The 144,160-nt window shown below is 30.2% G+C and overlaps 3 protein-coding genes across 10 annotated transcripts; 1 reads left to right on the top strand and 2 right to left on the bottom strand.

Annotated features, from left to right (window-relative positions):
* Positions 1-51,181: 51,181 nt before the first annotated feature.
* Positions 51,182-101,679, top strand: LOC132945964 (protein Tob1-like). 4 transcript variants are annotated; one of them, XM_061015813.1, is made up of 5 exons: positions 51,182-51,685; positions 62,336-62,430; positions 88,541-88,952; positions 91,961-92,529; positions 97,448-101,679. In XM_061015813.1, exons 3-5 carry the CDS (start codon positions 88,554-88,556, stop codon positions 97,995-97,997), a joined length of 1,518 nt encoding a protein of 505 aa, XP_060871796.1. In that variant the 5' UTR covers positions 51,182-51,685; positions 62,336-62,430; positions 88,541-88,553; the 3' UTR covers positions 97,998-101,679. The 4 variants fall into 4 exon arrangements, with proteins under 4 accessions (XP_060871796.1, XP_060871799.1, XP_060871798.1 ...); XM_061015816.1 differs by having other exon boundaries at positions 51,209-51,685; positions 91,961-92,502; XM_061015815.1 differs by lacking the exons at positions 51,182-51,685; positions 62,336-62,430 and adding an exon at positions 72,919-76,273.
* Positions 101,680-103,987: 2,308 nt separating this feature from the next.
* Positions 103,988-123,484, bottom strand: LOC132945963 (uncharacterized). Of its 2 annotated transcripts, XM_061015812.1 has the most exons (4): positions 122,453-123,484; positions 122,126-122,354; positions 108,301-108,402; positions 103,988-106,635 (listed from the first exon to the last, which is right to left on the bottom strand). In XM_061015812.1, the coding sequence occupies exons 2-4, from the start codon at positions 122,276-122,278 to the stop codon at positions 104,347-104,349; spliced, it is 2,544 nt and encodes an 847-aa protein (XP_060871795.1). In that variant the 5' UTR covers positions 122,279-122,354; positions 122,453-123,484; the 3' UTR covers positions 103,988-104,346. The 2 variants fall into 2 exon arrangements, with proteins under 2 accessions (XP_060871795.1, XP_060871794.1); XM_061015811.1 differs by having other exon boundaries at positions 122,126-123,484.
* A 153-nt stretch (positions 123,485-123,637) lies between these two features.
* LOC132945962 (zinc finger protein 616-like) lies at positions 123,638-136,309 on the bottom strand. Of its 4 annotated transcripts, none has more exons than XM_061015809.1 (5): positions 136,104-136,309; positions 135,813-135,868; positions 135,358-135,753; positions 135,154-135,282; positions 123,638-128,226 (listed from the first exon to the last, which is right to left on the bottom strand). In XM_061015809.1, the coding sequence occupies exons 3-5, from the start codon at positions 135,520-135,522 to the stop codon at positions 125,203-125,205; spliced, it is 3,318 nt and encodes a 1,105-aa protein (XP_060871792.1). In that variant the 5' UTR covers positions 135,523-135,753; positions 135,813-135,868; positions 136,104-136,309; the 3' UTR covers positions 123,638-125,202. The 4 variants fall into 4 exon arrangements, with proteins under 4 accessions (XP_060871792.1, XP_060871790.1, XP_060871793.1 ...); XM_061015807.1 differs by having other exon boundaries at positions 135,831-135,868; XM_061015810.1 differs by lacking the exon at positions 135,813-135,868 and having other exon boundaries at positions 136,100-136,309.
* Between the last annotated feature and the right edge of the window lie 7,851 nt (positions 136,310-144,160).

The following is a 144,160-nucleotide window of genomic DNA, read 5'->3' as shown; positions in this document are numbered from 1 at the left end:
AAAAGTCCGCAAACAGTTCAAAATATTTTAAATTGTGTATAGTAAATTCTAATATAAAAACTCAGTGAACATTTCATGTATCTATTGTCATTTGTTTTAGAGATACACCAAAAACCAAAATCGATTTTGTCGAAAACTAATTTTGCCTAAAAATTCCCATTTTCCCTTAATTTTTATTTTGTTTTTTTGAAAACTACTGGAAACGTTAAATTTCGAACCAAAAGTACCAACTAGATTCACTTTCCCACCGGAAAAGATACTGAAGTTGAAAATCGAAATATTATTTCGACGACTTACCGTGTACAGACAAAAAATAAATAAAAACAATAAACACATTGTAAAATTAATACATTAATTGCTCCTATCAGAATCTTAAAAACTTTATTAATTAGTATATGTAATTATTTATTTTCATGTATGCTGTATGCATGCATTTATACATATACTCTAATTACATTAGTACATTACACAGATTACAGATCACAATGGTTGGTCTTAGGACTGAAAGGTGGTGGTGGGTCAATGTTTCAACCCCACTCCCCTCCCCAATCATGACCAAATTACGCCATTGATTGCTATAATGCTATTGCACATTCATTGATTATAAATATTTATAATCAATGGTACATCATAATATAAGATTATCTCTTGACTCTTTTAATAAACCTTATGTCCCTAATACCTAAGAATATAATTTGTATATTAATATATATTATAATATGTACTATGCACATTGTACAGTGTACACGCTTTTGATATGTCTGTTCCTTTTTTTTTTGGTACATGCAATAAGAGTACGTTTTTCAGTATCTGAATATTCTCATAATATTATGATTTATTATCTTCGATAGTTCAATATTAAGATAATGTTGATCTGACGGCGTTATAGATATAGGCAACCAAACGTACAACACTAGCAATTTGGCTTGGAGCAGGCGAAATGGTTTGTACAAATTATTTATAATATTATTCATCCAGACCATATCGGAGGTATTAATAAATATTTTTAATTATTTAAAATTAATTACAAGAAAAATCGATTTAATTTATTTATTTGACATCATTTATAATTTTCCTTTAATATTCCAATGATTCGGATAGCCGCGGGCCACAAAAAAAAAAAAATAGTAATAAGGCCGCATAGTTGACCGGCTTAGAGAGCAATGATGCAATATTTAAAATCAATTTTCAGTTTTAAATATACCTGACACTTGAGAACCAAACGTCCTGTAACCTACATTTACAAATTAATATATTTAGAAAAATAAACACCATTGTAAAACCATAAAAATAAAAATAACGATTTTAGTTATTTTGTTGTAATTTATAATATTAAATCAACATAATATAGGCTATAATAAAATATAATAGCAATATAAAATATCCAGACCGATGAACCGTCCCCACTCAGAATCGTTTTTCGTATACAATGATATGATATCATTGAATTCAAATTTAATACATTCCATTATACAGAGACCCACTTGTAATCTACTGTACAGTAGAGCGACACCCACTTACCCGCTTTTTTTTTTAAACTGTATTGGTCGCGTTAAAATAATATATTTTGGGGATAAATATGGGCTTCGGGACCGTGCTCCCCTTGCTCCCCCCTCTTAATCCGGGCTTGTCAGTTCCATCAAAAGTGTTTAATATTTTGACAATATTTTCTACCAATACCCGTCTCCACTGAATCTATAATTTCTGGTTTCCTCCAAAAGAATAAATATAATATTAAATAATTTTTTATATAATATTCAAAGCTGTTAAACCATAAGTTTATTAAAAAACTGTACAATGATTAAAACCAGTATAGATATATAATCCTATATGTTTTAGATTTTAAGTGGGGCGCCGGATGTATTAGTTTTACTATGTGTGTTTTAAATTATATTTTAATATTTTTTAGATTCTGAACAGCATGAATATATTGATTTTACAACGATGTGGTTTTTTTGTGACTGAAGACACTTTTTACAATAGAAAAATGCTTAGATTTTTAACTTTGTCCTCTTTACTGGTAGTTAAATGAAACAATACAAGTTGCTACATTGCAGGGTCAAAGTTAAAAAATCCAAGAATATTATTAATAATCGGAAAAACCCCAAAAAATGTTATGGGAAAATTGGTATTTTCACACAAAATCAATTTTATTATTTTGTGGAGATTCAAAAATAAATTACAGAAGAACCACGAAAATGCCAAAAAATGTTTGTACTATCATTTTCTTTAGATTGTATGAATTTAAAAATATTTTGTTTATTTTTGAGCTATTTATAACCTTTTACATCATCCATTTTTTTTCCTTTAAATAGTTCCTAATAAGTTTTAGGTTCTGAGTAGAGGGATGATGTATAAATTTACAATAAATATTATATGGTATTTTACATTTTAGATTCTGAGTGGAAAGATGAATGTATTGATTTTACAACGATGTGTTTTTTTTTCTTCAACAGTATCTTTTCTGATAGGAAAGTGAATTTAGTTGGTACTTTGAGGGGTCAAAAGTAAAAATTTCCCAGAAGTTTTTAAAAGCGCCGTGAAAAACAAAAGAAAAATTAAAGAAAAACGGGACATTTTTTCGCATAATCTGTTTTCAAGAAAATCGATTTTGGATTTTAGTGTAACTCTAGACAAAAAAGAACGTAAATACATGAAATTTTCACTGGTTGTTTATATTTGCATTTTCTACACACAATAAAATTTTAAAAATATTTTAATTTGTTTTGAACTGTTAAGGAACATTTTCAGTTTCCAATTTTATTGGAATAATATTAACATATAAATTACTTGATTCACAATAATATCATCAAATATACTTGGTAATATCATAGGCTGACTGACCGCTTTCGCTCAGAATCGTTTTTCTTATACAATGATATTATATCATTGAATTCAAATTTAACACCATCCATTACAGTGACCCACTTGTAACCTACTATACAGCAGAGCGACATCCACTTATCCACCTTTTACATTTTTGTTTTTTTTTCTTATAAATATGGATAAAATAATTTTTGCTTGGTCAAAATGCTTGAAAATTTAATACAATGTTCTTCATTTCTTCATAAGTTTTCTAAAATCTAAAAAATTAATAAGCACAATTTTTTTTTAGACATTCTAAAATTTAAATTTGGACCAAAGTAGATATGTATTTAAACGAAATATAACGATTCTAATTATTTGATTGTAATTTAAAAATTAAAATAATTAAAATCGTCATAATAATATGGTCGTCATTATAGTTTAATTCCCAATTTTGTATAACTTCGAATTTTTAAATGCTTTTACAACGAATAGTTGGGCCTGTATTTTTAAAATTTTTAAATCGGTATACAAGAACAACTTTTATGAAACCTTGTTTTACTGTTTCAAGCCTTAGGTAGGTAATAAAATTAAAATATTGTTCATTTTCAACTACAAAATAATTTATACATTTTCGTGATTTTGGCTAATTTTTGTGGTGCAAATATCGATGCCATTGCATGTAATTTACATCTTTACAATTTGATATTACTGATCCGAATTTATAGATACAACTTTTCTTTATTGGGTATTGCAATATCCAAGACTATTTGACCACAGACTATATATTTAATTTAGTCTGTGATTTGACTGTCCATTCCTGAGTCCTGATGACGGTTGGGAATCGGTTTATTAAATAAAAATTGTGTCATGGCAAATTTCACGAATTTGTGAATAGGATATAGGCAAGATTAATGGAATAACAGATGTAATATTTTTTATTTTGAGTAAACACTTATCGCTCGAATATTATTTACTACTTTACTATAAAATATAATTAATTAAATTTTTGTTTGACTCACTTCACTGGGTTCCCTTTTAACACTTAATATATTTTACACGTCGTATCTCTTTTTAAGGATTGGGGATGGATAAAATATAAATGCAATATTCCAGTATACATAATATATATGTACATAAAATATACCATGGCTTAACTTGGAATAATTCTATTTAAGATATCGATCGTTAATTTCTACTACCTGACAGTTTTTTTAATATACAGTTCACAAAGCTTCAACGACATTAAATTACATTTTCACTGTCCTCCTCATTGTCTGTCATGTTTTCGCCGACTTGTTATCGGAAAATATCCGATATTATTTACATATTGAACCTACTTACATTAAATATTTACCTATTTTATTCAATTCACTGTAATTATTAGGTACAGCATAGTGCGTTAAAAATGCATTATTCAAAATAATTAAAAGGACGGCGTGCTAAATGCTCAAACTGTTTAGTGGTGCATATGCCATATAGTACATAATATAGCAACACGTCGGCCATCTATATAACATACACAATACTCCAATATTCCAATCTCAAAGTCCAAATAATATCAATATAATATATATTATACAGTTATACTATACGTCGGGTTATCATAATAATGGGATCCGCTTAGAGACAGATTTACATAATATTGTCCCTCTAACCACACATTTTTTTCATCCCTGAGTAACATAAAACTAAAAAGGGTGGGAAAGTGGGTGTCGCTCTACTGTAATATAATAGTTACAAGTGGGTTACAGTAATGGATGGTATTAAATTTGAATTCAATGATATAATATCATTGTATAAGAAAAACGATTCTGAGCGAAAGCGGTCAGTCAGCCTATGATATTACCAAGTATATTTGATGATATTATTGTAAATAAAGTAATTTATATATAACCTATTTACGTGGAATCTTGTTTTAAATTTTCAATCCTTAGCTATAAAAGTTGAACATTTTATAAATTTTTAACTACAAAATAATTATTAAATTTTAAATTTGACAAATCAACTGTTATTGTAACAATATATCAGGAGCCTTGTATTACATTTTCACGCTATTTTACACAACGAATACAATTTTATTGATATTTATAGAAAAAAAAACTAAAAAAATTGAAAACTGACAGTGTTCGCAAACAGCTCAAAAAGAGTCAAAATATTTTCAAAATTGTATGGTGTATAGAAAATGCTAATATAAAGATTCAGAGAAATTTTCAAGTATCTAATGTTATTAGTTTTTGAATAACAACAAAATACCAAAATCGTTACATGAGAAATCGAGTGAATATCAAATATTGTAAAAATATGAATTTCAAACGCTCATAAAAATTTAATTTGACTTTCTTGTAGACATTTTTTTTTGATAAAGGTAGACAAACTTATGGATAATCTTGTATTAAATTTTCAAATCTTAGATTTAAAAAAAAAAAATTTTATGAATTCTCAACTCAAAATAATTTGCCATTTTTCGTGATTTTTCAGTATTTTGTCAAGATTTGAACTTTAAATGCTTATAATAAAAACTGTGACTAAGGATTTTTAATTTTTTTCATCTGCCTTTGAGACAACAACCTAGGAGTCTTCTATTAAATTTTCAAGCTTTTTTAACCAACAAATAAAATTTTATTGATATTTATAGAAAAAATATCTAAAAAAAATGGAAACTGAAAATGTCCGTATAAACAGCTCAAAATAAGTCAAAATATTTGGAAAATGTATGGTGTATAGAAAATGCTAATATAAACATTCAGTCAAAATTTCATGTGCACCAAAAACCAAAATTCCCGAGATTTTGCGTAAAAATTCCAGTTTTCCCTTAATATTTCTTTTGTTTTTCACGGCGCTTTTGAAAACTACTGGTAAATTTTAAATGTTGACCTCCCCAATGCACTTACAATATTCACTTTCCCATCGAACAAGATACTAAAGTTGAAGCAGTCAAAGCAGTTTTACTGCCCCAAACCGTGATGACAGACACACAAAAAAAAAAATAAAAAAAAACACACATCATTGTAAAATCAATACATTCATCGCTCCGTTCAGAATCTAAAACTAGTAAGACTTTTTTAGGTAAGCAAAATACATATTTTGAATAAACAAATTATGTGTACTGGTGTCTGATAACCGTTTAGTGTTTTGTTGGTAGGTAGGTATATTAATATTGCGAGAAATATTACATGAATACGAATAAACAATACTTGATAACTGATAACCAATACATTGATTTATCATTCTTAAATATTTTTTGCCAGATATTAATAAAAAAAAACGCAGTATCCACCTCAGTTGCGATAACATGATATGTTGTCATGCCCTGTGCACAGGAAAAAAAACGGTAACTACCAGATAACCTAACAAACTATATGATTTATTATAAATAAATCATTTATATAAGTATCCACTCAATATTTTATTTATTATTATTTTATATTATTTTTTTTATTAGGACAAACAAGAATATATACAATCTGTAGGTAACATGGGGGGAGGTGCAAGTATACAGGACTGGACGGATTGATCGGAGGGGGTGGGGTGTCCCTACCTTACTTCATATTCTAGACTGCTTTTTTCCTTTTTTGAATGTTGAGGAGGTCTCTGGGCTAATTTCGCTTGGTGGGTTATCTGGGAGTGTAAGGGAAGAGAGGTTTAACATTTTTTTTGTACATTAAGTACATAGGTATTATAGGTATATTTTAACGTGTATACAATAATCGCTCGAATCGATATAATAGTATAATACATTCTGCTATATTATACCTACCTACAGCTAGAAATCGGATATGAAATCTTTAATAATAAGAGTCTGAAACAAAAACAATTTGTCCTACAGAGTCTAGCCCCTCTTTGTCACCCCTTTAGATGGAAAACTATAGATTTCCGTGCACATATATTATAACACTATATAATATATTATTATATCTTTACATCAGACATTTTTTTTCAAAACGTTTTTACTGCACTTCCTGACTACCGCCACCGCCGTGAGCGTCCACACATATTTTACGGTACTTATATATCGCTATCATCATCATCATCATAATCGAATGATATTATATGGGTCTGTTTGATTGTAGTATAAAAAAAATAAAAACCTACACGATCGACGACAACGACAATTGTCGTATATTATATTATTATAACAACCCGTGACGTTTTCCGGCTTCCGATGCCGCTGCAGATATACGTATCAGTTGTAGTTTACATAATATATATAGCGAACTAACGACGGCCTCATACCACCCTCCTATGGCACCGCCAGTCATCATGTACAGGCGCTAGTGAGGCGCTCGCACGAACAATATAAATAATATATTATTATTATACACTCGCCGAAATATACGAAAACCTTTTATTTGAATTTATTTTCGTGCATCGGCGACGAACACACATTTCGGTCGGAACCATGTACATAATATTATCTATTATAAACCTATACCTACCTACCTACCAAATTATATACATATATATATACATTATACACACTGCACACTCACACACACGCATATATATATATATATATATATATTATATACCTCCGTCGTCGCGCGGGATTTACCCTCTACGCACCATCCTCATATATATATATATATATATATACGATTTTACCACCGTCACCGTTCGGTCGGCCCGCGCACGTAACTCTGCCTCTCCGCCTGCAGAGCACCGCGAACTGAACAACAAAGAAATCTCGCGGCGGCGGCTGCTGCTCATGCTGCATCAGCGGCCCGTTTTTACTGGGTCACCGCCGTGCGTATATGTGTGTACGCGTACACCTTTTCGTATTGATTAGTTATAATATCAGCTCGCAAACGGACCAGAAAAAGGCGATATTTTCGAATACCTATAATATCAAGTACATTAAATAATATTATCGCGACAGTGTTAGAACACATAATATATCCACCTAAATAATATTATGTATTTTGTGTTATGTGTTTACGATTAGGTCACGGAATTCAACGTGACGTAGGCGTCGTATATTATTATTGTAATATGAGTTATGATATGCATGTGTGGCAGTGGCTGTCGATTTACAGACTTTACTGAAATATTACTATATTAGATACATTTTAAAACGAGAATCTGCAGCACGTTGGCATTTTTGTTTTTGAATCGTGAATCGTGAAGGATGTCGCGGGAGTCTATTGTATTTCCTATTTCGTTTCAAAAGCGTTTCGCGTACCTACATGATATTAAATAATAATACTATGTATAAGATACCTCTATAAACGCTACACCGAGATGCGTGTTCGCTGCATATACATAAATACATTATACTTATAGCATATATATATATATATACTATATATATATATATAGTATACCTATATAGCATCTATATTGTATATAATATCATACCTATATAAGTATAAGTATAAGTATAAGTACGAATATTATTATCGATTATGCCATAAAAGTCTTGCACGACAGGACTTTTCGGATCGCACTGTAGGTATTATGCGTATACTTACTGGGTGTAACAGGAATATAGCTGACAAACGTAATCAAGTAAGTAGTAACCATAGTATGTAATAATTATTGTTCTAATCGGTTTTTTTTAATATATAATTAAAAATTAACTTATACAATAATTAATATCCAAATATTTTTTTTTTTTTTAAATTGGTTAGAATAAAAGTTATTGTATGTAGTTAGTTATAACTTATAAGTAAGCTAATTAGGGACTTCTAACATTTCCATACATTTGTTAATTATTGTTAAAAGTAGCCGAGTGCGAAATAAATTAATTTCTCTGCAGAGAATGCGCCATGATATTAGATCTAAAATTTGAATGTGCATATTTTGCATTTTTTTACAATTTTTTGTAAAAAAAAGTATTTGGAAAAGAATAACCTTCAGTGTAACTTGGCAGTTATTAAATCGAATTTTGGATTTTTACCCAAATCCATAACATTTTTGGAAAAGAAAGGAATAAAATTATCCGATTCATTAAAAACTGTCGAAGATGTGAAAAATAAAATTATTGGCTTAAAATGTACAAAAGGCAAAGTAGTTGTACAGAAGTTAAATGACGTTTTAGACAAAAATCATGGTTGCAAAGCTTTATTAAAAATTTCAATAATGTTGAGGGGCGAAGTTGAAGATTTGGAAGGATTGCCTGAGGACTTGACAAGTAATGACTTGGTTTATTTTATGTATATGCTCCAATGTCGTCAGTAGATGTCGAAAGAAGTTTTTCCGTGTATAAAAATTTGCTGTCAAGTAATCATCGTAGATTCACATTTGAAAAGGAAATATCTCTTTGTGCAGTGTAATTTTCAAGGTAAAGAAATTAATAAAAAATAAGAATTCAAACATTGTTTGTTTTTACTTTAGGATCGGTAGACACAGAAGAACACTAAAATGTAAACCAATTTCCTTTTAAAAATTCAATTTATAAAATCATTTTAAATTCAAGTGATAATATTCTAATATAGTAATATATAATGTAAATTCTAATAAAGCAAATATTTAATTTTACCACATATTTGTTATACTTAATTTTTTTGGGCATATACGGTTTTGTTTAGGTGCATATTTTAGAGCATATTTGGCCATTTTTTGGTGCATATTTTGGTATTTTTTAGAGCTCGAAGTCCCTAAGTCTACTTATAAGTAATTACATTATATTATTATTATGTTAATTGTTTCTGTTACTGCACCCTGTATATGGCTGTATGGCTGTATATTATGTATAATAGTGTACGCATTACGGCAATAATAATAATAAAAATAAAAATAAAAATAATAATATTATTGTTGGGGCAAGAAATATCGACTTTGCCGCTAAACAACCGCGTACACTATTATATATATACATATAACATATACAATCAACTCCATCTACTCCGTCACCCTTGCCGGGTAGAGCCCCGCAACAACCTTTTGGTAGGGTTTTTGTCTGTTTCATCGTAAAGTTTGCAACCGTCTTTGCTGTGTACACACACACACACACACACAATACTCGGTCAAGGTCGCCGTATCGCCGCGCTGCTATATATACGTCTTCACCCCTATATAGACCATTTCACGCACACTCCCTAGCGGCGAACTCTCGACCACCGCCCAGCAATTCTCCCGCCGGGGCCAGGCTGCCAATACTCTAGTAAACACTATTCACCTTGATGAGGATTATGATGTTGATAATAATATTCTATCTATAATATAGGTATGGTACTTATTATAATAATAATGTTTTGATTGTAGTGCGCAAAACTATTTATTATTATTTTTTTATTGATCTTAAGCTTCGGCAACTATGGTCATTAGCTGTAATATTATTTATTATTATTGTACACAGTAATATTATATTATATAAAGATAGTTTGTATAATATTTTGATTAAAATGTTATGACGAATAATACGCATGATGTCATATCGTTAGTAAAGGGAGAGGAGAGGTACTGTGCACAGAGTACTGTTTGTAATCAATTGACCCCAGCTAGGGACTACATTAATTTTTTTAGATTCTGAGCGAAGCGATGAATGTATTGATTTTACAATGATGTGTGTTTTTTTTTTTTATTTTTTTTTTTATTTTTGTGTCTGGCATCACCTTTTAGGATAGTAAAAGTGCTTGGATTTTCTTCAACAGTAACTTTTCTGATAGGAAAGTGAATCTAGTTGGTACTTTGAGGGGTCAAAAGTAAAAATGTCTCAGTAGTTTTCAAAAGCGACGTGAAAAACAAAAGAAAAATTAAGGAAAAACGGGAATTTTCACGCAAAATCTGTTTTCGAAAAAATAACTCTAAAACAAAAGACCGTAGGACATGAAATTTTGACTGAATGTTTATATTAGGATTTTCTATACACCATAAAATTTTGAAAATATTTTGACTCTTTTTGAGCTGGTTACGGACATTGTCAATTTTCAATTTTTTTAGTTTTTTTTTCTATAAATATCAATAAAATTTTATCTGTTGAATAAAAAAGCTTGAAAATTTAATAGAAGGCTCCTAAGTTATTGTTTCAAAGGCAGATGAAAAAAATTAAAAATCCTTAGTCACAGTTTTTATTTATAAGCATTTAAAGTTCAAATTTTGACAAAATTCGGAAAAATCACGAAAATTAGCAAATTGTTTTGAGTTGAGAATTCATAAAAATTTTTCTTTTTAATTCTAAGATTTGAAAATGTAATATAAGATTACTCATAAGTTTGTCTACCTTTATCAAAAAAAAAATGTCTACAAGAAACTTAAATTTTATTTTATGAGTGTCTGAAATTTATATTTTTACAACATTTGATATTCACTCGATTTCTCATGTAACAATTTTCTTATTTTATTGTAATTAAAAAACGAATGACTGTAGATACTTGAAAATTTCACTGAATGTTTATATTAGCATTTTCTATACAACATAAAATGTTGAAATTATTTTGACTTATTTTGAACTGTTTACGGACATTGTCAGTTTTCAATTTTTTTAGTTTTTTTTTCTATAAATATCAATAAAATTTTATTTGTTGGGTAAAAAAGCGTGAAAATTTAATATAAGGCTCCTCATATATCATTCTAATAGCAGTTGAAAAATATTAAAAATACATAGGCACAATTTTTTTTTATAAGCATTTAAAGTTCAAATTTTGACAACATTTATCAAATTTATAATTTATTAATTATTTTGTAGTTAAAATGTATAAAAGGATTGAAAATTTAAAACAAGGCTTCACGTAAATAGGTTATATATAAATTACTTTATTCACAATAATATCAAATATACTTGGTAATATCATAGGCTGACTGACCGTTTTCGCTCAGAATCGTTTTTCTTATACAATGATATTATATCATTGAATTCAAATTTAACACCATCCATTACAGTGACCCACTTGTAACCTACTGTAGAGCAGAGCGACATCCACTTATCCACCTTTTTTTGTATAGAGCCCGGCATTATGGCCATTAGCTATTGTAGGGGTTACGATTGGTATGGTTGGAACGGTTGGTATGGTTGGTCTGGTACACATGTATGTGTGGCAAGGTTTTTGCTACTATGGACTAGGATGGTCACCCATCCGATTACTAGTGGCAGCAGCCGTTACTTACTCTCAATCACGTTGCGTGATTGATTTCAGCCATTGCGCCGCGCCGAGCCACAATACAATAATTATAAAATTCGTACGCGTACATTGTATAAATGTATAATATGTACTCAACTTTATAATATAATCGTAAGTAACTTTGCAACTTTGAATTGTACCATTTTAAATGTTGACCTATTGGTTAAGACGGTTTTGGTTAATTTACAATTTTTGTAGTTATTTTAATAACTTGTTATGATATTTTATACTATTATTATAAATTTATAAATAACTCACGGGTGTATGTGTATAGGTAATAGGTACATATTTGCCGAGACCGTATAATTATTTTATGGTCACGTAATAATTTTAATAATATATGCAACAGGTAGTGCATACTATGGATGTACCTATATAGTATATAAATAATATAATAATATATTGTAAAATATTTATATAATAAAGATAGTGCATTTTATTTATGAATAATAAGTAATAACTAATAGGCTTCTAAAACCTTTACTGTGGTAATTGGGTGGCCTGTGGAGAGAGCTTTTATTTTCATTTTATGCTAAGTGCAAAGTGCAGATGAAAATAAATGAAAATCCTATAAATTGTATGATAATGACAGTCATTAGTATTGTATATATTTTGTATCAGTTGGTTGCATCGCACTCGTCGATGCCGTTTAGCAGATGCGATATAGCCAAGTACCTATAATAATATGTACGACGCCACTGTTTCTTAGAAATTGTTTTATGGTTTAATCAATACAGTATTATAATATACTAATTACCTTACGTGTATAATATATTATATGCAAACTTAATGAAAAGTTAAAAATGTTTTTTTGTTACGGAACTGAATTGGTAATACTATTATAGGTAACTGTCATATTATACGTCAGTGGGCATCGACTTCAATATCAATGACCATTTAGATCTTATAAAGTTGTATCGATCTACTATTATCAGGGGCGCACTCACGGGGGAGGGGGTCAAACTCCCATAGGCACTTGATTAATATATATACTTACATAGTTACATATAATTATAAGAATTGTACTTATTTCTCAATTTTAGATCAGGCAATTTGCTATATTTTTGTAAGCCCCTTCCCCCACATTTAAAATACCTGAGAACGCCTCTGGTTAATATATTATATCACGCGAGTGTTATACCTATAGCCTATACTAAATAACAATTACTAATTAATAATTACAACTATTTTTATAACGAAATATAATTATTCATTTAACAAACAATTGCAATGACACTTATATAACTAATCAAACATGATATAGCTATTACTTCTCAAGCGCACTCTATTTGAATAAGGAAGTTTGAGTACCTACTAAAGTACCTATAAACGGTGTATATATTATAATATTTCAGCTAATAGCCACAGTTGCCGGGCTTAAATATCAATTAAAAATAAATAAATTATAATATGTATATTTATATAGTTCGTATTTAATATGTCATGTTTATTATCATCAGTTGAATGACGATAGGTATACAAACTACAAATTGTAAATATACCGGCTAATGATACTAAAAAAAATATGGCTTTTTAATTTACTTAGGTACCTACCATTATAAGTTATTAATTATTATTAATAGTAGTTCTGTAGCACTGCCGCCTGCGTTCATTAACGATATATCAAATATTGAACAAAATTCCAATAGTTACAAACTAATCGTGTATAGGTAATTTAGTTGAGTGGAATGAAGCGAGTTCACATTTTGGTGCTTATTATATCAAAATGTCGAAAAAAATACTATTGAAATCAAACATACACGAATATAAACTTATAGAAAATACTATTATATTAATATAATCACTAATTTCTACATCACTATATTATATTTTCAGAGTGGCAGAAAAGCTCACATAGTTTCTATATAATATTATGTACCTATCCTTATTCCTTACATATAACGAAAATCAGCAGCAATCAAATTTACTTAAACTATCCCCAGCCGGCCAGCCCCCGTATATAACCACTACTGGCAATTATATAAAGTGATAACACCGTGGTGTACTTATAGGTACAATTATTTTATTGTCCGAAGTCCTGTGCACTGCAAACTCTTGCAGTAGAACGATATTCGTTGGTTTTTAGTATTATATACACTCAACTTTTACTCTTTATTGATTCTACATTTCTACCGAATTATGCATAATATAGTTTCTTTTTGTTCTGTTCAGGCTTCAAAAGTTCAAATATTTCTCTCGTATAATAATATTTCTTGTCCGTTCCATACACCTTTGGGCTTGAGCCACTTTATTATAAACACGTGCACCTATTGCTAGTATTTATATGATGATCACTTATACATGGACTACGGGAGTACATTTGACCGAGTTAAGAGAACTACTAACGCATACAATAAATAGGTATATATATTTAAATAGGTCCTCTGTCTATATACATTTTCTGCATAGTCACAGTTTTTGAGTCCGACGCACGATAACTTCTATAAATATATCGTTTGCGATCGGTAGATTATAAAAACTATTGACATTCAACCGTCACTTGATGAAGATTGAATTCTTTAATTACGTGACTACATCAGGTTTGATACTTTAAAAAAAACTATATTTGTGTTATGTAACATCATTATAAATAATCACTAAGACACTACTATACACTTTTTATTTAAATTTTAAATCTTAAGTATCAATCTTTAATTTAAATTTAAAATTTACTATTTTTTTTATGTAAAATATATAAAAATAACTTGAGGTGGAGTTTACCAGAGTAAACTATTAAACCATTGATTTACAGCTGACATAATATTAATAAAATTAACGTTATAGATAGGTATAATACACTTTTTTGAGCAATGTATCATAATATGTCAAAAATAGTATATTTTATAACACAAGTGTACCTAACACTCTTTATTAATTACCAAATTATTGAAATCGCCTATAATGATAATGATAAATAATAAGAATTCAATGAATGTATATATAATATGTAGATATATAATATTATTTTCTTAAAATTAAGCACTGTGATTTAAAAAATTAACTGTATCTAGGATATTAATTTTAACTTTTAACTTTTTAGTGTCGAAAATATTAACATTATTAACACTATAAAACAGAAAAATTTGATTATAGTTCCTATTATACACGTTAAGTATAGTCATTAGTCGTATAGACGTACCTACCTAATAATATGTTCACACTTCCACAGTGTTCACCAGGTTCACGGCGTTTACGCTCTAGTATAAAATTGTTGTTAGCTTTAATATTAGAGCAAACTGGCCTATTATTAAACTTAAAGGTAATTTGGCGTTTTATGATATTCAAATTTTTAAGAGGATGTCAGCGCATTGTTTGTTTTTCTCTCTGGCCTACGAACAACATAGACAAAACGAATTTCGCAAAATCATTTTTTAATGCATTTTATTAATCTTAGAGTAAAATCACCCATTACAAAAACTATAGAGAATATTTTTTTTGAGGGTATGATATATCTATTTGCCTAAATAATATTGTCTCAAAAACGATTGAAAGAACATTTAAATTTACAATTTTTTTTTCTTTTTGAAAGTCAAATAGTAATAAAATATAAAACCGATATAATGTCATACCCTAAAACGTATTATCATCCATATAATTTTTGTGATACGTAATTTTACTCTAAGATAACTCATAAATCATAAAAACTTTTTACATTGAGAGATGTTAGAGAGAAACCAAATATTGCGCCGACATTATCTTAAGTGAGTTATGTTCATATTGAAATGTACGCTCTAATATATTAGTAATAATAACACAGATTTGGTTTTGCTGAACGCAAAATTTGACATGTCATACGTTTGTAAAACTTATATCTCATATTATTTAGGAATAGTGTCCTTTTTATTAGGCAAACAGTTATTTACTACCTATTCATAATCCAAGCAAATTTATTTAAAAAATGTTATAGATTTCTGTTCAGGCTAACTTTCAAGGCATTTGCGTTAACTATTACCTACATTTACTGTTTTTCTCATATAGGTAATACTAGACGTTTAAGCACAAATACACTAGAAATTAGAATACCTTGTGATGTTCATCAGATATTAGAAACAGTTTATTTTTCTCTGTACTATGATAATTTTCAATAACTCAATAAAAAGATATTTCCACTATGATTTATTTACTGTAGCAGTGTAGCCAATATGCACGATAATAAAAACGTATACATACCTAATATTAATTTTAACGTTTTTATAATCAATTAAATCAATACAAATTATTTATTGTTAACTAGTATAATATGATAGCAGTAGGTGTGTCAGAATATAAATATAAAATCGCATGAAATACGTACCAATATATATATATGAATAATTAACAACATAAAAACGTAATTATTTGTTCATGCATAATTATTGGATTGATATGTTCAAAAATTAAATCCAATATACGATATTGACTAAATAAACAAAAAATATTATAATTTTCTTAAATTGTCCTGACCCCTGCAGATGTATATTATGACGACTTTCTATTATAGCCAAGTAATCAACTGAACTTTTGCCAATTTAATTGCTATGTGAAGAATTACACATAGGATGGCCAGAAAACTAATCCGAGAGTCATCATACAATAACCTTTAGAGTAGTGTATAGATAGATAGGTAGAATACCAAATTTGTTATTAATAGTAACATATTATTAAGGAAACAAAAGTTTAAATTTGTTTTTATTAACCCATTGTACAGCTGAGCTACCTAGTAGTTTTCGTACAAGAACTATTATAAAAAAAAATGTGTTTTTATTATATTACAAGTAATTGAAAACAACGGGAATGCAATATATATTTATAATTAATATAAACGATTTAATTACGTAGGTAGTAAATATGTAGTATAATTGTACACGATTTTGTTGTTACAATTTGTTAATAATTTGAAAATCTATAGTAGCTAAACATAAATTAAGTATCTATCAACAAATACTGAAAAAACGGTTTAAAAAGAAAATGTACCTATATGTTTAAAACAATATATGTTTTTCAGTTATTAATTAGTATAATAAATGCATGTTGGAGATACCTTGAACTTTACTATTTATTTGCTATATTGATAAAATGCTTTATAGATTATTTTAGGTAGTGTAAGTGTTCATAACTACTTATATGACTGTCTTACTGTCTATACAGTAATTCGATATCACGTGACTTCATGACCGGTCGATACACTGTATACTCCATCTATACTATTGTATAGGTATATAGGTATCAATAATTTATTTTGTTAAAAACAATTTGTATCGTTTTAAAGTATAATATATATAGAATACAATGATCTAACATAAAAAATGAATTCAAACTACATGTTTATATAAGGTATTAGTGTATTACACTATTACGTAGTTACAACAATTGTGTGTAGGTAAGTGCAATACACAATTTAGTAAGAGTATTAAAAAATATAAATGTGTACCTAATATTTTTTTAATCGATAAAATATGTATTAAATTACATTATACAAACAATAATTTTAATTTGATTATTATTTATTATACAGCAGAACGAAAATTGACACATTTTAGACGCTGAACTATATTGGTATTTGGTACCTATATAACATGGCTAACATCACGAGTTTGCTAATATTGGACGTGGACCGTGATAGCCAATAGGTATGCCGTATAATGTGTCAATTTATAGTGTACGAATAATTATTAGCTGTTATATAGCTAAGCATAAATATTCTATTTATATTTTTACTTTAATACTTATTTTTTAATTTAAATACTCAATTCATCATAATGAATTATTGATGTTGGTAGTACAATATAAGCTATATAGTATAAGTGCTAACAAGTGACAAGTAACATTTAATTCGTTAAAAGTACCTATATATAATATGAAAAATTTTAAACAAGTGTATACAAGATAACTACAGTAAATTGTATTTATAAAATACGAAAATTATAAGGTTAGGTTAATGTTGGATTGTCTACAAATTATCAATTTTTGTGTAAGAATTTAAAAATCATAAACGAAACCATTTCATCATATTTCATAGACAGTAAAAATATAGTCTTGTTTTATGCTAAATAGGAGATGAAACCACTGTCTATGAATAAACATTATCGTTTTATGGACGAATGAAGTACGTATATAAATGTTTCATATATTAAGTAGTCAAGTACCTAATAGATTTAATAGGGTTATAATAATATTATAATATATGCAAACATCAGTATTGAATTATATTTAAAACCAAACATGGTTAATTTTTTGCCGTAGGATGCGTATATATCGACACAATAATATAACTTATGTAGTAAAACAACTGAGATTTGTTTTATAACTAGACACAAGGTAAATAATTAAAATAAACAACTAGTTCACGTTAAAATTTGACCATGGAATTCGTTTAATGTAATTTTTTTAGAAGTTGGCAAATTTACGGAGTACCTAAGTTATTTTAAACATAACATTTATATTAATTAACATTTTTATACAGTTATGAACGTATGTATATATTATATATATTTATAATATAAATTATGCTAGGTTATTTTATTTTATATTTTTCAATTTTAACTTACACTATTACACTATAACTTATTCTATTCTTATGAATATTACCTCATATTATTATATTATACTCCCGAAAATAATTAATAAGCTATATATAGTATATATCGTTGTAATAATTTATAAGATTCTGGACTATAATGCCGTAAAACATTTATTTTGTGTCTGTCATCACAATTTTAGTACTTTTCAAAATAACCGCGAGGGTGGAATATTGTAAAAATGGAATTTTTAATTAACGCCAGTTTTTAATAAAATTGAATCTTTTTTTTTTTGGAATTCAAAAAGGAAGTCTAGGGTTATTGTTTCTCGGTCAAATTAGCTCACGCAATTTTTTTTCTTATTATTGTTTGTCGTTTATTTTAAACTAAATTAGATATTTAAACGAAAGTGGACGATTTTCTACAACCAATTTTAGTTGTTTTACTGTAATTAAAAAAAATGTTAATCGCAGAGAAAAATTGTTCTGTATATTATTATTTTGAATAAACACAGTGTAATAATTAGTGTAATAATAAGAGTAATTATTTTTGAAATATGTAGGTATACCTATACTTTAAGCTATACATAACAAAACCCTACACACCATTGCATAGGTACGTTGGTATTGACATATAAGTTGTATGTGATATTTTAGGCAAAAATATAGTTAAGAAAGTTATTTAATTCGGTAACATTAATTAATTTTTATTGAATTAATAAAATACCAATTTAGTATAACAAACTATCCTCAGAAATATTTTCTGGTCCACCACACTTTCATTCATTCATAATCGACAAAATCGTTTTTCGTATACAATTAATTATAATAGTTGAATTCAAATTTAAAACACTTATTATACAGATGTGACCTATTCAATGACGAAGTGCACACGAAACAGTCGAAACCTATCATATATACTTAGCAGAAGCGAGTTCTCTGTTTTGTTTTTAATTGTACACGGTATGATATAATATAATAACTACTTTGAACTTCTATAGTTTTAAAATTACGATTTATGGCTAGGATGCACACTAGCGATGTCCTTGGCCCGGTATATAGGCAGTGAAAAACTACCCCTGATTACGGAAATAAAAAAAAAGCTAAACAAGTCAAGGTTTATGTTATCATTAATCGTCATTATCGATTTCTACGCTTATTCCATTTTAAAACGCCTTTACAATTGATATTTTAGATACCATACGGTGTTTCATCTAAGACGCCTAATACCCACTACAGTATTTAATTTTTTATTATAATTATGTATGCATAATATTATAACTATAAAATATAGGTAATCTGTTGGGTATATGCGTAGGTACTTTGTAAAATATGATTTATTAAATAGTATAAAAATAATTATCAGAAAAATGTGTCACCTTTCGATTAGCTGAAAAAAATTGTATACAACTTAAAGTATAATATGTGTTTTGGTTGTTCGATTTTCACAAATACCCAATTGGAGATCTGAGACTAAATTCTATGTCCAAAACTATGACACATATTATTATGCTTTTTTTTTTTGCAAATCACAATAATTGTAAATCACATAAATTATTTTTATATTATTGGTGAGAGCTAATTAGAAGTTACCTTCGTGACATCTTCATAATATTTTAAAACAAATTAAAGTCCATACAAAACTCTTACTGAACCACTCAGTATTTCAGTGGGATACTGGGATACTGCACGTGTATTATTTCGTACCATCCCCGCACGACACTTGCGCATTTCTATAGACCTATACAGCGACCGTGACCTACTAACCGACGCACAACCCCCGGGAATATTTTATATGGGCCTCGGCATAGGCTCGTGACCCAAATGTGATGATGTAGTCTGGGTCGTGCACGAGCTGCGTATATTTTGTGCAAAAACGGGTCGCGCGGCAAATATGACAATTGTAGTGTAGTTACATATTGTACAAAATAAGAACGAAACGAGCTCCACCCAAAATCGTTGTTAGAATTTATTCACAAAAATAGTTTCATCGATTGTACTGATTTATTGCTGTTGATTTAAACGTAAGAGTATAATATTATAATATACATTTACATAATAGTCATAAGTCATAACTCATAGTGTAGGTAATAATATTATCTGGCGACTCGATACGATGAGTGGAGCAAGTATAATATTATTATGATGCAAAATGAGTATTCCCAACAAGCAACGCCTTTACACCTATTCTATTAATTTATCTTTCGTATTTTCAAGTTTCAACGAGTGTATATTTGTTTAACTTTTGATTTAGTAGGCACTTATTTTGCTATTTATAAGCATAAAAATGTAAAATGTTTAGTTTGAAATAATGAGGTACCTATATCACCAAAATATAGGTAGGTACTTTTTCATCACCATACCTGCACATCGTACAATCGTATATATAATCTATCATCGTAATAAATTACGTATATTATACCACATTATTGTACAGATTGTTTTGTTTTAAAATAAAAAAAATTTTGAAAGGAAATTTTCAAAAAATTAATCTGAGCTCTGGTGATATTTCTCCAATCAAGATATATTATGGTTGCCGGTGGTTCCTTGCACATAGAGAATATATAATATATTTTAAAAAATGTCTTCTTAAACGTACCAACTATATAGACGTCTAAACTTAATTACCAATATTAGTTTATACCATATTGTAAGTACCTACTTAGTATTTATTATGGTCACAGTTTTCTCCTTCTACCTGCTGGGAATATAATAATTAATATAATGATAGGTAGCCAGGCATATACATTATACCTATTTAAGAAAAATATGATTATTGTAAAACCATACATTAATTATATACACATAATAGTATAATACCTACGTAGGTATATTGTTTTAATTAAAATAATTAATAACAATCATTAATTGTGTACCTACTATAAACATTGAATGGTAACTATTTCTGTACATTATATTGTCTAAATAACAATAAACAAATTTAAAAGATTAGTATATCAAATTGAGATAGTAAATCAATTAAAAGTTATTTAATATAATATTAGTTATCACTATTACCATTAAGTTATGCTTAATTATGCATTAGTCACTTATTTGTAAATCTGCAGTTGTACATATCATCAACTGCAGTAGGTACGTGTATAATGTATATATTATGTTTTAATAGTTTTATAGTAGGTAGGTTAAACAAAATAAAAGTAATAAAACGTACACATTTAACTAGAATATAATAGAAACTATATGTTTACTTAAACATTGAAACCGCATATACATGTACATTGTACATAGATATCGCACAATAATAGTTGCTCTAATAAAATACATGTTCCATTTCCAACCGATCTGTATCTATTATACAATCTTATGCTGTATAGTGACGTACCATAAAGTTCATACTTTATTTAATCATTTAAAATATAAAATGCTGCATGTGTGTGCAGTGTCGGCCTAGCCATGGCCATCTAAAAACTGATAATAGTGAATAGGTTAGGTACTACATCTAATATTAGGCATTTATAGTTTTTTATTGTAAAACCATATTTTAAGGAATTTATCTTTAGTATACACATTTTAATAATTCAGCGACTACTTATTAGAATTTTGATTTAGATACATCTACATTTACAAGAACATCATCTGCTAAATAATTTGCTGTGAAAAAGGAAATTCTCATTTGAAAAATAGAAGTTTGTATAGCCACAGGACACTCTTTAATAGTAGTACAAAAAATATCAGGAATTTGAATATATAGTCTTTAGGTATACTTAAAAATTCTAAAAATCAGAATTTAAATAAATGTATTTTTAAAGGAAAAAATTTGGTGAGCACTTTTTCACCAAAATGTCAAGTAAATGTTGTATTTTATTATGGGCAATGGGGCCCCTTAAAATACTGAACCATGGGCCTTTGGTGTGCCAGGCTGACACTGTGTGTGCGTTGTGTTTATCGGTAGGTACTACTGCATGTTATATAATATCTAGGTACCTACCCACTACTTTAGTTTTGGTTTATAGTAACTAATACTACCTATAACGTAAGCGATATATCGGTATACACCGTATACCTTATACCTAGTAGATTGTGACACGGCATCAAGATCCCAATGCTAGTATATTATATTGGCAGTTAGGTGTAACCGGTGTAGGTACCTAGTACTAGTACTTACTACCTAGTACCTACAGTCGTTTTATAGAAAATTCGGAAAACATACGTTTAGGGCCCTCCAAAAACTGTATAGGAATACTGTAACAATACTGCAGACTGCAGAGTACTGTTATATTGTATATGTTAAGGCAGGTAACTATTTATTTTGTAATATACATATATTACGATGTTTAGGCGTAGGTATGAATAATGTATTATATGGTTGATTTTTTTTTCTATAACTTAGAGCGCAAGTAAACAATGTGTGTGTGTTGTATATCTAGGAACATCGTGATTTAAAATGTGTGTATTCAAAACAAATTGAATATTATCTAATCTACAGACAACTAAAAGCTCTTCACATAGATTATATTGGCGCCTACTGTACAACATAATATATCTATACTGACGTAATACTATTTTGAAACAAAAATAATGGTCATAACTCATAACTATAGAGACCGGATTTTTATGTTTTTCATATCTTTACTGAGAGTATGCAGCTCCGATTGGATAAGCTTTTTAGACGATTCATTTACCTATGAGCTGATATAACAAAATTTTTTAGCGCATAAAAAAGAATATTTTGTGTAAAAAACATGTTTTAGGAATATATTGCCATATTGGGTTCAAATTTGAATATTTTATAAAAATCTAATAGATAATAAAATTTTTTTATTTTTATTATTTAAAACTTGTTATTATTATTATTTTTTGTGTTCATAAGGCTGAATTATTTAAGTTTGAGTTTGAATACATAATATTATTCTGTTAATAAACTATATGCAATTATTTTTTATTTTAGTATTATTGTTATTGAATTCATAAGTTTGTGTTACAACAGTTAAATATATAGGTATACCAGTATAGCAGTATATCACCATATTATAGATTAAATATAACTGTTATTTTTATAAACTGTTACTTTTATTTGGTTTTTTAGTGTTTAATACATTTTTATGAAAAAGAATATTTTTGCATATAAAAGATTATTTTGATGAAATCATAAAGCATAGAAGCATCTTATTTTCAAGATTTTAAGCGCATATAAATCCGGTCTCTAGTCATAACAAATGTGTACAATTTTACCAACTATAATTAATGTGTATCTCATCTCAACACTCAAGCATTTCATTTTCATAAAGATTGGCTTTACTTTTAGTTTAGATGTAACTTGTAATACATTATAATAATATGTAGCTTGCCCCGTTCGTTATTCTTACACGAAATCGTTAACGAAAACATACAAGGTTGTTAGTTGTTACAAGTACTTTAGTTTTCTATACAAATTAAATAATTGCTCAGAACTACCTAATGGTTGATATTAATTCTGTATTGACTTTAATGAGAAAGTCAAATTCAAACAAAACATGCAATTAAAGAATGATTACGAATATTTTTAATTAAATTTAATACAAACTATAATCAAGTTGGATATAGGTAGGTACCTACTACATATTATTCACGTTTCCAATAGGTGTGTCGTATGTGTAATGCGTGTAAATATATATATAAAATCCTAGCTGAATTACCCCGAAAAAAATTGTGATGTCCGTGATATTCGCTTGTGGTTGTGATTATGCGAGCAGTATATTATCAGGTGATTAGGCTACTTGCGGTAGTTCGCGGATACTGCGTGGTGCGTACGTAAGTGTATAATTATTCAACTTAAAAGTATCAAAATTATATCAAGTTTGTCGTTTTTACTTGATATTCAACCTACGGTGGATACAATCCGGTAGTTTTTCATCGTTCGGAAAAAATTATCAATTAATACAAGATCCTAACCTAACATTACCAATATATATAACCAAACATTCGTATGTACAGATAAAGAAGTAATCAGAAAAAAAAACAATGTAAAAAGTAAAAAGTACTAAAAACAATGCAAAGAATTAGTCCAACGAAACCGTGGTCCGAACTCGATCATTCTGTACTTATAGAAGTGCCACTGATGCGATAACAGGCTTAAGGCAATAATATTAATTGTTATTTATTATTAAATCCAATAGCAACCATTTTTAAACAAAAATTTCCATCGTCAATCCCGGGTTGGACCTATCGGGTCCAATTGTGAATCTAAATCATCACTGCAGGAACTACTCAAAAACACACAAACAATTTCATAAAAATCAGCCCAGCCGTTTAGGTTTGCATAAAGGACACACACACTAACAAACAAACATTTATTTTTATACATATAGATTATTAGTTATTACAATATTATTTTATGATATATTGTATTATGTTATTGTATTTAAATTTTAGATTCTGAGTGGAACGATGAATGTATTGATTTTACATTATGATGTGTATTATTTGTATACAATTTTTTTATTTTTTTTTCTAATAATATCAATAAAATTTTATTTGTTGGGTAAAAAAGCGTGAAAATTTAATGCAAGGCTCCTGATATATTGTTACAATAGCAGTTAAAAAATATTAAAAATACATAGGCACAATTTTTTTTTATAAGCATTTAAAGTTCAAATGTCGACAAAATTTATCAAATTTAAAATGTAATAATTATTTTTTAGTTAAAAATGTATAAAATGTTCAACTTTTATAGCTAAGGATTGAAAATTTAAAACAAGGTTCCACGTAAATAGGTTATATATAAATTACTTTATTTGCAATAATATCATCAAATATACTTGGTAATATCATAGGCTGACTAACCGTATTCGCTCAGAATCGTTTTTCTTATATTGTATCATTGAATTCAAATTTAACACCATCCATTACAGTGACACACTTGTAACTTACTGTACAGCAGATCGACATCCACTTACCCACCTTTTCAAATATTCTTCTGCTTTCTGCAATATATTAATAAAGATAAAACCCATTTAGGTAATTGAAATACTTACCTGGCTCTACCTATTATCTATTTAATCGATTTACCTGCAGAATCGACAAATAAAAAGAAAACAACTGTTGAGTCCATACAAAATGCATATTATTATGGTATTATTACCTTTTTGACTACTGCATTAAATTCCCTTTATTGGAAATAATTTTTTCGGTAGAGATTTCTAACCTATATGCAGAAAAGAAAGCGTACATATACACGCGACAACAGGATGTCAGCGTTTATTGGTGGCTGTTATTGTCGCGTATTATACGAATCATACAATTATTATTATTATTTTCCTAACTTATCGATTGGCAAGAATTTAAATATATTTTAGCCTTTAGGCATAGTATAATATAACACGTAGATACTGCGAATTCCTAAACATAATATATTATACATCTTTGTTTTGACTGATATTATTAAAATTGGAAAAATAAAAGGAATGGAGCATTTGGACATACATTATATAGGATTTTCTAACTTTTTCACATTCGTATACAGACAAGTGAGTCTATAAAATTTAAACTTGGGAGGGGGTCCCACCTCAATAAATCTGTTTAGTACCCATATTATTTAGCTAAGGAATAGCTTTAAATAGATAGGTGGAATAGCATAAACATCAATTGATATGGGTAATAGAATATTTTTATATCTTTTTATTTATTAGTATTGTCAAGGAGACATCTTTATCTCTTTAGCTTTTTAACATTTATGCTCCTGACCAGCCCATTCTTCAACAAATCATTATTGTATAGTTGGCAATACCGATTGCAAAGTCATTATGTCTATTATAGTGAAGATCCTTTAACTGGTCCATCAAACTTACAAATATATCTTATCTCATTCGTTTGAGTGGTATATGATAAATATTACGAGTTAAAATAAACTAAAATATACTGATACATCATACATATATAACATTCGCACTTGATCATAGGTGACACAACAAGGCGAATCGTAATAATTCTTACGCCTGATATACAGCTAAGTACTTGAGAATTAGCCTGGGCAAATAACTGATCTGAAGTAATTCAACCAAAAAACTGATCTTTAATACTTGAATGCGTATGATAAGACCATTTTAAATTAGATAACATGGTATCAGTCTAAAATCAAACTTTTTTAATTTATAAAACTTCTTATACATCTATCTGGATGTACGGACTGCAATTCTGAGGAAATCCGGAAAAATTAAACTTAAACACTTTCCAATAAATATTGAATTCCGACGAAAATTTAACGAACCACTTATCTCCAACCTATAAAACTCCGTAATGATTTTGGTATAAAAACTACTGAACAAGATCACGAATCTTCTATGAGCTACTTCAAAATCATCCTAATCTCCTAATAACAGATCTTTCCATCTTAACACTGCCAGGAAATCCTGGATGAAGACCAAAAAATAAATGGTATTGTTGTTTTATCAACAAATAATATTCACTTTATAGCAGAAATTAACTTAAAAATGTATGATAATAATTGACACGTTAACGGCCAAAAAAAACGAGGGAAAAAATAAAATCTAGCTAATATTATTGTTGTTATTTTGCTAATGAGTAATTGATTGCACCTTTAACAACTTCTTCATATCTCCATTCTCCACCGACCACCATGATATTATTAACGTACCTATACATTTATTGTGAATTTCATTATACCTATATAGGTTGTATATTTCTAATAAAAATTTTTAAAAAAAAATATTTTTATTTTTTTATTATTTTGAAAGTATAAAAAAATGTTTTCGTTTTAATAAAATATAATATACGTACGAACTAAGAAAGACAGTATTATCGGTATATTATTATTAGATATATAATCTAAATATTATTATCATCTTAAAAATTAATTTGTATAAAAGAACGTACGAGTATGGCTAATATAAATAATAAAGATTAGATAATGTAAAGACATAGACAAATATTGAAAACAGTATGAAAATGTATAGTATAAAATATATATCTAATACTTGAATACTTCTGAACCTCTTCGTCCCAGATTCGTACCATCTACAACATAACGTTTTATATATATATATATATATGCGTTTTACACTAAACACGCACACAATATGTTAGTTCATATTTATTTTTAGTAACATTAGGAAAATCTAAACCAAGTTTTAATAATTTAATGATAATATTATATATTATAATGGTTTAAAATTAATAGTTTTATTTTAATAGCTTACACGCGTTTTGCTATTATTTATTGCCATCGCAATAAAGTCGGAGCTAATGAAAACAATGCAATTTAATATTCCTTACCCTCATAAATCAAATAGGATACTACAATTGTTTTGGTTATATATATATATATAATACATACCTATAATGAATATTATGCGTTCCTAAGACTAAATAGTGAAAATACCTATACCACACGTCCAACCCGAATATACCTGTGTAGGCAATTGTTTTTTGGAAACCTCCCTCAATGTCAAAAAAGGAACTTCCCCCGTTGTCATAATAATATCTCATATATGCGTAAGTCGCCTTCGGACACGTCACACGCGTTTTTCTTCTTTGATTACTGCTGTAATGTATTTACATGTGCATATAGCGCGATTTAAAATTACGTTTTGAAAGGTACTTGACCCGTACCTATATGCGCATATAGCATAATATGTAATATCGCGCCACGTCTGACGAGTAGCCAGGTGAATTCAATACTATCCGGTTCCCCTAGCTCAACACATATATTATGAGGTCTCATTTGAATTGGTAATCGAAAGAAAAAAAAAATGTAAACGCACCAATAACAAATATTATACAATATAATGATACACGTTGCAGAACAATGGGTGCCCCCGCGTGTATATAGTGTTTTCCAGGCCGTAATGCGATTGTGTTAACTGTTTTTTTGGTCTTTAAAGAAACCTGAATCGCTTATAATGGTTTTCTATGAGAACGTTTGTTTAACCTTCGTAACCTTTGGACACTTCCGATTCAAGTACGCAGGTTTACCATCGATAATTAAATTAAAATAGATTAAAAATTTTCAATAGTCTACCAAAAAATTCATATAGGTACGCACGCACGTTATTTTTGTATCAGGGAAGACTGCCTGCTGTAGGTATAATTCGCATTCGTCACTTTTTCAGGGATATTTGATGAATTTAATCAGATACCTAATTCTTTTCTATATCACATTTTACAAAAAGGAAATTTGTTTATTTAGGCACCGTTATTTGTTGTAATGTTTATGTATTATTTTGTGGGAATAATGTATTATAATTGAGAATCTAAACTAAAAATAATATTTTATAGATTCATCTGTCTGGTTATCTACTACAAAGTCTTAAAGATAAACATTATGTACATTGACGATAAAATGAATAAAGTAAAATGAAAATTAAATTCCACTTATCAGATACAATATAGCCTATAGATATGTCAATATTATAATATAGTAATATATTATTGTAAATGCTAAATGGTCTTATCTTAATAGTCTTTATCAAATCGACAAAACCATTAATCCAACGGTCAAACGTACAGGGCCTTAAAAAAAAAGAAAAGAAAAAGAAATAAACTGTACCTACCCAATAGTTAATAAATAATAATACGGTTTTTTTTTCGTTTTATGTTTTGTTCTAGGAAGATCTTAATAATTATTGATTTCTCGATTTCGTGCACATATTATATCAGTTTACAAAAAAATGTATAGTTTCTGTACTGAAGTCTCTTATTGTTTATGAATATTATGAATAAGATATTATTTTAAAATAAAAATATTTACCTAGCGTGTATTACGTAGGCACTGTGTTCGAAAATTCCATTAATACGATGTCTAACTGTTTGAGTAGTATTTGCATACCTACTGTTGTTAAAGAAAGGTAATGACATTATAATTATTTTTTTTTAGTCTGCACGAATCGTTTACGGTAGTACTCACGCTTATATTATAATACATCATACAATTTTATTCGCAATAAACGGTTTCGACTGTTCGACTTGTTGAACCTTTCGCCATCGACAGTGCGACGATATACGCTTATGACGTATACTGATCATATTATATTTTTCTAAATTCTCACAACTTATACGAGTCGATTGGATTGATATCTATACTCAATGCTATTGGCTATTGTGCATAGTGCATACAAGTAAACGTTTTGTTTTTTTGGTTGGTATGCAGTTCAAATAACTACATTTAGGTACAGTGTATACCTGCAGTGTACACACTTTTTAGATATCTATGCATTAGCCTAGGACAGAATAATTGCAAAACATGTTATAATAGGCAATATATCAAAAAGAGTTACCTACGAATAAATAAATAAATAGGTATCATCTTATGGAATAATATTATTAACCATTTGTATATGTCGATATATGTTATATATATCTAGATACACGTTTCGTTAGGAATACTTAAATTTCTATTTAATAATTAAGGTTATATTTTATTTCATAATCATTGAATATTATAAAATAATACAAGTTCTGAGTTCATATAATCAAAATTAATTGTAACGTGTTTGATTGTTATGAAAATGGGTAGTTTTAAATAGAAGGTTTTAGTGTTGGTTATTTATTTTAACCCCCCTCCCTACCCCCAGAGCAAATTTGAATGTACGCCACTGTCCCACTCAGTTATTCCTTGGTTTAAAAACAAATTACCACAGCCGGAAATTTCTAACACTAACGAAACCGCAAATCAACTCCAACTCAACAGAATTTCCTCAGCTCCCTCAAAAAACTTTTAACTTAACAACCAACCCCATCCAAGGATAGTTCCTGCAACTTTAGTTAAGTCAACCTAACAAACCAACTTGCTACATTCGTTAATGATTTAAAATCCTTTGGTCTCACTGCTCACCATGGGTATAGAAAAACTAATCCTAAAAAATATATGCACAAAATAAACATCCTTCAACATATTCGAATGGGATGCAACGGAATCGCTTGTAACGTAAATAAACTCCAAATAGCGCTAAAATAAAACAATGTCGCAATCAGAGACGGCGCCTAAACCGTACATGGCTTAGAGACTTACTCAGCATTTAACAAACGAAAAAACAATCACAACTTCATAATTCATGTTCAGGCTGCATTGGCCCTCTTTTTCACGCATTTCGTGTCAAATTTAGTACTATGTCAATTGCACTCATTGTACACAGACAGAGTATATATTGTAAATAAATTATTAAATAAAAATGAAAATATATATATAAATTTGTGGGAGGAAAAGACAAACTAAGAATAAGGAATGACATGATAGGATGTCTCGCATTAGAGACACCTATAGTAGCTCTATTAACCTAATAATCATAATTTTAGCTCATTGTAAAATTATTAGGTAATACTATTATCAAAGGAATCTCATAAGCTTTTATTGATATTTCGATTTTTAAGTGAGTTATAGACTATAGTTATGTAAAATATTAGAACTTTAAAATTCTCGTAACTCACTTTAAAATTATATTATTAACTTTAAATTTTATAATAGGTAAATTGACTTTAATATTAAAGCAAATTACATAAAATTGATTCCGCTGAATATATATACATAAAATGTATTAACCATTAATAATTAATTACATTACTAAATATCTTCTCTATTTCCCAATTCAAACAAATACCAAGTTAATCTATAAGGAACTAAAAGTAAATTATTTTAGGTATATTTTTCATTTTAATACTCTAGTTGATTTATCTAGTATATAATCAATATTGGTAAATTTAAATATTTACTTAGTTATACAGTTATGCCATATTTTTCTTTCCTATTGACCCTTATTCTAGTTAAAATATTGCTTACCATACTTTTTTTATTTTAATATATACCATTACTTATGCTATTATATGTAAATTGTAACTGATAAGAACCGCTCCCCCCAGCACAAGCTTGGCTTTTAGGGGATGCTGCAATTTAATTTATATTCATTGTACATAATATTATAATGTATATATGTTTTGGCAAAAATATATTATAATGTATATATGTCTTGGCAAAAATATATTATTATGTAGCAACTCATACTTTTTGTATCCATCAAGAAATCAACTAAAAGTTGTAAAAACTAATCATTCCAATGATGTTGCTAGTACATTAAGGTATGGCAAATATTACTGTTCTATTATGTGAATAAGCAAATGGGTTTGTATAAGCTAATTGTATATATTATTAAAAATAGATAATTTACTAAAGAAAAATAAATATTTTAACTTGTTAAGTTAAGGAACGAATTTAAAAAAAGAACACTTTTTACAATAGAAAAGACTTAGAATAATAAATACATTATGTATTTTATTATATTCTTTACTCTATGATTAAAACATATAGGTATAAGGGAAGGCGGGGCAGTGCCGTATGGTTAAGCTTCCGTGGTTTATAAATCATGTAATTTTTAACATAATGCAACTTTTTAAACTAATATACATAGAAAAACTTACGGTCTATAACTTTTATTTGAAACTTTTTACGTTTTGTTTTTTTTTTAATCGTGTTTAAATTGTATTTTACTATTTTTGAAAAAATACGAATTTACCCACTCCTGAGGTGTAATTATACGATTTTGCCCCAACATGACTATTAAAATAAATCGAGTTTTATAAAAAACTTTAAGTAGATAAATTAATGTATATCCAAACTAGAAATGCAAATTACACTTAATAAGGTATTGAATAATAATAAAAACATATCTGTACAATTTTTTTTAACACATTTTTTTATTTGTTAAATATTCGCAAATATTTTAATAATTGATTATAAACACATAAAATAATTTTTTTCCTATATGTGATCAAAACACGCACATTATCATATTCAATAAATATACAAACAAAACACTTCAAATCCGTGTGTCCAGTTTTCCTCCATGATATCAATTATTGATAAAATCCTGATTATACGGTTTTGCCCCACATACGGTAATACCAGACTTTATATCTATATCATGTTTTGTATTGTTTTAGTTTATATTTTAGTTAGAGTTTGATAGTTAAGTTGATTTGTAGTAAAAGCCATACGAAATAAATAAACCCTAATATGCGGATCAAAATCTACATTTTATAAGAAGATAGATAGTCCTTATAAAATAACCTCTATGGTGTACACAGAAAATACTATATAGGCACAAAAATCATTGATAAGTATCAAGTATTTGTTAGATTACCACAATTTACAAATGACGTTGTACGGAAAATAACGTTATTCACCGATTATAACTATTATTGAACTTATTGACATTAGTAATTATCGTTATAACTTTATAAGCCGGATAATCATGTTATTGACCAAATACACAGGAAATTATTGTTATAAACCAAATACTCACGTGAATCCCAAATAGTATATTAAATGAAAAATTATTTTACCTAAAAACATTTTCCTTCCCTTATTTTCTTTACTTATTGAAATACTTTAAAATCGAGTTTACTTGATTCACTATAGGTATACCTACTTAAAGTTGTCGATAACGACTCAACACTTTCCAATATTACCCATTTAATTAAACCAAACACAATACCAATAACATTAAAAATATTATTATTATTATTGATGTTTCGATTGGTTTATATTAGTTATAAATTATAGTTAATTTTATTATACTATAATAATTATTCTACCAAACAGTCTATTTTATTCGTTTGAAGGGATTATATAAACTTCGCCCAAACCATAGAACTACGTCGTGCAACTTGTAATTGTACATACTTATACCTTATTCATATATTTTTTTTTCTACAATACATTTAATAACATTTTAGAATAATATGATTTTTATACGTCGAGGAGAAAACTAAAGTCATGAATATTGTGTTTTTTGTAACCATACTTATAGATGATTCATTATCGAATTGTTCACTTATTTCAAACGTTATATAATTATCTTGAACTGTGCATATATATATGTGTGTGTCAGAGTGAAGTCAAAAACCGATTAGTGCTTAAAGAAACACATTTCTAATATTCCAACGACACTAAATGTTTAATTATGTATAATAAACATAGCATTACCATTATATTTACATACATATACATATAGTGTCATTCGGTATGTCGTCACTATAACACTACTATATGTATACTGGTTTTTGTTAAATGAAATATTCCTTGCTCAAGTCGTAAATAATCATTTTTAATTGATCATTAAAAACAGATAAGTATAATGTTTCAAACTAAAAAATAAATACACACGAATAGATGTTGCATTGTGACATTCAAATAGAAATGTTAAATAATTAATAAAGAAATAGGCATCAAATTAATTTGGAAATTGTATAGTCAGTTAACAATCATTATATAACATTATGTATTTTTTATTTTATTTTAAAATATAGAGGTAACTTGTGAGTTGTGGTAAGTACACGAATGTGTATGTATATATAATTGAACAAATATATATCAAGTAAATATTGTACATAAATATAAGCAAAATGTTGATTTTATATTTTTCAATGATTAATAATTTATAACTATTATTGATTATTATTTATTAGCTAGGATGGTTTAATTTTTGTTTGTAGTTTTATTTAATTTAATATTGAACAACCAAATTTATACACAATAAGATAGGTAGGTACCTAGAAAAAGTTTGTTAAACTGAACCATTATACAAATACGTGAATTATTTATAGTTAAATATAATATTTTAAGTATAAGTAAATAAGGGATAAAATATGATAACTTAATATTATATAATATACCTATACCTACTACCTAAGTATCCATGTTGCATTGTTTGTAACATTTTTATTAATTATAAAAATTAAATTTTTACTTTCTTAATTTTGCTTAAAGTTCAGATTATATAAAGATATAGTGAAACTGTATTTTAGTAATATATTATTGCATGCAGACATGCAGTATTTTACAATACTTTTATCTCTTCACTTTGATTCAAAGTTGTTACCTACATGTAAGTAAGAGTAACAAAGTTGTACAATATACATTATAATTGGTCATATATTTATTAAAACATAGTATTGTTATACCTATAGACAATCAATTATTGTTAATATTGTTCATAATAGTATTGTCCTTTTTATTTTAAAGAAATATTAGTAACATTACTACCTAGGTATATAGTAAATTGGTAGGTATGTAATGTATGTTACATTAACGTTCAGAAAAATAAAAATAATAATAATCGTATAATTATTATTATTCACACGTGCCGTAAAACCACGTGATAACAATTTACCTCGGCGACGATATAGTCACATAATTCAATTAAATAAAATGTAATCGCCAATAAATCTTATTACATTTTATACTTTTTTTGTTCTAATAATGACATTAAGAAAAAAAACTTTTGCAATAAAATTGATTTATTCATTGATTTTTTATCATCATAGTTATATATACTGTGCAACACATATTATAGGTATAGGTACATCATATTATATTATGACTTGAACTCTAGATAGGTACCCACTTTAGCAGTAGGTACAACAGGTAGTGGTGGTAACTGGTAGTGCATATATTATAGCGTGGTCAACCTAGCTAGATTAGGTACTAAGCAATAATAATGATGGTTTTGAGGAGGGAGTAAAAATTGCGAGTTGGATAACTGCTTTAATAATAATATATGATACACTCCACAAGTCCAGGTGATGGCTGATAACTGACATGACCTCTCCAAAGATAAACCGGCGCAGTGGATTATCGTGGTTTTGATTCACACTTGTTCAGATAAGAATGTATTGGAATTGAAAACATTACCAGAACTCAATGTTACAATATTGCGTTGTCTCTGTCCTGGAGACGCTATACTATCGTTGTTCGTAGTCAAACGATAAAAACACCCGATAACTATACGTTTTGGCATATTGCACATTCTATAAAATAACGCAATTATTATATTATCCAACTTTATGTAAGATAACACCTATGTATTTTTATAACAAAAATCGTGAGACGTACCACGTACGTAAGCATAATATTATATCGAAAATGGTAGGTATATAGTAGGTATACGAATGTGTAACAAATAAAAACAAAAAATTACCTAATCAACTATTTTTGCATTAGGTAAATTGCTACAAAAAATTGTTGCTACATCATAATAATAAATTATTTTTAACGATTTGTGAATAACCTGTCGTAGAAGCAAATTCGATGTGTTGTATTGTCTAGATGTATAATAATACAATTCGATTAAATCATTGAAACTGTTCAAAAATATTTTAGTGTTGTAAAATGCAATATTTATGAAATACAAGTATAAATTATAATTAACAATTATTAATTATTCATTTTGTATTGTTGTATGACGCATACCTATACATTTTATAGGATTAATTAAGTGTATAGACAAATAGATAATAAACATTTTAATATTCGATCAACGAATACAAATATGAATTGGGTTATTCTTGAAAACCAAATTAGTTTGATAATTATTCATAAAATAATTATTAGTGTTATTTGATGAGACATAGTCAGAAGGTTAAAAAACGGAATTTTTCTAAATTGTTTTTTTTATGATAATATATAGTAAGGTCTATAACCTTAAAAGCACCTAATTATAAATAGGTATTTAAAAATACTTACACATAGGTAACTGATAAAATACGATAATCTATATATAATGATACTATATGCCATAATATGGTATATAATGTTATATGTTAATATAATAAATAATAATATATAATATACTAGATGCCCGATCTTCCTCCGGAAAATTATTTTTTATTACAGCTCAACGATGATAAAGTAAGCAAACAAAAGAAAAAAAAAGAAACAGATATCGTTATCGGTGAATACATGAAAATAATTGGTAACTAAGTAACTGGTAATTGGTATAGTAATTGGTAACTTAATAATTATTATTGTTATGAGAGGAAGCACTTGGGTCAGAGACATTCAAAACCAGTTTTCTTCGTCTCCAAAATCAGGTAAGATTCCTATACATATATATATACAGATGTTTGATACATTTTGAATGCATTGTAGATTTTTATAGTAACTTACTTTACCTATAGTTACTATACTAATACTGACTTTTGGTTTTAGATAATCGTCAATAATAATTAGTCTAGTTATCTAAATACCTGTAAATAATATTTTAAAAATTGTCTTACTCAAATATATTGGATACATTTCTAATATAATATAATAATATAGGTATGGCTTAAGTTGAAAGTGTTTAGTCTACCACTAAAAATGTGCAAATGTGCACATCATGCCTAATAATATAATAATATAATGTCAACATTGGACAAATATAAATTATGATAAACTATTAAACTCTTTATATTAACTCTTTTAACGCGAACGATGAATACGTTTATTAGTCTTTAGGCTTTTAGCCTACTTTTTACTTATTTTACACGAAAAATATCATATAAGGCAGATTGGTGTTTGGGTTGCAAATTGAAATTCAGATAGTTTTTTCGTACCTAAAATTATAACTAATAATACATTTAAATAATATTTAACATATTATGTAGTTTGTAACTATTCGCGAGTTCATAACCACAAACTGTGATTTACAAGTCGTTTTTGTTTAGCGAGTTCTTTTTTTTTAACTAGTCTTATGCTGTCATGCTTTAAGGCTTATAATATGATACCTATATTTCCATGCGATCAATTACGCTTGTTTTAATATTTTTAACGTAATACCTATCCGATATTAAAGTTAAGAGTACATTGAGATACGTTTAATATTATTTTAAAAGAGTAGTATTGTTTTTAAATGTAAATATTTTTTCCAAGAAAATGTTAAATGAAACATTTTAATAACATAGTTATTATAGAGGATATAATTTCCTCTAATAGAAAAGAATTTACGGTTCATACGTTTTCAACTGAACAAATGAATAATTATAAATTTTTATTAGTAATTGCCAATTTATTGGTGACACTAAGTTGGGCAATTGAATATAATTTATTATAATTTTCCGTCTTGTATATATTCATAAAAATCATAAGTGACAGTTTAGTGGGTATTCGGTCGTATAACTAATTAGTAACAACTACGCTTATCGAATATCATCGGATAATCAGTTTAGATTTGTTAATTTCATTACTACTTGCTAGTGGTTACTAAAAATGATAATAGTAATAACAGTATTGGATTTATTTCTGTAAATAAATAATAATAATTATTATTATATTATGATAGATTTTTAATTCATACAATTATTAGTATTATCAAATATTATTAAGTTGATTTAATTGTAGTGTAACTTTAAGAATATTGATCAATTTAAATTTAAAGTTCGATGATATATTTTATACAAATTTAAAAATTAATGCACAACAAAAAAGATCTACTAATCGAAATATTTTGTATATTAGGACAGGTGCACAAAATGTATTTGATACATTTAAACTTCTATTAAAAATACAAAAATTAAATTTATTGTTGGAAATATTTTAGCCATTTGATGAGTAAAAGGGCGTTTTACAACCATAATACATATCAACACAGTACCTCTATAATAAACGTTCAGACAACGTATTGATACGTATTGATATAACGGTGTTCGCTGTAGTTCAACACACATTAAAATAATTCTATAAAAGGGCGATCGGATTGAGGAAAAGTATATACTGACCTTAAAATGTCTAATAAGCACTATAATTATTATTGTAGTACACTTTTTAAGCATAATTTTAAGTTTGTTTCCAAATGCTGTTTGTTGTATTTTAAGTCTTAATTTTAATTTGCCATAGGTATCTGTCAGTAAATTTTCATCTATATATTGGTCATAATGTATCATACAGATTAATAATTGATAACAGCCTTCATATAAGTAATGCTGTTATAGGTTATTAAATATTAATATCGACGGTACAGTTTTCGTTTAATACATATTTCGGATTTTCAACTATACATCTGTACTACATAATATATTTAGTATGTATATCCTCAATATCTTGCAAATCGAAATTGTTACGATTCTTGGTACCTCCCGAACTATCGACAGTTAGTAACATATTACAATTTTACTAAACTATAATCACTTTACTCTGTCCACCCCAATGGGCACATGGCTTCTGCATCTGCATCGGTTATAACTTATAAGGTTACCTACGAGGTAGCATACTTACCGGCTACGGTTCATATATAATATTATGCTTATGTTTCTACATAGGCATTCAACCGTAGGACGTTTGAGTGTTATGTGAGCGCGATTTCGATGGCCAATTTGAGGGGTGAATTTAAGTTCCCACATGAAAAAAATTACACTTGTACGTAAGTTCCCACACAAAAAAAAATTATACCAAACACCAGGGCTGGGCAAAGAAAAGTAACTTAACTTAATTTAAAGTTAAAATTTTCTTATTTTCAAAATAAAAAATTTCAGACACATAATAATGTTTATATAAATTGCTTATAATTTTAACTTTTAATTTGCTAATGCTCAGCCTTACCAAACACAAACTTCCTTCCCACTTTATTCAGACTTCGGACTGACAACTTAAACGTAGTTGGTGTGGTTAAAATGTGTTTTGTTTTTGTATTGTATAAAAAAAAGTCCAATTCAATTTTGAATTGAATCTAGTCCGTATAATATATAATAAAAATTAATAATATTATGTGTATAATATTTGTATATGTATAAAATAAAAATAATAATAGAAAAAATCAAATTTTATTAGGTTTATTGTGATAGCTCAAACACTTCACATAGTCATACTGTGTAATTTTTTTGTAAGTTATAATCTGAAATTTTATTATTTATATAGTTTTGTTTTTCTTCTGTTTTTTTACTTTTTTTTTGAGGTCTATTTAATTCTGATGTTCTTATCTTTATATATGTATTTGTTTGAGATATTTTTAAAACTTCTATTATTTTGAATATATAAGAATGATGATAAAAATTTGAATTGAATTCAGAATGGAAACTTTCGCAAGCGTTTGTAGTAAGGCTTGTATCAGAACTAGCACTAGCCCAAATACTAGGGGGAACGTACTGGTATCTTCGATGTAATGAGTTACTAAATAATCGCAAAGTTCATTTATTTTATTATTTTCTGGTTTTTCAGCCATGAAACTATCTACAAAACAATCATAATTGTAGATAGAATGTAATGCATTAAATTTTATCGCCACGTGGGAAAATACATATTGGTATATTTGTATTAACACAGTATGACTATATTGTAAAGTGTTATTAGATTAAACAAAATGTGCTTTTAACCACACCAATTTCGTTTAAGTTGTCATTCCTAAGTTTTAATATCTTAACTTACGTACAGGTGTAATTTTTTCCGTGTGGGAACTTACGTACGGGCGTATTTTTTTTCGTGTGGGAACTTACATATGGACTCGCTTACTTGCTATGTTTTGTGTGGGAACTTACCAAACCCCAATTTGAGTACGCAGGTGGTTGTTTTATAATCAGGTAGATAACAGCCAAATGAGAGCGATTATAAAATGTTCGAATTAATTTGTATTTAAAGCCATTAATTTCCAGTGGGTTTATCGTTCACCAAATTGTTATTTACAATCTGTATAGATACTATATCTGTGTACTATACGCGTTATTTTTTAAGTGCCTGCGTTTAGTTTAAACGTGTCAATTTTCGTTACAGCTTCTTTTAATTATAAGTACTTATTAAGTTCGTAATGGGTGTACAAAAGTAAGAACATAGTAGCAACAGGAAAAAGTGTTTAATTAATGACGGGTACAAGTATCGATTAATAAGAAGTAAGAACTCTTAAAAAAATAAAATAAATAATACCTTATATTAACAATAGTTTTATTAAAAAAAATGTTCGTTTATTAATATACCGCACAAAAATGAGCAAAGAAAAGATTTAAACACGAGTGACTCAATTATTTTTTCATTCACAAAACAATTTTCGTCTTACACGAATCGGTAAAAATTCAAATGGACAACATAAAAATTTTGTATTAAAAATCTATGTACAAATGACCTGTGGTAATTCTGCTGCGTTAGCTAAAATATAACTTTACATATTGTTAAATTTGTAGTCCACGCTAGTTCAACGGTATAAAAAAAAAATGTCGATAATAATATAATATTCTAAACGGAATTAACTGCAAGAAAATCAGTGTGTCATATTATATTACATTATTACGTTTTAGTGAATATTCAAATCCCTACGGTACACAACCGTCATCCAGCCGAAATAGTAAGTATATAGTAATATTTGATCCTATACTGCACGCAGGACTATACGTTTTGTAATATTTGGGTCAACGGGGGGCGGAACAGATACGAATTATATATATAAAACAATTATAGAGAATTTATAGCTATATAATTCGGGAGATAGTATAATATTATCCATATAATATAATATACAATATAATATTATATAGACATTGGACATATATTTTTGGTATGGCAGTGTATTTACACACATAATATTCTTATTATCATATCGTTTAGACTGTTAAGAGTGTAGAGTTTAGATTGTAGTGCAGGGTTCGATTTACCATCTGTTCTCTACTTCTCTGTATGATAGTAGTTCTGTGTATAATAAATGCTAAACGCCTATAATATCCAACTATAGTTTTATCATATTATGTAGGATGACGTTTTACGATAACATTTAGGTTTTGAGATTATGATATTATGTGAAACGTACCTGCGGTACCAGATGTATAGCAAACTAACAAACCTCGGATGGAACGTATTAACAATGTATTATAACTCAATCTATTTCCATACGTCGGTGGTCGGTTCATAAAATATATTATTGATCATAGTCTATATTATAATATAGCATATTAGCTAAGTGATTATTATACTCATATCTTCTTGCGATGCAGACATGCAGTTTAGATTATAACGAGGTATTGCATGTCAGTATACCACTGGTTGAAACAATTTTAATCGATAAATATAGGTTTACTGAACGAATAATACCTAAGCAAATTACTAATTAGATACGAGTGTTACACTTAAGAAAAAACAAGTAATAACACGTGTGTTTTTATGATCATTGGCCACTTACACAAAGACTTGAAGGTTTCACGCAAACACATAGGTAGGTGTATAGCACACGTTTGTACTAGTGGAGTTAAATACACCGTACTTAAATAATTTAGTGCCAATGGTGTGAGGTCGAAGCGAAGGCCAATAGGTCATCCACATGTTTTAATAAAATGTATTATTTTAATCATCCCCCGTTGAATAGTTATTACTTACACCGCGGGTAGTCGCTGGAACAATTTATTATCCTATTACCTAGACGACAATATCATATTAAGCTTAATAATAAATTAAAAAATTTATAAAAACATACCTATATAATATGTCGTGGCCAATTCGTTAAATCGATCTTTTCGTGAAAAGTTGTGCATATTGTCAAATGTAGTGGAATCGGCTTTTTCACACTCTGTGGAATACGAAAATATTTCACAAAACGGTCACTCCAATTTAACATTGGGTAATAATTGTTTTCACAATGAGGTTATTCGCTCTGTGGAATAAAATATTTACCGAACACAATTATTATTATCATTATTATTAGCTATTATTCATAACTATAATAAGTAGGGTTCAGGACTTGTTGTATTTGCAGGTTATTTGGGGTAGTTATACAGTGTTCAGAACTTATTCCAAGTAAGATGTAGCATATGTTTTGTGAAAATTTAAATTAAATCCAAAGTTTGATTTTGCATATTTTCGCACATTTTGTAATTTTTAGGAAAAATGCACGTTTGAAAATTTGTAATAATATTAAAGATATTTTTTTTCAAATTTAATACCTATTGCCAGTTAATATTATATCGTGTTTGAATATCGCTATAGAAAAAATATTTCCCAAAATAATTATCAGAAGTATCTTAAGTATCTTTATCGATTAATAATAAAATTGTTATTGAAAATATAAAAATTAATAATATCTAGATTCTATATTATAGGCTCCTAGTATATTATTTCAAAGGCAGATGAAAAAAATTAAAAATCCTTAGTTACAGTTTTTATTTATAAGCATTTAAAGTTCAAATCTTGACAAAATACGGTTAGGATTTGTAAATGTAATACAAGATTATCCATAAGTTTGTCTACCTTTATCAACAAAAAAAAGTGTCTACAAGAAAGTCAAATTAAATTCTTATGAGCGTTTGAAATTCATATTTTTACAACATTTGATATTCACTCGGTATCTCATGTAACGATTTTCTTATTTTGTTGTAATTAAAAAACGTATGACTGTAGATACTTGAAAATTTCACTAAAAGTTTTTATTAGCATTTTCTATACACGGTAAAATTTTGAAAATAATTTGACTTTTTTTGAATTGTTTACGGACATTGTCAGTTTTACGTTTTTTTAGTTTTTTTTTCTATAAATATCAATTTGTTGGGTAAAAAAGCGTTAAAATTGAATGCAAGGCTCCTGATATATTGTTACAATAGCAGTTGAAAAATATTAAAAATACATAGGCACAATTTTTTTTTATAAGTATTTAAAGTTCAAATTTTGACAAAATTTATCAAACTTAAAGTTTAATAATTATTTTGTAGTTAAAAATGTATAATATGTTCAACTTTTATAGCTAAGGATTGAAAATTTAAAATAAGGTTCCACGTAACTAGGTTATAATATATAAATTTCTTTATTTACAATAATATCATCAAATATACTTGGTAATATCATAGGCTGACTGACCGCTTTCGCTCAGAATCGTTTTTCTTATACAATGAAATTATACCAATGAAATTATACCAATGAATTCAAATTTAACACCATCCATTACAGTGACCCACTTGTACCCTACTGCACAGCAGAGCGACATCCACTTACCCACCTTTTTTTTTTGTTTCTGTCATCGCCTTTTAGGGCAGTATAAAAACGCTTACATTTTCTTCAACAGCATTTTTCTAGTAGGAAAGTGAATCTAGTAGATTAAAATTCCCAGTAGTTTTCAAAAGTGCAGGGAAAAACTTAGAACTTATTTAGAACTTAGAAAACTTCAAATTTCTCAAATACTTGATTAATTCTCTTGTAACAATTTTCTTATTTTGTTGTAATTCTAAAACTAACTGTCCATACATGGAATTTACACTATATTATGTTTATTTTATTAATTCCTATACTTGATAAAATTTTCAAAATATTATGTAAAAAATATTTTACGGTTTTAAATATGACATAAATAATTAATACCTAACAAGATTAATTTTGTGTAGCAAAAGTTTGATTTCACAAAGTAAATTACCACATTATTAAATATTTCTACTAATTATTAATTACACAAAAAAAAAACGTTGGATGTTAACATAGTGGTTATTCCGTTTCCTGTTTTATAATTATTATCGGTTAAAAATGAAGGAATACTGTTGGTCATGACGATTATTGACATTCCATAAGTCCTGCAGAAGTAAAATGATGATTAAATACTATTAAATACGTGAGTTAAACAATAACAATCTCATTATTTTAAATTCATTTAAATTATACCAGTATTATTTTGAATATAATAATATGTGCTTGCACGTTTCGTCCAAAGATAAAAAAAACAAAACACGCATAATACAAACATTAGACATACAATTTATTTGCGGGGGCGTGGTGCATAAAGGAATGTGTAAAAGGGAAAAGATCTGAGGAACCTTAAAATGTATCATGTACCTAAGAGTAGGTGAATTAATGTTATATGCAAGTAGCACTTTAGGAATAGCATCTTTTGGAATTTCATATAGGAAGGCACTTCATGCGCGTCTATTACTGGTAAGGATTTTAAGTTTTAACCCAAGATTTGTTAGATGCGTTTAATTTTGAGGGTAATGTGTGTAGCGTACTAGTTACCTATAATTAATTCAGTAATTTTTAAAAACTTATTAAAAGTCTATTAATTTTTAATTAGTTTATTGGTTATACAATGTATCCAAGATAACCACATGGCGATAACTGTATAATAAATATATAATTAATAATTTGTCAGATATTTTAGACTATTCTCATAGTTTTGATAAAAAATTTGTTTGCTCAGAGAGAAAAATGTAATTCGAAATTCGAAATTCAAAAAATTAAACTTTTTAAGCACCTTTTATAATATTACCAATACCTAATGTCCCAAAGGCGAGAAGATTACATAATTATTTATAAAAGTTGTATTATTGTTTTAAAAAAAACTAAAAGTTTGCGAAAATGTGAATATTATATCATTAAGTATCTACATAAGTGATGTATAATTTATCGCAAAATATGTATAGGTGCTGCTCATACCTCGCATACGAACATAAAAAGGTGGGCAATTGGGTATTACTCTGCTATATGGTAGGGTCGAGTGGGTCACTGTAATGGATGTGTAATCCTATGGCATAACATTGTATACGAAAATTAATTCTGAGCGGAGTCTGCCTTGGATATTTAATATTATATTAATATTACCTATTTATAATAGTAATTTATTTTTCTATTAGTATTACGGTTATATTATATTCAAATGTCTATAAACAAAAAAAAATTGTTTTTAATATTTTTTAATAGTGATAAGAAAAACTTACGAGGTGCAACCTTGTATTACATTTTCAAGCTTTTTTACCGAGCAAAAAATTATTTATCAACGTTTATAAAAAAAAATTTTAAAAAAATGTAGGTACAACCTCTTGAATATTATTTTATGTGCAGAAAATTATATTACTTATATTAATAAATTATAAAAATTTTAAAAACATTTCAAGGATCTACGGTTATTCATTTTTGAATTACAACAAAATAAGAAAATCAATTTTGTCAAAAACTGGTCTTGCGTAAAAATTCCAGTTTCTCCCAATTTTTTTTTTCCATTATTCCCAATTATTGAGTAAAGGACTGGGAATTTTTACTTCTGACCCTTCAATGTACTGGCTAAATTCTTGCCAGGAAAAATATTGAAATTAAAAATCAAATTTTTACTCTTCCAAAAAATGGTGACAGACACAAAAAAATAAGAAAAAAAAACATAATCCAATGTTAAATCAATACAGGCATCCATCAGTTCAGAATCTAAAAACTAAATAAATATGTTTTGAAATCATACAATTATTTATAATAAATTGCAAAGACATACCATTGTTATTTTAAGTCTGAACTATGTGTACCCTAAGACTGTGTATAGATTAACTGTATTTCTACTTATAGAATACATATTTTGACATAATATCAGCTTTCTGTACAATGTTATTGATATTTGATTTTACCTTATAATATTTAAAATAAAATTGAAAACCAACACAATTACGTTATAAATCCGAAGAAAACAATTTTTAGCAAAACACATTGTAAAGATTTTGATAAACCACTTTCATAAAAATATAATCATTAAATATTTTATAGTGATGCCATTGAAAAATATTAATCTTTAGATTTGACCTCGACCTAAAATTAATTTACCACATCACTTTTTTTATATCAACAATATATAATATTATAATGATCATTTAATGTGGACCCACCAGTTACCAAACCTTCATAAATTAATCTTTAACTAATTATAATTGGTCAGCATTCGATGGTCAGTAATTTATGTCACCTTAGTCACCACACATTTATTGAAAGGATTGCAAGAAAATTGTACTTACATTTAAAATTAAAATAAATGTTTTTTGTATTATTTGAAACAACATCTGATATTTTTTTCTATTATTATTTATAAGCTTTCAACAAGAAGTTACTCAAGCTCAACAATTACAGAAATAAAATCTGGTACCTACTTAACTATCAGTATAGGTATAGAACCAATTATTTGATTGAATTCTTAAACCATTATCAGCTATTATATTCAGTCATATTAACTTATAAAAATATGTATGGTATCTAAATTTAATATGATTGCGACTTCCTATTTAAAATTAAATGTATTTTTCCATAAATGTGATAAATTTTCAACTGTAATAATATAATATAAATTAAAATAGAATTATTTTATGAACAATTTAAAATAAACTAAATTATGCTATAATAATAAATCAATCTTGTTAATTTAAAAATTACTTTGTTATTTAATCGAAAAAGTGAAATATGAATTATTTTTATTATTTTAATATTTAAGATTGAGTATCGGAGTTAAAAAAATAACATCTTAAATATTAGCTCATTGTTTATTTATCAAAATTAAAAGTAAAATTATTATTTGTATTTATTCAAACAGTGATTGGCGTATTACATTTTAACATTATGAAGATGATTTGAATTATTATTATTGCATAATCTTCGTAAAGACAAATAATAGCAATGTAAATGATAATGAAAGTATTTTATGTTTTAATATTTAACTTTTGTTTCTATCTTTAGATATATTATTAATATGTCAATAAAGTTATTTTTGAAAAATCATTTTCAGTGAATTGTCTTATCCAGTTATTGCAATATAATTTAAAGTACAGCAAAGATAAAAAAAAAATTCATACAATTAATAATTATTAATCTATTGGATTCTAAAAAAAAAGCGAATGAGCTCATATATAAACTCGTGATGGTTTCGTGTTTCCACGTCATTTAACACGTGGAATATCAAGGAATTAATTGCCATTTAAATTCTTCTTAGTAAATCGCCAAATCATAATAATATATTGTATTATTGTATATTATGTATAAGTGTAAAACGTTAACGATACGATTTTAAGTATGTATCCTTTTAGCAATAATTCAGATTGATTTGTAATTATTTTGTTTCAAAATAATTAGCCATTGTATCGTTTCAAAGGCTTGACATTTTAGATTCTAAGTAGAGCGATGAATATATTGATTTTATGATAATGCGTGTGTTCTAAAAAATAAAAGTTGTGTCAGTTTTTACTCTTTGGGGTACTAAAAAATTTTGAACGTTAACGTTAACGTTAGTTTTTGCAAATTTAAGTTGGTTGGTACATTGAGTATTCAAAATAACCGGAAAAACAAAAACAAATAACGAAAACCATGAATTTTTACGTTAAACTATTTGGTATATTTGTCAAAATCTATTTTGCGTTTTTGGTGTAACTCAAAAACGAAAGACTTTATTTGATTAAATGTTCACCAAATTTCACCAATTTATGCAAGCATTTTCTATACTTTCTATTTTTGAGCTATTTTCAAATTTTTTTGGTTATATTTTTTCATGAATGTTAATAATACATTTTACAGTCAAAAAGTTTGAAAATTTAATCCAAGATTCCTCTTAGTTATTACTTATTAATTATTATTACTATATTTAAAAATATTATAGATACATGGCACGATTATTTTTTTAAGCATCTTAACAAAATTCATCAAAATCAAGAAATTTTACATATTATTTTATAGTTAAACATTTTTAAAGCTGAGGATTGAGAACTTAATGCAAGGTTTCTCATAAGTAGTTCATACTGTAACCAAAAAATCTAAAAATATATATATATTTTAGTTTAAAATTTGGACAAAACTATATTTAAACAAATAATAACGATTTTAATTATATTGTTGTAATTTAAAAATATTATTCGTTATGACTTTTAACGTATATTACTATATAATTATTACGGACAGTTACATTTTAAAATGTAAAGTTATTGACAAAAATTAATTCAACCTACCTACCGTAGTACCGTATATTACTAATAGTAAAATAGTAAAACTACTAAAACTTTAACAGCAATATAAATATATCATAAAAATATTATATACTTAGTAATAATGCATATATGACTTATTATTGAATTACAATTTAACACATATATTACAGTGACTTACTCAATATCTAGGTATCACCATGTAGACACCAATACAATTATACAGCAGAGTGCAGCTTACCTACTTTCTTCTAAGTCGATTATTTGTTATTCGGAGGCATGGGCATATTGAAGATATTAACAACCTTAGTATATATTTTATCAACCAAATCCAGGTAACAACCGATATCTTTTCTCTATTGAATTAAAGTTTTTTTGAACAAGACATGAAAATTATTAGTACTAATTTTACTTATTTACTGATAGTATATATAAATATTCATGACACATTGACACTTGAAAAATTACATAAACAATTGAATCTAAAAATATATTTTACTATATTTATTATATCTACGTATATTTTATTTAACCCTTTTTGATGCACTATATCTTTACGTTTATGTTCAGATAAGGTCCTAATATATTTTCGAATAAGACTAAAATATGTATTATTTGATCATTTGTTTAAAAGCTGAAGTTGATGTTTATTTTTTAATAAAAAGTATTACGTATCTACTTAATATTATAGATTAGTAGGTATTCATAATATTTTTATAGTGTTTATTGAATTAATTTAATTTTTTAATTTTCTCTTATGTGTAAATTGGATTATTATTTTTTTTTTTTTTGTATACAATTTTCATCAGACTATTTATTAATTACAAATCTGAAGTGATTATATTATCATAATTATTATTCACATTAAGCTTTTATATAAGTACCTTGCTACTGCATAATGCAGGGTTGAAAACGTTTTCAAATATATGTATTACCTAAATAACTAAAACTGCACTTTATATCTGCAACTTTAGACCGTTTAGTCTCCTTTTTTTGTTTTCGCCGAGGGTGTGATAGGTACTTGAACGACCTGAATGAAGTGAATTATGGCCGACAGCGGGGCTTTTTATTCAGAACTGATAAGAAATACATATTTTTCCGATATTTTTTCATGTCAAAATGTTGTACACTCAAGAAAATAATTTTCCAATCCGTCAAACGGGCCAGCACTCGTATTGGATTTGGTGGGAGGGTGTGATTTGCAACACCACCCGTCGCACATGCGCTCCCACTGTTAACGACCACTAGCGTAAACATTTTGATTTGACCCAGTGCGCTAAATACATTAGACTAGAGCCTATATACTTTTACAATATATATATTTGAGTTTTTATAAACGCACAATATATACCATCATAAAATTATGTATTTTTGTATTTGTTATTTATATGTTAATTAATATATTTATATTTTAATTCTATACAATTTATATTATAATAGATATCCATAGAAATGGAGGCTGACCGCCTCCGCTCAGAACCGTTTTTCGTATGCAATGATTTATAATTAAATTCAAATTTAAATTTAACACAGCGACGTACACAATGACGAGGTTCAATCAAAACCAATACCAAACAGCAGAACGACTTCCTTGGTTTTTTATAAACCATCATTAATATAAAAATAAAACGTTATTTTGTAAAAACAACGTAAAGGTAGGTATTCATATATTATTTATTGATACGATGTATATATACTTTAAGGTTTAAGCCACAATAAGAAATGGCATAATACATTATTATTTTCATGAAGAAATGATTCTTCCATTAATAATAATTGTAAAACAGTACCTACTTTAAGTAATATTTGTTTTTAAAGATATAATTATGAATATAAATTGTTAACAGCACCAACGTATAGTTGTAACATTTATGGAAAGGGAGGTAGATGTATACAATAAACGATGATAGTACATTATTAAATATTCAGTTATGTATATTATATATATTATAAATAGTTAAAACGACATTGGTTACCATATGAGGAGATAAATAATATAGGTACAATAGGTACATACTGGGTGATTCGCCATGCTCACCCTAATTTTTTCCTCAGCTTTTCCTTCATTTTCTCATTAATAATGATTAACGAGTTTATTTAAATTCTGATTTTCGGAATTTTTATATATACCTACTCATTAATATATATAGTATATATTGTATTATATTATATATACATTTATATAGACTCGATCGCCCTTGGATTCTCGTTTGAAAAACAAAAGTTCGTATAACCACATTACACTCCATATAAGAAGTACAATATTGTACAAAAATAAAATCAAGAATATGAAAAATATTTTTTATGTTTACTATTTAAAGATTCTGAAAATCAGATTTTGAATAGCTGGTGAGCATGTTTGGTGAATCACCCTGTATATATAGATATGAGTATAAAAATAGTATAGTACATAGAATATGAGTATAAATTATTCATCTTTATAGTTTAGTGTGTTATATACTATAGTATATTATATAAAGAATAATCTAGAAAAAATACAATAATAGAACGTTAATCCGAACAAATGAAATAAATATAGCATATTGTTGTGTCAATAAAAAGGTACACGCGACAGAAAAGGGGATAATATCATGTACAATTATAATACATGTAATATTATATTTGTATATTAAATTGTAACGGTCTCCGTGGATTTTAATTTTATTTTTTAAGACCATGCAAATTATTTACAATTTTTTGTTTGCATTTCGCCGCTGCCACATGTTTTTATATAATACCATTATAGCGTGTGTTTTGATGTAAAATTCGCATCGAACTGTGTGTACCAAATAACTCACGCACACAATCCTCCCCCCCCCCCCCGCCGGAGTCAACCACCACCGCGGCTGTTTTCGCCTCGCGAATCCTGTACAAAACGCGTTTGACGTCATCGGCTCGCCTGCTGTGGGGTTTTATTTATTTATTTTATTTCATCTTACCCCGCTGTTGTACTACCTACCCCCGGCGACCGACATCATCCCGTGGCCCTCGCCTCCTCCCGCTACCACCCCACCCACCTACGCCTCCGACTCAAAAACCCGCCGCCACCACCCCGTGGGAGGCTTTACGTAATAACAACTTTGTCGTGTCGCGGGATTTCGTTTTCACCGCCGCCGCCGCCGCCGCCGCTCGATGGAAAATATTTCGCGAGTCTGCAGTGTGCCGATCGCACGGTGTGCGTTTTGCGGCGGGTTTTTGTGTGTGTGTGTGTGTGTTGGGGGGGGAAGGGGTAGTTTTGCGGGGGCGGCTCGGTGTGGGGGGTGGAAGGGGTGGTCGCACGGGATACATGGCAGTCATGCCGCCGCGGTGAAGCGAGGACCGCCCCCGGGACACATCCGGGACGCGCGCGGCGTGCGAGCGTGTACAGCACGCCTACGCGAGGGCCGCCGTGACGTCAGAACCCCCTAGCAACGGTGCTGCCGCTCGTGACGTATGCGCGGCTGTGACGTCAATCATCATATTGGCCGGAGCCCCCGAGGCGCGACGCTCGCCGTGGCTGCCGTCCGGGCCGCCTTGCATTCGGTCTGTCACACGCGCTCCGTACACTCTGCCGTTCTGTTCCTTTAGTTGTTAATATAAAAACGTTGTTGTTTATTATTTTTTTTTTTTTTACACAGTACCTATATAACGCATTGTTATATATCCCACACACAAACTTCTTTCGGACGGTTTTCGATCATCGTAGTGTGTCGTGTGTTTTTTGCCAACGGAAAACCGCGCGGTTACAAAATATTACTAAATCGATTTGTTTTTTTTTTTTTTTATATATATATATACATATATTCAACAAACATTGCACAGTAATATTATATTGTACAGTATAATATTATCGTCCGTTTATTCCTACATATTGTTTTTTATGTACCGTCAATGTTTTTGGTCCTGTTGATTTTGAATTAAAATACAACGCTGGCAGCCCAACAGTTCCAACGGAGGAATCACTCAACCGCCTTTGGTAAGTCATCAGTCATTTAACCCCAGCAATAGAGTTGATTGCATTTTTCTTTTTTAATTTTACATTGTACGGTAACATTAAAATTATTATACGTTTACAAAATACTATACTGATCGGGACACGTGCACGAAACCGGTTGGGTGAACACCGCGGTAATCGCGGGATATCAAACCGATAGTAAACGAAATCTATCATCCTGTCCCAAAATACTATTTTTTCTGTAATTTATAATCGTTTTAATTTACACGAATGACGAATTTATTATGCCTGTACCGGTTGTACCCATAAAGTTATACGGAAATCATAATTCGATGTGATTGGAATTTCCAATACTCGGAAAAATATATGTGTACCTACTATTCTGTGGGTAAAATTAAATTTAAAAATCTCTCGTCCTGTTCTATTAAATTGTCGAATCTACAGTTAATTAACGATCACATTTTCTGTCTGTGATGTCAGTTAAAAGGAAATAAATAAAAATACGGTGATACTATTCGAACTAAGTATCTGTAACAGTGATTTAGGGGCTAGGGCACGCAATTATGTTGCGCTTATTGCAATTTTTCAAAATTATTGATTAGATCTATCAAATAAATAATCTTATGAGACAATTTTTATTGGCGCGGGTTTTTTCAGTATTGTACATTTGTAAATATATTACTGAAATGAAAAACCATGATTTTTTTTTAATAAAATCATGGGACTTCGATCGTAATCTAAGCACGTTTATCTATCGATTAGGCGTTGACATTTAACCTAATAGCAACATATTTTTCTAATCCTCACTTTTTTCATATTTGACTTTCACCTTCATCGTTAATTTAATTTTAATAAGAATAAGAATTGGTGATATGTTTTTTTTTTGTATTTTTCGTACAATAATGATACAATAGTTTTTGTTAAATGTCTTTTTAAAAAATATAAAAATAAAAGTAACCTACCTTCTAGATAATATTTATTTTTAATATTTTGGCGATATTACGGTATTTGCCTTGGAACCCGTTTACTTTCTTTGGGTGGAGGAATTTCGTTTGCGAATGGGGAGGGGAAAACACCGTGTATACAAAATTTCACCTTGGGTGAAGCATCGACCGTTAAAGGACGTGTCCCCGCGAACGCCATCAATTGTTGTTGTACATTTTTTTAAATGGTTAATTAAGAAAAAACGAAAACGATATAGGTCAATGGCCAATAGAGAAGATACCAACGGGTTAATACAATTGTGTGTGTAATCTAATGGGAAAGCGTTAATATAGCGGATTTTGTGACTTGCACGCTCTTTGAAATTTACCAATAGCAATTTACTTAATAACTTTCAACGTGTGCGTGTATGATAATTTATAAAACTACCCGAAGTGATTAAACTGCATAGAACTGCAGCAGCAATAAGGTTATTAAAATGCACTATTTTTTAATTCCAAACGTTTTAATTCTTGTAATAGATACCTATATTTTTATTTGAATTTTTTATTGATCCAACACCAATAAATTCAAAATTAATATAAACTGTTAAATACAATGATCCTAGGATCGTATTATTATGCGTAAAAAAGATAATTGCATAGTATTATTATGTCTTCTAAACTTAACATGTTAATATTATGTTATCTCTAAATAATTAAATAAACCTAGTGTTTGAACAATTAAAAATATCCGCATTTCATTTGTATTAAGAACTTACTTACAATGTTTTTTATTTTACTGACAAAATTGCAGTTTCAAAATATTGAGCAATTATTTTACAGTTGACAGAAATTAAAAGCAAATGTTCAAGGTGAGAAAAGAAAAATTAAAAAATAACTACCTACCAACACAATTTAGTAAATCATTTATTAATTTAATTTTTATTTTATAAGAAATGTGTTACAACATTATTATTAAATTATTTAAAATTTATAAACATGGGATTCCATTTGGAATGTATTAATCATTTTTTTTTTTTTTAATATAAATATTTAAGTTGCAAATTGCAAATTGCAATACAATTATAACTGCTAACTGCAATTAATTACTCATGTATTGATTTTTCGAATCGACCGCGACACCTCATATATTATATACATAATAACTATTAAAGGATATTATTATTTTAGGAATAATTGATACGCAAATAATACAGAATTTATAAGTTGGACTATATTATTTTCAATTTAAAACTTTAAAAATAAATAATAATTATGGTAAATTAAACTAAAATTTAACTTCGTGATTAGTAATCCAGTTTTATAATAAAAATTGTTTGTTATTATGCATATAAGTTAAGGCAAGTGGTAAAAATAAAACAAAAGACATTTTCTTTTTATCCAATTTTCTTTTGTATACATTTTTAAATTTTTAACTTTTTGAATGTTCATTGATAATTTTAATTTACCGATTTAATTACCAGCACGTGCTAATAAAACAATGAGAAAATGATGACCCATAAAATTGGTTGTCGATAAAACCATTAAAACCATTACGTTAACAACGATTAAAATGAAAGAGTTTGCCAATGTTAATGAAGATAATTCAACGCGATAACGATTCAAATAATTAGTTATAGGTAGGTATCACCGTGCCAGGTTACTGTTTGTTATTTTGTCTTGGTAAAAATCAAATACCTAAAAGTCTTAATCGTAAGCCAACACTTTTCATTTTCATATTACTAAGTATTTTTACATGTTATATAAAAATATAACCTAATTAACTGTTTAATATTTATGATAAAAAATGTTATTGCCGTATATAATGCAAAACATATTGTTGGCCAATAGGTATTACTGTATTAATGTATCATACACTTAAAATTCTCTAAAATATGCAAAAATATTAGAAATTATCGTTGCATTAAAATTCTGAAATTTATATTTAATTTAGTTTATCAAGTACCTATGTAAGTATAATTATCAATAACTTTGTTTGAATGTTAATAAGTAGTGTCTATACTGAGTAAAAAGTTATTTAAATACATCATAATATAATATGCTTTATTTTATTTTCATATTTATGATTTCTGTAAAATTAAAAAGTTGTTGAATATGTGTTCAACTTTCTTAAAACTTTTTTATTCGTTGTTGGTATAATAGTTATTCAGTCGGTATATTCATATTCATCAAGTATTAGAAGAGGGACCAACATTTAATATACCTCTAAAAAATTGCGAATTATAAAGATTATAATGACTAGCAGAATGGTTGGGATTTGGAAACATACTACATTACTTCCGACCTATTTGCCATCATGAACATCTTTTCGTATATTAAATTAATAAAAAAAAGTGACTTGGGCCATCCAGCATCAGAGTAGTAGGCATTTTGAATAATGTCGCAAGATTCCATGGCATAAATATTTTCAGGTTCAGTCAAGGTCGTAAACTCGATTCCACAACTTGTCCAAAAATAGATTTAGCCTGGTTTGTTTTTTTTTTCACCAATCTCAGTTTTATATTTAAAATACATGCTATACTGTAATAAATTAATAATATCATCTTCGTTTGTGTCTTACTGTATTTATTTGAATATATCAATACTAAAACCAGCCTGACGAGAATATAATATTATTGGTATAATATGATGATTATATAATATTATGAAAATTGAAAAGTATTGCAAAAACTTGTATTTTTTTGTGATTAATGTCGTGATCGGGAGAAGAAAAACTTGTTCAAGGTTAATAATATTAGCAAAAAAATGTAAACCGAAATCAAGGTCGAATGGAAACGTCACCAAGGCACATCCGAAACTCTTTATAAAAGACGCTATGATGATGAATGGCGGCAACGTTTTTTTAATAATTTTGTCACTATATAGTAGGTATATCGTATATAATACATAATATTATGTATAATTATTAAATTATGTAGATAGGTACCTACTTCCTTTCACGTGTACACTGCGGCGACTACAACATTATAATATAGGACGTAATGTGGCCTAGTCCTCCGTGGGAATTTCGTCGTTTCTGTTTTACACATTACGTAATCGCCTCGACAACTTATAAGTTACAATATAATATTATTTTATATGTATATAATATATTGTGTGTATATTGTATCGTCGTTATCAGCGCACCAGGCAGATAACACAATAGAACCATTGCCGGATATCCAATGCCATTACGCTGGAACTACACATTATATGCGTTTATCAACGCCGCAACGTACACACAATAATATGTAATAAGACGTATATATAGCTAGTATAATATGTATTATAATATACAATAGAGCGGCAAACCAGCACCACTTGGGTTTTCGATTGATATTATATTATTATTGTGTGTGTGTGTGTGTGTGTGTGTGTGTGTATACACTGTGCGCGCAGAAAATATTTCTGACCCAATTTACGATCCAACGGCAGTTCATTAATTATCATTACTAAACCAAGGCTATATTAATTCGTAATAAGTCGACCGGCCATTCTATACGTAGAGTCTCTACGAATTATCTGAAACTTTTCAATATTTAAAACCGATTGTTCATAATATTTTAAACATGAGAGTTACTGAACACGCGCGACAGTTGAAACACATTATCGTTGGTTAACAGCTTACCAAATTATACTGTACAACAGTGATAGGTATATTGTGCTATGATTTGCTCCAGTTCACAAGTTCCGTTCACTTCGTCAAAACGATAATAATAATATTATATTGTATCGGCAGTGTTCGGTGTGCTTACAAGTTACAATATAATATAGGTGTACGTACCTAAATGTGAACCGGTGTGTATTTTTTTTTTTTTTTTTTAATAAAGAGGCCTACTCGATTCGTATCCATTATTCGGTCGCTTCATTTTTAACCTCAAACATTAGCGCCTGTTTGAGCGTATTATAATACCATCGTAATAATGCATTATAATGTTTCTGATTTTCTGATTATCACCCGGCGTGCATGCAGTTGGTTACCAACATAACCCAACATGATCGATTACCCGCGGTATTGTGCCCGTCGTATAGCAAGTGATTCGCCACCAAACTAAAAGGCATCAGCTGTAATCTGTTTTTACAGCTGATACCTTATTTTTTTAAATATTTATTTAACCAAAATGTAAATTAAGCACAATTATTGAATTTACTATTTTAATTTTATCAGGTAGGCACCTTCTATTAATATAGAATATTCTATTACCTATATCATTGATTAAATATACATATATTTAATCAATGCCTATATCGAGCACATGCATAAGATGTATGGATCTATAGTTAGGTAGGTACACAATTATTGACGCACTTTGGTACCTAATGTATAATAAGTACACTCAATATTTACAATTTCTATTTTTACAATATAAATAATAAATATATTTTTATCCGAAAATGATAAATGAATATCTTATTTTTTAGATATAATTATATACAAGAAAAAAGGAGGGGGGAAAGGTAACCGCTCTGCTGTACAGTAAGTTGTAGTTGTCGAGTGTATTTCGATATTGAACATGTCGCTGTAATGTATGTGTTAAATTTGAATTCAATGAAAACAAAATAGAAAAGAAATATTCGATTTTCATGAGCCAAAACGAAATTCATGTGTGGGCCACATTATAGCAACCTATATAGAGATTGAGAAACGAAGCAAAGAACGCTCCCCGATTTTCAATGAGTATGTGTGCAAATTGCCAAATTTTGTGCCAATAGGTTCAGTAATTTTCAAGTCTATAAGCCCCACACATTAATTTTTATATATAATATATAGTTTATTTATTATAATAGTATACAATATAATATATTGTATATATTATCATACATTATTGTTATTAACTTTCGAGACATTGAGTCAATACCGAGTACCCGGTACCGACTCACCGCATAACGGCTAGAGCTCCCGAAATTCCCAATTATTAAAAAAAGTAGGTATTAGGATTTTTTTACTTTCGACTCCCAAAGTACCAACTAGATTCACTTTTCCACCAGAAAAAATATTGAAGTTGAAAATCCAAGCATTTCTATTGCTCCCAAAAGGTGATGACAGACACAAAAATAAACCACACACGCATCATTGTAAAATCAATACATTCATCGCTCCGCTCAGAACCAAATCTTGTAAATATTTAGTGTCTTCTAAAATATGAATTGGGTATTTAATTAACGATTAAAACACTATTCGATGTTGACATGAGTAAAACTTTCACCGTATTGACTAACAATGCGCCTTATTGTGTCTATGCGTAGCTGTCAAATATGTCTAAAATACTAATGTAATTATTATAAATTATTATATGTTTTATGACGGATGTACGGATAATGTTGTTGGCAATTAATTCGTATAACGGCCAAATTGATTCAGCCTAATCTCGCCTGTTATCGTAAAACATAAAAAGAGAAATATATAATTGTACGCCTTCTCCGTGCTGCTGGCTGGCTGGAAAAGACCTAGGACACCAAGAATACCATCGTATATTCGCGTAGTCGGCGGGGGTGCTACGACGAGAGGAGGGTTGTTCGGCGTAGTGATAAACGAGCGTCTGCGGAACGGCGTGTGCGTGACGCGCCTCCTCGGTCGTGATGTCCCGGTCGGTTAGGGGTGGTTGTAGAACAGTGGTATGTAGTGTATATATAGTGTGGTGGAAGAGGGATTTGACCCAGATACTTCCCTTGGTTCCCTAAACTTTATATACACGGAGGGGTTGGCCGTGTGCACGCGTGTGTGTGAGTTTACGGTTTGTTTGTGTGCGCTGTAAACTTGTGCCCTAAAATACAATCGATTCGGGTGTATCTACCGACTAACACCCCTGCAGCAGCCCCTTCACGCCAAACGTGTTAAAAATACATTCACTTTGTAGTAGGATACAAAAATATAATATATACGATCAAAGTCCAAAGACAAAGACTATAAACACAATATATACTTAATATTATATTATACTATAATATGTCTATATATATATATATATATATATATGAGTTTTCATTTTTTTTTGTCCGCGTGTCAGATGTGTACGTGTGTGTACAGATAGTGCTTACCTCGTACACCGTACGCTCACCTATAGTACCTACATAATATTATTACAGGCACTGTGTAATAATTCCGATGTCTCATCGTATTATATGGGTAGGTGTGTGTGTGTGTGTGTATAACATATACTTAACAATAATTATTAAGATAATTAATATTGTATAGAGAATAGTAAATTCTCTTTAAACGCGGTTCGTCTATTAATCGTTATTAAATAATATATCGTTGAGGCTAGACACTTGTGTCTGCACAGACATATTCAGACGTATGTAATTATTTTACACATACCAACTTGAAACTACCGAGTATTTGTTTCGATAAATTACTTAAAAAATATTATACTTTATCTCAAAACGATAACAATATACTGCACAATAAATTGTATTGATTATTCACTTCCACTGTGCAATTTAATACATTTTACTTTAGATGTCCTTATTGTTTGAAATTGAAAACCTGCAAAATAATATCATAATATCGCGTGTTCGAGTGTTGTTAAACCAATGATTTCTATTATTGTTATTGTTATGGTTTTTTTTCGAATATTCTGCAAAATATATATCTATAGTTGTCTGTACTACCTACTGTTCCAACTTCCAAGCAATTATTGTGTTCATCGTACAATGCATTTACATGAATAAATGTATAATGCTATGATATAAATATACCTATATAATGCAGTAAAAAATAAATATTTTTTATAAAAACTATATTATGCCGGACTTTTAAAATTTTTAGGTATGTGATCAATAAAAAAATTAGTTTCATAATTTTCACCTATCAAATTATTAAAGTTAATATTATTTTATAATTTAATAATAGTCATTTTCCCATGTTTGAACCGCGGCATGGAAAAGGACTTCCCCTCCTCCCCCCTGCCGATTTGTAACTAACAATTTGACTAAAAAGAAGACGATTAATAAATATAAATAATCGTTGTAGTCGCACTTAATGAGTGACAACAATAAGTTATGATACAACAACAATTTGTCATCTTACATCTCTATTTTCTACAATAGATTATTGTATCCTATCCACCGGTAGAAATTTTAAATCATGTTTTTTTTAATAACATACCTACGTTCCATTTTTGTTTCCATAGAAATTTACTTAGTATAGAAAATCGTACAATATAAATGAATATAAACTATTTATTTGATTATTTTATCATGATTTTTGCGATCAATAGAATATGACATAAATAAATGACATTATAACTATGCATTATTTATATCTGCGTGTAGTGCGTATTTGAAATTTGTACCTTTATAATATATTTATATGTAAACCTTAAAACCGTAACTACAAAAGTAGTATACCTACATAAAAGGTACATAATTTAATTTCAAATATTTTTGATAAGTTCGTTGTAATTACGTCAGTTAGCCTAGCCAGAGGTCACTGTAATAGACACGTGGGACAAGAATGCTTGCCTAAAAATAATAATATTACTGTCACTAGAGAAGTATAGAATATGGGTACGGTGCGAGTGCATACACTTATACATCGAACGATCGTTGCCAAAACACCCAAAACCGTTTTGCACTTCCGATTGTTGAGTACATATTCTATTTAGGATCATAACTCAAGAGTTGAATGTGAAATTTAAAATTTGTAGATATGCGCGTTTAAATTTATACCCGCTACGCGTAATATACAATAAAATATGTGAAATTGACTTTTTTTTGGTCATATTGGCCAGTCGTTATTTTAAAAATACATTTAAAAGAATAATTGTTGTTAACCCTCTACGATTTATGTACCTACGTAATAATATATTCCATGTATATAACAAATTGTAATTCATAATATATATAATATAAATAATATAATCATATAGGTATTGCTTTATACACATTACATATATTTTTTGACAAACGCCACAAAACTTTTCAAGTTGAACTATTCTCTATAATTGCTTTTAAATTTTTAACATTTTGCCTTGTGCTGTACTATGGAGTTATTGATTATTTGTTCAACACAAAATACTTTTTCTCGTCTAATATTTCTATTATTTAATTTTATATTTTCACACAAGAAAAAACATTTTTATTCAAATTAAATATTCATGTGTGCGTTTGAAACTTTGTCTTTCCGTACAAATACCGCATGTAAAATAATATCATACAAAACATAATATTGACTATTTTTTATTTTCTAAAATATTATTTTGTTGACTACTACTTGAATTAAATGGCAATTATTTATAAGGTTTCTACTTAGTAATTTCAAACAAAAATAGCATTCAAATAATATTAGTACAATAATTATAATAAAAATTCATAATAGTGAATATTAACATTGTAGATAATAGATATCATATCTATCATATGGTATGGTGTATTGGTATTGAATTTAATACATAAAATATCACAATGCTATCGTTTAAAGATGAACAATTAAAAACACTATAATTGTAGTGATTGCTCTCTCTCTTTCACAAAATACATTCTCTATTGGTCACAACCTTTGTTTCAGATTTAAAATTTATTTGTCTTTTAAATTTTATATTTTCAAGTAATACCACTGAGGACTGAGTATGTACCGGCTTGATTCGCCAAGCATGATCACACCATTTATTACTTCAACAATTCAGTTATTGAACTTTTTTTTTTTTAATTTTTAAATATACTGTGAGACCGCATTTCTAATTCTCGAGATTTTACATACTAGGTACATAAGGAGTATCGTCATGTAGATATACAAACCTCTGTTTTCCAAGTAAGAGCCCCCCTTATCTACTGTAAATTATATTTAACGGATATTTTGACGTATCAAAATCAAACCTCGACCGAGCTTAGTTACCTTTGTGTACTAAGGTCTAACTGTCGAAAGACGGTAGCCGGTAGGTATCCATGATAATGGGTTCAAAAGATATGGGGTGACTACTGTGATTTGAAAATGTTAGTGAATAATATTAATCTGTTAACATTTATAATTTGTAAAAATGTTCAAAGTACAGTAAATATCTCGATCCAATATAACATATTATTTTTTATATTTTTATAAAACCATTTTTAGGGACTATTATTCTTGTAGTATAAACAAGACTTTTAAAATATTATCTTAAAGTATATTTGAAAATTCCAAGAATCAGAATTTTAATAAATTGAAAAAATGGAGGTGAGCATTCTTGGTATTGTATCACTCTGTATACTTTATTGCTTATTATAATTTATTATAGTTTATACTCAATGGTAGTACTCGTCCTGTAGTCGAAGTGCATTCATTTCTTGGTATTATTCAGTATGCTATGTACGTTATTCTATTAAAAAAGAACGACTACCTACCCTAATACCCTACCGTCTTTAGTTCTTACCATCTATAGTGCACATTTAAATTTGAAATTTATAACTTAAAAATTTAAATTTTTTAAGTAAGTACTACAATATTGATCTTCCTTACTTTTATTTTTTTATTTATTTTAATGTAGTAATAATTTATAAAAGTTAAAAATTAAAATAAACTGTAGGTATATAATAAATATTCACCAAATAAAAAAACAATCTGTTAACTAAATAAATATATTATCTAACTAAAACTTGATTCAATATTGTTTATTGATTATATTGTGCATTTTTTAAGACCAAGTACTTTAGATATACCTACTATTTAAAGTGTTTGATCAATCGAATATTAAAAAATATAATGTTGTACTACTAAAACAACTTAAGACTAATAATAAAAGCTTAATTAAATAAAAAACTTTTGTTTCAGGAAACTACTTTTGGGAACTAAAAACGTTGAGGCCATTACTCTGAGGACGACAGTCATAATTAATACTTAAGCCTAATCCAACCAGCATATACTCGGTAAGTAAATACTTACATTATTTGTACAATTTTACATTTATTTTAGTCATTTTAGTATAAGCTATAGGTAATGGACATAATATTATTGCATTATATTATTTATAAAATTATAAAAATATTTTCTAAACACTTTATGTATAGGTACAATAGTGTTCAACACATAACTCATAAGTCATAAGTAATATAATAAACAATAAAAATAAGAATGTCATAATAATATAACATATATTATTGTCTTTGAATTATAAGTTTCTCTAAAAGTCCAAACTTATCTACAGAAATGTCCAAGTTTCTCTCATTTTCGATAATAGTGTTTTCCCGTAGTGTATTGTCATAAACAGTGTATCACAGAGCATACGTAAAATCACGTATCACTGCCAATTTCGCTACACGATTATCTTTTGTCACCATTGCATAAATTAAATTTACCGACTTATTGCTTTCTCTACCTATATATAATATATATATATATACATTCATACAAATAAACGCTTTCAAAACATTGTCACCGGTTTAGCTGACTAGTAATTTGTTTTACAATTGTATATGTTTGTTTTCATTTTATAAGTTACAAAACATCAAATTTGTGGGTTTTTATTTATTATACTCTTAGACTATACTATAATAATGGTCTTCTAAAAACCAAAGTTTAATGAATAATTAAACTCAAAAGAATAATTTAAACTCGCACTGAATATGCTAACCGAATAAACTTTATACTGCGTAGTTAAATCACAAACGTCATAATATGAATTGTCAACCACACCAAACACTTACGATAAAAAAACAAAATCCATCTTATAAATATTATTACCATAAACATTTAAAAAATTTTTTCAAATTGTTTATAAAGTTATCTATAATACACTTTTAAGAGTTATATCATAATATTAAAAAAATAATAATAGATTTAATATGCTTATCATTAAAATAAATTTAAATTTTAGAAACAAGATCGGCTACTATTTTATTTTTGCAACTAATTGATTAGTATTTTCTACAGAATAATTAATTTAGACTAGACAGATAGTGAAATAGTTTAAATTTTATTTGAAATCATTTTATTGGATGCCACTTGACTTTTGTATTGATGTGTGATAACGTATTTCAAGGACGATTAATATTAAATGCATTCATATTATAAAAGGGTAAACAAACGATATTATAGATACCTGTCTAGTTAAAATGTAGAGATATGCGTTGATTTTCACGAAACGTTAGAATTCCGAAATCACTTACCTAATAAATACATTATCTCCGAATACCTTCTTAAAATTTTTTTTTTTTTTTTTTTTTTTATTGGGTAACCCGCGGCAATATAGGCCATTGGGTGTGGGGAGGGCACTGTAGGTTTTATATTGGGTAGGTTTGGTAGGTTTTATATTGGGTAGGTTGGTACACGTGTGTGTTGTGTTTGGCAGAATTTCTAATGGGGCACCCGTAGGTTTCTGCCGTGCCCCGGGGTGGGGGGATGGCGGCACTTGTTCTCCGGACACCGTGACTTGCACGGAGAAAAATGCCGCCCAGTGGTCGAGTATCGAACTCGGACCGGCTGTGCCGAATCCGTCGCGTTAGACCACTCGGCCACCTCGTCCCCCCTTCTTAAAATTATAAGTCAAATATTATACTTATATTAAAATATTATACTGAGTATCTATACAAATTTTATATTATTTTATTAAAACGTACCACCTATATTATATAAAGCACTATTCTGACACAATATTATAGCCGCCGACATTCCAAATTTGTTCAAAACAATTATTATTCGAATGAGTTTATTGTGCTGAACGATAATGAATAAAATAGTTTAAATCAACGTGTATCGTTATAATTGTATGCTGTTATTTATAAAGGTAGCGTTCAAGCAACATTACTATTGTTGCATTGGTTCTTTGTTAGATATTATAATGTATCAATGCAAATTAAACACTGCAATTTTTTTTTAATTTATTGTGATCCTCTTTAATAAAATATCGACTTATATTAATTAACAAACAAGATAATATTATTGTATACTATTGAGAAATAATAAGTCTATAATACTTTATGACTGCGTATACGTCATGGAACAAGAAATAGACAATAGGTAGTGCATTAGCGCAGCTCGTTTTATTTTGAAAGTATCTACCTGCCATTATATTATGGCCCCAGCCAAAGGAAAATGTCAAGTTTCGTTTTCGTTCGAAACTCCGGACCATTTTCTAACTCGATAAACCTTGTCCTATAGATCACTTTATTATGATTTCAGCGGGTGAAAGACCTCGACATAAATCAATAATAAGTGCGCGAGGCCCTATATGATATTATAACTACAACAACTACTGTATGTAATACGTACACCTGCGGGTCAACGGGTTACCGTGAACGACCGTTTACTATCATTTCGTTTAGACCGACATGTATAGGACGATGTTTTTATTTCTCTATTTGTCTCACTGCCTCTATCTCTCTCTCACTCTCTCTCTCTCTCCCTCTCACTCTGTATCGTACGCACACACACTATTTCACTCTCTATAGATCAAGTAAAACGATTGTTCTCTTTGTACCTCTATAGTATATTATTCATAGTGGATTGCATAATTTTCAAATATATTTGACTTAAGTTATTTTCATTAATCATACATATTATAATGGCACGATGATGTTGACGCATAATTTCCACGGGCACCGGACCACGTGTGTTTAAATTATAATACGTCTAATTATATATTATTTCTACGCCACCGATAACCGAATTGGCTTTTTGTTTCTGCGTTACAAACACAATATTGAACAAGTTGCTTAATCACTGTGTGTAATATTCGTTTTTCGACGTTTCTGATCTTTCAAAAAGAGTTTAAGGTTGCTGCACATTGTATATAGATAAAGGATACAATAGTAATACACAAGTACCTACTATAAAAATAATCTAATACCAAACTTCCTATAGGTAGCTTAAACTTCAAAAAATACGTAAATAATTTATAATTAAATAAGAAAAACAATTTTCTCAAAAAAAAAAAAAAAAATGCGTGTAAAATAAATTATAATTTGTATCTAATTGATTTAAAAATTTAAATATTAAAAAAAAAATCGACAGGATGTTTCATTCAAATTTAAACAATGCTCACCTAGCCTACTGATATTACATAATATTCAAATGTAATATGAGTTTTTTATCTGAACTTATGAAGGTGAGGAATTTGTATCCTATACATACAGTATACATATATTATTATATTCCATAATAAATGTTGTCAATGAACCTTATGCTCACACATAAGATTATAAGCAGAAAAAAAACTGAACTGTTTTTTATGTTATTATAATTTATATTGTGGTTGTTAAATGTATATAGATAATAGATATAGGTACCTATTAACTACCTGTAACGTTTACCGATAAAAAAATAGTTAGTTTTGAAGATAACTTTTGACTGAGCTACAGAAATACATAGTTGTAGTTTTGTCAATTTCGTTAAATTGACTATAGGTGTACCATGTATATCATGTATTCATGTGACACACACACACACACACACACACACACACACACGCATATATATAGTATTTACTTTTTAGTATGAATGTGGTAGCCGGTTGTTAACATACAAAAAAAATATAATTTGCCCTTTATAAGAATATATTTCCTGAGAAGTGATTAATAATATTATTAATATATGTACCGTAAATTCTTTGTAGATGCTAATACGCTATAGAACTGCTAGATGTTGTAAATTAAACGTTTAACGTTTGAAATGTAAAAAAGAGATCAATAATTTCATTAAAATATTCCTTTATAAAATTAAGTATATTTATATGTTATTAAGTACCTAATATAATAACATAATATTGTGATAATAAATAGGTACATTTTAATATTGTAAATACTAAATATTAATAATTCACAAATTGAAAAAAGTTTTTAATAAGTATTCGGTATATTTTTGTTTTTGATATAGTTGATTTTTATTAATAAAAAAACATGTATTTATAAACACAAATGGTGTTAATGAAGACTGTAATAATATAATATAAGGTCAGACATCGAACAATTGAAACATAATTTTCGTAGAAATAAATCGAATATTTAATTTGTTGCTAATGATAAGGTAATCAAATTATAAATACCAATGTATAATTAGGATAAATTTAATCAGCCTATGCCCTATGGTTGTATACATCGGTATGGATTTATAAAAATTGTATTCCATTAAATTTGAATGAATTATTCACAATATATATTATGTTATGATTCGATCACTATATAATAATTTTTCTTTAATTGAGTATAATGTGTTATAAAATAATATACCTAATATAACTTCTAACTAGAGACCGGAATTTTTTGAATTTTCATATTCATACTGAGTACATGCACAACTATGAGGAGTCGAAAAGTGAGCGTTTCAAATCAAACCGATTTCATATACGAAATTTAATTTGGCATATTGATGCATATTTGAGGTGTTAATTGGCATATGCCATATTTTGTTCTTTAAGCATATATTTGTATATTTCAAATACTTTTAATAAAAATAATAACTTTTAACTCTTATCTTGATCCTCATTAGAATAAAAATGAGTATTAATATGTTTATCAACGGACAACAATTAATTTTAAATAATTATGAAAATCTTTTTGATAATCGAAATACATATATTATTTTGTTTGTATACGTAGTTTTTTGTTTGCAACAATGTATAACAACTATGTTACTCAAAAAATTGAAAATAAATAATAACATAGTTACTACCACGATTTATTATGGATCTTTATTTGAACCCACTGAACTAAATATAATTAAATAAATACATAGTATATAATTGTTTGATTAAAATTGTAAACATTTTCTAATCAATAGAAATGTGATATACTTACTTAAAAGTTTTTATTTATTGTATTACAGAGATAATTTGACAATACCTAAGATATTCTTTATTAAATACTCTGTATAGCTAAGATAAATTATAATTTTTTTTCTATTTTAGAAAAAAATGTCAATGCATAAACTGCATACTATGAATTTTTTTTTGTGCACATAGGAGCATATATTTTGCCATTTTCATCATGCATATTTACATTTATTTAGCACCTTTTTAGTGCATATAATTCAGTTCCCTACAGTTATAACTTACAGGTAGGGATATCGGATATGTTCTGTATATAAAAAAAAAATTGGAAATTTAGTGGTGCTTAACGCTGGTCTAAAAATGTAACGACCATCTTCTTAACCGGTCATTGGTCTTGTATGCATACAAAATTGGTCACGTAAACGCAATCGTTGTTTATGATTAACAGATAGGCGAAAAATGTTGGATCGTATGTGATTGCAGAACAAAACAAGAAGTCACACGCGAGTGTCATTCACAAGGTTAATTGTATTTTATTTTGAAACCAAACCAAGTAAATCGTATGACATCACGATTATTACTTAAATTAATATCCAACAATAATTTGTACAGTGAAAACTATCGAAGTATCGTTTTTTTTTTTTTTTGTTGAAAACATATTATGTATGGCAAACAAACGGAACTAAACTCTTCGCCTTGACTTCAATTCGACACACCAAAACGTTAATGCATTTATTGCAAAAAAAAATTATTTTATTTTTCGTCCGCTATGTCGAAACTATTCATTATAATAGATATATAAGTATAATGTTTAAAACTATAAATAATAATGTGTTCTTCTATCATTTTATAAGTGCGGTTAATCTTATCAATAAAACGATTTGAATAATTGCGAAATAATGTGTAAAATGAAACATTGCAATGATCATCATTCATCATTAATTATAAATCATCTACTGAAAAAAATAGCAATACAATTATAATATCTATACTATACAGAAAATATTATTACAACAGATATTGTAAAGTGGTTTTAATTTTGCCATTTTTTTTTCCATACACACAGCTTATTATCATAAAATATATCTTTTAATGTTTAAAAGCTTTGGAACTAAACTTGACATGATAAAATTCAAATATTTTACAATAATTATTATTCTCCTGATTTTAATTTATTAAGTTATATCTTTCGTTCCTATCGATATCTATCAAAATAATATATGTAACTTAATCGAAATTCAAAATCACATAAATTATACGAAATAATATCTATAATATTATACTCTTGAAATATATAATAATAAAATTTATATATTGACTGTATACCTATATATAATATGCAACGTTCCAATAGAGAGTTGAGACATCTGTGTAATTTTTTTTTTTTGTAACACGATCAACACGTGGGTAAATAATGCAATAACGTTATTATTTTTAATATGGGTTGTACAAGTAGTTTTACTTTTTTTTAACGAACATGTAGTATGATCAAGGTATCTATATTATAATACTCTCCCCTGTGGTATAAAACAATTCGTACCAACATGGTACACATTGTTTCTGAATTCGTCATAATGTTTGATACCTTATTATACATTATAATAGTTGTTGATCGATATACCCACAGCAAGAAAACGAATTATGGCATTTGTCATAGCATTAAATGTGTATACCTACACTATATATGTATACGGCATCATGTATAATATTATATAATGTTGTTTTATTATAAATATAAAAATCGTGTAGGAGACCATATTATACAGTCGTAGTCTATTTCCGTCGGTTGTGCACATGTCGCTGTTATTCGTATTATTATATCACATTGTCGTTTTGAAACTGTTATAAGATCAATGCTCAAAAATAGCTAACTAAACGGATTCCGTCCACGCGGTGTGTATAATATTGTGAATGGCGGCAGCAAACGTTTCGAATTATCGAGTCAGCCATACTGTAGTAATATTTGCTGAAGAGTTCAGATGTATACATATACTAGATTGTTTCTCGTTTTTTTTTCTACCCTAGGTGTACTCTCTGGATCCTGACTCGTAATAAATTACTGTATTGTAATACCTATAGTGTGGATGAAAAAAAAAAAAAAAAAATTTAATGAATATTAAACTTATAATATAATAATATAGGTATGAGCAATACAAGTGGAGCACCACTTGATATATTATTATAATATTGTAGACGTGAAGCGCGACTATTAGGGACGAAGTTAAACCACCCAGCGCGCTAGTGCGGTAAAAAAGTGACCACAGAAAATATACAACGACGACCGTAATAGGTAGTTAAAGACGGTTATAGTATAGTGATTAGTGAGGTAAACCGAATTATTCAATCGTCATCTCTACCTACGACCTACCCATTCCGAAACGGTCGTTTAGCCGCAATCTGCGTATCGATATCGAAATGGTTTTCCGATCATCGTCGTCGTGCCGAAAAGCGATCACTATTTTAATCATCACGTCCGCGTCCACACGCCGCGGTATGTGCGTGCATATTGTAAATGTGCGAGTTTGTCCGTCAGTTGGAACTCGTCCAAGGCTCACTTGCTCTGCCGTGGTTGTCATATCGATTCATTGCAGCCCCCATGACCTACATAATATATAATAATATCATATATATTCGTACTTGGACGGAATCGTGTCAGTCAATACGGCGATTAACTACTATAATACTCGACACTGCCACACGGACAATAATATAACATTATTACAATATTATGGTCAAAGATGTACCGCGTACCTACATCGATATAAATTATAATAATCGTCGTGAAAACGATTTATCGCAGAACCCCCCCCCCCCTCCGTGTGTTCTTACACGTCGATAGTGTTCACTCGACATTTTTCACTATTTGAATTTGTTTAATTTCCTATTCCAAAATATGTTTTTGTGTTATACCTACCTGCTACCTATTATACGTCATGATAGCTATGTTCGGTACAAATTGAAATATCGGATGTTAATGGTATAGCGTTCTCACCGCCGTCTCGATCGCAAAAATATCATTCGATTCTCTCTTATAATATTATTGTTGCCACAAATTATTGTTATGCAATTTTAATAAGATCGATTTTTCATTTTTTCATCCACACCGTCGTCGACTGTTTGTCATTTGACCTACGCGTCGATATTCGATTCCGTGTGTGAACGCTACGCGTGTAAGTTGCATAAACCGCGTTCACACATTTCGCGTCGCCGATAGGCACCACCGAATGCTGATACGATAAATTCAAATATTATTCAGACCATGCGATGCGATGGCAGTTTTTTTTCGTTGTTAGATCTGTCGTTGTATACTCGCGCGCGTATTGTAAAATAAACCACGTTTATTATTATATAATATCGTATTAATATTATCGTAGCCGCCGCAGCAGTAGTAAAACCGATACAAAGTCAACTGTACATCAGTATAATATGCTATACAACCATTACCACAACAGTGCAACACCCTAAAACATAAAAGCGTCGCTGCTGCACTGCGTTCCGTCATCAGTATCTGCTGTATATTATCTACACTAACGTGCAAACACGTCTATACAATATATGAAACACACATGGTACACGATATTATTATATTCTGTGTACATACAGAGAGAGAGAGAGACAGATAGAGAGACGGAGAGCCGCCGAAAGGGATCAAATCGCGTCGTTAGTGTGCGTGTACAATATTATACTGTACGCGACGACTGGAAAATATTATTATTAACGTCGTCGTCGTCGTCGTCATTATCTCCGCCGATGGGCGTGAAAAAGAGAAATAACGAAATTACATTATGTTTCTCTTCGAATGTGTCCCCGCTGGAGAAGAACCGTTCGCCGCAAATAGTCTAATCTATTTTTGAGACCGTATACCTCTACTGCTACAACAGCGGTGTTAATTACGAACGCGGCAAAACGTGTCGGGCCGAATGTAAGTTTCCATACGACGACGACGACGACGCTCCGACCATACGATACGTGATGATCGCGCGCACGTCTATTTTTCGTCTTCTCCGTCAAGAGGTCGGCGTGTTTATTTATACAAATCGCGGGTGTCCAACGTCGACGTCGCGGTCGTCGTCGCTGCCATCCTTCGCTCTAGGTGTGCGCGCGGCCGCATGACGACGATAATAATAATAATAATAATAATAATAGTAGTAGCAGCATAGCAAGCGGCACCGCGCTGCAGCAGGAGCAGCAGCTGCTGCCGGCCGTCCGTGGTCCGTCCGAGGTGTGCGTGGTTTTGGCGTGTGTAATAAATGTTATATTTATAACGGAGATAATAATATGTTTGTTTTTGCAACAACAAAAAAAAAAAAAAACATCAAAAAGGCTTGCCAAAAAAATAATAATAATAAACGCCGAAAAAACGACATAATTGGCAATCGGTACCTTTATATTATATGCACGACCACGCGACAAATGTTTTGTCTGCCGTAATTCATTTTTATATACATTTTTTCTGCTTCTTCTCGCATACTTCTCGAGAACGATGACGACGAACCGGCCTGTGCCCGGTGAAGCGAGCTATACTTGTATTTATCACACACGATCGCTGCGTGTAGTAAGTTATCCTTTGGATTTCTGTCACGTGCGGTCATATGATACTCGTAATAGTCGTTTTCCATATTATTATTATTATACACAAGAAATACGTGTTGTTCGTCGCGTCGTGTACTATACAAAATATTATAAAATTACAATTTACAGGCCGACCGTTTGTATATTTTAACAACACGCGCACATAATTAATATTATAACTGTGTATTTTTTATTTTTTGATGCGACGTTTATCGTTTATAGTTTTATACTGCTGTTATATTATTATTATAGGTACGGGGTGACCTATACCTATATCTATACTTGTGCGAAATTAACGTTGGCCGATAACACGACTCGTTATACGTTATTATTGTTTTCGTTAATATTATTTCAGAATATTGTTCTCCATTTTACGATGACAATAATAATACATAAATTCAAACATTTTTCGAAAAAATTTAATATACAAAATTGTATTCGCTTCCCAATTTTATTTGCGGTTTTGAAGAAATCACCGACGTTTAGCAAATATTGAATTTATCGCGCACATGCGGTTGTTCTGCATCTGTTTGCCTCGATTACGCCTGCTGGTACCAAATGGTGCCACCATTGGTCTAAATCATTTCAGCATATTATTATTACTATAATAATTTGTGTTCGCATGTTTAATGAAACACCGATTGTTCGAATTTCTATAAACATTATTTGCTTCACAGTTTAATACTCATAGTTTTATGAATTTTACCGTATTAATTAGTAATATTACTAATAAATATCTATTTGTCGTACGATAATTGTTCTATATATTATTTTTATTTATTATGTTAACGCCGTTGGTGTTTATTATTCACAATGTTGAAACGGAAATAATAAAAATTTATTACGACCTGCACTGTATCCCTATGGTACATTATATATTTAAAACTTAACTTTATTTTATTAATACATATTCATGGATAAAAAATATGTTTTGATTTTTTTCAGTATAATATAAAAACTAAACTATATCCTAGTTTGTACATGCAACTATAATGTTATGTATATTATGACTACAATTTTTTTTTTATATAATTATATAAGTTTCATTTTTCTAATCCTCTGCAAAAAGTTATGGGAATCGGGAAACGGAAAACCACACATTTTATCGAATAAAATGCGGTATTGGTATATGGAGTAAAAAATATAAAATAATTTACGTGTGTAATTAATATTTATTTAAGTTAAATTTGTCCAATTCTTTGCAAAGTTTTATGGGGATTTGATAAATGGAAAACCGCAGTTTTTATATACTTCATAAATATTCATGATAAATTATTTTGCGGTAAGGTAAACGATTGCCAAGTTTTCATCAGATACAATATTTATTATTATATTCGAACCAATTATCTGGTTTTGTCTTTTGTTAGCCTAATTCATATTTAATACTTTGAGCAGCAGATAAAAAACAATTAAAAAATATTCATACAATCCGTATTGTGGCGCCATAACGATAAGCTCTGTACGTTTTTAAGTTGTACATAGTTACGCAACCTAACCCGTACTGCAATTATAATGATGTGCAATAGAATAATATGAGAACCCCTTACGCAAAATATAAAAAAAAAACCTACAAACAAATAAATTATTATAAACATTATTATACAGGTACCGTAGTCCGCAATAGGTGTGTGCACTATTATAATCATATTGTATAGTAGGTATATTATGTTATACCTATCGATATATCCTATCGCGTATTAATTTAATATTATAATGATGTACATTCGGCGATACGGAAAAAGCGTGATAAACGAGGCCGTGGTGGAAAAAACCCGAAGACGAGATATTATAGATGGACACGTGTATGTTATTATTATTATTATTATTATTATTATTTACGTATCATAATATAGTCTAAATAGTTACTATACGGGAAAAATCACTGTGGGTAGGAAAAAAGAAAATCGAACAATTATTTTCGCGAGACAATGTACGAATATAAATCGGAGAAAAAACTACGCGATATCGCCGTGCTATACGAAGATGGTCGTCGGCTAATGATGGACGTGTTGGGTACACTACGCCGCCGCAATAATAAGATGTTAAATTTATACCGACGCGTATTATATTATATTAAGTGTAATGGATGCGTACATTGGCGTCGGAGTAAATCAAAATTTCGTCGCCATGTCTGGGCGCATACGATGCTATACTACGCTCGCTGACCTTACGTCTCGGGAAGATATTAACAATAACAATACTAAATTATGTTGTGATTTATGAAGCTCGTACGCACAAATGCCAAACCGTCGAAGCTAAAAATATATAATAATATTACCGCAAAAATCGCTCGTCGCTCGCGGCCTCATAATAATAATAATAATAATATTATTATCATCGAAGTTTTTGCATAATACATTACGACGACGACACGTACAATACTCGTTTTGACGTCGCAGTTATATTATTATACCTACCGATTTTACAGTTGGCCAATTCTCGCGGCGTGCGGGTGCGTGTGCGTGGCGTACGGTCGACCTGGCGCACGCCGCTCGGCGAGCCGTCGGTGCGCCTCCTTCGTATACGCGTCTACGGCCGTATTTGGGTGGGCGGCGGCGGCGGCTGCTTCCGAGGGGGTTGCGATGGGGGTGCCCGCATAGTCGATAGAGCCCCTGCGTGCTACTACACTCTTGCCCTACTCTACATTTCGGCGTAGCCGTCGCACGCGTGACGTAACGATACCGTTTTGGCGTGACGTCACGCCGCGCCGCGCCGACCGTTGCCAACGGTTACGCGCTCTCGGATCGCAGAACCACCCTGTGCTCCACGACTCGCAGCACCCGTTTATACCACCGAGGCCTTCTCCTAACCACACATAACCTCCCGAACTTCTGTCCATTCAGTACGATAGTAATAATATTACGCATTATGCTTACATAATAATAAACAATGCACATAGGGTATTATAATATATCATAATAGTACCTATACCGTGATAATAGGTTAAAACATTCAAACTAAATTATGCACAGTCAAAATATCTAATTTAAAGAATTTAGTTGGACATGGTTTTTATAGTTTCAATTCAAACAGTATAATATATGATTAATAATAATTCAAACACGGAAGAGACATATTTTTAGACGACGGTGGTCCAATATAACGGTTGGAACGCAAACGCAATAGTTGTGTTGTTTTTGTCTCATCGGCTGCATTTTATTGTCGCGCATTTTAAATAAAACACAAGCGTATCTGGTTTTTTTTACAAATTTATGGTTTGCATAAAGATGGAAGTTCCGAATGTTCCGAGTCCTGGTCCCTGGACTAGTTACTACATAATAAATATTCGATTGTACATACACCGTGAGCTGAGTTTGGTGAACTTTGATTTCATTATTATTATTAACTTATAAGTTATGCTTTCAATACCGTCGTAAGATTGTTAGAACAAAAACATTACTTTTGTTTGGGGACGTTTCGACTGAATTCCTATAACGTGTATGCTCCTCTAACAACAACCACCGACGCGTAAATAATAAATATTGTGTAATGTTCTAAGTATACGCGTACAATGTTATATTTGCAGGATACCTATATACACGCGAGTGTGCCGCCCCCGTTGACAGTACTCAGTCGGTATAAAGAGTATGGTGACGATATACCTATGACGTGCGTAATGTAATATTATTTTATTAAAATATAATATACCGTGGCCACGTATAGTGCCGTCGCCGCCGCGCACCGTCAACTGTGCAAATAGTGCAAAGTCATCGGCGGGCCCCGTCGATTGTAAACAATATAATATAATGTAGGTAAATTTTTTTTATTATTATTTCACAAAACGAACGTCCAAAACAACAGGCGCTCGTGTAGTCAGGTTTGCTGTGGAGGTATCGCGTGCTGTTGGAAACTGGTCGATAGAAACGAAAAAAAAAAAACAGCGAAGAAAAATATTATAATACTGTAATACGCGAGTGTTACACGCCGCTGATCAACCTTGAACGGTGCACGTCGGACGAGTATTTATTATTTTAATTCAAAATAACGACTATCGCATATCATAATAAAAATATAATATATGTATTACCGCGCATATAATTTTGTAGAGGGTTTATGTAAATTGTACTGCATTTTAACGATTTTAATACATTGAAAAAGGGATAGTAAATCCGTATTTAACCTATCAGCCATATTATACGCTTGCTTGCATGCAGTGTACACGTGAATAATATGAAAAATGGTTATATAATTCACGTGAACCGATGACAAACAAAAAATAAATAAAAATTCTGATTATATTGTAGTAATGTATTGCAGTATTGTAGCAGTATTGAGTATATACCAATAGGTACATTACCTACAAATTCGGGATGAGACGTCAATTCTTGCCTATTTTCCGTTTTAACATTAATTGTGGCCGTAACAACGTCGCTTGCTATATATGCCTGTATATAAGTTTGACGAAGTGCCACTATTGGAAATGTTGATGGAAAGTAGTAAGTACTTATCAGCTACCTATTTGACTTTATAGACACCCCGAGCACATTATAGTTATGCACTGGTTTAATTGAAAAAAATGAATTTTCCACACGTATAGTTCGAAATAAATTACAAAACGAATAAATTTGATCATATTATAATACTTTATTTATTCATGTAGCTATGCCATAGCTATGTTTGTATCAACAAAACGCAACATTTTCACAATAATTTATTTTAATCGATTTAACTTGCAAATACAAATTTACATGTTTATTTTTATTCCACTTTTTAGTATACCTATAGTACCTGTATACTACAACTAAATGTGGCTTTATTCATCGCTATTGTTTATCTTTAATATTGTTTTATCGTTTTGATGTTAATTTATTGTAACATTATTCTTTTATTGGCAGACGGCAGTGCACGTTCGACAATATTTCTCCAATTAGATACCTAACAACGCCGAGGTGGCACATAATATTCGGCATTGCGTTGATCTTAATTATTATTGAAATCAATTATTATTTTTTTTAATAATTTTTACACATTTCAAATCGATATTATATTGTTTTTAAACAGACTTAAGTTTCACGTAATTCAGATTTATAAACACAACACAAAAACTCTTAATAATTACTGTTTATTTTAAACATGATCGTTGTAACTAAATTTTCACACCTTCACACTTTGGAAAGTAAATTTAAAATGCATAAATATTTGGTTTTTGTGGAACGATAAAAAAAATGTGCGTTTCATTTTTTATACGATTTCACTGAACGTAATATGTATTAAAGGAAATAAAACAAAAACAAAATCGATATCTCGTATACCTACATATATAATAATATATATATAAATATATACATAGAATTATATAAATGGCTAGGTATGGGGATAGGGTTAACGGTGATTGCGGAGTGGTTGCTTTTCGACCTTGACTTTCATTCGTGCAAGAACGCTTTTCCGGCGTAGTAAAAAATAACATATTATCGCCATTTATTATTATTATTATTATTATTATTATTATTATTATACTCTACGACTATACACCATAATATTGTAATATACGAATATAACGTCCGCGGTTCGCGTGGCGCTTATACAATATGTGCTTTAATGAATTCGACCTTGCGTAAGGTTAGCTTTATGAATTTCCACACACAAACATAACAATAGTATAATTATTACAACGGCCGGAGACATATTATACGCGTGTATATTTATCCCGTAAAAAATATTCCATATATTATTATGATGTATGTATTAATTTTATTGTTTCCAGTTTTACGCCGTGCATGTAAAAATATTTAACAAAAATATCTAATCAGAAACCTTCGAGGAAAAATATAGAGGACACTCGTTACGTGCCATTGTACGCGATATACGACGTACACATTCGGATTTAACTATGCATGAATAATGTGCACATATTCAATTGAAAAATTCGCAATAGCCAATAGTTGATAATATAGGTAATTAAATATTCATAACCGTCTCGAAGATTTATCCATAAGATAATACTTGTAAAAAGTATATTGTATAGGTAGGTAGAACTGATATTTGTTATGAAACTTTTGCGCTTTGAATAATAATCGAAATCGAAGAAAATAATATGTCTTTATAATTATTATTTAGCTATTTTAAATAAAGTTATTCCGTGTTATATAATATGTAAGCATCTGAATATCTGATTGTTGGTACATATTACGTACTAAACGACCAAACGTAATTACAAAGACGTATTATATTCGTATACGGATATTATTCCATGGTTTTTTTTTATTTCTGAAAGAAATGTTATGATAATTTTGACTTGAGAAGAATTACGTCAGAATAATAATAGAAATAAAAACGTACATGTTGTGATTTATTCAAAAAGTATTTTTACTATGGAATGCTGATTTTTTTAGATACTATTTTTACAAACTGAAATCAAATATCTATAATATGTACAAATTTTTTACCGAGTAAAACTATCGCGTGGTGATTTAATTATCGCGCATCGTGTTGGATTTGTTAAATGCATAACACAACGATTTAAATGAAATAAGCTTTTAATGGATGTTGTAATACCCGCAGCTTTACACCTATTTCTAAATTAATTTCATAATGAAAATTCTTCTTAGCTGCGTTATCGTAAGACAAACAATAAAACGCTCCGTTTTGTTATTTACTTTTGCACTTCTACACACGGTTGTTGTCAAGAGTTCACGATTGTACCAAAATTATGAGTATTATATTGATTTCAATATTATTCATCAAGTGTGCGTAGACGATAAAAACGACGCTCGTTTTACATAATATTGTTATGCCTTACTGGTAATACACTAATACCTAAAGCCTAGAGGTACAATTGTACAAAATAATAATAAAGTATATAATATTATGATCGAGTTTATATTCCTGCAAGATCTATAGCTTTTGGCGTTTTTGAATTAATAATAATATTGTTATAATACATCTTCATTATAATATACACATTAGTATACATCTTATTAATAACATGCGTACAAATTACATTAACAAAATATTAATCTAATTGGCGTTTGTCAGCAAGCCTATAACCTATATAGGTTGTATATTATTATAATAAAATTATACCTATATAATTATTTAGGTTCTACGAATAGTTTTCTATCAAACATGCAATAGCACTATAATTATCGTTAATGATTAACATATTTATCGTCGTCATCGCGCAATATAATACATAGTGTGTAGCAATGTGGAGTAGGTGCGTATACCTATTATTGTAAACGGCGCTGTTTTTGAAAGTGTCGTAATTTGGACATGACAAGAGCGCAGTTTGCGTAAGTGAAGTGCATGCAACACATTTGACTATTTGAGAAATACCTTATAAAGTTTTAACCGAACCTCCAAAATTATACATTTCGCGCGACGCTAAAATATTATGATAAAACAAATAATAATATATATCATTTACATTATACAAAATGTTTTACGATGTTTTTAGACATTTTAGGCTATGGAGTATGAGGTGAGGATGATGTGTCGTATACTACAATATATATGCCAGCTATATTTAAAAGAAATCAATTTTAAGTATATAATAGGTACCGTCTATCGTTATAGGTAGGTCATATATACTTCGAATTGATAGATAAAAAAAAAATAGGTCATTATATAGGTCGGTATGACAGTATTATGAGGGGTAGGTCTCCTAAAACTATTTGAGCAACACCAATTTTTTTTATGATACACGCCACTGATTGTATATGTAATATATACCATATTACAATGTACTTATGCGATAGTGCGATAGAAGATAATATTATAATAATATAATTTATGATATTATATTATTAAGACGTATATTTGTAATTTTTCGTAGGAGTCATACCTGTGTGAAAATTTTATGAAATCGTGACAACAATATATAACAAAAATACAACAATAATATATTAAAATAAAATGACGATGCACTCTGTCTGGCGAGAATACACTCGTCGGTTCTGCGCATATCCTCTGCATGCAGCGACACCCTGCCGCGATCGAGACCGTTTCCGCTGTGTTTGCAGGGGGGGAGGGGTAGCGGAATTTTCGCCTTGCCACCGCATATTGTCTCGGTGGTCAGAGTATAATGGACATTTTCCTTGACGTGGGACGTGAAAATGAAGGGAGCGCGGCCGTGACGGGGTCGCAAATATATCTATCTGTGCGTCATCTGCCCCCGTAAACACGCTACCCGCGGTTAGGTTAGGTTAGGGTGTTGCACGTCGTAAAACGTTTTTCATTTTTTGTTTTCATTTTCGTTTAAAAACATAGTTTTATTCTTAACATTTAAATTTAAATTATAATATCTTAACTTATAGTTTTAGATGAAAATTAAAAACGTAAATGCCATTAAATGTTAAAAATGCATTGGTTAAGTGAAATATTAGTTCTTATAGCTGAGTAAAAAATAAAAACGATCCTGAAGCTTATAACGTATACAATAGTCCGTACAAAATAAATCTAAAATAACAAAAAGTTGCTCTTACACATTGACCTTTTTCTTTTAGTTATCGGGATTACCAATTTTTCGATACAACAGAGTTAAGTATTATTTTTTTTTTTTCCGTGGGGTAAAATTATTTATTTTCGTTTTCGATTTTTTTTTTCGTTTGATAACGTTTTCCGTCCCCGCAGCAATTGAAACACGATTTTTCCCATGTGGCATGTATAATACGCCTACATCGATCGCGGCGCGTGCGTAAATCTCCTCCCTCCACCGCCCCCGCACCACTTGCGCTTCCACCGACCGTCTGTGTAATATTATATACTCTACACGATAATATTTCACACACAGTGTACAGCCGTCGCCGTAACGCCGATGGTTATAATAATATTTGCACGTCCAACTCTGTATACACAATATCATTGTTACTGCGGCGGCACCTGCTGCAGTACCATGCACACGCGCGCAATTATTACATTTCGTGACAAATATACGCAAAGTGTGTTTTGCACCGCATGCAGAGGCATACCGCGGCGACGACGTGGCGACCGGACCGGCTGTAATTCGATAGGTGTACCCATGTACCTGTGCGCGCGTGTGTCGACCGAGTTTCAAACATTATTGTAATATCGTAATAATATTATCATCGTACGAATTGTACGCGGGCGCGTTAAAATAATAATAATAATAATATATTGTATAGCGATCGACCTGCCCCTTCGACCGTACATGCTGCGTGGAGGTGTACTGCGCAACGATTATCGTTATAATAATATAATATAACCGTCGCCGTTTTATATATACGATAACCAAACATTACATTATACTATTATTGCCTACGATAAATAATTATTGCTGAATAGGTGTCCACCGGCCGAACGATCGACAGTTACAATGTACGATTATAAATTTAAAAATAATTACGCGACGCGACGGTTGTTAAACTTTTTGGATTTTGGACGTCGACCCCGTCATGGACCTATATATTATATATATATGTGTGTGTATAAGAAACGTACTGATAGCGGCGAGAGAGAGTTATGGGGAGGGGGGGGGGGGTCGGGGTCGGGGTCGACATTGATAGAAAAAGATAGCGTATGACTTAATTCACCTATATATATCAATTAATGACAAGAGAGAGAGATAGGTTACACAACAAAGATAACAACATTTTAGGTCTTTTAGAAAAGGATGGAATAATACTATACACTTTGGGTCCTATCATAATATGCACGGGTATTGGCTATCTCTTTTTAACAATGTTAGCACTATGTAGACGACCTTTGACAGAATAGATATGAGGGACCGAGCGTCCATAGCAATATATTAATACTATGTATAATGGTCGACCCCATGTATATTATTTTATTACCCCAAAATTTTCCTGTGCCGCTGTGCCAGCAACAAGAAGTGCACTTAAATCATTATTGCCACAGTGCACTTGGATATTGGACCTACGTACAACGTCTACGGTTAATACAATATTATACTTTTGGCGACGACCATTTCCGTTTGCAGGATCGTCGTGTGGGCTAGTCATCGACGAGTACTCAATATTACTCTTGTACGATATGGGTGCGAAAAGCCTCGCACACATAATTACTTTTGATTTCATACGGTGTTACTTACCTAATGTGTGGATTCACGCGGTCGTACAGCCTACACTCTTACTCTCAAGTATATAGTATCAAGTTCGCCGATTGCTGAAACACGGCACAGCTGCAGTATTACATACAGGACGATACGTATATTATATTGTGAATTATCTGCTATATTATGAACTGCAGTTATTACATTATGCTTACCGTGTTTGTATGCAGCTGTACGAGCTGCATGCCAGATTATACGTGTTCACTGTACATGTATACGAGAAAAGTATTTCACGGGTTACTATCGATTCCCAGCGAATGTCATCGTTCAAAAATCACAATTAAATGTGCATTGTTTTGGTCTCTATATAATGGAAGTAATGAATATTTAAAATTGAAAAAAAAATCATCAGCCGTGATGGTGCACAACGTTCAAACCGACGAAGGCCAATATTTCTAAATAATTCTCGTTCGACCTATTTGCTCGCGTTTTGTTGCCCGTCGTTGTATACAAATAGGCAGGTCACTTGTGGCGGAGTTTACATGCACCTATAATAATATTATACTCGTTAACACCAGAGCAGACTCGCCAATCAACATGACATTATAAATACATACCCGATATAACTAATAGTAAATAGAAATAATAATAATTTGTAATCGAATTGCACCTTAAATACAAGTGTATAATATAATGACCGGAGTAGGTATATATACCGTATATACATTGTACATGCGTGTTCATAATAATTATTATGTATATCGAAATTCCGGTTTTATTTCACTATCGTTTTTGCACCGATTTCGTTTGATGTTTATTATATATATATATATATATATATAAATATTATTGCGAAAGCACAATAGATTATAACTTTTAGTCGAAATTCGAATATGCAATACCGTACAAAATGTATATACGCATGTAAGTATGGGTACCTATACACATGCTGTTGTATTTATATATATAATATATATATGTTATATTTATGTATATACAGTTATGCAATGCACTCTTATGTAGCACGCGAATGCCCCGAATGACTTATTACGAATAATAACGCAGTGCTTTAATAATGTACATTGTAATTCATATACCTATATTACCTATACGCGTTAAAGAACAAGTACCCATACATATCGTTATTATTATAATTAAAATAAGTATTGAGTTATCTCAACCTCAAGACTTATCTCTCAAGTCTCGTATACATGGCGTGGCATAGTATGTAATAATAATAATGCGCACGCACTGCCTATGTAGGATGATGTAGGCACCCAACTCGCTACAGTCATACGCATCATTCACAACAACATTACAATATTAATGCTGGAAACGCTTGCTGCGCTGCACGCGCTAATGCGCTATACCTCGGGCCACACGTGTCTATCAATACAATCGTCTCTAATTGCCATCAGTCTGTCGCTTTATGTGCGCAATTTTTCAAGGTGCGAATATTTAATACGAGATTATGTTTTTTTTTTTCCTATTCCCAATAACGACACGACTGTCGAACCGGCAGTCGACGCGCGTGTTGACACAAAAAGTAGGTAAAACAACAGCTACACAAAAGGTATACATAAAACCGTTTGTCGGTGTACAAAATGGTGACTGATTGTTATAATATTGTTTTGACTATTAGGCGCGCGTTAACTCACGTTTGTACCCCGCGGGGCAATAATATTACACACCCCTATTAAACATGCCCACCTCCTCCCCCATTGGCACGGCTCTGCTATTTAGGAGGTGTGTATATAATATAATATATATTCCGCAGGGCGGCTATAGTTAAATATTAATATTATTTATTTCGCGTGAATCGTTTAATTTTTACTGTCGGCGTTCGTCGTTATCATGATGAATAGGGTGGCTCCATAACAATTAAGGTGGTTCGAATCAATATTACTGTATTATTTTGTTCTTGTGTTGAATGTCATCGTTTTAATAAATTCCGTTTGAATAATAATGCACAAAAGTACTTGTTTATAGAAGATTGCATAATCAATATTAATTAACACTTTTTTTACGAAACATACCTATATTCCTGTTTGAATTAATCAAATCCACTTTATATAAATGTTTAATAATCCGATTCATACACTCAAACGATGTTTTAATATAAAAACGAGTTACACAATTTAAGACAAACCTTAAAAATAAAAATGCAAAACTACGCACCACGAACATAAATCAATCAAGTTTAAAACCACAATTAGCATGAAATAGTGGACAAAAAAAATAATTTAAACAGTCAAAAAACAAGTCTACCTATAATGTAATCGTAATAAACAACTTTTATACTAACACTGAATATTTTATAGTATAGGAACAGTATGGATTTATACGTCTAGTTGTTTCTTCTTTATAAAACTACTATTCTCCCAGTTTAGACATTTGCACGTCGCGTTGTCAACGTGAAAAATTCGATTAGGTATTAAAAATTGTCAGAAGAGTGAATTTGACATTTTGACGTGCGTGAATTTGGGAACAACGACGGTGGACAAACAACATAGACAAGACGTGCGTTTATTTTTAGTTACAAATTTACAATGTATAATATTATATTCGTTGTTGTATAACGCGCAAAGTGCCAAAGTTTATTGCTAGATATATTTACTATATTGTGCATTTAAATAATAGTGTTATTTTTTTTTTTTGTATTTCGTACTCAACTATACATAATAATATACTCAAGCCTAAACGGTCCGAAAAATTTTTAACGAAAAAAAACAAATTAGTGTCTTGTTTGTCCCATCGGCCTTGGCTGAATTGCCGTTGAGCATTATTTTAAGAATATTAAAAACGTCCGCGACGATTGGCAACGGATCAATATATATGTGGCCACGTTGCAGCCAATCGCCAATGGACATATTATATTATGTATATAATGAGTACATATGTACATATAATATATTTGTTATTATTCAAATTTTCGTTGAGCATTTTTTTTGAACGCCCATTATACTACCTATACCGTGGTATGTTATGTATAGGTATATTATTATAATATCGTACGCATATATAGCGTTCATTCGTTTGATTTTGAACGTTCATTTTTTTTTTCTTCGAATGTTTTACGTTTTTCTCGAAAGTGATATAATATACCGTTGGCGACGTGCATAAACACTATATATTATATTATACTTACACGTGATGTGCGTGCGTGCAGCATATATATGGTGAAGGTGAAGGTGTTGGCTTCGGGCTGCGGCCGGGAGTGGAGTGGCAGGTTTCCTCGTCATGCTATAATCGAGTTGAGATAGGAGTATAAATTGTATAATATTATAATATGCTCAACAGACAGACGACGGTTGTCGTTCGATTTCGTTTAAAACATTAAGCCTTATTTATAAATTATAATCGTCCTAAGTGTACAGGACGTCTGACCACGTTCGTCTAGCTCCCTCAACGACTCTTTTCTAATTAATACCTATATATACTCTTTTCTATTTATTTTTGAAATTTGATTTTGGATTGTAGTAGGTAATATTATACTGTATCGCACCGAGAGCCATACTTTTTATATATAGTTGATGCGGTAGTTTTCGGCTTATTTTTTAGTTTTCGATCAAAATAAAAGTTGAATTAGTAGATTTCCATTGTTCGTGCAAGTATAGTTGAGGGGAAGCTTTGGCCCGGAAGCATCCGTCATGTATGGAGGAGTGCAGCGGACGCGCGTATGAGGACAGCGACTGGTGAGGACAAATTTATGATAACTGTGAATATTTTAAAATTACAATTCTATCATCGCATAACGATATCGGTACGGATAAGTATATTATATTGTACAGAGGACAGGTATATATTTTCAGGCCGCGATGCTGCCATATAACTTGACGAAACGCACTGCTGCAGCAGCACGAAAAGCGGCCCATTATATTATTATACATTTACATATTGTGTACGATATTATATATTATATTATTATGTATATATGTAATATTATTGCGATTTATGTCATTATATTAGTTCGACCTTCGGTCGCGATACGAACAATGGCCGTAATAACGATGCCAAACATCCTGGTTAGGGCTGAACGGTTCTATTCTAGAGTGTATATATATATATATATCCGTCATCGCTGCGCGAATATATAGGTTAGGCCGTTTTAACCGGAGCCAACCGGGCCGTATACGCGACCTTATGTACACCGCGCAGTGTTGCTCTTCGCGTTATGTCATATATATACATATATATTCCGCTCATATACACACATATTATAAACCTATTATTGCCTTTGTATTAATGCGTTTACCTATTTAAGTGTCTGTGTGTGTGTGTGTGTGTGTGTGTACCAGTAAAATATCAATTATCTGCAAATATATATAATGCGTGTGCATATATATTATTACGCGTGTGTGCGTGCGCGCGTAATCGTAATGCGCACGTAGATACCTACTATATATTGTGGCCAGTTGTAGTAGTCGGATGTTAATTAGTTGTTGGGTCGGCCCGTGCGGACTGCGGATATTATTCAGTGTAGGTGTACACGCGTAACGGTGTGCATCGTTGCAAACGAATGTGTAAATCCGAGTCCGATCGGTTGCGTGCGATATACAAAAATGTAGTGTTTATGAAATGTGCCGTTTGTATATTATTATAATAATATATAATATAGGTAACGTGCGCGTTTGTGGTCGCGTTAAACGCCCTGTATAATATATAACACGATGATGGAAAACATCATTGTACTGCTTGTCAGTTGTCATACTCCCGCAGTTACGTACCTGCCCATATTGGCGAACCTTTTCGGTCGATGCGGTGCGGCTGCAGCTGCACTCGTCGGATAATCGTATCGATCGTAACCTGTTACGTTTGAATTCGGTAAATATATTATATTAATACACAATATAATGTACACACGTCAACTGTCCGTTGAAAATAGTATATAATATACAACGTATAGAGGAGCGTGTGTAATGTATGTGACATATTATTACATTTACCATCATACCGTTGATTTAGTGATATCAATGATAATACATAAGTGTAAATATGTATGGAGGTAGGTTGTCACTTGTCACTATTGTCATAATAGTTATAATATGGAATCCAAGCGTAGGCATATTGCAATGTGCATACTGTAATATAAATTAAAATATACCTAATTGTTATATTTATATACGGCATATACGATGTATAGATTCTTTTAGATTTAGCGAAATTGTTTTTCTGGCCGAAAGCGGCGCCAAGTTCTTGGAATAATAAAACAATCGTCCGATTGTTCCATGATGACGACCTTTGCACACATGTACGAGTGCACACACAATCGGTCATATGTTTCTAGGTCAATGAGTTATAAGCCGTTCTGCCGACGTTTTCGCCACCGCACCATCTTTCCCGCATCGACCGTATGGCACTGCAACTATAACTATTATAGTTATATAGTGAAATTTCTGGCTTCTGCGATATAGTTTACCTTGGGTTACCAAACCATATAGTTACGGACTGAGCTAAATATTTACCAGACTTAATAAATTATAATATATTATATAAGGATGCTAACGACTGAAATTATACTGAAATCTATGCGCCTGTGCGCGATTGCGTACGATCGCGACGGTCACAATGCGCCTGCGAGAGTAATAATGGTAATAATTATTGTGTTCCAATCTACGGTGATGTCTATATATAACATTATACCTACTTATATGTGTGTAGCCTTTGGCCTCTATAAATATCAATGTCTATATGTGTTCGCATAAAAATATAATTAAAATTTATCTCGACGTTTAATAAATATAAATTTATTGCAATTTTATCCACCGCGAATATATAAAATATGTTGAGGATTAGGATATAATAGCACGACGACATGACGTATGTCATAGGTCACGAAAAGGATATGCTGTGATATTCGAGCTTTTGCCTCATTTAATTAAAAATATGTTAATTTTAATTTTTAACAACGCTACACCATTATTGTTGAAGCTTTAAGTCGATCGCGCGTGCCATACGTGGCGTGATTGTATTATATTATAAATTACTACGTATATAGTTTCGTTATAGTGTACAACAATTATTTTTTCCACTGATTTTTCTTTACTTTCCAAATTATGGATACCAGGATATTCAATTATTTAAATAAAATATATAAAAATAAACATATATATATATATATATATATATATATATATATAAATATAAAATATTTAAAATAAAATTTACAATTTAAGTATCTATATTATACTTTACATTTTACATTTACATTTATGTAAATACGCAGTAACCGTCTGTCAACCGCAATGGTAGGTACTTACTACACGTACATAATAGTTTTCGTGCATCGTAGGCCGTCGCGTATAGATAGGATAACGTGTATCGGTATGTTTTTACATATATACAATATACATATATTATATTATATGCATTTAGTCTTTGCATATTTAGACGAGGTTTTGCCGTCATTTTATGATATACAAACTAAAAACTGATTACCGAGGTTTTATTTAGAAATTAAAAATCTATAATATGTTAATTTAATAAGCTCTAAATAGCGGAAGTGGAGGCGTACCAGTTAATTGTGTGTTTCCACAAGTGACCAGCTAATATGATGTGAAGTGTGAATATAATAATATTAAATATTATGTACAGGTGCAGACCGATGTCTGATGCGCGTCATAAGCACTCACTTAATATGTCCTATACCTAACTATATGTCTTTCACATTATTTTATGCAGTGTATCATGCGTCGATTGATATTAACAAACTGTTTAAATATTTATTTTTCAGAAATCGCGTCAAGATGCATATCGAGGTTAGCGTAGCGTTGAACTTTGTGATCTCGTACCTGTACAACAAATTACCCAGACGGCGAGTGAACATATTCGGCGAAGAGCTGGAAAAGTGCCTGACGGAGAAATTCGCTGGGCACTGGTACCCGGAGAAACCGTACCGCGGCTCGGCGTACCGGTGCATCAAAACTGGATCTCCGATCGACCCGGTGTTCGAGAAGGCGGCCCGCGAGAGCGGCGTGGCCATACAGGACATCCTGGAGAACTTGCCACAGGATCTGGCCGTGTGGGTGGACCCCGGCGAAGTCAGTTACCGCATCGGCGAGAAGGGTGCCGTGAAGATCTTGTACAACGAGAACAGCGGCGGCCTCCAGTTCGACACCCACGACGACCGGACCGCCGACCGAGAGGTAATGCGCGTTCAAATTGTTTTTGCGGGCAGGGCCACCCTTTTGGACAAATCCAAAAAAAAAAAAAAAACACCACCTACCCATTTGCATACGTTTTGGGGGTTCTGTTTAGAACTCACTTGTCCCCTGCTCGTAATGGTCGTACACTCGTAATGCAATTATTTATTGACGAATAACAATTTATTTGATGCAGTGCGCGGTGTGGAGTAAGTCGGGGTGCGTGCTAAATTGACGGATACTGTGCGCGGGACGCAACAATTAGTAATCACGCAGCGTGACCAAATCATACTGTAGTTTACCTATATATAACATCTGACACACTTGCACGTCATTACAGTGATATTACACTGAAATGCGCATATGCGTCGCCAGCTTATGAACGAATCTCGACGAAAACGCACGATAATATACTTGATATTTATAATTTATGAACCTATATATTATATACCAGAGCTTGGATGAACGCGGTCAAAGGAACTCGTTCCAATGTTTTCGTTCTCTTTTTAGAAGAAAATTAACGATTTTATTTGTTCCGTTTTTCGTTAATTTATTCTTAAATAATAAATAAATATTTAAGTTTTAGAGCAAAAGTTTTTATAATTTTTTTTTTCGATATTTGGTCAGTATAATGATTAATCAGCTTTATAATTATAAGCATAATTATACGGCAACATACGGTAATATTAACAATGTGTTAATTTTTACTAAATGGCAAGTCAGTCACTATAGTCACAGCGGTCTTAACCTATATATAATCAACAAATTATGTACTAAAACAATTTTACAATTATTAAGGAACGAAAAATGTTCATATTTAGGAACTAGTCCCTTTTTAAACGTTTAATAATAGATGAACGTGAACGTGAAGTAATGAACTTGCTCATTTTTAAAGGAACTTTCCAAGCACTGGTATATCATATGATCAGTATATAATGCACTAATAATGCATAATTGGCATTTAGGTTCAGCACGTCACTCGATTATTTTACTAACGTTTTCTCAGATTTACCAAACGTAACCCCCCCCCCCCCCGCGCATGATGGCCGCATGTATTTTGATAACATGTATGGCACAATAAATTCTAATTTATAAATAACGGTCTCCACTTGCACCCGGCGTACGAAACGTCGAAACCGCGTAATATTCCTACAATCCTGTACGAGGATTGCGTGAATAATAAATGTTACTATTATCGTGCATCCAATAACTTGACTCACCCCTTGACGCGTAATCCTCGGGAAACGGACGACACATACGAACCGTCGATCCGGAAACGATCAACACTTTCGTTTGTCCGCAAAGTACAACAAATAGGTGCCTAATGCCTACTATATAATATATCACGCGACGCGAAAACGGTTGGTGGTCATAACTCACGCTTCGCAGGCAGGCATAACTCGTCGAGATTTTCGGCCGGAATTCCGTCGCACTGCGCACAACACCATGGCCGGGGCTGTGTGTCACACTATTGGTATACGTTATTATACGCACTTGTGGACACGAATGGGCGGATAACAAAAAGTAACATCGCGAAAACGGTACGATTGAGGACGGGTTCGCAGACAACGGACGCCACGACCTCTTCGTAAAACACCGACCGACGGAAATGCCCATAGAATAATATATATTATAACGTATTTATTATCCACTTATTAACCTAACCTAACCTAGGTACCGCGGTGGTTACGCATTCCCGGCCATTCAGCGCGAGTATATTATACCGTGAACAATTTGTTCGGCGGTCACCTCGGACGCGTGTCCACCGCGGTTGGACTTGTCTAAATACTGACCATTATTAATTATACAAACCCGCCTAGAAGCCGTTTTTTTTTTATTATTTGGATGCTACTGCAGGACGTCTACAGTACATTTTTGGTTTCTCCTCTATCGGCGAACACTGCATATTTTTTTATGTACTTTTTAAAGTATTATATAGTTTTAGTGTCTCCGAAAAAGAACAGGCATGGTTGATTGTAAATTAACTTTAAATATACATGGTGGGGCAGTGAAACATGTGATTTTAGTATATAATTTTATAAAATGTAATATTATAAGTTGTAATGTTATATCCTATAATAGGGACATATTGATTATTTGTTGGTGTACTATACTCAAAGTGTTATTAAAATAACAAGACAATTATTGAAATACATATAGCGGTCACGGTGCCACTGCAATACAACAATAGGAATCTATATTAGAATCCTGTCTAGGCTGCGAGCAACAAAAATCGTTCCTCGAGAGAATAGACTATAGAGTGACGTTAAAGGCTATATATTATTAAAAAAATTATTTTTATATAATGGAAAATAAAAGTCTATAGGGGATTCAGCCGTTGGAATTATCGTAAAGCATATCATATTTCAGCGTACGTTGCTATAATAAACGAAAGTTTGAATATACTGTTCGAGTACGTGTCGTATATAATTATAGTATACATGCGTGCAGGCGAACAATACGACAAAAGCTAAAACATTTAATCCCTTCGGAGCTCGCATACCTACAGGGTGATTTTTTTTTAAACGTAATCCACTTATTTTCTCATTCAACTCTGGTTTTGAATTTTATCATCATATATTATATTATATAAGATGAAGTACCTACCTATTTATTACATACATTTTTATACGAAAAATCCAATTTTCACTATTTTTTTTTTCAATAATAATCGTTAGCACCAAAAGCACCTATCTAGCAAAAAAATGAAAAACAACAACTTACTAAAAAAATAAAGACACGCCTTACGTTCAAAAAATCACACTGTACATAATTTATGATAGGCTCCTGTACATAATATATTTATCGATTGGGTCATGCATTTAGGTTAAACCTATACACAAGCTCGTTTTAAATAAAATGCCACGTTATATAAATAATTAAATCCATAAAATCGATATTCCTATGCAAGTCAGTGTTTTGTACACTACTACAATATTATAATATTAATATTCAGCTGCAGTGTGTTTTTTAATAATTTGTGTAACGAATTGCGTTTGCTTGTATTGCAGGTCGTCAAAACGTTCAACCCCGAAGCACAGTGTTTCCGGCCCATCGATTCGGTAGCGTCCAGCTTGAGTTCTCTGAGCATTTCGCCACCGGACAAGTGTTCGGTCGGTTCGCCAACGCTTGGCAGCGGTTCCAACAACTCGTCGCCGACCCATCATAACCACCTCCACCACCACCACCAACAACAACAACAACAACAACAACAACACCATCCTCACCACCAGCAACAGCAAATACAGCTACAACAGTCGCAGCACAATCCGCTGTTGTTCGGCAAGCCGTGTGGCGGAAGCAGCAGCAGCAGTAGCAGCAGCAGCAGCAGCAGCAGCAGCAGCAGCACTGCAAGCAACGGCAACAGTCAGCAATCGCCGCAGCAACAGCAGCCACGGAGCCCGAACGGTGGAGGTCCGGCAGTCGCGGTCGCGGCCGGCGCTTACGTGCCGTGCCGACAGCCGTCAGTGCCGCTGACGTTCACAACCGCGTCGTTCGCGCAGACCAAGTTCGGCAGCACCAAACTCAAGTCCAACAACAAACGAGCTAACAGGTTTCTGATGACTGATTTTATAGAAAAGTAGGCGGAAACGTACCTACAGTTTTGACCATGACGACGCGTTATATGTGCAGCCGTATTGAATTTTTGCGTTGACGATGTGGTGGATTGATGAGTGTAGTTGGGAGGGTGGAATGCTGCGCAGCTGTGCCGTGGGAGGCATATACCCCACACGCAGTGACGTCAACGGTGTTTTGAGTTTAGGCAGAATGTCAATAATTGTATTAGCGTACACTCTAAATAATAATATTATAAACCCCGGGGCTGGGTATACTGTAAGTCAGCTATATATATATATTCAAAATTTGAAGACACTTTACGTTTTATACTTTTTTAGTTTATCTGTTTTTCAATTTATGTTGATAAATGATAACATTTTAAAATTAAAATAAGGTTCCTTCCTCATAAGTTTTTCTTACAGTGATTCCAAAAATATCGAAAATTACCTACAGGTAATCAGAATTAATTTTTATAATTATTGACAAAATTGAATATGTTTTCCTCGATCGTTGTTTCGTTGCGCGATTCGACAAATATTAATCGTAGAAACTTTAAACATTCCACTATATTAGGTTCCGGAATTATATAATTTGTACTATTATTGTCTATCAACTCGACTGTATTCGTTACGTTAATTGCACTTTTGATAATATATATTTTTCTAAGTATAGTTACTAACTGCCCCGATTCTACTTCTTGTTTAAATAATGCACCTAGCTATATGATGGCGGCATCCATAAAATGACACCAGTTAAAATTCATATATTAGCTCAACCCGTATTATGGAGTTTGATGGAATGGACTGATCCAACTATGGTTGCATTATTTCAATAAGATTATTTGGGGTGCCTTCGCCTATAGTATACGTACTGTATAGAGTATACCCCTTTCGCCCTGCGTAAATTATTATTTATTATAATGACATTAGAAGGGTTGACGTCGACGGTCGTGCGTGAGTTGAGAGTTAGACCCGGTCACGGACGACTTTAAAATATACTTGATATTATATATACGTATTAATGTATTATATCCTTTAATCTTTGGGTGTGTGCCCAAAACGACAGATATCACCTATCTATATCATAGTAAAATGAAGAAAAGTATGATCAACAAGAACCGTGTTTTCGTCCTAGTTCGCGCATGTGCATCGCCTAGTGTTTATCGTTGGTTTCATATATAAATAATTACACATTGCCCCTTAAAAAAATATGCGCGGTCTTATCGTTGAGCATACTTATAATTATTATTCCTTATACTATTGACCTATATGATAATTTATATTATGGGTAGGAATCACGGTTATCTACTAGTAGATAACCGTGGTAGGAATGTACATAGAGACGTATCCTATCCCTATGATGTATATATCGGATAGACGTGGATTTCTCGACGGGACTTCAGTACTTCACGTGATTTTATACTACGTATATTATGGCTATATGTGCATAGGCGTAGATTTCATTGGCAAGGTATAATTACGTAGTAATACAAACAAAATTACAAGTTCATTAACCACCTACCAAGATAAAGTAGCATGTGCTACTAGATATTTTTCCTTTTGCAAGGAAAACATTGAGAAATCATAGTAATATATATGTTTTTGGGTGTAGTGCAGAGGAAAAATATCTTGTAGCGCTTGTTATTTTAGATTGATTTTTAGAATAATAATTGTTGATTTTCGTAACTATGGCGATAAACAAATGGTTAAGCGAAATTGGTTAGAAAAAAATGAGTTGTATCCAGCATAAGAACATAATATTATATCTATGATGAAATTGGACACTTCCCCGCGACCCCGCTAAAACAAATTCGGTAACAAAATCACGTGAATATCAATTACTGTCTCCGTAATGTTATGAAATTAAATAAACTGTAACTATTTACAGCAGTTATAACTCCATCCATGGGTAACTTCTTTAACGCGTATTACCGGGAACAATTTATGAATGTTAATTATTCCATTTGATTTATGGAATATTGAGTTTTTATTCAGAAGTACAATTTATAATCGATTGTATCGCTTCTTGTTCGGGGTTATAAAAAATGAGTCCTTTCTCGGATCTGGGAGTATATGCATAACGCTTTAATAGTGGTTTAGCCTGAGTGTACCCCGTGCGCGCGTCTTCAGTGATGCCTATGTGCTTGCCCGTTTGGAACACCCTGTATATACACGCACCTGTTGCGTGTATACTAATTGTGTGCGTATTGGTCGTCGCGACCGATTGGGCACGCGAATTATCGCGGCATGCATATACCTTTTCCTCTCGCACTCCTCCTCACCCTATCACTTACTCTATCTATCTCTCTCTCTCTCTCTCTCTCTCTCTCTCTCTGCTTTTGCATAGAGGTCACTCCGTCCGTCCGTATTGCGAAACGGCGTCATTGCGCGGTCGCGGTGGGCCTATATACTGCAGATAATAATATTTTACATATATACCTACAACAGATACCTATGTATGCGTGTATACAATAGTATTATAATATGTATGCAGACTTATATACTTACGAACGAGGCTACGCGTCTACAAAAGGTGTCAAACGAATGGCGCCAATATACTCGCGGCCAATATACCCAACGCGCGCACGCCTAATTGTCACAGATGTCCCCAAAAGCTTGCAGATAATATTTCGGTTGTTTTTTCTGGTGTCGAACCGTCGATCTGCTCCTAAAAAGGAATACACGTTTATAATAATAATAATAATAATAATAATAATAATAATAATAATGCGTCGTCTATATTATGTGCACCGCGGACGTAATTCGGATCTGGGTCATAATATTCTGTAGAAAATATTATCTTTTTTTTTCATAATTATTATATTCGTAATCCGACTGCCTCTGAAAATGCTCGAAGCATCCTCAAATCGATATGATAACATCATAGCAGCAAAAACAAATAATTTACAAAATCTTTCATTTTCACGATGTAAAAGTTATATGCCGATATAGAAGGGTCCTTTCGTGGTTTGGACTTGGGATCGGTGTAAATATTATCTAATTAATATTATCATCATAATAATATATACCTATAAATTGAAATGAGCTATTATAGGTTTATGGGCGTAATAACCGATAATAGCAGCCATTCAAAACGATACTTTCACTTCCTAACGAAATTCTATTGGACATTTATTGCTGCGGTTACGATGGTCAACACACCCACCGTATTATACTCTTTGAATATTTACATTGATTAGGTAGCAGTAAACATTTTACAAAAACGAGTAATGTGTAATATACATGTACACAACTAGCGTTCAAATATTTAATATAATATGTCATCGTCATTTTTTACGCATATACGTATTTTCGATTGAGAGAAACACGTCGTTTGTCATATTTTACACGAGTAAAAGAGGGATAGAGAGAGAGAGAGAGCAATGAGGAGTTATTACATTTTATTTATCGACGAAAATGAAATCGTTCCTGGGATAAATAATAATAATAATAATATTTATTGCTAGTAGAAGAAATGTGTACAGAGTATAATGGATGAATATGTGAAGTTACTTGCTTTGCTCTACGCTGAGGTAATATCTCTTATCGTAGAGCAAGAGTACTTATCTAGATGTAATTTTAAACTAAATAAACTAAAAATAAATTTAAAATAGAAATTTAAAGTGAAAAAAAAAATTCACAATTCGATATTGATAGGTATATAAGGAATACAATATAATTTAAGAGCATAGTAACAATCATGATTATACAAAATATTATTTAGTAATTGAATATTTATATTTATTTAAATATCGAAATCCGATAAAAAAAACTACAAATCAAAATGTAAAACGCCTTATAATACCACACCAGTTTCGAACGCTATTCTGCTCGTAATATCTATATTGAACCTATGTGACGAAATTATATTGTTTTAAAGTGCATATTGTGGGTACCTCAACACATCAAGGTATATATCTATATACAAATACAATAATTATAGCTGTTAGAATTATCGTACCTACCAAAAATAAAACATTTAACTATATATAGGTACTTACAAGAAAACATCAGTGGTGGAATTACGGGCGAGTGGGAGGTCCAGGGGTACTGGATGAGGGTTCTCCTCTCCTAAAGTATGTTGAACAGTAATTGTAATTATTTAATATATACTTTTAAATTTGTATTGTTCTAATACATAAATAAAAATATACAGTCAATACCTACCTTTTTTTATATATAAATTAAGTCTCTGTATATGATTTTTCTGGACCCCCCTTCCCCCATTACGAAAACACTGACTAGTATATTATAGTACTATAGGTGATATTACCCTACATAATAGGTAAACCGAAATACCGTATATACATTTATTCAACTAACTATGTCAAAGCATCGACAGTCAGCATAGGGTCTACCTATCTACTTAATGTTTTTACAACGTTTTCAATAAATTACAACAATATTAAATACATATTATGGACCAATAGTATGAAGACCCTGGTGATTGTTAAAAGTTAAAATGTCTATATTTATACATTAAACGTAGTAAAAGAAAGAAGTCTTGCGACAATCGTGGTTTTAGAGGATAATACATAGATTTAGAGGTTTTTCGCCGATTTTGAAATTAAGAGCTTCTCCGGTTTCATTTAGATTATATCATAGTGGATTGTGGCCTGTTGGAGTTTTTTGAATTGATTAATTATCCACGAAGGGTAGGTAATTCCGAGTCATTATGCATAGGATTCTATTTTACACGAACCGAAGAGCTTTTAGCAGTGCCATTCTCGGGAATTTACTTTGGACAATTTGTAATTTTTTAATTTTCCGTGAAGGAAGTACATACATAATATATTATGATACCGGTGCATATAACGGTCGCGCATGCGTCAATAGTAGGTACTGTGAGTTATAAATTATAATAATGTACAAAAAGTGTTTCGCTGAAATCCAACGAATAATGGGGGCACACTGACTCTCGTTTTTTTTTGTTATCCGCAGGATGTCGCCGACCGAGTTCGCTAACTACATCAAGCAGCGGGCGGCCATGCAACAACAACAGCAACGTCCGGCGTCGCCGGTGCAGCAACACCACCGTGGCGGCCAGAACGGCGACGCGGCGTCCAACTACTTCTTCCAGCAGCAACAGTACAACAACAATCACCAGGGCGGCGTTGGCGGTGCCGGTTACCAAAGGCCGCGGCAGTCCAACGGAGGCGGTTATCACCGGAACAGCGGCAACATGACCACCGCGGATTACGCACCACCGCAATTGCAGTTCGCAAACGGCGGCGGCAGCGGATGGCAGAATTTCGGCGGCGATTTCGGGCCGCAGCACTTTGGCGGCTCGCCCATGGGTCCGCTGTCACCGGCCAATTATGGGACGGGACAACAAATGCAGTCAGCCGTGACTCCGATGCATCAGCAGCAGCAACAGCAACAGCAACAACAGCAAAAGGTGCAGGACAACTACAACGCCATGGGACTGGGATCGTCGACGTCGTCGTCGTACAGGTCCAGTCCTTTCCAACATTTGTTGGTGGCTAACTGATTTCAGCCGGCTTGTCCGACGAGAAACGGTTAAGAGCGCACCCTTTCACCACCAAACCCCTTCCCCCTCGTGCCGCCCAACGTGGCCCGTCTACCCTCTTGACCTAGTTAAATGGTTGAAGACCGACTTACCCCATCCCCCTCCATCCGCCCACCTTGTTATCATTATTATTATTATTATTTTTATATAATACCCTCTTTTAATATATAACATAATATTATATACATACATAAGTAAACCCCCTGGCGCGCCTTCCCCTTCTCCGCCTTTAAAGGTAAATAATGAAAGTTATTTACATTACGTTTTCAGGTATAGATACATCCGTTATTATTATGTTATATTATTTCCGTTTTTCCAATTTCCGTATTTTAATCGCGTGGCTGCAGCGAGCTTTTCTCATCCACCCGTCGTTATCATCTTAAAACGTTATATGCATATATACTGCTGTTACCTATCGGCTTCTAAAATTATAATTATCTCTATTGACAACATTTTAAATATTATATCGATATAGGTAATTAGGCCAATGCTCGAAAAATACTTCAACTACTTTATAATATATTCTACCATTCGCGCAGACACTTTAAAAAAAAAATGTTTATTCTCTTCGAGAAAATAAAATAATATTATATATTATAATAACAAAAAAATAAAATAAAATTTTAATAACATCAATACATATATTACTATAATATGTGATTGATCACCCACAAGTATTATTATTAGTTTTTTTACACTATTTTTCTTTTCTTATTTTTGACTAAAACTTTTTAATATTTTTAAATTAACGCATATATAAATTTATTTTTTTTAAGCAATTTATGACTTATCGTACAGACTTAATGAGATGTTTTTTTTTTTTAAATAAAATATTTTTACCAATGAGAGGATTAGACCTTAATTAATGATAATAATAACACGTACATTATATACATGAATATAATATAATATACCTAGAGTCCGATGATAATAATTAAAAATACTTTACGTCTAGGTTAATATTATACTTATTATATACACGTATACTATATAGAAATACATTTGAATATTTGATTAAACAATTGATTTATGATCCATTACATTAATGTGTTATATCAAATATGTGTTCTGTGAACATCAAATATTCAGTTCTCTAAATAGGTACAAAAAAAAAAAAAAAAAATATTGAATAATAATCTTAAATTTAATAAACTCATTTTTCAAGTCAAAATATTTCGATGTATAGAATCTCCCTAACCTTTATACCTTTTACCTCATCTTTAGGAATCATCTTTTTTCTTCTTCAAATTCCATGCTCTAACATGTAATATATTAAACTGAAACTGAACAGGAACAATCTAATCGCAATAATCGTGAGATAATATATAGGTGTTTAATAATAATATAATAATAATAATCATAAATAATATTTGTAATATTGTATATCGGCCTAGGAAATACGTAAAGTAAAAATTAAATATATTATTTAAAATGTCCTTTTGTAGTGATGTAGTAAACTTGTTATGACAATATTAAGAAAATTTAAATTAAAAATTGTTATACTGGAAAATTTATCGATGGATCTCGCCAGTTATTAACTTGTACTTGCATTTTGCAACATAAATCGAGGTTTACTTAAAAAAAAAAATCATTATTATTGTTTTCATCTTTATACCTATAGGTAAATATAATATTATCCAATTAAAAAAATTGCATGCGATTTTTTTTTTTTAATTTTGAAGCTTTAAATTAAAAGTTTTATTTAGTAAATGTTTTATTATAATTTTTTAACTTATTTGGTATTTTTTTACTCTTTATATACATATTAAAGTTATATGAAATACATGGGTTTTTTTTTAGAGTTAGAAACTATTATTTTTTAAGTAGCGAAATTATCGTTTTAGTAAGTTTTTCTTTTTTTTATTTAATTATAATAATATATATAATATATACACATATATTATACATAGTAATAAAAATAAATTCATAAACATATATATTTTTTTGTGATTACAATTTAAGCCGTAGGGCATTTTTTTCATGTACTAAAAATGTAATGCATATACTTATATATATGTATTATGTATATAATATACGTATACCTACTTGCATATATTTAATATTTATATATAATATGAAACGAAAAATTGTATTTTTTACTTTGCACTTTATTTTTTTTTTTAATGAATATAATATATTATATATATATATATATATATATATATATATACCTATACGTGTACCTAACTGTATACCTAAGTATTGAACGTTTTGCTACTCGACCGAAATGTTTGTCTGACGTGTTATAATTATAATAATATAATATTAATTATTATTATATACATTAGGTACCTGAATTTATAGTAAAATGTATAATGTTATTGTTTTCTCCAAAACATATTAGGTTTTTGTGTACACGACGGCCCTCCTCGCCGACAAGACGAATCAGTAATCCTTAGTGTCGTACCTATATAATATATAAAATAAAACTTAGGTTTAAGAGTGCTTTTGGTCCCACTGTCTTCCAACGTGAAATACCTCCTCCACAACAAATGTCGTTAAAGAATGTCGTACGCTGATATAGGTGCCTTCCTACTTGTAGTAGGTAATAATATATTATTGTATTTACGTATTCATGTAATATCGTCTCCCCGTCCCATCCCTCCTTCCACCAAAACAAATAAATATAAACTTAAAATAAAAAATAGATGTTTAAAATAAAAAAAGAAGACTGTTTTTTTTACGACGTAGGTGCGTAACCGTAATATTAGTTGACCGACTTTCGCGTAGGTATAGCGTATAAGAGTCCCCGACACTCCCACCCACCTCTCAAAAAAAAAAAAAAATTCAAACACGTAAAGTGCGACTGACAATTTTCCTTTAAAATCGTTTTCAATTTATTTTCTAAAATTTCTATAATATACTATATAGTTTCTATACATGTCTTATTTTATTAGATGATAAATTATAATAATAACAATAATAATAATAATAATATATTTACAGACAATCTATAAAAATATAACATTTAATTATCTACCTACATTAAAATTATATTATAATTCAATGTACTTATGTACACCTGTATTGCCTACATAATATGCCTTCTAATTAGGTACCTACCTGCCGACAATAAAACATACAATAATCATTAATAACGCTCTCGAACCGACCGCTGCGACGTCATCATCGTAATAATATTATAATATTGAGTAAAAATAATTTCTTACATTTTAGACGGTTCATATTTTTTCTCCTCGCGATTGTCCGTATAACTTCGAACGTAATATAATAATATAATTTTACTACCACCAACGAAGACGCGCTCTTATTAAAATATATTAAATAATTTAAAACGCGTATGAAAATATAAAAGGCCCACGGCGTGTTCTTTTTATTACTAGCCGATTGAAAATTACAGATATTAGAAGAATAAATCGGCGCGCTTCTCTTTCGACACACAAACGTCCCAATTTTTTTCTAACGATTCGTCCCCCCCTCCCCAACCGTAAATACCCATACTGAAAATAAATATTACGTGTATAGGTAATATTATTATGATAATATCGAATGCGTATTCTTTCAGTTTCTCAGTCCTTCCGGAAAAACTAGATTTCGCACCATTTTCCTGTCACCACCGCGGTCGTGTTTCGAGTTGACCTATATTAACCGTATCACAACCACCGCGAGTTTTTCTCCATTTCATTCATAAAGGCATCCGCGATATATTTTTACATGTCCAACTCGACGGGTGCCTACCTAAAACATTAACGATAATAATAATATTATAGTATGCAATAATATCACATCGTAGGTATACGCCTGGTATAGTACTACTGCAGCCCTGGACGCGCTTTTTTATTCTCCACACACAATTATTGTCGTGTTTAGACACTCATTTCGTCGGTCATTTTTTTTTTACTCAATTTCAGAAAACCTTTTTAATACCCACGGCATATTATAATATTGTTATGAATATTTTTGTTCGTCGGCGGGTCGAACGTCGTTTAAAGTTTGGGTACGTGTTTTTTCTTCTTTTTTTTATAAATATTTATAAACGATAAACGCGTCAAAATAAATATTATTGTAAGCTCTCCTCTGAAACCACTCGTCAACAGACGTAATCCGAATAAAAATTAAAAATTACGCAGATTTCGTCGTAGCGAAACAAAAAATTGTAAAAATAGGTGTACCATAGGCAGTATTTAAAATCGCGTTCGATTAGCTTAGGACCCGTGTCCGAGAGAACTCGCCTTATAAATTTCAGTAAAATTGTCGGGTGATCCTAATATCGGTCATCCAACGAATAACACAATATACCAGGTACCACGGTACCCACGACGCTAGGTGGGTAGGACAGGAATATACTAAAAATCACCGACCACGAAGCGCGCCTAGAACAGTTATTAAAATGTCATATTAATTACTAACCATTATTTATTTTTAAAGTTCAAATTAAAATCTCAGATATTATGATTGTATCACGTGAGAATAATGTAAAAAATTACGTATGTTACGGTCTACGAAAACGCTTATATTTTTTTGACAGAAAAAAAAAATCATTTTTTTATCAAGATATAATATACTTAATAATATTTTAAAATATAATATTATTAAATATGAATATACACTGAACCTCTAATTACGCGAGTATAATGTAATAACAATTATAATATTATGTGGTAGACATTTTCACTCTATTTTTTCTATTTTTAACCATATCAAAACAAAAATTGTCTTTGAATATTTCAAATCTTTATTAGACTTATACATTATATTATATACAAGCATAACAATATTTATTATTATTGTACATAATTTTGGAGTAAATTATGTTAAAGTTATTTGTAAAACATTGGCTAGACCAATTTCTCGGTGTTACAAGTTACCTAAATAGCGTAAAGAAAAAATAACTGTATTAAAACAATGTATGTTTCAGCAGTTTTAAGACTTAGGACCATTTTTAATTTTTTGCTTTTTGATATATTATAAAAGAAATATATATTACACAATAAGCATGTATTTTATAATTTTGTTTTACATTATTAAATCTAAAATATTATGGCATAATAATAATAATAATAATAATAATATATATAATAATGTAATTTTAGTTGTTTGAAAATTTTTCTAAAATAATATTATGAACTTCAAAAAGAAAAATTTTATTTTAATGGTAATGTTTTGTTATAAAAAATTTAATAAATAATAAATTATATTATTAAATGTTTTTTTTTTTTTGTAAAAAAATAGTTTAATATATATATATATATATATATTATGTAGTAGTTTTAAGAACAACAGTTACATACAAGTTAAATTTAAAGGGAGTAACATAAAACTATATAAATCAAACATGGAAAAACAAACTTAATTTACGTTTGGCATATACAGTCAAAAATAAGATTGTTTAAACTAAGTTAAAATGATTATTGACAGTTAATAATATAGATCTTGTAAATTTTTTTATATACAATGTCTGAACAGCACAAAAAAAAATTATAGTTTATGGGAATATTTCTGGTTGATTGGAAAAATAATGATATTATAATATGTAAAGGCTTGATACATATGAGGTAGGGCAAAACATATTAAAAGTTTAATAGTAAGGGGATACATAGTCAAATTAAAGTAGATAATTTAAACAATGTCTAATTTTAATTAAAATTAGTCAAGTCTTAACATGATAAATAAATAATAAGTAAAATACATACTTATTAAATAAAAAAAAAATATATATATATAGTCAATATTGAATGAATTATTCTGCATACAATATAATTCTTATATTTATCATTTAATGGATATCTGGACAATCATAAATCAAAAAAAAAAGTTACATTTACATTCAGTACATTTTGTAACAATATACGACAATAAATATTTAGGTCACAATTTTAAATTCAAAATGAATAATAATAATAAAAAAACAAATCAGTCGGGGATAATATACTAATATAGTAGCTAAATCTTTAATTTTTAATTGTTATTATTGAATTTGAAGCATGAAATTATATATTTTGGAATTAATGTTAAGATTTCAACATTATAAACAACTAACAAAACACAAATATAATTATAATGTATTCTAGTGTAACTTTTAAAAAATGAATAAGTTACATCATAAAAGTGCATTTAAGTCATGATTATCAATTTACTAATAAAATCCTTTTTAAAAAAAAAAAAATTATTTTATGGAATAGGTCATTTCTAAGTAAATAGCTATTCACCTTGTTAAAGAACTACAGAAATTATATAATCAATATAAATAACAATATTGGATTCTAACAATCAAGTAAGAAAATTGGATATAAAACTAACTATATGTTTAGTTTTAACTTTATCGGAATTATGTGATATACACATGTTGTTATTCCGGATCATCTAACATTTTATTTAAATCTGGTTTTTCTTCAACTTCAAATTGCATGTAAATGTCATTGGTGGTTATGTCCATTTCTGGGCATGAAAAAACACTGTTATTAAAATGATTATTTGAAACTTCCTGTTCCTGTTCTTGTTCTTGTTCCTGTTCCTGTTCTTGATATTGCTCTATATTACAGCTTGTTTCATCAATAGGTTCTTGTTTTTGACAAGATGTTTCGTTATTTATTTCAACTTTCACATCACGATAATTTGGATTGAGATGTACTACATCCATAGGGAGATCGCCGTCGTATTCATCATTATTTTGTCCAAACGTTTCTTGTTTTACTATTATTGGTGATGCTTCTGGCATACTAGGTAAATGGCCTTGATACTCTTCCAATGTGTTAAACTCAGTTAGACAATTTTGGCAGTAGATTAAAGTTTGCAATCGGCAATAAGATCCTGTCTCAGTCAAATGCTTAAAAAAGATAATTTTATCAAAGAAAAGATTTTTGCAGTTATTACAAAAAAAGTTATAAAATTTAAGCAGCTTTTGTCTAGCTGTATTGCAAAATGTTTTTGAAGAACTGAGAAGTTCTTTAACGTTTGTACAATCTTCATCCTCCTGTTCCTCTGTATTTTGTTTAACAAAGTCCATTCGTAGCATAACTTTATTTTTTTCTTCCGGTCCCATTGCATATCTCATTTTCATTTGGAAATACAAACAGTTAGAATTTGCATGTACTAAACTTAAATCATCGTCAGTACTTGTAAAAGTACAATTGGTACATTTATGAGCAAGTTTACTGCTGGCTACACCTAATTTAAAAGATTTACAGTACAGAACATGATTGCGAAATTCTCTAGAAGATACATTCGTGAAAATTACACAGCAATAAACGCATCCATAATGATTCAATGACTTTTCACCAACTTTCATGGTATTGGTGCAGTTTTCAACATGCTCACTAAATTGTTCATTAAAATAACTATTATCACACAGAGGGCATAATTTTATTCCTTTATCTTTTAATGTAATTAAATTCTTATGCTTAACCTTACTATGATCTATAAATTCAGGAATACTGTTAAAATATTTTGGACAACAATAACACTTAAGACTTCCGTTTTTTTTAATTATCTGATCGCTTGGTACTGTGCCAGGTACATCCATACCAACTTTTATGTCTTCCAGTTCTGTTTTCTTAATATTCAGATTCTGTTTTTGAAGAGTACGCGATTTGTTGTGACTTGTGACAACTATTGCACAATGATTTATAAGTTTATGAAGAACAAATTTAGTCATTGTTGTGAAAGTAAGCGAACAACATTTTAATAAGTCGGAAAGATTTTGATGAGTGTGATCCATCATAACTGATCTTCTCGGACAAGTTAAAACACTAAAGCATGTATTACACAAATAAGTCGAATTTTTGAGATTCAAATGAGTACGGTAATGTTGAATAAAAACCAATTTACTGGGAAATACAGAATGACAATTTTCTATAAGACAGGCATATGGTTCGGAATGTTTAGAACAAAATAATATATGATTATACGCATTTCGCGATACTTCTTCATGCTGGTAAGTGCAAAATATACAAACACATTCTGCTTTAAAAGATTTAAATCTGTCATAAACTTCAGATTCAGGATCTGTTATTTTATTTCCATTTGAATACCAGACTGGATTATCTCCTGTTGATGAAATTTCGTTAATGGTATATGATGGAACAATATCTATTGATGATGATGCATATGGGATAACTTCTGCTGAAGTTGACGCGGGTGAGATAAATTGTGCTGAAGTTGACGCGGTTGAGATAAATTCTGCTGAAGTTGACGCGGGTGAGATAAATTGTGCTGAAGTTGACGCGGGTGAGATAAATTCTGCTGAAGTTGACGCGGGTGAGATTAATTGTGCTGAAGTTGACGCGGGTGAGATAAATTGTGCTGAAGTTGACGCGGGTGAGATAAATTCTGCTGAAGTTGAAGCAAATGGGATAATATCTGTAGATGTAATAGGAATTATTTCATTTGATTTTGATGTGGATGGAAAATCTGATACATATTGAGTATCTATTGATTGACATTGATAAATGGATGCTGAAGTAGATTGTTGGATAGATTTTAATGGTGATTGAACATTGGATGTTGATGGAATTTCATGCCTAGGTATTAACGAGGTTCTTTTTCTTTTCTTGGATCTTCTTAATGTTGCTTTCCTCTTTTTGGTTGAAGCAGACAAGGGTCGTTTTTTCACAGTCTTGAAAGCACGTAACACATATATCTATAACAAAAAAATTAATTAAAGTTCAAATTTTGACAATATTTCATAGAAGGTTCCTAACAAGTTTTTCTACCTGTATCAAAAAGAAAATGTCCAACCTGAAAGTTACGCTATTTATAGCCATGAGATATTTTTGATTTTTATTAATTTTTTTTAATTATTAAATTTGATTATTTATACAAGTATGCTAGGCTGGCATAACGTCTCCGCTAATTGTTTTTCGTATTCAATGATTGAATTTAAATATAACACATCACTTTCAATGACATGCTCGACAACTACTGTACAGCAGAGCTATAACAGTACTGTACCCACTTAAACCCACTTTTTTTTTTTAAAACTGATATTGTAATGATGATTGAGGAACTTTGTGTTAAATTGTCAAGCTTATTGACCCAAGGAATACAATTTTATTGACATTTACAGAAAAAAAATTAAAATGATAAAATAAACATAGTGTAAATTTAAAGTAACAACAGTTATTTGTTTTTGAACAAAATAAGAAAATTGCTCCATGAGAAATTAAATAAATATCTAATGTTTGAAAATTATACAGTTTTGGGAATAGGATTAGATGAACGGTGTTTCCTAACAAAGTCCCAAAAAATCATATTTAATTTTGGATCATATTCAGTAGTCTAATTTCTATTTAAATAATAAACATTTAACTAACATACCATCCTCAAGAATTAATTATGTTAGTTAAGAAAAATACATTAAAAATAACATTATCAAATTTTTAAAGTTGAAAATTTCAATAAAAAAAAAAATGTTCAAGCTTACAACTCCAGGTATAGACTAGGGGTCTCCAACCTTTTAAGAGGAATAGATTGGTTAAAAAATTGAAGAATAGATAAGATTTATTTAGAAAAATGAATGTTTGTTTATATACTTTTTTTATTTTATAACGAGTTATTATATTATAAGTTAGTATACTTAGTATATAGGTATAAATGACTATTATAAGCTGTTACGAATAACACTAAAAGAAAAAAATAATAAATTCATTTTATTTAGTTAATTCAATAAATTAAAAACAATAAAAACTAAATTAGCTTGGAGGGCCGGATTCGGCCGTAAGTTGGAGATCCCTGGCATAGACCATTAATAGATCCAACTATCAATTACAGTTATAAACTCTTAACCAGTGGCGAATGCTGACTCCGATGTATGGGCATGCTCATTTATCATTAATCATAATGTATTATAGTTCTATTTAATTTATAAATAAGACTTAAATGTAATTAATAATAATTATATTATTTTAAAATTAATTATACTACAAAATTCATTGACGAAGCGCAACTGACTGAGCATGCCTTGGGTGGTTAGTACTGCAGCTAAAGGTCTCAGAATAACCGGTATTTCACAGCGATAATAATAAGCGTTGTATAGCTTGTGCACACAGCTATCGCATGCTCTGTCAGTAAATGTTACGATAAAGATAAATACAAATAAGTAAAACAGAAATACATGACGTTTTTGTCATACATTATGATTTTTTTAAATATTTTTTTATTATATTATTGATGACAAAAAATGTTTGTATTTTTATTGATTAAGTTTTTATTATTAAGCATGCCTGGAGAATTCGCCACTGCTTTTAATTATTGTTAACAAACTCTACTTGCTATTTAGCATTCAATTATATAAATAATTCACTACATTTTGATTTTCTTGAGCTTTCTCGATGTCGTCTTGCCAATTATCAATCTTATCCATGCAATTTTCACATAACTTAGTAGATTTGCCATCAATGCCCGTAATCTAAAAATATAATTTCAATATAATTATCATTTTGTCACATAATATTTTACTTGGTTTTTGGTAGAAAAATTATCTATATATTTATTTATATTAAAAAGTTTTTATATTATACTAGCTGATCCCGTGCACTTTGTTGCCCGTTAAATTTATCAACTCTTTAAGACTCACACTTTGTTCAATTTGTTATTTAATATTCGATGTATGGTGTTCAACATTTATCTTAACTTTTCCGTTGCCCGGAATAAAAATTCTTATTCACAGCAGTAACTTATCAGGTAGGCAACTACCCTCTGTAGATCGCTGTTTGTACGTAAGTGTATGATTTAACTCTAAAGTATCAAAGTTATACCAAGTTTGTTGTTTTTACTTAATTCCACCTACGGTGGATTAATATAATCAATTTATACAAAATCCTATCCTAACCTACCCGTACTAAAATCCGAAGAATAAAAAAAAAAACAAATTTAACCCTATGTAAATTAACCTATCTTCTTCCCAGAGGTCTAATCTATGCACAAACATTAATTTATATATATATATAACTATATAAATATACAGACTTTAACTATACAGACTAAACTCTGGAACTACTTATCAGATCTTCTTGTATATATTATATATAATATGTTTGTCAACAAAAGATAATAATACAAATCAACAAACATGCCCGATTAACCAATAGCAACCAATATACCTATTATACACCGGTGGATTTTCTTAAGATTTTCTTTCATATAAACAGTCTCCATGAAATACTCTTTCATTTAAAAAAAAAAATCAAAAAGATCTGATAGTAGTTCCAGAGTTTAGCCTGTACAGAGTTTCATTTCACATTTTTATAGTTAGATATTATATTATAATTTATATTTAAAAAGTAAAGTAAATGGTTTTTTTTTAGTATTATTATTATTATTATTATTTATTATAATAGCTTAAAAACCCATGGCAACAATTTATAAACAAAAATGTCCATAGGAAATCTCAAAATTCCCGTTTGATCTTTTAAGTTGGACTAAATTACACACAGAGTAAAAAATTCATCAAGATCGGATCCAGTAGTTTCGGAGTTCATCCCGGACAAACATTGTGACACGACATTTTTATATTTATACTAGCTGATCCCGTGCACTTCGTTGCCCTTAAAAATTTGTGATTGTTTAAATCTTTTTGGATGTAACATGTAACATAACAGAACATTGTGAGATGATACATTAAATAATACATTTGTCGTAAAACGTAACTTTTAATGCCATAGACATATATATATATATATGTGAAAAGAATTGCAAGTCAAATACAATTTACATTTTTATTATTGTTGTATAACATAATAACATGTATCGAATGAAAATAAATTATATTATAGAAAATTTTTTATTAATCATATAATATTGAAAATAAAATAAAATAAAATTATATTCAATCATATATCAATTAAATTTATTGGGTCAGAGCTTCTCTGTAAACGATATTTGATGTTGTTTCATTTTGTGGCAGCAAAATAAATTGATTATCAGCAGATCCAACTCGTGATAGGCCCACATACAGTTGGCCATGAGTAAAACATTCCTTTCGTAGGTCGATCCCTACTAATTCGAAGGTTTGACCTTGGGACTTGTTAATAGTCAACGCGAAAAATATTTTCACCGGAAATTGAACCCGTTTAAACGGGATTGGTAGATCAGTTGGGATCATCGGTATCCTCGGAATATTAGCTAGCTGACCAGCTGCCGGGCCGGTAATAATGGTCGCTACAATTAAATTGTCCTTTAATTCCTTAGTAAGCAGTCTTGTTGAGAGGATCGTAAGATCTGTGTAATTCAGAGACCCTTTTAAGTTGGCCGTCTCTACCGTGCAGCACGATATCTCTGGGACCTTTTTCTTCATCTACAAAAAGAACGGCTACCTCGTTTACAGCTGGAGCATTATATCTGCCCGGGTGTGCTGTCTGTATTGGGCGGTCGGAGTGAATAATTAACTTTAAATTATCCGAAGAGTTTAGTTCTAAGTTTTGTTTAAAACTTCGTATATATATATTGTGGCTGTTCAGTGCGGTCTGTAGTTCTTTAATTAAATCAATGTTTAGCGTTGGTGCTATGTTTGACCGCAACGATAGCTGATCTGCGTCTGAAATAAAATAAATCTGCAAGAATTGCGGATTTTGGCCTGATTGTGGTAAAAGACTACCTATAAGGTGATAAACTTGGCCCTTTATTTTAAAAGTGAGCATAAAATTTTGTTCTCTAATTACTTTCGCGCCAAACGAAGTCATTTGAAATAGGCTATTGTACCTACGTATGTTGGTTAGAAAATGTCTACTATGTAAATTATTATTTGTCAAGACTTTTTATTGGCTCTGGCGGCTCCTGAATATTGGGGAGACTGACTTTTCCAGAAGCACAGCACAAACCATTAGATTCATCGGCCCATTTTTTGGCAGAACATTTAGAGCAGATCTTTTCCATGGCTCTGATTTGGACGGAAGACTGTTGAGCATAATCAATCTGTGGATCGTATGTGAAATCCGATCTGTTACTATGAGCTAAAACTCGATTGCGAACTCTAGCCGTTGACGTCTGTTGTCTTTCTTTCTGATTTTGAAGGTGCTCGGAACGTTCAGAGCTCGATTCCCTAGCGCGAGCTTGTACATTTCTAATATTTTGTTAGTTATAAGTCGCTGTGAACGCTCGATACTTGACTCTCTTGCACGCGATTGCGACGCGTATTCTCTCTGACTTGCAAGACGATTTTCAGTTTCTGATTGAGATTCTCCATGACGACGTATTTTTATCGCCCTAGCCTGTGAACTATTTCTAGAAAGTTGAGATCTTGTTCTTTTGGGCATTTTAAAATGAGAAAAAAAACTAAACAGTAATGTAATGTATTGTTTATACACACGCCGATTATTATTTATTATTATAATAGCTTTAAAACCCATGGCAACTATTTTTAAACACAAATTTCTATCGTAAATCTCAAAATTCCAGTTTGAGCACCCCCTCTGGGTGATCAATTCCCTTTTTAAATTAGCCTATATTCATCAATGATAATGTCGGCTTCTAATGGTAAAAATTTTTTTTAAATCTGTCCAGTAGTTTCGGAGCCTATTCAATACAAACAATCAAATCTTTCCTCTTTATAATATAAGTATAGATAAAGACTAGCTATCCCGGACTTTTCTTTGTCTGTAAAAAATGACAATTCTTAAAATAATTATGATTGTTCAACTCCTTTTGGGTGTAACTTGCTGCACTAAGTGTAAACCTTGGAAGGCAATGTACGAACATTTGATTTGATGCAGGCTTAAGCAATGCTTTCCATCGTAAATCTAAATCATCCCGGGAACCACCCAAACAAAAAATGTCATCAAATTCGGCCCAGCCGTTTAGGAATGCATTAAGGACAGACAGACAAACATTCATTTATATATATATAGATTTTACTTGGTAGGATTAAAAGTTTAATATATAGCCACATAATTGGAACAGGGAAGAACCGAAGGTGGGTCATGGGAGGGTGTTACACCACCCCACTCAGCAATATTTGATCTTCAGTCGGCAAAATGGAATTTATTTTCACCTGAATTAAACTAATTTTTTTAAGACGAGGAAAGGAAAATTAGATAAATTGTTTAAATGTTGATATTGTTTTAACTCAATATTTTTGTAATGGGTTATGGAGCGGATTCGCAAAAGTACATCGAGACTGCGAGAATCGGCAGTCGGCACAAGATAAAAACGTAATGAACGGCTCATAACATAACACGCATACTTATAAGTTATAACGATATACCTAATAAATTTATATCATGCATATAATATACAGTAGAAAATCGATAAACCGTCTATTCTTTCATCCGTCATCGCATTTAAGCAATGCGGGTATACGGCATTAGATCATATACTTGTATAATATGATCTAATAGCATGTGGGCAAGTGGCGACGGTTGAGGCGGGCGATTATAATATGTTATCGAGTGAGGGTACCTATACATTTGTTTTGGAATATCCAAAATACGCGATAATCGCGTTTCAAAGTAACACTCAACAGACGAAGATTACCGATTATCTTGTATCGTATATAATGTGTGTGTTTGATGTCCGCATGTAGTTGACAACAGTGAAACAGTCTGTTTCTGTTGTACACCTTATTCCACCTTATTTTAATAATTGTGCTTACTTCGCAAGTTATTTTCCGGTACAAGGCTTAGAAAGTACCACGAGTTGTAAATTGTAATTTTTCATTTAAAACCTACCATGTTTATTTCAAGTCTTAAAATATCTTATATCTACATAATATGGTTCATCACTTTTATAATATACGAAATATAGATTAATTAATATAGATTTTAAAAATATTATATATATCTCGTTTCACTCAGAATCTAATATTTTTTATTGAATGAAATTTTTAATAATTAGATTAAAGCCATTGGTAAATAATTAGGTACCTAAATTTTAAGCAAATACAATTATTGAGATTATTTTATATTTATATAGGTAATGATAGAAGAGGACGATTCTTATAATGTAGATAATGATTTGGCAACAATAATACTAAGTGATGAATTATAATTATTACCTATTTCATATTATGTTTGTTGATGTTATTTTATTCTGATATAAATTAAAAATAATAAGTTAGGTATTTCTAAGTTTCAACTTCAAATTTAATTTAAACATACATTGAAACATAAGGTAATAAAGAAATTATAAATGTATAGCATATTGTAACTAAAAATAACTTAATAGTTAACAGAAATTTTGAATTTCAAATCCTAGTCGGCAATTTTGAAGAATACACCACCCTATGATTTTTTTTTGAGATCGTCCCTGAATTGGAATTAAATATATCATTGATTACCTTATTAAGGTACTTTATTTAATTATATTAACGGTAATTAATGATTTTTTTTTTTTTAATTGCATATTATATAACAAATTTAATATTATTTATAAAAAATTATGTACCTAGGTAGGTACCCGTTATTAAATATAACATTTAAAAAAAAAACTGTGCTTTTACTAGTAATAATTGTAGCACAAGCTATTTTGAAAAATTATGAATTCAGTGAGTTTGTGGGCTTCTGCGCATGGCGACGGAAATTACTGATGCAACTAAAATACCACAATCTCAATAGCATCACATTAATATTTCAACACCACCGAAAACAAAAGTTTAGAACAAAATTGATTTAATTGAGGTTTCTGACGTATATCAGTATCCGCTTAAGGTCACTCTTTTATTGAGTATTAGGTTTACAAATTAAGATTAGACTTTCTACAGATGTATATAGAGCACAACAAAAATAACTGTTAAGTGATTGTAATATTTTTGCAGATCTAAAAGGTACAAACTTTGTTCAAGCGGTTAGTGTATAAGCACAATTCAGGGGAGGGGGCTAAAACTCAAATTGTGACCATAGATTAGTATTTAGTGTAAAATTTTTTCATTTTTTATCCTATTTTTTTTTAATAAATATGAATGTTTTGACTAAGAGTTATTTGTGTACAAACAAATCAATTAAAATAAAGAGATGTACCTATATATGTTTTTTCAAGTATGTAAGATAGTTACGTAACTTATATACTGAAAACAGCAGGTGTTTCCCCTTTTACCTCGGTCGTATAGTCCAAAAATATATTAGGGAGGTTAGGTACCTATATGACTAAAAATTATTATTTACTATTATACTTATACAGTAATATACAAATACAAATATTCAAAAGTTTAACGCTTTTAATAATTTATTAATGTGACTGTTTGACTCTGTGATGGATTTGTGACTTAGAATGAAGATGGATTTGTTAATAAGACGGTTAATTATTTAGAAGATTTATTAAGTAGAAATAGAAATGCTCTGGAAACACATCAAAACCTATACTCTTTTCTGAATAATAATGAACCACACTCACCCACACGGCAGGGGGCACGGATCAATAGCAATGGTCTGTGAAGGAGGACGGATATGCAAACTAGAACTAAACTTTGTACGCCACCCTGTGCATTTTTATTCTGAAAAGTTTATAGTATAACATTCTAACATCCCAACTCCAAGAAAAAGGCCAATTCAATCATAATAATATACAGAATATTTATTTCAATCATTCCTCAGATATGTAAAAATACTATTTTACATAACCTACAAGCTAATAATGAAGACATTTACTAATACTTCATTATAATGGTAAGATAATTTTCATTTGTATGTAGCATATTAAACCAACATAAAATTACTTAGGTACCACATATGCAATTGTAAAGCTTTATTAAATCACTTATAATTCATTATTGGAGAAACCAATGTTGTTGGAGTTACCAATGGTAAATATTACCATTTTTTTCATAGACGCTTTCTAAAACTACTCGGAGTTTTGACCTCTCAAAAGTACCAACTAGATTCACTTTTCTATCAGAAAAGATGCTGATGTCGAAAATGTTGAGGATTGTTAATACCTCAAATGTTGATGATAGATAGAAAAAAAAAACGACATCATTGTAAATAGGTAGGTAGGTAGGTAGGTAGGTAATATATTCTATCGTTTCCCTCATACCCCGGCCCACGAGAGTCCATACGTAAACCGTATATTGATATAGTAATACGCGACATCTGTTTTCTCCCATCATGATGCCATTCCCACTATTCGGCAACGTGCCAATATGCAGCAACAGACACGTTTTTACATATAGACTCCTGTGGGCCGGAGTATAGAATCTAAAATGAATTCAATCTATAAAAGTTTGAGAAAAAAAATTATTGAAGTTTCATTTTATAAAACGGAAATTAGACCAAATATTATAAATGATAATACAAGAAAGTCAATGGCAATACGGAGCCCTCAGTTGTACTGTTTTTGCCTATATCAAAGGCCTATAATTCATATAATAAATACCGCCAAAATGTTAAGTGGCTGTAAAACAAAAATGAATTTTTTTCGTATAAAGAGCAATACGAGGAGCAATATTAATTGTTTTGTATAATATAAAAACTTATAAAAATGTGTTCTAAAAAGTCAACAAAATATTGTTAAAATACAGAGAAATTAAGTACAAATTTAGTATTACATAGATTTCCATCTAATGAAGAATTGTAAGTTTCTTAAAATAATTATGTACAGATCCATATGCTTCTAAATAAAAATAAATAATACCTAATTGTAGATTAAATTTGATATTATAATTTTTTAAATTGCATTTTACGATTTCTGTATAAATTAATATATTAGTTGTAAAAAATGGGTCGAGTGGTGTGGAAGCTTAGAGAAATTATGGATGTTTTCAAATCTCAAGGTTCTAGATTTTTAACAAGAACCGTGTTATTTGTTCTGATCATTTTAAATCATCTGATTATATTATATGGAAAAGTGTAGGAAATATATATGAACTATATTATATAGTTCATTATTTTTAATGAACTATATAATTTTACTGTACTTTATTATACTTTTATTGCATGTGTATGTTTTGTTGAGTGTTGTAAGTAACATTTAGGTTTATTATATACCTATTATAAATTAGTTAATTAATAAAATATACCTAATATTTATTATTTACTGCATGTATATATTTGTTTTGTTATTATGACTTATTTTAATTGGAATGGACTACGGATAATGGATTATGTTGAATGTCGTAAGTAACTTTTAAATTTAAATTTATTATTAATTAGATTGTCAACTAATAATAAAAAATAAAATATGATATTAATTATTATACTGCATTAATAATCAAAGATGTTCCTATCAAACTTGATATAGGGTATATTCAGCATAATTTTAACAATTTGAATGAAACATTTTTGGGTGCTAACTATCTATAGAGTATGCACCGTGTATGGAGTAGGTAGTTATTAACCACTGTTAATAATATTAAATACATTAATAGTACCTACTTATTAATTAGGTATTATAAAAATGTTGTATTGTGTAGGTTACAAATTACCTGTACACCATATGCATGATCAATAATGAAGCTCAGAAAGACAAGTCATTGAAATTAACAATAATGGCTTACCAAAAATTTAGAATAGTCAAGTTTAAAAAGAAAAACCTAAATGTTTTTTTTAAAAAAAAAGACCAGTTTTCCCGGGAGTTTTCTAAAATACCATAAAGAATAATTTTATTTTACAAACACAACTAAGGTCAAGTGAAAAAGAAAGGTTTAAAGTACAAGGAAAATGAAAAATAATTTGGCCTTGGCTTATATTATAGTTCAACAAAATCATATAAATTCATGCAGAAATGGTTGTCTTCCAACTGTAAGATCATTAAGGAATTGGCTTCAATTATTAGATGTTTCGTGAGGATTAACCTTAAATATTCTTGAAATACTTAAAACTAAATTTAAGTCTGTTGAAGCTAAGGACAAACTAGTGTCAATAATTATTGATGAAATGTCAATCAAAAAATGATTTATTTAGCGGCTTTGAAGATTTGGAAGATAATTCAATAATTGATTTAAAGAGTATTAAGTACTGTGACCAAGCCTTAGTCGTAATGATAAAAGGTCTCACTACTACTTGGAAACAAGTTATTGGGTACTTTTCTTCAAGTGGACCAGTTAAAGGATATAGACTTAAACAAATTGTTGCACATACAATAACAAAATTAAAAGAAATAGGACTCATACCAAAAGTGACAATTTGTGACCAAGGAACGAACAACTTATGCATGCGTAATTTGTTTGGAGTCACTTATACAAAACCTTATATTAATTTTGAAAATGAAAAAATTTATTTTTTCCATGATAGCCCACACCTTATGAAATCTGTAAGAAATAACTTTAAAAAGTATGATTTTTCCATTAATGAAGAAGTATATTCCTGGCAAGATTTGGTTACTTTTAAAAATTTAAATAAAAATAAAACCTTGAGATTAACACCAAAATTAAAAAAAGAAATCACATGGAACTACCACCATTTTCCCCAATGGCTACCCAAACATTAAGTCACACGGTTAGCTCTGGTATATTAACACTAGTGGCACTAAACAAAATGAGAAGTAAAGCAACATATACTGCTAAATGTATTGCATTTTTTGATAGTATAACATACAACGAACCGAAACTTTTGAGGAGGCTATTGACCAAAGATTCCTGTCACAGGGAATTTTTAAAAAATGCTAATAAGTTTTTAAATAATTTGAAAATTCATAATAAGTCAGAAAAGCACCTTCCGTGTATTAAAGGATGAAGAGAAAATATAAATGCACTGAAGTTCCTGTATGAAGAATTAAACACAGAATATTCTATAGAATTTTTACTAACCAGAAGGTTAACTCAAGATTGCATTGAAAATGTATATTCAATAATTAGAGCAAAAAGTGATAAGTAACAATACTACTCCAGATGCTACTAAATTTTAGTCTGCAATAAGAATGTTGATGTGTAATAATTTGCTTACACCATCAGAAGAAGGAAATTGTGAAATGGATGCCTACCGATTTTTAACCAAGCTCAATGAATCAAAAACAATTAGACAACTAAATTCATTTAACACATGTGATAATACAATTGAAAATTATGAAGATATGTGTAACAATATACTAGATGTTCATTTGTCATCAACAAATATCAACAGTATCCTCGTGGATCCAAATAATACATCTGCAGTAACTTATGTCAAAGGATGGGCATGCAGGGGCGTATTTAGGGGGGGGGGATTAGGGGATGGATTCCTCCCAAAACTTTTTTTACCGTTTACATTTTGATCAAAGTATTGATAATGACCATTCATGATTGCTAAAAACGTAACACCCCCCAACCAAATTCCTAATTACGCTACTGTGGGCAAGCAGTAAACTTGAACATCCTGAATGCATCAAACAATTGGCAACAAAAGACAAAATTAACACTGCTGTATTCAACCCATGTACTACTTTCATTGAAATGAAAGAATATGTAAATAATGATTTGCTGTATCCATTTGATTCAACGACTCCTCAGTAACCTCTGAGATAATTTTTTCAAAAGCCGGTAAAATTATGTGTAAAAAAAGAAACAGTTTAAATCCAAAAAATTTGGATATATTTTTAAATAAAAATTTAAAAAACTTGTAAATATAATACAAATGGTAATAATATAACTATTATTATGTATATAATTATTTATGATGAAATGAAAATGTTATTTTATATATTTTATTTTGAAGTAAAAATGTTGTTTTATATATTTCATAACGTATGACTTTTTTATATTACCATTATTATGTATATAATTATTTATTTTGAAGTGAAAATGTTATTTTATATATTTAATAACGTATGAAAAAAAAAAAGTTGAATAAAAAAATTAATAGACTAATTGTAATTATGAGTAATTATAATAACTAAATTAGTCAATCCTGCCCATCCGGACAAAAAATGTTATTTTGCTGTTTTACCTATAAACTAAAAAAATTATTAAAAATCATGATTAATGAAAATAAACTATAAAATGGCTATTTTCATTTTTACTAAAAAAATAAAATTAAAAATAAAATGTGTGTAATCTTTGTCTCTTTGAGTCTAATAAAAAAAAAAAAAACAGATTTATGATAATATATTTATTATCTTAGGAGATATCGCAATGGTTAATCCTCGCGGGACACCCTGTATACCTAACTCGTTCTAAAATTAAAACATAAGATTCTTTGCTAAGGCACAGTTTATATCCCTGTTTACATTTAAGTTTTATTCTAACAATGCAATAATATGTAATTTTGCTCCTACATAAATAAACTGAAGTAAAAAACAGGTATGTAGACATACTATGTGAAGCTATACTTTTATTTAAATGTTTAACAACTGTCTACTGACTATTGAAAATAAATAAACAATATTTTATTGTAAGTACTCAGTTGTCTTTACCATTAAAACAATTATAATAATATGTTTGATTGTAATTCTTGAACAATTCAAACATGATTTTGTTCAAACTATTCTTGCCTTGAATTACTCAAAGTTAGAAGTACTGGTAGAGCTTGAGAACTAATCCTTAATTGGGATTTTGTGTATGAGAACCTATAGTATATTAAGATCGATTAGTATATAATAAAAGTGGAAGTTTTAAGTTGAATCTGAATATTTGCTGTGATTTATGTAAACAATATCAAGTTTATATTTTTATTAATTGCATGTTAAGCAAACCTTACCTAAGATTGGTCTATTTACCCAGAATACTATTTAAAAGTTGTGTTGATCACATTATGTTTAACTGTTTAAACTGGTTAATTTGGGTATTCAGTATAAAATTCTGATATTAACCAGCTTAAACATAATGTGATCAATACAAATTTTAAATAGTATTCAAGTAAATAGACCAATCTTAGGTTAGGTCAGGACAAGCAATTAATAAAAATAGAAACTTAATATTGTTTACATAAACCACAACAAATATTCAGATTCAACTTAAAAATTCCACTTTTATTATATATTTTGTATACTCATACATGAAATCCCAAATAAGGATTAGTTCTTAAGGTCTGCCAAAACTCAACTCTACCTACCCTTATAATTTGTCATTATAAGCATTTCATGTTCAATGTTTCTGTGAATATCTTTGTGCAGTTTATTGGACTTTGTAGTTAAATAATAATAATAGTCATTATTGACAGCAGACAGACATAAAATATGTTTAAACTCATAAGTGAATCTTACTGTTTTTGGTCCAGACAACTACCTAAATAGAAATTTGGTAATAATCATGGTTAAAATATATAAGGTTATTGCACATATACGCTTTTCTCAATCAAATATTTTATGATAAAAACAAAAATGGTAGTGTAAAGGGAGCCAATAATATTCAAGTATGTACGCGCGGAATTTTTGAAATTGCTAGCTTTTCAGCGTATTTTTGATGATAAGAAAAATTGATATTTGTAATATCCCGTTACGCAGCTATTTTGTTACTGATGATAACAACCCGAGTTGGTATGCAATAACATGTATATTTCAACCATGGTAATAATAATAACCATTGATAAAATTATATTCTAAGAAACGTTAAACTAAATGAAATAGGTACCAACAGTACCAACAGTTAAAACTAATTTATTCTATACATCTAAATGAACCAGCGCCATCATCATCAAATTCTTTAACCATGCGACTACCGGAGTTTGTATAGTAGTGAAAAATGAAAATGCATGGCAATATACGACTTGGTCTGAGTGGCGACAATTGGTATAAATATATACCAATAAATAACAATAAGTTGTTAACACATAAACTAGTTTATGTTTTATATAAGTAAATAAACATCCAAGAAATACAACTAGAAGACAAATAAATAATTTGGCTGCAAATCCCTAGTTTTAATGTAAGATATTTATTATATAACAATACAATTGGATACTTTAAAAAATAACTTTAATTTATCTTAGTTGATGAAAATAAAAATGTAGAATCACACTCAATTTACGAACTATCTACCAATAGCCATTTCTGTTAATTGTTGAAATTTTCAGGTATTTTGTAATATTTTTTTGACTGAAAATATTTAATATCTATTGTATAAGTATAAAGTACCTATACACGATAAATTCATATCATAACACTACTAAAACAACGTTGCAATTATAATAATGTTATAATACCTATAAATACCATAATATAATATCAAGTATGTTGCGGATTATAAGATTTCAGTAGTGCTATCCAATATTTTTGTACTAACCGATGTCCTATAACCCGTACATATGTTTCAACACTAAATGTATATAGGCATAGTATAAGAAATAAGTATGCTCAACACGGTCTGTGTTTTCATACTACTTAACTCATGTGCATCACCCCGTGTATTTGTGCATATTGCATTGTAATAGATTTATTTCTTTTTCTTCCCTTTCTTCCATCATCCTTCATCAACATTGGCGTAACTAGGGGCATTATTCCCTGACTAAGATTTAGCCCCCCAAAAATATCCGTTATTGATTTAGATATAAGTCCCCTATAGCAGGTTATTTTAAATAAATAGTTTTGTTAGCCCCTCAGAATTTCAACCCTAGTTGCGCCTATGCTCATCAACCCAATCGTCATTACCTCTATTACCACCAATGCAAATAGCAATGGCGTCAAAAACGTACTTCAAGTAGTTCAATTGAACTGCCTTAATAGTGGGTGGGTGAGTGTGTGGGTATTGGGTAAAATAATAGAGCATACTTCTTAGTATTTCTGCTATAATTATATTAAACACAGATATGTCATTAAATTATTTATACATAATTAGTTGAGCCAGTTTCACAGTCGTTTGAAGGGGTGGGTAGTTCAATCGAACTATTTGAACAGTCAATTTTAATTTTAATTGGCGCTACTGGCAAGTAGGTAAGTAATAGTACGACTTAGAGCCATTCTTACATTGTCCGGTAAATTTTCAGTTAACGCTAACCGACCGGATAGTTAAGTGTCGATTAACTTCAACCGGACATTGTAAGAACGGCCCTTACTGTAGTAGGTAGGTACCCAGAGCGCAGTGTACACCAACCAAACGATAAACCATTAACGTCGCAATAACATAAAACGTCCTACATGTTCGTACACTGCTGCAGAAACCAAAATGACGCAACAACACAAAGGTCGCCATGAGCAACAATATAGGATGCACCTGCAAGTGGTCTGTACAAAAAACGGCAGTAATCTACTCGCCTCCAATGGCGATAGAGGCAAATATCTGCCGGACGAGACAATGGGAGACAAATGCGAATAAAACGCGACAGGCACACGCGGACCACATATTATATTGTACTCACCTCTACTTTGAAGTATTCTTTGACTTGCTGGAGCAGATGTGGTTCGTCGGACCCAAACACGTCGAAGGACTTAAGACGTATTTCATGCAGGCAAATGCGGCACAAGTTCAGCGGTAACAAGGCGATTTTCTCAACTCGACTTCTTCTAGGCATGTTGTACGTTCCAAAATTACGAGCACCACTGCGTTGAATAACTGTTGAACCTCGTCGTCCGTGGTACCGCAGTCGCCTGTTAAGTGGGAAGTTAACGGAAGACAGGATGGCAAATATTAAAATACAAGTAGAAAAAAAATCGCCGATGCCAGCAAGTATTAACAATCGGGTTACTTGAATAGAAATGGCCGGCCGAACGTTAGAACGTCGTCAGTCGTCACAACGGTGCAGTACCTCACATCGCCGGAATCCTACAAAAATTGGTGGGGTACCCATACAACAGCTGCCGGCCGAACGGAAAACGTGAGTTGGAAATGCAGGGCGGGGGCATACGGTTGTTGGCGTCGCCCGAGATTTGTTTATACCTCTACAGCTCGTGGTTATGCCGAACGACGCGCGGTATAATGGAGTTCCAAGGACGGTGGAAAGCGTATCTATTCAAACACCGTAACCGACCATTGCATTGTACCTTGTTCCAGGTATTCAGCGGCAATTTAAAATTTTTTATTTCACTTGTAGTGCGTTCGAATTTCGAGCAATGGCGATCAAACCCATTTGCAAGGGCGCAATTTGGAGGGTTTCGGGGAGGGGGTGACGGAGTGTACTTTGACAGAACTATTTTTTTTTTTTGCGCCATATTTGCACCTCCCTTAATATTTACCAAACGCTCCGACGCACATAAAAACATATTATGGAAATCCTGAAGCGTATAATTTAATACCTATGTACGAAGATGATGTATACCTACTCATTATTTATAGATGCATGTTATTAGTATGACACTATCTATTTCCAACTACCAAATTCATTAAATTTATAAACCTTCAACCCCGTATAAAAAATACATATATTTACTTAGATGAAGTGTTCGGATGGTTAGAAAATTAGCATGCCTAAGTTTTGGCACCCCTATTAAAAAACTCGAATGGCATGCTAAGTGACCACGGTCTTAGATTATTTAGACTATGATTATTGTTAAAAAATTATATTATTATGTATGAATAATGACAATTCATTATAATATAAATATTCCAGTATTTTGTTTTTCTCAACTTGATTTAAATGAAAATAGAAAATAAATTAAAAAATGTTATTTGATTTTAAATACAGATACTTTAAGAAAAAACTTAAAATACATAGTTGAACACTAAAAAGTATAAGTTTATGTTTAATCAAGCAATTTACAAGACTGGTTTTATCATTAATACGGTCAAAAATAAAAGCACAAAAACGGTGATTTTAAGTGCATTGCTAATGATTATTATTCCTAAGCAAATACCACCCACCCCCTAAAAACAAAAACACTGATTATAAGACATAAGTAAAATATAAAATCATAATTAACATTTAACACATATGTTGATTTGTTAAAAAAATATTATATTGAAGTCGATTTTACAAGAAATTTAATACAATATAATATATTCATAAAACATTATTTTAATACTATACATTCTACTATTAATTTTCTGTCAAGGATATAAAAATAAAAATAAGTAAGAACTGAAATTTATTTTTACGTCTTTGTGATGCTAGGTAGACAGTGGCGGGTGAAAGGCTCAATTTTACGCAGCTGCGTTAACTTTTCAAGTAGTGGTGGCGGCAGACATAGATATTAAAGAATAATATTCTATAATATCTATGATGGTAGTGACGTCGAAGTCTACGCTAAGGTCTGGCCACATTTTATTTACATCTTAGCTCTGCTAGGTATAAATAAAAAATTGATATTATAATTTAGAGTACTTTGTAAGTGTGTGTGTGTGGGGGGGGGGGGGGGGGGTGTTAAATAGTTAAATATTTAAAATTTAAGTTCAATCCGCCACTGAGTATAGACTACAACTTTAGTACAATACTAATAAATGTAATTTAGTTCAATATTGATATATCAAATGTGTATTTTTATTATACTTAAGTCATATTTAATTAAATCTTAGAAAAAAAAATATAGAAATGTTAAGCTTTACACTTAATAAAATATTCATAGGTATACAGAATTAAGAGGTGATACTTTATTAATATTACATGTAATTTATGTTATTTAAAAAAATAATGATACTAGTCTAAGGTATTAAGTCAGTATATTAAACTCTATTTAAAATAAAAGCAACAGGCGTCAACCAGGTTTTGTCCGGCGGCAGTCAGATGCTTCTCCCACCAAATCAACCACTAGGTTTGGCATTTGGAACAAAGCAACGTCTATACGCACAAGTCGGCCGCCCGGTATAGCTCTTATTTTGAATAGAGTATACATTTGTAAAAAAAAAAAAACATTTAAAAGCCCGAATACGATTATAAAAACTTAGCTATTCATTTAATTTATTAAAAATCCATACTTAATAATTATATTTATTCAAAATAATCTTGTATTACAATCAAAATAATAGTTGAGTAACATACATTTAAAATTAACTAATTGTTTGAATTTTATTGAAAAGCTATTAAATCATTTAACTCATTTAGATATTTTGGTGTACTATAGTTTAAAGAATACGTATTAAAATAAAAAATACAAGGCATTTTAGGAATACAAAATTTAAATAAAAATCAGTACGTAGTCTACTTTATGTTTAAACTTATTCACTAAATTCAATAATAATAAAAAATTTAAATTGTATATTAAGTTAACTGTTTTTTTCAGTTATTAAAATACAATTATTTCAAAAACTTAAATAATTTTATGACACAAAATTAGTTGCAACAAACATTATAAAAAAAAAAAAAAATAGTTTATCCAGAAAAAAATCAAATAAAATTAAAATATTTTCAGTATGTAGTTTTTTTTTAACTTTGTAGTTATAATAAGAGATTTATCATTACACTTTACTTAAGTTATCTTTAGTGATGACGTTATGTCTGTGAAATAGAGTACATTTTAATTAAAAAATGCTTAAGGTTAATTAATTTATTTGTTCTTTTGTTTTTTATTCATTTGAAGAAGGGAGTGCTTGAAGTGAGTTATTGATTTTGTTTTCATCTACATGATTAATTTTTTCAGTATTGTTTAATGCAACCAATTCACCGCCCAAACAATTTTTCTTCTCTTCTTCTACAACAGAAGGACATATTGTTTCATTTTTATCTATTTTAATGATTGTTTTGTCAATACAATTGTTGACACTTTCTGAAACATTCATTGAGTATGCATGCTCAACTGCCATTGTATCTTCATCATAAAGGAGATCAATTGTTTCACTATCATTCAATTGATCTATAATTTGATTTATACTTTGAGCAGTGTAAACATCAGTTTCATTTTCTCCATCATCATTATTATTACTTATATCCTGTTCTTCATTATTTTTTACGTTAATGATTTCATTATTTCCTTCATTTGTATTATGTGCAGTTATATTTTCTTTAATTTTGATATCAGACAATTCCCATTGATCTGATAATGTATTTGTATCTGCTTTTTGTTTAATGTGTCCATTGTGTTCCTTATTATTTTCTGTAATTGTTTCAGGAATATTGTTAGTCATTGATGTTGTTTCGGGAATATTGTTGGCCAATGATGTTGTTTCAGGAATATTGTTGGGCATTGATGTTGTTTCAAAGATATTGTTGGCCAATGATGTAGTTCCAGGAATATTGTTGGCCATTGATGTTGTCTTAAGAATATTGTTAGCCATTGATGTTGTTTCAGGAATATTGTTGGCCATTAATGCGGTTTCAAGGATATTGTTTGCCAATGATGTTGTTGCAGGAATATTGTTGACTTTTGATGTTGTTTCAGGGATATTGTTAGCTATTGATGTTGTTTCAGAGATATTGTTGGCCAATGATGTTGTTTCAGATATAATCGGCAACATTTCTACAGAATTAATAGGAGTTACATTAGAAGATGAAACAGCTACAGTATTATGTTGTACACCATGCTCGTGTTCAATATGCATTATTAATGCTATTTGGTACATAAATTTAAAGGGACATTGTTTACAAGAATACCGTCTGTATTTATGATACGGAAGTCTCTTTCCATGAAATGCTCTCCAATGTTGAAAAAACGTTAGGCGTGTAAAATATTTTTTACATTTAGTACAATAATATCTTTGAGGTTTACTTCTCGAAGTATTTTGCTGATCACAAAATTGCCAATGTCTCGCCAATCCTGAATTTGATTTAAATTTTCTTGGACAATTATTACATTTAATTGTGTATGTGTCATAATTAACAGATTCTGTTGTTTCATTACTTAGATAATGATCAGATAATGTAGTCATTTCAGCATCTATTTCATTATTTTCATCAGCGGTGGCCATTTCAATGATGGAATCAATTTCTTCATCAAAGTGAGAAGTACTATTTTGATTCGTTTCTTCAGGTTCTTGTTTACAAGTGTTGACCATTTCAAGATATTCAGCTTTTAAATTTGGACTATTCATATTACCCAATCCAAGATAATCAGTTTTTAAAGATGTATTACTCATTCTTTTTTTCACAATTTTTTTTGGTGGAGATGGATTGTGAATCTTTATATGACTTGATAAGGCTGCGGCTGTAAGGCACACTTTATTACAAATTATACATTTATAAGGACCTTTATACTTTTTAGCATATGTAGTTTTAGATTTAGGTTTTATTGTTGAATTCGTTTCTACGTTATTGTATTGACATGCGATCAAATGAGATTTGAAGTTATGAATAAGAATTCCTTTATGACAATATGCACAAATAAGATTCTTATTTTTTTTATTTGATATTAAATCACCATCATGCAAAGTATATTTATGAATACTCAAACTTTGAAGATCATTAAATTGTTCAGAACATTCATAACATTTGAACATGCCAGGAGTACGACAGTTACCTTTTACTTGATGACCTCGAAGGTTATTTAAAGTATAAAATGGCACACAACATTGCCAACACATCAATGTATTCCCCAATTCAAAATGTTCACGATGATGAAATTTAAAAACATTAAAGTTTTGGAAGACGAGATTGCACGAAGGTTTTAAACAAGTAAAAAGTATATGTGTCGATGAACGTGGAATCTTTTTCACGTTTCCTCTTTTACGTCCCGGTACATTCAAAGGACTTTTCTTAACCGGTAATAATTCAGTTTCATTTTCTGTAGGTTCTTTTAGTTTCATACCGTACTCAGCTAAATTTGTTGCCTGATTTTCAAGACAATGCTTAGTATGCTCAATAATTGTTGATAGATCTGGAGCTGATTTTTCACAATGAAAACATAAATAATTACCGAAAGAATTCATCAATCGGCCATTATGTGATTTTAATTTGTGATAGGCAAATTCTTCCATACTGTTAAACACAACACTACATGCATAACATTTAAATAAATTTACAGTACGGCAGCGAATGTGATAATGACCACTGGCGTCGCGGTCAGTTCTTTTTATTTCTTGATAACAACGACGACACATAACTGCAGTTGAAGATAAACCAATATGTCGTCGATAATGTGGAGTAAAATCTTTTTTTGATCTTGACAGAATGTTACAATTAGGCACCAAGCAAGTAAAGAAAGATTTATTGTATTGAGAACAATCATGGTTCAAAATATTCTTCTTTTGACAGATGGAACAGTAGTACAATTTTTCAGCTTCATTTATACATTCATTTTTAAAATTACTTTTACAAGTTTCTTCACTGTCTGATGATAATAAATCAACAATTTCAACTGGGTCTTTTACTACTGAACAAGATGGATCTTCATCATCTGATTCACTATCAACATATGCTGATTTTGAATGATTTGTAATAAATGATTGACTAGAGTCACCTTGTTTATTATTACTGTTAATACTACTACTACTACTACTGCAACCATTTATATTGTAATTATTTTCATTTAAATTTTTTGATATTGATCGAGAATTTGTGAATGAAGACGATTTCTTCTTAGTAGCCACTTCTTTATTCCTTGAATCCGGTGTTGAATTAGATGCATTAGATGTTCCAGGAATAGTAATACCACCAAACTAAAATCAGAAATATAATAATTTAAAATTAATTAAGGTTAGAAAGCGTTGGTTGCACATTTGTACATGGGTATATTTCTAATATTAATATAGTATGGTACCTATGAACTAATTAAAATAAATAAATACTGAATTTTCGATCAGTGATCAATTCTGAATTGCTTATTAATTCATAAAAACTAATACTCATTAACATTTTTGTTAATATCTATAATACATTTTAAAGTAAAATAAAATAGTTAATAAAAGATTCCATTTAATAAAAGAAAATATTGTTTAGGTTGATTACTTGAAAATAAAAATTAAATAAAGGTAAATAATAATAGTAAACAGAGCTGTTTAGGAATAAATTAATAATACCATGCTCTTAAGTCAAAATAGAGCCTCCTGTTTATGAACAAAATTGAAAATTTATAGTAATTTTGATGTGCAATTATTTTGGGATTGGCCTAATGGCTTTGTCGGTTCAATTAGGAACATATTTAATTAACTGTTCTGCAGGCTGTATATTCCAATAGATATTGGTAGAAGACAAAAGTAATTTTGTTTAAAGCACAAATTATCTTATAACCTAAGTAAATAGTCACTATCTAGTGTATTGTACATTTAATATGAATTATTATTTTTAATATTTTTAATAGAGCAGTGTATAAAAATATATACAATACGAGTTAAGTTAGGTAAATCTAGTAGTAGTTTAAAATTATAAATACCTACATAATACACCTAATTATAGTTTTTGTAATATAAGGATAAAACATAAAACATAAAATACAATTAAACCAGGATATTTTGGTTATTGTTGACAATTGATATTTTTTTGTTTTACTGATCATAACACGATTTATTCAGTGGTGCCAAACCTATATATTTTTAAATAGGTGGGCAAGCAAATAGCAGTGGCGTATTCAGGGGGAGGGCAAAGGGGGCATTTGCTCCCCAACCCCACCACCAATTGCTGTAGTTTTCCTTTGTCTTACACTGTGTTTAGACAATTTTGGAACTTTTTGTCCTTCCCCCCCCCCAATGCCCCCTAAGAGTACCTAATATGGGTTTACTATGTATTAATTTAATGTGTAAAGAGAACAGATTAAATTGTATAAGCAATACAAATAACATAGGTACTAATCATAGCAATAATTGTACTGCTTATCTACTATGTTGTCCATTTTATATTACCTTACATAAAAGTCCAAACAAAATTCTCATCAATATAGGTAGTATATGAAGTTGTATAGAATATAGCCTGACAAAAAAAAATACAGTATTTTCAACTTTTTAAACAATTTTAACTTGTAAGTTTTATCGATATTCTCTTCCATACATTTGGTTATGGGAGTATAAAGTTTAAATAATAATACATATTAAAAATCAAATTGGTACAATTTTAATTCTGAGTAACATATTTTAATATTTTGGTATAAATAGTGCAAACAAAAATATTCCGCTATATAGTAGGCGCAAATGTACCTTATAATCAAGTAGCTGTTACTGTAATGGATGTATTAAATTTAAATTCAAGAATGATCGTTGCATACAAAAAGATTCTGACAATCTATATATCTAAAGATATTTAATTATTATAAGTTAATTTCCCGGCAAGTAAAATAATAGGTTGAATTCATTTTTTCCTAAAACATTTTATTTTTATCTCATTTGCTATATTATTAATTATTATTTACCTATAATATTATTATTGTTATTAAGAGGACGCTACACACCTATTTGTTGTCTTTGTCTTGCAAGTGCGTAACATAGAAAATTTACGCTCAGGAGAATGCATTTAGTTTAAAAATAAGAGTGAATCGACCTATCATCAAACTGAATGGTAAGTACATTATCTGTGTTTGTAAGTTGGGTTTTTATGATAGTTCAATTTTATTAGTAAATTATGCGTATATAATACAGCGTAAATTAAAAATTCTTATAACTTAAACCTGAATTATCGTAAAAAATACAAACACAGATAATGTTCTTATCATTAAGTTTCATAATCGATTGATTTGCTCTAATCTTTTAAACTGATTGAGTTGAACGTGATCTGCAGAGCAAAAATTTTTTGTAAGACAGAGACAACAAATATCTGTGTAGCGTCCTCTTAATGATGTAGTCAATATTTATTCAACGGTTAGGTTCATGGTATAAATAGCTATAAATTAATACAAAATATGTGTACCTAAGTATTGATATCTGATAGTATCTTAGTTTGTGGTAAAAAATAATAATCTGACATAAAAATAATAGGTACGTGAAACTATTCCACAATGTCTAACATGAATTAAAAATAAGTGGATTAATTCCTCAGTACATCTCCTCGCTACTCTAACAACGCGTTTGTCCTCCTATAAAAAACAATTAAGATAGTTCTTAAGGGATAGGAATGCAGATGAAGTATGCTGTCATAAAGAATCTAATTTAGATGAAAAATACTCTCATAATATAATAATATATTAGAATTTCAATATAAAAAATAAATATATTCTCATTAATGGAATGAAGTCTGAATAGAAATACAAAATGTTTGTTTAAACTTTTAAGTGTTTTCTTAATTCCGTTGAAAGATTAAGCATCTTTTGTAGTATCATCTTACTGCTTTTAACCTTTAAATTAATAGTTTGAATTTGGAACAGATTTAACTATTTTAGCCACTTTAGACAACAAATATTATTTTTTACATAGTATCACATACTATTATAAAATATATTATATTGAGGTAATGGTTGAATCTTGAAACATTGAAAGAACTTAAATCTAATCAGTTTGTTATGAAATATTTGTTGATTAATGGTAGTAAGGTGGGCAAGGACATAGACCTTATACTTATAAATAGAAAATTTTGTAGTTGACACATTCCATGACATGTAGCGTTTCACAAAAGCACAAAGCACATGCGCAGTAGTGGCGCGTCCATAATATGTAAAATATACGATTGTTGTTATTATTATATCTATTATCTAATATTAACACTAATCTTCTCAACCGTACCACTCTACCCCACCAATCAGGCATGATCCGTCTATTAGTATAAGGTCTATGGTAGGGACACAAATTTTGTATGTGTCATCAGAGTACCTTAACTATTTTTTTTAATTAAGCCAGCACTAGGTAATAAACATCTTAAATTTAAGTCTAAAATGTAGAAAATTGCATAGTATTTGAAAATTAAATTTTAAGTAATAATGATACACTTCTTGATAACCCACCACGCCGTCATAAGTGAAATTGGCCCGGGAACCTCCTCAACATTAAAAATAAAATTAATATTATAATGTTACCTACAAGTTTCTACAAATAATAACAAAAATTCAAAAATTGTTTGAAGATAAAAATACTTATTTTACGTTTGAATATCAATGTTGTCTAAATTTTAATTTCAAATGATAAGCTATTAAGCTTCATGTATGAGTTTTCTATATATTCAAATAAAACATCTTATGAGGAATCTTTTATCAAATTGTCAGATTTTAGGTGTTAAGAGGATGTCAGGGCACTATTTGTTTTCTCCTCTGGCCCAAGCACACCATAGACAAAACACCTTGACGCAGAATCATTTTTTCTATATTTTAAGGTAGTCTTAGAGTAAAATTACCCATTATAAAAAAGATAGAGAATAATATTTTTGAGGAAATGACATATTGATTTTTTAATTTATTGTTAATTGACTTTCAAAATAAACAAAAAAATGATGTTTAAAATGTTTTGAGACAATATTTCGACTAATCGATAGGACATTCCCTCAAAAATATTATTCTCTATACTTTTATCATGGGTGATTTTACTCTAAGATTAGTTAAAAACATGATTCCAAAATGATTCCGTGGTATATGCATTTTGTCTATGTTGCACGTGAGCCAGAGAGAAAAAACAAATAGTGCGCTGACATCCTAAGTTATAAATTTAAATTTTTAAGTTACACAATAATTTATATATTAACGCAAATTTGACAAATTTGAACACTAAACGCTTATAAAAAAAATTGTGATAATTTAATTTTGATATTTTTAATGGCAGCAAGAACAACTTACGAGGAACGTTGTATTATATTTACAAGCCAACATTTTATCAAAAATTATGTACAAATAGCACAATAAAAATTATTTTAAAAAGTATATCATGTCTAGAAAATTCTAAAATGAATATAAGGTGAAAAATTCAAGTCTTTAGTTATTAATTTTTAAATTGAAATAAAAATAATATTACCAATTTTGCCAAAAACGGGGTTTCTTTTGAAAAATGTTTCTATTTACTAGCATATTTCTTTTAAGATTATTTTTACTTTGGTCCCCAAGTACCAGAAACCACCCTCAAAGTTGAAGCATTGTCACTACTTTAAAAAGCGCTTTCCAAGTCTGGGATAGGCATGGACTCTCTTGATCTTTAATTTTTAGAAATTAAGTAACTGATTATCTCACCGAAGTGGTATAACAATTTGAATCCAGAAAAATGGTGGAGTGAACAGCCCCAAAAAAAATCATTTTCATTTTGTGGGATAGATTTCTGAAACTGGAGAGCGTATTTTGTTGTTTGGGGTCTTGTTAGATTCACATTGGCTAGGAGAAGTGCACTGAAGATTTTCAGAACTTTATCTTAAACAGTTAATTCATTCACTACAGAACATTAAAAAAAATTAAAACAAATTTTATTGGGCAATTTTTTTTATGTTTTTCAGCTTTACAGCTTTTTAGAGAACAAACAGTTGGAGATAAAGTTCTGAAAATCTTCACTGCACTTATCCTAGCCAATGTGAATCTAACAAGAGCACAAACAACAAAATTCGTTCTCCAGTTTCGGTAATGTACCTCGCTAAATAAAAATCTAATAAAAAATAACTTTTTTAATCTGTGAAAAAAAAAATAATTTTTAAGAAAAAATTTAATTCCACATTTAGTGTCTACTTGGATAGTCCATTTTCAATGAGTTATCAACCAACTTTCTAGCTATCATAGTTAAGGAGAAAAATTAAAAAATAGAAATTTCTTTGAAAACAAATACTAATACTTACATAAATATACTGTTTCAAAAGAGAACATAACAGTCGGCAAAAAATGTATGTCCGGCGGAACGCATCCCCCACTAATTTCTTATTGTTAGCATGATCACATGGTTCTCGACGCACCAATCGAATCATTTGACATATGCGAAAGCAGTATGTTCTCTTTTGAAAAGGAGGATAAGTAAGTATTTGGAAAATATTATTCTTTAAATAAAAAAATTAATTTTCTTCATAACATTTTTTATATTTAATTATTTATATTATTTATATAATGGTACTTGGTTAGATATTTCTTTTAAGGATTACTATTAAATTTAAAAAAAAATTATCTCAAAAATAACTGGTTTTTATGTTTTATTACTGTAGACTAGTATTTAAATTTAACTAAAGGTACAAATACTCTAGGTATTAAATAATATATTGTTTTAGGTGACAGATTATTGGGGTATACCTATGTTTAAGTTGGGGGTGTGATTGGTAATTTTTAAATGTTTTTTGATATCTCATTTTTAATCAAGTTCAGCGTCACTGTATTTATTCAACTGTTTATAATTTATAGGATTAATAGAATATTATTTATTATTGATAATTATTGTACACCAATACTTTAGTTGAATCTAGTTATTTCAAAAAAGTGAAACAGAAGGCCAAGACCTAATTAATCCTAGAATTCCTACCAAATATTCAATGCTAGTCTAAATTGAGTTCTATACAACTAAAAAAAAATTATTATTAGGTATATGAATTAATGAAGTTTAGTAAATCAGTTATGATTAATAGTTAAATAAATGTAGTTAGATCAATGTTATTGAACTATGGAAATTAGGTTAATAATACTAAACTTAATTAATAAGTGAGATTTTATTTAAACTAATATCTAGAACAAAAGTTTGATAATTGAAAAAATACTATACTCAAATATTGATGTTTGAATAATTTAATTTATTACTTTTTCAGTTAAAAAATCAACTTTTAAATTAATATAATTCCAATACAGATATTAAATAAATTTAAAAATGAAAATTGAATTAAAAATACAAATTAAATTTATAAAGAAAAATCTATTAAGACTATTTTAAGAGGACGTATCACCGCATGATTCTGTTGTAAGTGCGTAATAGCAAATTTTTGTTCAGCAGTTCTCGCTTAGCTTTGTTAGTTTTAATATTAGAGTAAATTTACCTATAAATAAAATAAAAGGTAAAAACAAGTTTTCTGTTTTTTTTTTTATATTTTAATTTACAAGTTAGATAGTTATAAACATTTTAAAATAAAAAAATACATTTAACAAACCACTGATAATGTTGTTACATTTATGTTTAGTAAAATTAATTCACTCTAATATTAAAACTAACAAAGCTAATCACTGAACATTCATTTGCTATGTTATACACTTCTATGACGAACATCTTCTTAAATGAGTAAATATTAACACGTTCACCGCCGCTGCCGATCACGGGTCGCGTTGGTAGTAGGGCCTGTCGACCCGTGATCGTCACTAGTGCATATTGAAAATTCGCTTAAAAATAATTCGGCTTTAGGGCACCACTATATTATTTATAACGGCCATACAAAAAGCCAATTTTTTGCAGTTGATTTCTGTTTCCTGCTTTTTTTCATTTACTTTTATTGTCCCGCGTATGTTATCAGCAGATATGCGGCTTGTGGAACCAGAATAAAAATATACGTGCGGAGGTCAACGTGTTAAACATACAATTTTAAATTAGTCTATTTTAGGGATTTAGCTAAATACATATGTAAGATGAGAGTTTTTATAATTTGACCAAGATAATGCTTACTAACATAGGCATATACTAACATCAATTTATAAAAACATACCATATTATGTTGAAGCATTTTAAAAATAAACCTAAATCTTATTCTGTAGGTGCATATGTTAAAATATATGAATATATTTATAAAAAATCTCATACTTTTTTTGAAGCAATGTAATTGATAACAATTTGGGATTCGGCCGCTTTCCTCTTCAGTTCAATAAAGTCCACTAATAAACTATGACATTTTTCGCATATCATTTTTGGTTTTATATCATCCTTCTCTATCTAAATATAACAATAAAAATATCAATTTAATTATTTAATTAAAAATTTTTGTTTCTCATATAATATGGTACGAACTTTGATTCCTAATAGGTCTATCATCTGTTGATTCATATTAATTTCTCCATTACTAGGCGTGAAAATATGTATAAACTTGATGTGTCTGTTCGATTCCGGTTCTAACAGACAGAGTCTGCAGAGATCGAAGTTCTCGCTGTGCAAATGCATCTGATTGTTGCTCATGGTGAACGGTTCTTTAAGGAATTCTGCACCAGCGAAATCCTAACGATCAGACGGCGGCACCCGGCCGGGCAGCGGTTAAAAAAGTCAGCTACGAGCGGTGGACCAATGACAGGCGGCCATCGCTATTTATTGATTTTCGACGAAATTCAGTTTCGTCTGAGCGGTGAACGACATACACCGGTTCAGTTGGCCAAACCCAGCAGGCAGCAGATTTTCGGAGTCAACGTTGCACTATAAGTATTAAAAAATATAATATTATGTTAATTTTATGATCGAAAATATTACTGTACAGTGTACGCGAAACTAACGTGTTCGGGGCGAATACAGCACTAAGACGTCACGTCACCTACAAAAGTCATGTGTTATACATAAAATGACAACAATGTTAAAAAAAAAAAGCAAGAACGAATAAGCGTATGCCGTTTGCCGAGCTACGCCGCTACAACAGTGTCGGGCAACATCATGATAACGTTGGTTATGGCCAAACTACGAAATTAAGTTGTATACTAGTATACTCCAATATTATTACATAATATTTATATGGCCATACCATGAAAAATTAAAATAATATATATACCTACATTGATATTCGGTATTTCGGTAAGAACCGGCTTCGCAGAGTAAAAATATTAGTTATTACTTATTAAATATTACGTAATAAGGTTACTAGACCGGAGACATAGTAAGGTTAAATAAACTAACAAACCAGCCAACAGGTCAGGCTGATCGTCGGACGTTGGTCGTCGATCGCCAAGACGTGTAGGCATATAAACAAATGAATACTACTACAGCATTACTACCATACCGGTATACAGTAAACATACCAGTCATTGAGTATAGAACCGCAAGCCCTAGTTGCTGGACGCCCTGATTAATGGGTGGGTGGGTGGGTGTTTCTTTGATTTTCCCTTACAGTGGAGCCACAGAACACATTATGATGACATTTCGACAAACGTGATTTCTCCATACCGAGGTTTTTGTCTGATTTCAGATTTTCCATGAACAATGAACATGAATAGTTCCTTGTTCCTTTGTTCCAACCGGTAAAGGCCTTATGGGTGACGCTGGTGTGGCGGCACTGTGACTGTCGGTTATATAGAAATTTTGAATTTCAGAATTCAGATATCGGAACAAAAATCAAAACCAATTAAAAATATATTTTTTTTTTTTTTAGGTCCTTTGAGACTATTTTGCCATAGAACAAATCCCCTTAAAAATATAGGTAACATCATCATGTAATAAAAATCGTTTGATACCTATTCTCTTATTAGCGACGCTTGTAGTGGGAGCAAGGAGTTCACAACTTTTAGTTTCGTAACTTAATAGATAAGATGTTAAAATATAAAATACAAAAAAAACTCAAAAAGGTGGACAAGTCACAAGTGGGTACCGCTCTACTGTTCCGTAGTTGTCGAGCATGTCGTTGTAATGGATAATATTATGGTATATTTGAATTCAATGATAAATCAGTGTATACGAAAAAACGATTTTTTTTTAAATTGGTTTTTCGTAATAACGACCACTTTCTTGACTGTTTTTCTTGACGCTTTCTATAATTGCTTGAAATTTTCAATTTTTGCCTCCCAAAAGCACTGACTAAATTCACTTTTCTATCAATAAAAAAGTTGATTTCGAAAATTGGAGCATTTTTACTACCGAAAATGTTGCTGACAGATACAAAATAAACACACAATATCATTGTAAAATCAATACATACATTCTTTCGCTCCGCTCAGAATCTAAAATCAAAATTAAAAGACATAATAGAAAAAATTGTTTACAAAAATAGAAAAAAATAATTTTCAATATAAGTAGGTAGCTAATAAGTCATAACATAGAATTGGGACTATCAACGAAATAACTGTAAAAAGTAAAAACATTAGTTTTATTACAATAACTTTACTTACATAAATACATGTACATTGATTAATGATTAAACATGGACACATACTCATTATAGATCGATAATTTTTTTTTTTTAGATTGAAATATGATATTATATAATATTTTACAATAATATATTAAAAAAAATCCGTAGAGGACATTCCTTTCTCGCACCTGGATGATATTAAAAATGAAATCACACAGACGACACCTTGGATATTAAAAAATTACTTTAACAGAGAACTTAGTAAACTTTCAAAGAAAGACTACAATCAATTTATAACCAACATCTACATTCAATCGTCTCCGAATATCGTGATTTTACCAAAATATGGGTACACTGATGGATCAAAATAGAAAAATGGTGTCGGATGTGGTATTGCAAGATTACGTTTACCTATTTCTTGATCTATCTACACCACTGAGGCTCAGAGTCTGTGGCAATTGCTCATGTTTTGGACTTCTTGAAAACAAAACTCAAATCAGTCATCCTAAGCACTCTGAAGAATCTTGTAAACGTCGGTGTATAAAACTGTATTTTCCATTCCAAATGCGATTGCCAGAAAAATCCAAAATTAATTTCATAACCTAATAAATTCTGGATATTTTACTATCGTGGTATGAATTCCAAGTCACAATCAAATCTCGGAAAACGAAAGAGATGATGAATAAGTAGTAATAATAAATAATAGGTACTATTAAAACTTCCCGCCCTCCTGAGCTTCTCATCAAGGGTAACTTGAATCAAAGTATATTATGTCATCTAATCTCCTATTAATTGTGTCAATTAGCCATAAATAATGTAAAATATTTCAAAAAAAAAATTAAATGATGCCCCTGGAATGGAGTAAACTATAAGTAGTTGAAGTCGTAGGTTAATAATTATTTGACTCTTGCCTAAGGTAACCAAGTGAGAGATTTGTCGAGACTCGAGAGTAAGTCATAGGTAGGGTTACCAGATTGTGTCTTTAAGAAAAGAGTTCATAATATATAAAGTCATAAAGGTAATATAAAAAATCTACTTTCATAGCTAATATTTATTTAATTAACATGACATTTTATATACTAAATTATGTATGAAATACTTAACACTGAAATACACAGTATAATCATATATTCGGTAAATAATTGGTTTTATTTATAATTTTAATTACATAGGTAGGTATTTGATTAAGATATAATATGTTTAAGTATTTAATATTTATTACTGCTTCGAATTTTTTATAGCAAAATTTTGTCTCCTAGGACTCCTATAGGTTAGGTCTATTTGGTTTTAGTAGACTGAGGGTTATAAACCTACTTATTCTTATTACAACACTACAGTCTAAAACAGCTACATTGTAGGGAAGACCGAAACTATTATTAATAGTGTCATTGACAACAAAAATGTTTACAGACAGTAAAAAAATATACATCATTGTAAAATCAATACATTCATTGCTCCACTCAGAATCCAAAAATGTTTTATGCAATCAACTGGTTAATAAAATGAGAATGACTCGTACCAATACGATCACACAGCATTCCTGTAGTCCTGTGTATGTTGCTTATTTTATACATATGTAATAACTAATAAGCTAATAAGTAATAACTACTGTCTACTATAATATTATCATCGATATTCAGCAATAGTTACTCGAGCCGCGACGGAGCTAAAAGGTTATCGGGGGGCTATGCAATTCACCGGTCTCCGGCGAAAACAACACGTTAGGCTGCAACTGTTTTTTATATAATATTTTTTTTTACCTTCTTTTCGTTGTGGTATCGTAACCATATCTTAAAATATTAGACTTTTTATAAAATGTAATAAGTTGCCTGAGGTAATACAAACATGAAATACAGAATTGGTTGTGGCCACATTGAGCATTTCTAGGAATATAAGAATTCATAAAATATATTTACTTTTTCTGTACTTAACTTTTTTCAATCAAGAGTTACAGTCATTCAAAATTATTGCATACTTTTTGAAGCGCCCTGTATATAGCAGTGATAAAAAATTGATTGTGTGCTGCGTTGGTTCTATAAGCCAAAGTACGATAATAGTTAATAAATATCTACACAGATGCCTATCGGGCTTTGATTACTACGAATGTAATCAGTGGCGTTCTCGGGAATTTTCAATGGGAGGGGGTGGGGGGTTATGGATAATTTCTAGAAACATAATATGTAGAGGGCTATCGAAGCACAAAAAGACGGTGTGTTAAAATACTGAAAATGGGTTGTGGGGGGGGGGGGGGTTAAACCCCATGAAAATTAATTAATTGTAAAATAACGATAAAAACGCCGACACTGATCTGCCTCACTTCCGCAACAAACACGAAGCTCCGTCGCCGATTCAAAAACACTTTTTTCGCAACCACTGGTGACACTAGATGTTTTCGTAACACCAGCACTGCACGGGATCTCTCCCGTTACAGACACGGATACCCGACAAACCTTGTGGCCGATCGTCTCGCAGCTCTACGGCACACATCCTGGTTTTCCATCTTTTGCACATAGAATCAACACCACCATGATGGGCTAAGCTGTCTACCGTAGGCCGCTGGTGGCCAAGAGTACCAGACAACGGAATCTCCACTCAAGATGCAGCTCAAGTTGTCGGTCGTTGTTTCCGTCAAATGTCGTAATATAAATTTCCCTATGTCCCCCCCTTTAAAGCACGATTTATAGGCGTCGCAAGACGCGGGTTCTTTTTATATTTTCCTTCCCAAGCTGTCGCAAGCTCCATGCTCCGGCGTAATTTAAAAATATTCTTGAACTTAACAAAATAGATACTATTATGTACACACTAGGTAACCCTGTGAGAGTATACTACGAGTTATGTGGCGTGCGGTCTCCCATGGACCTAAATTTTAATATTATGTTTTATAATATGGATATTCGTTATTATTCAAATTATTATTACCGAATACCAATGAACTAATACATATTATGATGTCTTGCGACAGGTTCCGCATTATTATTATTCTTTTTCCCACAACCTGTCATGTGCCAAATTACTATATTATATTAATTCAAATCAAACTTTATGCGTGAATGCCAGATTATTATTATTTATGAATGCCAATATTATTATAAAAATAATTAATTGTTATTTAAAATATAAAAACCTCATGATTACCTTAAACTTCACCCTAATTATTTCACTTTTCTCAACTAATTCAACCTTTTCCCCTTTATTATATACAATCTCTGGCATTCACTACGAGTTCCACCGACTTGGCCTTAGAGCCTACACGCGGTGCGGCTCGGAGGTCATGAGAGAGGTGTTCCCCCTCGCTCGTGGGTAGTTTTCTGTGAGGATAAAAAACTCCAGATCCTCACAAAGTTTAGGGGATTTCAAAAATGAAACATGTATAATACGTTTATTGTCGTTAGGTTGTTAAGTTGTTCGGGACCCAATATTTAGGGGAAAGGGTGGCACCCACGGGTCTGTGTATTCTTATTTCATCCCTTCCCCCTGAAAAAATTTTTAAATATCAAACGAAAAAATTATTATCCTCCCCACCCACCCGTCACTACTTTCCAGCCATCTAAATTTAAGAACTAAAGCGATCGCGTAATATGATAATATATGAGTTCAGCGCCACTGCACTGTGTGATTTAGTTCCCATGCATGGTGAATTGGTGGAATTTTTGTCTCCACTACCTAGTACCGACCTCCCCTGTCCCCTGAACCTTCACACTTCATGAACAATCTGCGCACTAGGTTCGAACTTCACTTTAGCCCGCTTACGCTGGACCTTATCTCGTTCTAGCCCGCAGTGACAAGACTTTTGATATTCTGGTTAAAGGCAAGAAAATGACTGAGTCCGTCGACTACACCTAAAGTAATGATACGAAATCTATAGGCCAATTATAAAATAATAATATTGGGAAAATTCGAGGGGAACAAACAAGCGCGCGTGCACTGTCTGTTATACTGCGTGTTACCAGTTTACATGTTTTAATTTTATATTTTACTGATAGTCGACACGTGGATTGTTACAGAATAATGACTATTAGATATAATTTATAGTAGTACACCAAGTACGTAGGTAATATAGGTTCCTACATCAGTAATCACTAATACTCTATTGTATTTGTAGCGTTTATCACTTTTAGTCATTATGGCACCTAAAAAAAATACATTTTCGTGATGAGTCTTATAAGAGGTAGAAGTTAATTTGAAACATACTATTTTTGATAATTAAAAAAAGTATTCATTTTATAATTTATAATTTATAAAACAATAAAATAAGATTTTCAAACAAAATTTTTATTATTTTTGCATGATGGGTATATAAAATAATGTGCCGTTACTCGTTTTTTTTAAAAATAGGTACCTAATATGATTCAATAATATTTTTAATTTTTTTTTTTGCTCTGTCCCGGATTTGCTTGATGAAATTATGGAAATCCAGAAAATGTTTATTAAGCCTAAGGGAGCTCCAGTCGATGAAAAAAAAAAATGACTTTTAAACTGTCGTATATTGCAGACAGGTTGTCAAAATAATATTATTTAATATATATGTAATATAGGTGGGAACATTTTTAAATTGTAAATTATTGACATAGGTCAGGCCAGCGAAGCAATATGTGCTGTGGCGACAGTAATATTTTCTATATAACACCGCCATACGCGCAGGCACAACCCCCCCTTTGTCGCCGAGTGATTCGGCGAGGATGTAGCTACGACGTGCGTGTTGAAACGCCGATCGTAGTGCTGGCTAGGCGATCTGAATTTGGTGAGTGTTTTATTTATGTTTGTTTTAATACAATAAAAGTGTTTCCGACCTGAAAACCCGATTTAAATATTATTTTAGTCCATTCTTACGTTCCTTACCTATTATAGGAACAGCGCCGGGGATATACGTACTATGTGTCAATGAGGTTTTATTAAACTGAATAGTGCCAAGGCATATGTAATCTTTGAGTCATTTCAACTAGATAGGAACGAACTAAGAATTGACAAGCGCATACCATCGTACCTCAACGAGTTAACAGTGCCATTCTAATTAACTTTAGAGAGTGTCATTAACTAGAGAATACGAGGGTAAGGCGTATAGTTGGTTTACCGCGTATTGTCTAATACGGGTGATACCACAAAACCAATAAGCTAGAATGCTAGGCAAAAGACGCATTGCAAGAATGTAGAAATCACAAAAAAAAATGATTACTATAAAAATGTGTTACTTACTGCTGACAACATAAAGGCAATTTTAGATAAAGAAATAAGATAATAATATACTAGTACAATTAAATAATAAACGAAGATGAAGTTTTAAAAAATCGCGCAAATTAAATTAATTTGCCAACAATGGCAAAGAAAGAAATTTAAATTTAATATAATTTGTTATATTATTATTATATATTTTATTTCATTATTCATTTTGTAAAAAATTAAAAACTATAACAAAAATTAAAATTGTGTACTAAATTCCTAACTCTTGTTTTGAATAGGCTGAATTGGGGAATTTTGGTCGGAGAAAATACCTCAGCTCCCACCCCTCAAAAAAAAAATTTCTAAATAATACTCTTCTGCGGTACATAATACTAGTTATTACTTATTAGTATTATCACCGTATTATATAGTAATCTTTAACTGTATCTAGATAAATTTATATAAATTTATGATTATTAAAGTTATCCAAGTTATCTATTATCAACACTGGACTAACGAGTAACGACTGGCTTCCCGAAAGGTTATTGTGGTGAGCTCGAGAATATTCTCGATATTGCACCGTGAGAGACGAGGGTACACTCGAATATTTTCAAACAATCGCGCCACATGGCACGTATAATGCGGGATGCCGCCGCAAGAATGTTCTCGAGCACTCGACTGCGCGCCGCCCGGTGCAGCCTCGCGAACATTCTTCAGCCATTATAGTTTACTCGTCCTGCAGCCAGTAATTTGACCAGTCTTTCTCCATAGTATAATAAGGATTAAAGGAATGTCCGATACAATCGGTGTTTTCGTCCTAGTTTGCGCATGTGCACCGCCTCGTGTTTATGTGCCTACTGCATTATATAAGAATAAGATTAAATATGTTATATAATATGGCATTATGACGTCAGCTTGGGTTTATTGTTGGTTGCATACTTGCATATAAGTAATATAAATTATACATTGTCCTTTAAAAAAATATGCACATCGTTATCATTGAGCATACTTCAGATTTCATATTCCTTATACTATGTTTTTCGACTTTCTATATCTTGAGTGTTGTTCATTTGGGGTAAAGCACGATTGAGCATAGAATATTTTATGCGATGTTGCCAGTGTTGGGATTAGATAAGTACTTTTTTATCTAGATAAAAATAAAAGATAACTAAATTCAAATCTATCTAGATAAAGATAAAAGATAAATACATTTTTTACTAGATAAAAAAAGATGTTTTTTTTAATACCTACTATAAAGTCTAACTTTTGAGAGTATACCTTAGATACTACTTAGGACTTCAGTATTATATAAACACCGGCTATATGTTTAAATGAATGTTAGCAGTGAACATTATTATTAATCAATAACTAAGGTATAACTGAAAAAATATTTTAAAAATTAGGTATAAATATCAAAAAAAAAACTATTTTAAATAACTCGTCATAGTAAACTTTAATTATTATGAACCTTTACAACAGTTTTAGTATGTCTTTAAATTTTTTTTAGTAGATATACAATTATTGTTATTATGTAAAGTACCTACATCTAATATCGTGTATACTATGTAGGTACATTTCATAAGTATATTATACCATACAATAAATAAGAGA

Source organism: Metopolophium dirhodum, chromosome 5, assembly GCF_019925205.1.
Source record: "Metopolophium dirhodum isolate CAU chromosome 5, ASM1992520v1, whole genome shotgun sequence".
NCBI lineage: Eukaryota > Metazoa > Arthropoda > Insecta > Hemiptera > Aphididae > Metopolophium > Metopolophium dirhodum.
Note: the sequence above shows the minus strand (reverse complement) of the source record. Positions and strands in the feature narration are given on the sequence as shown.

Coding starts and splice junctions, on each gene's coding strand:
- LOC132945964 (XM_061015813.1), top strand. CDS start 88,554: ATGCATATCGAGGTTAGCGTAGCGTTGAACTTTGTGATCTCGTACCTG. Junction 88,953..91,960: donor ACCGGACCGCCGACCGAGAG/GTAATGCGCGTT, acceptor CTTGTATTGCAG/GTCGTCAAAACGTTCAACCC. Junction 92,530..97,447: donor ATGACTGATTTTATAGAAAA/GTAGGCGGAAAC, acceptor TGTTATCCGCAG/GATGTCGCCGACCGAGTTCG.
- LOC132945963 (XM_061015811.1), bottom strand. CDS start 122,278: ATGCCTAGAAGAAGTCGAGTTGAGAAAATCGCCTTGTTACCGCTGAAC. Junction 108,403..122,125: donor AAGAATACTTCAAAGTAGAG/GTGAGTACAATA, acceptor TTATATTTTTAG/ATTACGGGCATTGATGGCAA. Junction 106,636..108,300: donor AAGCTCAAGAAAATCAAAAT/GTAGTGAATTAT, acceptor TTTTTGTTATAG/ATATATGTGTTACGTGCTTT.
- LOC132945962 (XM_061015810.1), bottom strand. CDS start 135,522: ATGAGCAACAATCAGATGCATTTGCACAGCGAGAACTTCGATCTCTGC. Junction 135,283..135,357: donor TAGACCTATTAGGAATCAAA/GTTCGTACCATA, acceptor TGTTATATTTAG/ATAGAGAAGGATGATATAAA. Junction 128,227..135,153: donor ATTACATTGCTTCAAAAAAA/GTATGAGATTTT, acceptor TTCTGATTTTAG/TTTGGTGGTATTACTATTCC.